The sequence below is a fragment of the Coloeus monedula genome, assembly GCF_965178545.1.
Source record: "Coloeus monedula genome assembly, chromosome: 7".
Taxonomy (NCBI): Eukaryota; Metazoa; Chordata; class Aves; order Passeriformes; family Corvidae; genus Coloeus; species Coloeus monedula.
Window position 1 is genome coordinate 491,741 of NC_138787.1, and position 137,980 is coordinate 629,720.

The 137,980-nt window shown below is 53.7% G+C and overlaps 3 protein-coding genes across 3 annotated transcripts; 1 reads left to right on the top strand and 2 right to left on the bottom strand.

The window, feature by feature from the left end:
- Positions 1-4,893: 4,893 nt before the first annotated feature.
- On the bottom strand, positions 4,894-22,988 carry LOC309574781 (aryl hydrocarbon receptor-like; the record flags this gene model as incomplete). The annotated part of the gene is made up of 11 exons (XM_082284643.1): positions 4,894-5,049; positions 5,186-6,752; positions 7,108-7,249; positions 7,507-7,616; positions 7,701-7,903; positions 8,528-8,658; positions 8,885-9,004; positions 9,804-9,897; positions 13,242-13,348; positions 22,685-22,872; positions 22,948-22,988. The coding sequence occupies 11 exons, from the start codon at positions 22,986-22,988 to the stop codon at positions 4,894-4,896; spliced, it is 2,859 nt and encodes a 952-aa protein (XP_082140769.1).
- Positions 22,989-26,237: 3,249 nt separating this feature from the next.
- On the bottom strand, positions 26,238-43,372 carry LOC309574780 (uncharacterized protein; the record flags this gene model as incomplete). The annotated part of the gene is made up of 10 exons (XM_082284642.1): positions 26,238-28,032; positions 28,410-28,551; positions 28,839-28,948; positions 29,239-29,429; positions 29,570-29,694; positions 29,811-29,910; positions 30,493-30,582; positions 32,870-32,985; positions 40,139-40,326; positions 43,332-43,372. The coding sequence occupies 10 exons, from the start codon at positions 43,370-43,372 to the stop codon at positions 26,238-26,240; spliced, it is 2,898 nt and encodes a 965-aa protein (XP_082140768.1).
- Positions 43,373-45,809: 2,437 nt separating this feature from the next.
- Positions 45,810-73,527, top strand: NDUFA10 (NADH:ubiquinone oxidoreductase subunit A10). The gene is made up of 10 exons (XM_082284584.1): positions 45,810-45,946; positions 47,095-47,263; positions 47,716-47,931; positions 48,024-48,110; positions 49,791-49,912; positions 51,485-51,564; positions 54,673-54,727; positions 58,294-58,379; positions 63,663-63,771; positions 73,096-73,527. The coding sequence occupies exons 1-10, from the start codon at positions 45,845-45,847 to the stop codon at positions 73,162-73,164; spliced, it is 1,095 nt and encodes a 364-aa protein (XP_082140710.1). The 5' UTR covers positions 45,810-45,844; the 3' UTR covers positions 73,165-73,527.
- The last annotated feature ends 64,453 nt before the right edge of the window (positions 73,528-137,980 follow it).

Genomic DNA, 137,980 nt, shown 5'->3' on the forward strand with positions numbered 1-137,980 from the left:
GCTGCTTGTTCAGGGGCAGGAGAGGAGAAGCAGAGGCTCCTGTCCCAAGGCAAAGGCACCCTGGGAAAACAAAGCTGATCTCTCTTCGGGATTAACTGAGCCACGCAGGATCGCTGCAATCCGGAGAGCACCTCAGCAGAGTCCAGACCAATGTGTCTGTTGTGCTCCACAGGTTAGCTCAAATAACTCCCCACAGGAAAGCAACAGGATCTGAGCAACAGCCAGGATCTTCCAGGCTGCTTGGCACAGCACTGGCCTCACAGGTTGGGTGTCCCTTCTGTCCCCAAGATGGACGTGCAGCTCAAGCCACCTCTGAGCTCCTCCACTGTGTGCAGAACTCACACTGCTTGTTTGTCTGATCCTTCGCTGCCAGGCTCTGCTCTCTGCAGAGTAATCCCAGCTATTGACTGTGCAGAGGGTCAAGGTGGAAATGGTTTTCTTCTCCCCAGAGAGCTCCCTTCCCCATGTGTGGCCAGGCCACCATCAGCCTGGGCTGGGAATTTTAGTGCTGAAGATATTTCAAACTCAGGCCAAGGGGCATGAAACATCCTGAGAGGAGGCAGCAAGCTCAGAGGTGCAAACTGTTCTTGGGCAAGCTTGAAAAAGACATTTCCTCCTCTGGAGAGCCAGACCCACCAGAGATGGCTGCAACAGCTGTGGCTGGAACCCAGCACGAGTACAGAGCACTGTGCAAGGTAGGTGTGACACTTGGTCCACCTGCTCAGCTTGGAAATCCTCCTACGTGCATTTGAGGGTTTAGCAACCACTTGAGGGTTTAGCAGCCACAGCTGGCCAGGAAAAGGGGAATTAAGGACTGGGGAGGATGGCGAAATTCAAGGCAGAGATGGGACACCATGACACCAAACAGCCCTGGAACACATCTCTGCTCCACAGAAAGACATCTGGGAGCCATCAGCAATGTAATAACAATGGCACATCTGTGAGCAAGGGCAGGAGTCCTCACAGCTGCAAAGCAACAGCCCCCATGTCAGGAGAAGGGGCAGGGAGAGGGATACGTGGCTGGAGCCAGCAAACAGCATTCCAGGGACGAGGCACAGGTGACTCCAGCACCAGAAATACTGGGAAGGAATTGTTCCCTGGGAGGGTGGGGAGGGCCTGGCACAGGGTGCCCAAAGCAGCTGTGGCTGCCCCTGGATCCCTGGAAATGTCCAAGGCCAGGTTGGACATTGGGGCTGGGAGCAGCCTGGGATAGTGGAAGGTGGCCCTGCCCATGGCAGGGAGGGGGGAGCAGGATGAGCTTTAAGGTTCCAACCCAAACCATTCTGTGATTCTGAGACTTCACAACAGATTTGAGATTATTTTTTGTGCCACGCACATTTATCAAACAATACAGAAAGTTTCGGCCCATCCATCTCAAACTTTCCTAGGTCCAGGTAAAATAATAATGATGAGGATGGTGATAATAGCAACAATTCTATTATTCTGAAGTACCTCTTAGCCATGAGCAGGTCTGTCCTTCCAGGATGACGGCTGATGTGCTCCATCACTCTTTAGATCTTTCCAGCCAGGCTTGGAAAGTCTTTGGACCTATCAGAAAGATACACAAATATATTTTTTGGGGCAGCTGACTGCTATCCTAAGTCCTTTGTACTTGAAAGCCATGGGCACAGAAGGTTGTGTAGATGGCTGGCCACTCAGCTCAGCAGGGGGAGTTCCAATGCTGATGTTTTGAACTGCCCCCTATTAAGAGACTTTATGATTTGTCCAAATTGGCTTCTTAATAATTTAAAGCAAGGTGAAAGGTGTCTCAGCTGTCCTCCAGGAACACACTGGTTAACTCCACACCTGCTGTCCCAGGTACCCCCAGCCAGGCTGCAGCACCAGTCTCCTGGTGGGCTTTCCTCTGCCCACAGCAGGAGCTCAGCACGGCTCTGGCACTGAGCAGCAGCCAGCACAGAGGACATGGGCTGGGTGTGAACAAACACCACCTCCCCACGTCCTCCTTCATCTCTATTTAATGCAGGAGCCATCACAGCGTGTTCTGCTCTACTGCCCATGGCTCCTGCCCCCATCTATAATGGATGGTGCACGTAGGTGGTGTGGGCAAACACCAGGCTGAGCTGCCACAGAAATATTTACCTTGCTCTCTGCTGCCCTGGGAGACATCTCGGCCTCCGTGATGCCAGCTGGGGACTGGTGCTTTCAGCCTCAGGGATGCAGCCAGTATCAGATGTCACCTCTCCCAGCTGGCTCAGGACAGGAACCCCTTTTTGCTGCAGGCTGTGTCTCACAGGACCTTCTTCTGGCTGCCATTTGGGAAAACAGCAGGCAGGAAGGGAAAGGAGAAAGAGGCAAACAAATAAATGCCCTCTGCTCTCCTCCTCCTGCCCCCCCATATGTGCATCTTACCCTGCTGCAAGGAGCTCCACAGCTCTTCCTGCCCTTTCCTGAGCTTAGAGCTACACAAGCACCCCCAAACCCAAGCACACCGTGGGATTCTCAGAGCTGTCCTGTGCAGAGCCAGGAGCTCAGTGATCCTTCCAACTCAGGATATTCTATGGTTTTGTATTTCTCCACACCCTTTCCTTGCACCTTCCTCGGCCTCATCCAGCTCCTGGGGATCAGTGTGCCCCATGGGACTGTGCTCCCTCCAGATGTGCAAACCAGAGCACAGCTGCCCAACTCCCCTTTTACACCACCGCAGCTCAGGGCAGGCTGCAGATGCTGGGATGATGAACAGAGCTTTCTCCCTTGCTGCAGCAGGAAGTCTTCCTCCAGCCCAGCTCCCTGGGCCAGCCCGGTGTGCCAAAAATCAATGCCATGAGGCCCAGGGGAGGCCAGGCAGCAGCTGGCATGAGGATGGGCATGAATTATGGATGTGCTGGCCTACTTTGGGAGCAGAGGGCACCTCCCTCCACAGAAACCATGGCTTGTGCCCCACAGACCTCACAGACACAATGCTGGACAAATCCACGCTGTGCTCACTGAGCACGGCGCCCTGGTGACACAGCCAGGAGGCCGCAGTCCTCCCGAGGTCACCGGGCTGCGGGGAAGCTCGTGGTGCTGTGGAGATGTGTGGCATGGAAGAGGAGGAGCCCATGAGGGCAGCTGCTCGTGGAACAGCTGCCCACACATCCAGGAGCTGGCACGAGGAGGAAGTCTGGCAGCGGGCAGGCTGTGCTCAGCGTCTGGGACCCAACGGAGCTTTGGAAGTCACCGACCTGCAGCCCCCAGGGATGCTCTAGTGCTGTCCCTCCATCACCCTTGTCACAGGTGGTGCTGCCCAGAGCCAGCTCCTCTGAAAGAACAGGGAGGAAAAATCAGAGTGGGGCACAGAAGCTATTAAATATCAAATGCTCCCAGCAGATCTCCATCAAAAATGTTACAAAACCGCCTTGCTTTGCTAAGGAAAAGCAGGTGCTGGGTAGGGGTGGAAATGCTGAAAAACTCAGCATTCAGAAAAGACAAACCTGTGTTTTTTTCTAATTTCCAGGTTGAAAAATGACAGTGCAAGGGAAAAGAATCAGCTAATTTGTCCTAAAAGATGTTTTCTATTACACAGTAGAAACTATATATAGACACTTTATAAATACATATATCTCAATATATCTACATGTAACTTTGTATACATATAATAGTTATTATTATATATTGTTATTATATAAAAATATTGCACATCTTTTTAATACACTCACCCTTCTCTGTCAAATTTCCCAGCTCCTTTCAAGCATCCACGGCAGGAGCTGGCAGATGGATTGTGTGCATCCCAAAGGCTCCACGTGCTCCTTAGGATCCCTTCCAACCCAGGTCACCAGTGGCAAGGCCTGGGCTCCAGTGCTGCAGCCAGCAAACCGTGGCATGCTCCAGATTGGGAAGAGACACAACCGGCCAAGGGGACATCAGGGAGGAGCTCCAAAACCATTTATTGAAACAAAACCAGTAGGAATTCACATGAATCCAAAGCTGGGCAAGCAGGAGGAAGGATGAGCTTTGTCAGGTTTTTTGAAGGGTCACTGTGTTTCTGATCTTTTAAACAACCTCTGCATCCCAGTCCACAGGATGCTGCTTTGGGATGGCAAGAGGCTGTTTTTCCCTCCACTGGACTGGCATAAAAATAAATCTGTCAGCTCATGTTATACACACACATATAGGGGATTTTTTCCTGTGGGAAAACATCACTCTCTCAGCACTTACTTAAAATTAAGTAGCATTATACTTATTTTCTTTACTTACTGAAATTTCTGGTTTTTAACTGAAAACTTTGAGACTTGGAAGCCTGAAGGTACCTGAGAGGCCAGCACCCAGAGAAAACCAGCTTAGCAGCCAACCTGGGCATATCTTGTACAGTACAGCAAAGCCCAGGGTGTTTGCTACAGGAGCTCTAACCCAAACAATGGGAACACCTGGGACACAGGGAAAGCTGGGGTGGGGAAGGACCAGAGCAACACGAGAACACAACACAGGGCTCATTTTCCTTATAAAACAGGCAAAATCTGTACAACGTGGCCACAGACACAGGTGCCTGGCTGGGATGACAGGAAATTTAATACCAGAGGTGAAAACCTTTTCTGTCTCTTTCTTTTGGGCACATCAATCTTGTATCCGTGTTGGATTGTGCACATAAATGCAAAGCTTTGGTTGCACTCACAGGCGGACCTGCAACCACAGCTCAGCTTGCTCCAGTGCCCTGGGAAATGTGTCAGCCTGCCCTGCTGCTGTCCCTCCCCAGGCCAGGGACACCTCCACAGGAACAGCACACAGAGCAGAATGGTGGGAAGGTGAGAAAAGGGCCCAAACCCCCAGGCGAGCCAAAGCAACCACCATCAATAGCACCAGCAGGATGTGCACAGCAGTGGGGAAGGTTTGTTATCTGCAGCTTGAAGGCAGCTCCTTCCCCAGGGAACAGTCCTGCTTTGTCCATTCCAGCCTCTTCTACAGACAGAAGTCTCCCCTGGAGGCGTGAGGGGGATCTGACAGCACTTCTGCCCGGGGCTGAGGCTGGCAGGACAGTGCCAGGCTTCCCCCCAGCACCGTGTGCTCTTGGGGCAATCCCCTGGGAGAGTTGGGCAAACCACAGCCGCTGCGGGGCTAGGAGAGAGAGAGAGAGAGAGAGAGAGAGAGAGAGAGAACAGTGGTGAGGCATTTTGCAGGGGGTTATTAGGACTGGCTGGGCACATTCCCAGCACAGAGAACACTGAACCCCAGAGTGGAGAAAGGCCCTTACCCTGTGCCTGCCCTCCTGGCTCAGTGTAGAGGCGCGTGTCCCACAGGAATTCAGAGTGTCCAGAGGGCTGCCGATGCTCCCAAAGTGCCCTCCAGCTGAGCTGGGGAAAGGGTGCTGGGGCACAGGGGGAAATGGGCTCAGCTGCTTTTCGGGAATAAGCTGACAGGAAGAGGGAAAAAAATGGGGGTATGGAGCCACCTCTTCCCAGGAGTCCCCAGTGCCTGCAGCTCCCATGTCACAGGATCCCTTCAGGATAAAGTGCTGTGAGGGCATGCTGGGCCTGGGGCCCCAAGAGCCCTGCTGCTGGGACATCAAGTCATGGCTGAGGCCATAAGAGCCAGGCTGAGCTGGAGATCCCAGGAGTGGGGAGACATAGTCCTGCCACGGGCTGGGGCGCAGAGGGGAGCCGGGGCCGTGGCCACACACCCCGTTCACCAGCAAGTGACAGCGCTCTGACCGGCTGGGCAGTGCCACGCGGGCCTGGCGCTGGCTGGGCAGGCAGAAGGACTGGTGGGCATCCCCTTGGAGGGGCTGCACGGCTGGGAAGCCACCCTGCAGCTGCTGGGCCCTGGGCAGCCCCTGCGGGCAGGGGGTTCCCAGGGCTGAGCTGGGGGCCTTGTCCCATGGGGTGCTCGGCGCTGGCTGGAGGAAGCGGAGCAGAGCCTTCTCCCCAGCTGGTCTCCACTGGGAGCCACTGGACGGCTCTTCCTGCTCAGTCAGCTCCAGAAGCAGCCCTGGCACAGCACTGAGGGGCTGATCCCACAGCGGGACAGGGGGCTGGCCCGGGGCAGTGCAGGGCTGCCCTGCATGCTGTGCCAGGTGGTACCTTGAGTCCTTGTTCGCCATGTGGCATGGGGCAGTGCCTCCCTGTGGGCTGGGGGATGTGCCTGGCAGGGGACAGACCTGCTGCCCTCCCTCGTGCTCCTTCACCAGAGGGCTGGGGATGTAGGAGAGAACCTGGTTGCTGACCAGGCTGTTGTTCAGGGATGGGTGGTCTGGGTCCATATTGACCATCACCATTTTCTCATCCAGCAGCAGGAGCTCCAGGTCCTCAGCATTCAAGCCCAGGCCCTCCAGAGCAGTAAAAAGCTCGTTGTTGGAACAGCTCTCGTCACTCTTAATTGAGAGCGAGTCCAGAGTGGCCAAGAGAGGGTCTTCCTGCTGCAAATCCAGCAGCTTCTCTTTGAGGCTGTTCCCCCTGGAGGAAACTGGAGCAGTGCCCATACTCCAGGCACTCCTTCCTGCACCTGGCAAGGACACATTCCCGAGGTGGGAAGTGCTGCTGAAGGAAGGGTTGGGAGTGGGAGCCGGGTGGGAGGCATACACCGCCTTGTCCTGCCGCGTCACAGTGCCCAGCAGAGACCTGGGGTCAGCGCCGTTCTTCTGGAAGCGCCCTCCACGGCTGCAGGAGGGCTTCCTGCACTTGCCGGGTTTCCCTGTGCTCTGGAAAGGATCAGGGAAGCCCGGGAGAGGGTGGGCGCTTTGGTACAGGAGCGCCTCTCCCGTAGCAAAGGTAAAGGGAAGATGCATGGACCGTTTCCGAAGGTGCTCTCCTCCTTCTTCATCTCTGCAGGGCAGGAAGAGGACACCGTGGCTGACACATGCACAAACCCACCCCACAAAGTGCTTCTGCAACAGGCAGTGGTGACCCCTCAAGCTGCAGCCCCTTTGCTACAGCCAGCATGCATTCACACACCAATACACACCCAGAGCACCCATCTGCAGCACAACCAGGCATCACCCCGTACTTGTGGGGTGGCCTTGCAGAGGGGGATGTGGCTGAACAGCACCAACTGCAGCATCCCACAGCTGCTCCTTTAAAAGGCACAAGCAGCAACGACAAATCCAACATCCTGCCCTGCTCAGGACATCCCAGAGGCACGGAAAAAGGCAGGCTGTCCCCATCCCAGCCCGGCACGTACACGAGGGGTCTCTGCGTGACCACGATGTACTCGGGTTTGCCGTTCTTGTAGACGAGCCGCGCGTTGGCCTGCACCCACTTCCAGCGGTTCTCCTTGGTCAGCAGCCGGAACACCGTCAGGCCGCTCTCCCCCGTCCTCATCACTGCCGGGAGGAAGCGCGAGGGCTGTACCACGGCACGCCGCCCTTCCCAGCCGGGAACAGCGGGAGCACGGCTGGCACGCACAGGGGACAGAACCCAGCTGAACACCCCTCACTACGCTCCTGCCCGAGCTGCCCGCAGTGACAGCAGCGGCACAGCAAAGCATCCTGCGGGGAAAGAGCCACTGGGCTTGACAGAGCTGTCCCAGTCTCAGCCCACCCATCAGCACAAGTGACCAGGGAGGAGAGGAGACTCTTACTCCTGACGTGGTTCTCAGCACAGTACAGCGTGTCAGCAGCGTGGACAAACTGGTACCCGGTGCCACACATCCGCAGCTCCGCCTCGGTGTAGCCCAGGACAATCTTCCCCCTGTGAGAGACAGGGCACACCCAGTTCAGAGGCACGACCAGGGAGGGATGTCTGGAATGGAGCACTGGAAACTCTGCTGCTTACTTGGGATCACACGCCAGGGGCGTGAAGTCCAGCTTGTGCTTCGTCCTGAAGATCATGTTCTTGGTTTGGATCTGCAGGATGGACGGGGGCTGCAGGGGCGTGGAGATGGCGAACAGAGCGAGCTGGGGGGGCAGGGCAGAGCCATCTGCAGACCTTTTGTTCTGCCCATGAAGGAATTTCAGCCTGCCTTGAAGGTTTAAAGCCTGGGAAGAGAAGAAAAGCTCAGTGTCATGCAGAAAAGTGGATGGAGAGGGAAGAGAAGGAGGAGAGCTCCACGGAAAGCAAGATGTCTGTCTGCAGAGCTGGTGTAAATAGAATCATCAAATCACAGCATGGCTTGGATTTGGAATGGACCTTAAGGATCATCTTGTTCCAATCCCCCTGCCATGGCAGGGACACCTTCCACTGTCCCAGCTTGCTCCAAGCCCTGTCCAACCTGGCCTTGGACACTGCCAGGGATCCAGGGGCAGCCCCAGCTGCTCTGGGCACCCTGTGCTCTCCAGTGCAGAGAGGAGGAGGGATGAACACCACCTACTTGATCTTAAGACATGCTTTTAACAGAAAAGCCAAGCAAGACATGTGGAGGAAAAGCACTTCTGTTCCAGCTTCAGCATTTCTGAGAAGAGAGGAACAAAACCCACAGGGAGAGAGAGGCTGTAGGTACAGGCCGAACCCATGAAAAACAGGGAAAAAGTCTCCTTGCTGAGACAGGCAGGTGCTGCTCGTGGCAGAAGGAGCACTAGGTCTTTCCAGGCGGTTGTTCCAGTGGTGGCATGAACCCCTGTGGTGAGCCTACCCCTCTCCTGCTGTGGAGGGTCTGTACTCACCAGGAAGCCGGAGGAATTATCCAGGAGGCAGCGAAAGCGGCACACAAAGCTCCTCTCCAGGAAGGAGGAGTTCTCTGGGGGCAGCTGATCCGGCTTGTAGATGACAGCAGAAGAGCCAAGACTCTTCCCCGCTGTGGAAGAGAGGGACTGAGAGAGGAGGATCAAGCTAGGATTCACCCCAGTGAGGGTTGGAGGTCCCCAGCACTGGGCACTGCAGCAGCTTGCCGAGCACAGCCACAGAAACTGGGGAAAAGCCACAACACTGGGATGAAGCCATGGCCTGAGCCACATGGGTGCAGGTGGTGACAGGGAGCTGGGCTGCCAGCAGCCCTGGAGAGCTGGCCAGCCTGCCCTTACCTTCTGGAGAAGGCTCACCCTCGGGAGCCTGTGGTGGGTCGAGGGCCCAGTGGAGGTTACGCCTGAATTCCGGCTGGTCCTCAGTGTGGATCAGCTCGAAGACGCTCTGGTGCATGACCTCTGTCTAGAGGGGAAACACTGCCTGTGAGCTCTGCAGCCTGTCCCCAGTGCCAGCTCTCATGTCCCACGGCCCCAGCTGGTTTTATCTTACCCAGTTTCCCTGGTGCTCAAATGGGTCCTGCCTAAGTGAGGTTGGAAACTTTCCCCCAGAACTGATGCTGGTGGGAGCAGACAGCACATCTGGCTCTAAGGCCCGTGTTGGGCCTTCCCTGCTCCCCCCAATCCTAAAGAGCCAATGCAGCTTCCCTGGGACATCCCCATAACTCAAAATCCTAGTTCTGACTTAAGAGAGGAGATGAAAACACAGATTTGGGAACAAAACAGCAGCAACGCCACTCCATCCCTACACTATTCCCAAAAGAACAGTGCCCAGGTGGACAGTTCTCACCTACCACAGGTGCTGGGGACAGCCAGCTGTGTGTGGGTGACACCAAACCACAGCAGCTGAAGGACTGCAGGCAAGTCCCACTTCCCTGTCAATCTGATCTAGTGCCTTCCAGGTTACCTGGGTGCCCAAGGCAAGCAGGGCAGGGAACCCCAGACATCTCACCACGGCCATGAACCCCATGAAGGCACATCAGTGTGGCTCCTGGAAGTATCCATGGGCTGATGAAGCCCGTTGTCACCCACCAGTGACCATGTTTGGCATCTGGGGTCCAAATTCCCAAGGCCAAGGAAAAGCCCCAGACAGCCCCCTGAGGCCCTGTGATCCCTGCAGGGCCTCCTCCCTGCAGGCAATGTGGGGCTATTCTCCACCAGCAAGGAAAAATCAACTCCCCGCAGCCACTCAGAGTCGCACTGACCTGATGAAATCCCAGATAGTCCTGGATTGTAGGCGAGGAGTAAAATATCAGCCCTTCTGCTGTCACCACCAGCACGAAGCCATTGAGTGCCTGTGGGAGAGAGGACATCAGCAGGTGCAGGCCACGCTCACGTCACTTTTCCAGCAGGACACTGGTCACCCAAAGCCTGGCTGGCCCAGCTAGCAGGCAGCCGAGCCACCACAGATGGACTCTCTGAGGTCATGCAGCTCTTCCATACAGCTGCCCGAGGCTATCCTAATCCAGACTGATGGAAAACTGTGCTTCCATCCTGGGAGCATTCACTCAGACTCCGCTTTGGACATGTGTCCTCATCCTGTGCAGGGAGCAGACAAAAACCTCTGAACTGCTTGCAGGATGAAAGTGGACATCATCAGGAGCCGGTCCATTCTGGTGGAAATGAGCCTTGAGGGCCTTGGCAGCCATGTGTGGCCACCCCGGGTGCCAGAGGAGTGGCCTGGAGAAGGACCACAGTGTGCTTGGACTGTCCATGGGCAAGGAGCAAGGCCAAGGAAGGTGCTGTCTCCACTGCCCGCTCCCTCTTCAAGGTGGCCAGTGTTGAAAGGGCCTTAACCAGTGGAAACAGAAAGGCCAAAAGCTGAAGCGTAAGGGTTTGGATTTGAAATCCCAGCAAAAACCACCTGATTTCTGACAAGCCAATTTCCTCCAAAGCAGCAGGGAATTCAGGCTGAGGCTGGTGCCTGAACTTGGGGGGAAACCACAGAATCCGTGGGTGACCCCGGAGTACATTTTGCTTTCAGCCAATACATAACAGAATGATTTAGGCTGGAGAATCCCTCTAAGTTCACCACCTCTGAGATCGCTTCCTCCAGAGCCCTCCCTGGCTCATGCACACCCCACACCCCCCAGGGCTGAATGCTGTGCTCTGCTTTTACAAAACAAACACCCAAAGCTGCTTTGCCCACACGGGTTGGAAGCCCCAAGGCCTCCCCACAGAGAAGAGCAAATGCAGCCATCAATCTGACGTTTTCATTGCATTTTTAATGTTACACACTTCCACATCTCACAGGCCCTTCCACCCACTTCTCAAGCTCCAGGACTGCAAAGTCAATATTCAAGGGAGCACCGGGCTTCCTGGCAGGAATGGGCTGAGCTGATCAGAGCCTCTGTCTTCCTCAAGAGGCTCATTCCTACCAGTTTAATACATTGGGAAGTAATTTGGGTGTTTTCCCTGAGCTAAAAGCCCCAAGCTGGCAGGACAGGACACAGGAGAAGGGACCAGGGTGCTGGCTGACAGTGTCCTTTACACCTGGAGAAGACTAGAAGGGGCAGAGGAGCTTCCCTACCAGTCTGGGAACACAGCTGCTTTCCAGGAGCCCTGGCTTTCCATCCCTGTTCGCTGGCAGCAGGCAGGAGCTGACAGGCAGCAGAACACTGCTAACACAGGCACTGGCAGGGTCCAGGCAAGCATCCTCAAGTGCTGCAGGCACAGCACCAACCCTTGCAAGCCTCTGTGGCACAGAGGCCAGGGCTTTGGAGACCTTGCCACCCCACTGCCAGGGCTGAGAGCAGGCCCACAGCAGTGCTCCCTGAGCCCAGCTGGCAGACATCACTCTGGCTCAGCTTCCCAGCTCTGAAAATCCTGAGTCACCCAGCAGACACCTTCAAGCCCATGGTGCTGCCTAAGAGCAAAGGCAGTGAAAGCCCATGAAAATCATTGGTTTACCCTCCCAGAAGCTGAAGAGCTTTCACTGCCCTGACACCACCACATGGCCACACCTCCCTAAGGGCAGCAGATCCCCATGGGGACACCCTGGCAGCAGGACCCCTCTGGAAGGCAAGGCTCCTGCAGTGTGGGCCCTAGGGCTTTTCAGAGCCCAAACCATCCTGTACCACACCAACCTGGCAGGGAAGCCACAGTAGCCAGCCCTGGCCTGCTTCCCCCACTTCATGATGTACAGACACCAGCACTAATTAGGGCCTGGCGTGCAGTCTCAGCCAAGTCCAGCTATTGTTGCTGCCAACTCCCGCTTCATTGTCCAGGTCAGAGTTTCTCCCCCCTTCCCTTCCCTTTATTCCAGGCACAAACGCTCTCTCTATTTACTGGGCTTGATCTCAGTGTGTGGGAATCCACTGCAGAGGTTAATTAGTGCTGCCAAATGCACTTTAACCCTTTGAGCAGCTTCAGGAGGAGGAGAGGGGAAGAATCAGAGTGGACCAAGAGACAAAGGAAGCTCGGCCATCAGAGGTGACAGACCAGGTGGAAGTATGTTTATAAGTATGTGGGAATGTTTCCTTGGGGGCACAGAGGCAGATTCTGAGCTCCTGCCACATCCAGGGTCACAGAGATGAGATGAGCCCTGAGAGAGCTGAACCAGCTTTTAAGACCCACTTTGGTACCTCTAAAAGGATGGTACCCAACTATGGGAGGGGCTGACAAGCAGGACATCAACCCCCAGCAAGCCCTGCTGAGCAGTTTTGTTATATCCTGAGGGAAACCCCCATTTGTTTGGTTATTAACTGGGCTGGCTTTGGCACTTCTCTCACCAGACACAGAACTCCTCAGCCCTCAGGCAGGACAGTAATTACACTTCATGCTGAGTGAGCATTTGGACAGGAGCTGGGGCTGCCCAGCACGCTCAGCTTGTGCTGGAGGATGGCCAGGCAGGCAGGGGATGGTGCCACAGCCCATGCCCGGGTGCCAGGCAGGGACAGCAGACCTGCATCCTTGCAGGACCTCATGCTGCCAGAGCCTTACCACTTCCCATTCACTGTGCACAGTTTGGGGACAGAAGGTGACCTCCTGGCATCTCTGAATAAACCACGGCAGCTGCAGCACCACCAGCCCTGTCTCCAGCATGGCCAAAGGAGCCCACTTGGGAAAATCAGAGCTCCTGGGATACACCCACCTACCCTGTGTTTAAGGGATAAGCACATGGTCCCTCAGCACCCGTGTGCTCAGTGTCACACATTGCCTCCTCAAAATCAGGGAAGACTTCCAGGATGTTTTCTTCCCTGTTTTCACCAGTGTTTGGACAATGTCCTTGAGCGAGGACCAGAGTGCCCATGTTGAAAACTGTGCTCAAACACCTTGCTCAGTTTGGTTCCCACATTACACCTCTGATACACTCACACATGAGAGTGCAGAAGCAGAAAAGATCAATCTCCACGCTCAGAAATGCAGCAAGATGTTCCCTACATACGGACTATTTACAGATAGCAGTTTTTTCCAGGAATAATAGGAAAAGTAGGGAAAAAGCAACACAGTTTCTGCCCCAGGGACCTTTGGAGGCCTTAAACCTCTGCCCAGTGAGAAGCACAGCGAGCTACGCCACATGAAATCACAGATCACCTGCTATCAGCAACACAACAGCCTGGTTCTGGGGTAAAACTGAAAGGAGCTGGAAGGGGGACAAGAGGAACATCCTGTGAAGGCATTTGTGAGGAGCACTAACCTGTAGGAGCAGCTCACCCTCAGGCACCGCTGCCGAGCCCGGAGCTGGTCCGGGGGCACAGTCTCCGTCCCTCTGGGCCTCTTTGGCACTAGGATTCTTCAGGGCAACTGCACCAAAGAAAGGGAGGGGGTATCAGTGCTGCAGGAACACACTGCCACAGCAGCTGGAATGCTGCAGAGCTGGACAATGCAGGGAAGCCACCACGCAGTGACAGCCCTTTGCTTTGCCCCTCACAAGAGTCGATTTTAACAGGGTGTTTCCCCACCCCTCAACTGCTTTGGTCTGGAGTTTTGGTTTTTTCCCCCCACTCCTTTTGCCCCACTTTTAACAACCTACAGGTAAAAAGCAGTTAAAGCCAGGGATCCTTAAAGCAGGTAGGCATCAGAATCACGGGATTATGGAACTGTTAAAGATGGGAAAAAATGCCAGGATTGAGCCTAGCTATTCCCCCAGCACTGCCAAGCCCACCATAAGCCCATGTCCCCAAGTGCCACATCCACAGGTCTTCTGAACACCTCCTGGGACAGTGAATCCACCATTGCCCTGGGCAGCCTGGTCCAATGCCTGACTTCTTTTGAGAAGAAATTTTTCCTAATACCCAAGCTAAACCTGCCCTGGGACAACTTGAGGCCATTTCCTCTTGTCCTGTCCCTTGATCCCTAGAAGCAGAGCCCAGCTCCCTCCTGTCAGGGAGTTGTGCAGAGCCAGAAGGTCCCCCCTGAGCCTCCTTTTCTCCAGGATGAGCCCCCCCAGCTGTTCCTCATCAGATTTGTGCTCCAGACCTTTCCCCAGCTCTGTTCCCTTCCCTGGACACACTCCAGCCCCTCAATGTCTTTGTTGTTGTGAGGGGCCAAAACTGAACACAGCATTCAAGGTGCAGCCTCAGCAATGCCCAGCACAGGGGACAGTCACTGCCCTGGCCTTGTGGCCACACCACGGCCTTCCTGACCACCTGGGCACATGCTGGCCAACAGCAGCAGGACTCTGCCCTACACAGGAGGCACTGCAGCAAATCCCACTCTTCCAGGATCAGGAACATGCCATTTTGAAGGATACAGCTCAGCCAGTGATGTCTCGTTACAGTTCAGCAACACAGTGGGTTTACTCAACCAAATTAAGGCAAGCCACAGCTCACAGTGGGAGAAAAACAACACAGAAAACACACGGATCCAGACGCAGGCACCCGAGATCTGCCAGCGGTCGATGCACAACCCACACGCACGAGGGAATCTGTCACTCAGCTGAACTGAAGGATGTGCCCATAAATTTTGCTCAGTACTCCCCAAGAGAATAAATCCTGGGGATGTTTTGGTGTGGCTAAGAATTAAAGGGTAAGATGACAACACACCTCTGCATGACAGGCCTGTCCAGAGGACAGAGGAGCTGGCAGGAAAGCTGGGAAGCCTCCTGCCAGCACCATGAGGACCAAGGACAGCATTTGGCCGCTGGTGAACCAGCTGCTCCCACTGGGACCCAGGGGGAAAGGTGTGAGGCACCAGTGCACCAGCATGCCAGTGCACAGAGGGAGCAAAAGCTCTCTTGGATCTGCCTTTCCCAGCTCCTGGGCTGCATGTGCTGCAGGGCTGCCAGGCTCAGAGGTGATGGCAGCATCGAGTGGACCCTGGAAGCAACTGGACAGCGAGTCAGAAGGCAACAGCCACCAGCACACAAACAAAACCAGGCTCTGTAACAGGCTCTGCTCTGCCAAAGCAGCTGCTGAAACTCAGCTCCTCCATCCACATGGAGCCAGTCCTGAAGGATCTCAGATGCTGCAAAACATGGATGTTCCAGAGCCAGGGTTTGGGGACGAAGTTCTTCCACCAGGCACAGGACACAAACTCTGTAACCAAAGGCAAAGCATGTCCTGGTTCTAATATTTAGAGAAAACACCTGATGCAGCAGCAATGCCGCTGCTTCTGGGAGCTCTGGGGAATTCCCTGAGCTCAGCCTGACCAGACAGTTTCAGGAGCTGTTTGGCCAGGGATGGGCTGACACCCCTGAGGTTACAGCACGTGTTTGTACAACTGTGGGTCAGGCCCGAGCGAGCTGGGGTGGACATGCACAGGCTGCTGTGGCCTCACTCTTCCCCACCCCAAGGGACCACCCAGGGTCACCTGTCCAGGTTGGAGCCTGCACAAAACCTCGGAGATGGACAGGCCATCAGGCAGAGCAGCAGGAGAGCAGCCAGAGCACCCAGGCAGGGCCCTGTGGGGTGGATGGAGCAGTTTGTGCCAGCGCTCTCCCAGCAACTCACTTTTCCGACTGCTGGGAGCAAAATGCGGGAGCTATGAATTATTAAAGGTCTCCAGTCCTCCTCTGTGAGCTCCCAGCCTGCTGTGCTGGAGGTGAGAGATAAAAATAAACCTGGCTGACAGGAGAGCAGCTAAAGGTGCTGCCCTCTGCTCAGGGCTCTGGTTTAATGGTTTGATATCGCCCCTGCAAAAGGAAATCTTGATCCCAACTGCTGCCTAAAAATAGGCTTTGCTATCAGCATCAGGGCCAGAATGGACATGTTAACAGCAGAGGACAGCCCGCTGTCCTCCGTGGGGATGCCTGCCACCAAACAGGATCCAACCACCAGGGCGTGAGGGATAAATCAGAACTCCCAGGGACATTTCCCCATGAATCTTGCCAAACAGCACCTTTTCCACACAAGTCACCCAAGGATCCCCAAAGATGATGGGCTCTTGGCTGCGGCCACGCCAGGCTGGCGTCCTGCCCGGTGTCCCCTGGCTTTGTGTGTCCATAAATAGCCCCGTGCAGCCCCTGGGGTCAGCAATTCAGCAGAACTGTCACAGCACATCAGGCTGACAGAGCAGAAGGAGCCAGGGAACCATCACATCCTCCCTCCTGCATGCATCCCACATCCCGGCACCAGGAAAGGTGGGACGCACTTCCAGCATAGCTCTTGCCTTCACCTAGGGCAGCAGGACCACGTGCAGCCTTTGCATAAGTGGGGACAGGCACTTGCAGGAAAAGAAGAGGGGAAGTAAAGGAGAGAAGTGGCTTTTCCTGGGCTCCCTCCCTCTGGCCAGCAGCATCACCCTTGCTGCTGGAGGGAAAAAGGTGAGGAGACAGAAGCTGGTCACCTGAGAGCAGCAAGGCCTGCACAGCTTTCCTGCTATTCCTTCCAAGAAACAGCTCCTGCCAGGCCCTGCAGGCTATTTGGCCACAAAAAGCCTTTTAGCTGAAAGGAAGAAAATCCCTCCCATCTCTGGGAACAAGCTCCCTGCCCCGTGGTCACCCTCACACTCGGTGCTCACCAGCTCTCTGCTGCCTGACTCTGTGGTGTCACCAGGAGGGGCCACCAGGGGTGGGTTTCCTCCCTCCCTCTCCAGGTGCTTCCCCTGGCACCCAGCCTGGGAAGCTGTTCCACGTGGTGCTGCAGGGACATGTCGCTGCCTACCAGGTTTGCTGGTGAACTCCTGAACCTGCTTTGCAGACCTGGGAAATCTCTGCACCACCAAGCAGGAATTAACATTTTTGAGGGGATATCTCCCACCCCCTTCCCTCTACAAAGCAAAAACTCCCAGTGGGAGCAGAGTTTCACATCAGCCACTGACCGTGAGGCAGGAAAATGAAACAACTCAATCCCAAACCTGCTCCAGGCATTGATGCAGGAGAAGGAAGCCAAACTGCATCTTGACTCTTCAAGAGCTGCAGGAGAGGGCTGGGCCGTCTGCACGGCCACTGTCAGTCTGAGCAGGTCATGGGGAGAGAAGGATTTCAGTAATGGTGCTCCCTGCAAGCCTTCTGCCAAACACCCCAGCATGTACCAGCCCCTCTGGGGGAAGGACTGATTGATTTCTTAATACAACTGCCTTTTATCCACACCTCTCTTTCTGTCATTTGCGCCAATCCCCTGAAGAGCTGGTCTTACCTCACGGTAAAGTCTCTACTCCCACGAGTGGATCTCCAGATCTCCCTTTCCCATCCACTTCTCCAGCTTTTTTGTGCTCACAGGAAGAGGAACCTGTGGCTCTGCTGCTCGGTACACATCCCCCACATCAAATAACCCCTCAAAATTGTTTTTTTTCCTGCGTTTTACTGCTAGTAAGAGAGAAAATACTGGAAATTTAGAGAACGCCATGGAAACAGTGAGGGCAGTGGGCACAGATTTGCTGATGCCAGGCCACAGAGCCGTCTTCTCCCTGCCTTGCTGAACCATCAGTTGGGTTCTTGTCAGTGCTGTTCAAAGCCCATTTTCCAGCCACTGGCAAATGCTTCCTGACTTCCCATTTGTTAATTCATAATGGATACTGTGGTTTTACTTAACTTCATACCTGCTGCAGCTCCCTGTTGGCAAAAATTTCATTAAACAGATGAATTATTTATCCCTGCCTGAATGGTGTGGACCCCCCACTTTCCAAGAACACTCGTGGTTAATAATGGATGGCCTCTTAAAAGATCTCATTGCGCTTTTAGAAGCGAGGAGGCCTTGCCTACGTGTAGCTTTTGGTTGTGTCACTCGGGTCTCAAAGGGAGAAGCACGTGCAGGGGTTTAAACAAGGACAAAGATGACAAGGACCTGCCAGATTTTCCTTCCTGCTGCAGCATCAGGAGCTGTTGGAACCCTCCCTCTCCCACTGCTCCTCCCTCGGGAGCTTTAATGTCAGTCACAGAATGGTTTGGGTTGGAAGGGGCCTTAAACATCACCTGGTTCCACTCCCCTACTCTGGACAGGGACACCTTCCTCTAGACCAGGAAGGATCATCCCAGCCAGCCCAAAACCTCAGCCTGGAGTTTCTTCCCAGCTCTGCTCCCCTGCCTGCCTTTGCAGGAGCCTTGGGACAGCCCAGGTGCTCATGGGCAGCAGAGCAGGCAGCCCCCAGGAAGCTCCCACAGCTTCCTACCAGCTGCTTTCCTGGGAGTCGGGGAAAAACACTGGGCAAGGCAAGCAGGCAGCAGGAAAACTGCCCACCTAAGGGAAGTCACAAGACTTCTCCAGCTCTATTTGCTCCTCCGAGCTCAGCTCATTACCTAGGCAATTAAGAGAGCACAGTGATCACAGGACAAGGCTTTGTTTTTCTTAAGCCAGCCCTTAGGCTTCCCCGCTGCTGCAGCTCTCAACAAACAGCTCCGGAGGAGGGAGGGCAGGCAGGGAAGGGACGAGCAGCGTTAGTCCCACACACCCCACCCCAAGCCCTCATCCCTAAGCAGAGGTTTCCGGGGCACAGTTACATACTCCGTAATAACTGTATAATTAAAAGCACTTTTCCAGCCTGACCTGACTGCAGCTCGGGCACTTTTTGGGCCATCACAGCTCCAGCAATAACAATCTGGATTCATATCACAGTTCAAAGGGGGAGGTTCAGCCCCGAGGCTCCACATCGATCCTACAGCAGCCACCAACAACCTTTAAGAGGACCCTGGGAAAATACCCAAGCCCCCAACATCCACAGGAGTGTTATCTTTTAAAGATACACGGGAGAGAAAAACTGCTTAAGTTTTGCATACACAGCCTTAACCTTCCATATAAAACAGCCCCACGCAGAGCTCAAACCCACACAGAGCCCCAAACAACTCTCTGATCCACAGTTGCAGACTGTGCAGCCAACGAGCTCTCTGGAGCCAAAAGTTTCTACAGCCACAACACGTGCCGGGGTGTTTCCCCCCCTCTCCTCCCAGCCAGAGATGCACCTGAGCTGCCCAGAGGCTGCTGGCAAGCCCGGACATCCAGGCAGGATGCGTCTTCATTTCCAAGGATTCCCACTTCAAGGCAGGGTTAGCCCACTGCTGTGGGGTTCAAACACAGTTCCTGGCACCACGGACCGACCTTTTCCTACAGCTCATGAACCCTAGGCTTGATTCAGAGCATCAAGAGAACTCCCAGAGGTCAATCACTGTCACAGGTCTGTGACAGTCACAGGGCGCCCTGGGGACACCCAGCTGGCCCCCAGGGGCAAGTGAGCACCCAGCAGCGGCTCCTCTCACACACCAGAGGGGCCAGGCCTGCTGCAGGATGGGAAGCACAGCGTGGATGACCTTCCCAGCACGCTGCAGGAACAAACTGCGAGGGACACTTGTGCAAAGTGAGCCCTTGGTCGTTGCGACATCTGCCAATTGACCTCCCACCAGGAGTTTAAACGGCCCAAGCTACACAGATGGTACCCGACAGCCACATGACAGGCTGCCTTTGGGGCATCTTCCTTTTTTGATAAGAAATCCTCACACAGAGCAAGACAGCAAACCCTCCCGTGGAGCATCTTTCCTTCTCTCGCCCTTTCCAGAAGGTGAGGGAGGCAGCAGAGACAGGGACTCCTCCTCCCCAGCCAGCAGTCAGCTGGGTCCTGGCTCCGAGGGGGGGAACAGGGAGGGATTAGAGGGGAGCAGCCCGGCCAGGCACCACGGGATAAGCTGCTGGCACTCAGATGGTGCGACCCGCCGTGCACACCCCGGGGCGGTGGCACAGCCAGGGAGGTGCCCTGCAGCACAGTGCCACCTCCACCGAACCCCATGTGCTGAGAGAGCCTCCAGCAAAGCAGGGACGAAGGTTAGAGTGGTGAATGAGAATTAAAAACACTTGTTCACCAAGGGGGAAAAGAAATAAGGCATTTGGGAGGACTGTCGTAGGAGAAGAGACCTGGATGGGAAAGGAGGGGGTACAAGCCTTTAAATCAACTGGCACTGATGTTTGGATAGGACCCTCAGCTTGGAAGCCAGCCTCAGCTCCTTTTGGTCCTCTTGGCCAGGTGCTGGCTTCTGATCAGTGCTGCTTCTCCAGCAGGACAGACCTTACGAGTCCAGCTCCCTGGCAGGACACCTCTCCCAGTGTCTCCATCCCTGCCGTGATCCTGCTCCCCCTCCTAAGCTCACCTCTTTCATGGTAAGGAAGCACTGGTGTGAATTTGGGATTGTAAAGTCGGGCAGTGGGTGAAGGGAAAGGCACCCGGGAATCTCACAGAGGACAGCGGTGCTGCTCCACCACAAAGGGAGCCTTTTCCACCCCGCCACGGATCACGAGGAGAGCTTGGCTAAGATCCCTCCTCCCCCAGAGCTGCTGAACACACGCAGCAAGCGCCCGGCACGGAGCTGCCTCCTGCTTTGTTACACCGGAGAGATCTGAGGGGAAAAAACTGAGTGCAATCAGTAGACGAACACACACAGGATGCTCTCGTCCCTTGCTCCTCCAAAGACCTGCAGAAAGCCACCACCTGGCATCGGGCTGGCAGCAGAGCCACAGCAGAGTCACCAGCCCAGCACATCAGCCTGAGGAAGGGCTTGTTTGGGTAAACAACCCTGCCTAGCAAAGACGGCGCTTGATGATCTCTAAACCACTCCAAAGACTAAACAACAGAACACTGAGCAGCCTGACATCCTCTGATTCCTGCCAGCGAACTGCAGGCCTTTAGCTGTGCCCGCAGGCAGGCAGAGAGGCAGCAGGGACAGCTTCACTTCGGGCTATATAAAGTATGAAAATCCTCATGTCCCAAGGAAAAACGTACCTTTATAAAAATCAAAGACCTTTAAGACCGTACAAACTTCCCTGCACATCAGCTATGTGCAAACCAAGATGCTGAAATAACATTAAAGGCCATTAATAATTAATAAATCAGTAATTATTTATTTATTGCGGCTGGGGACAGCCAGCATAACCCTGCTGGGTGAATTGCTGCCAGCGATCATGGGCAACACCTGAGACCTGCTCCAGCTGTTTCTCCTCACAATCCATGGCAGCACATCCCAGATTTTGTCCTTGCTTTCCCTCGATCTTCTTTCAGGGAGTGCTCAAGCAGGGACGACAGACAGATAAATACACTTAAAATCAATTGCTTTGTTGTTGACCTTGCCCAGAGCTCCACTTAAGGATTCCTTTTCAGTTGTTATTTGGTTTTAAAGCACCAGGAACGACTCAGCTCGGTCTGCAATCGCTATCTGCATCTGAAAAGAGGAAGCTTTCCTCCTTCCCTGCCACACCTGCCTCAAAGCCGAGAGAGGGGGGGCCCATCCATCCCACAGCCTCCGACAGACGGAAATCGGCGCCTTGGAATTAAACCAGATGGAATGGGGGGGGGGGGGGGGGGGGGGGGGGAGGAGGGGGAACCAAAAAAAAAAAAAAAGAAAAAAAAAAAGGAAAAACGAGGCAATCTCAGAACAGTAAATTTCCTGGTGCTGCAAGGCAAGCAACTCTTCCAGGCCATTCCTTTCCCAGCTCACCCACTTGCCAATCCTTTAAGCGGGGTTAAAAGAGAGTGGAAAAGGGGAAAAAAAGAAAAAGGAAGCATTTTAATGTACTCAATGAGAAATCGCCGTGTTTCTGTGACCTGAAAACGCAGCAGTTTCGAGCCACTGCTACTCCACCAGGCAAATCCAGGGATGCCTCGATGCCCTCCTGAGGGCTCCTCTTAATTACCACCACAGCGCGGAGGAACGGTTCCCAAAAATAAAAGGTTGCTGAGTAATCTGCAAGCACATCACAGGGAATTACTGCTCACTGCCAGCACACCGAGCCTGCCGTAACAGAGCAGGAAAAGTCCCTTCCGTGGGGAAGCTTCCCAACCGGGCAGCACAGGGCTCTGCCTCAGCCTCCCGCAGAAACCGGGATTCCCTCCTTCAGCGGAGCCCACGAACAAAACCAACTTCATCTCTCCAGATCCCTCCGAGCCTGGCAGCTGGAGACGGCACAGCGAGGAAATGTGGGTTAGAAATGAGGGAAAAAGTAATTCCAGGGGAAAGAAACCAAAATTCTGATTGGTAAGGGATTAAATTCTGGGGAGGGGGTAAAGAACAAAATATTCGGGGGGAGGAGGAAACAAAATTCCAGGGGGGTAAAGACAGGAAAGACACAAAATTCGAGGAGGTAAAAACCCACCAAAATTTGAGAGGGGGGGGGGGGGAAAATTCGGGTGGGGGAGAGCCCCAAAATTCGAGGGGCGGGGAGGGGGAAGAAGCCAAAATTCGAGGGGAGGAAAAAAAACCCCACCACAAGAGCAAAATTGGAGGGGGAGAGGGAAATCTCCCAAAATGCGAGGCGGAAGGAGGGAATCAATTTCGCGGGGGGGGGTGTGGGGGGGGGAAGCCCCCAAACAATCGACGCTGTTGGAGTCACAAACATTCAAGGGTGGAAAACCCTCGAAAGTCAAGTAGGGGAAAACCTGTCAAAATTCGAGGAAGGAAACCCAAAATGCGAGAGGGGAAAATCCCACAAAATTCGAGGAGGGAAAGATACAAAGCTCCTGAAATTTAGGGAGGAAGCCCCAAAAATTCTAGGGGGGGAAAACCAGCACGATTCTGGGAGGGAAAGAAAACAAGCTTTGGGTGGGGGAAACGCCGTAAGACTAAAACATTTTAAGTGGAAAATGTTCTGTGGAGGAAAACAAACACACGAAGTGTTTTGGAGAGAGGGAGGACAAGGAACCGCGGTTAGGGAGCAGGGGGACACCACACAATCCCGGCAGGAATGGCGAGCAGGGGGAAGCGGCGGAAAGGCGCCCATCCCTTACCTCCGAAGAAGCTCCTGGCGCGCAGGAAGCCGGCGCTGAGGCGAAGCACCGAGAGCTTGTCCAGCCCGGCCACCACGTCGGGCGGGAAGGGCAGCAGCCCCGCCAGCCGCTCCAGCTCCCGGTTCAGCCGCTCCCGGTGCCGCTTGGACGGGTTGGAGCCGCCGCCTTCGGCCGGGCCCGGCCGCGTCCTGCCGGGCACAGCCGAGTTACCGGGGAAGGGGAACCCCCTCAGCCCTTCCCCGGCCCCCGCAGCCCTCACTCACACCCGCGGCACCGGCTTCCTCCGCCTGCGCCCCGCGTACATGGCCCGGCCGGCAGCGCCCGAGCCGCCGCTCCCTGAGGGAGAGAGGCAGCGGGAATGGGAACGGGGACGGCCCGCCCTCGGCGAGGGGGGAGACGGGAGGATGGAGAGGGATGTGGGGCTGTAGGGGGGATTGGGAGCAGGGATTGATGTGTGAGGGAGCTGAGGAGGGATTCGGGGGCTGAAGGAGGAGTGGGAGTTGAGGGGGTGGAGGTGAGGAAGGAGAGGGATGGGGGGAGTTAATGAGGAGCTGAAGGGGGCTGATGGGGGGTTTGGGGTGTGAAAATGGCCTGGGAGGAGTAGGGGGTGATAGGGGATGTAGGGGGATTTGTAGCGAGAAGAGGGGGCTGAAGGGGGATTTAGGGCGTGAAAGTGCGGTGTGGGTGGGATAATGGGTGGGTGGGGATATGGAGGTATTGGTGGAGAGGTGGGGACTGCACCGTGGGTGCTAATGGCTCAAACAATCCACCTGGGGCTTTGCTAGCGCCGCACAGAGCGGCCTCGCAGGTGCAGAGGCTACAAACTGGGTTTGCAGATAAGGGAAGAGGCTGATAAGAGGCAAATCCTGCGATGTGGGGCAAGTCTTTATCATGCCCATGTCCCCCCTCGCGGATTAGCTGAGCTGTGAAAACTCCATTCCGAAGTACGGGGACAGCCACACCTAAGATGAAGGTACCCATCTCGACGGATGGGCCATAATTAACTCAACCACGCTCACTTGGAGACAGCTGCGACATCTCAGAGGGTGTCAAGAGTCCCCAGGTGTCCCGTGATCCACAAAATTATCGGGTGTGAAGCTCCCCGCCCCAGGGGAGCTACAGGGGATGTTCCCACGCAGCCTCAGCATAACATAAACCCCAGGGGCCTGGTGTGTGCTGGACTCTGTCCTTCACCACTCGATGGGTGTAGTCTGCAATCACCACCCCGGCAAGGCACCGGGAGGACTCGAAGGGGAACAACGGAACATCACTGAAATCTACAAAGTAGTGATATTTTTTTCTGCTCAGTCTGTTTCTCTGTCACTTTCTCTCCGCCCTCCTATCTTCTCCCTCTCTCCCCCTCGCGTTTACAGTTAAATAAAAATCCATACTATTGACGTTGGTGTACGGTGTCGTTTACACCTTATTTCAGAGGTATCTAATAATTTGTAACAGTTGGATCTTAACAACCATGTGTGTCCATGTCGAGTGTAACCCTGCCCGTGAGCCCCACACCGCCACAGGGCAGTCTGGGGGTGCAAAGGGGGGACACGGTCACACCTCTGCTGCTGTGTGTGCCCACGGCGGCCGGGGACAGCGACAACGGGAGTGTCACACACCCAGCACCAGGCCCGGGCTTTTCCCAGCACTTGCTCAGTCAAGGAGGAAATGGAGAGACACGGTTTCGGGGCAAAACAAACATCAGCACCGTACAAAGCAAATCGCCTTTTAATACATCGCCAGACACAGGGGGTGAGGCTCCGGACACCTCTTTTCTCCTCAGCACCTTCCAGCTGCCACCAGCAGCACAAAGAAATCACGGAGCGGAAAATGAGACGCTGCCACCAGAATAGACTTTATCTGCACGGCCACGAGGTACAGAGAGATCAGACACCAGGGACAGCACAGGGGGGGCTGTCATGGCCCCAAGCAGGGGCTGGGTCTGTCGTGGCCCCAAGCAGCAGAGCCCCCACGCCAAGGCCCATCTCTTGCAGGACTGGGAGCCCCTGGCACACCCCAGCACCGGCTCACAGGTGTCAGGACAACAAGGGGCCGGTGAGCAGGGTCCATCCTGCTGCTTTTTGGATCCGGATCGTGGCAAGTCAACTCCTTGCTCAGTCCTAGGTGCTCCTCCAGGCCACTCTAGAGGGGTCCAGCACGTTTCAGCATCGCTCTGCTCCCAGCCTGCAGACAGGAGCTGGACCTTTCCCAAGCCCCATCAGCTGAGGCAAAGCTGGACATGAAGGAAGAGACCCAGGGAGATGAGGCCACTCCGTACCAGGACACGTGAGCTTGCTGCTGGCCCTGCACTAATTACCTGATTTAATTTGCTTGGTAAACACTTAACACTGGTGTGTGAGGCACATGTGCCTCTCAGGGTGATGGGTGCATGAGGGGAAGGTGTGAATGTCCCCAACCACTCTGATCTCTCTGACCCAACGTTCTGAGCCAGCGTGGTCTCAAATCAACCCCATCCTCCCCAGTCATTGCTTATTTTGTGGGTTTCCCTGATGGATCTGCCAGAATTTGCCCCATGGTGGGGAAAACAACAATTAATTCACATCTTAGGTTACAAATATAGAAAAGAAAGGGAATTCAACAAAGTGGTTGTGCTGGGCTGCAGGCCAATGGTTTGAGGGGCACCAAGTGGGTCTGAAATGGAGAGGCAGCCAGTGGTCACTGCACGCCTCCCTGCCTTTCCTTCCCGCTGCTTTGGCAAAACCACAGGGGGAACCCCCATTGTTCCTCTGTCCCATGGCACTGCAGAGCACAGGAGAGGAAAGCAAGGACAAGCCAGTGACAAATCCAAGGGGAGTTTGGCTGGACCTTTGCCACCCTGCATCCCAGAAAGGTCACAACCGCCTGGTACCCACCTCTCTCAAATTCCCCTGGAACGCTGCTGGAGAGCCCAAACCCCTGAGGTGCCTCCACTCCCACCGACTCCACCTCCCACTGAGACCCTTCAATGCTGCTGAGCTCCTCAAAGTGCTTGGTAACACCTTTTCCAAAGGATTTGGGTGGTCTCTGGAGGAGATGGAGAGCACAGGAGGGAGAGAGGCTCAGGCAGGCAGAGATGATGCAGGGGACCAAACAGCAACATGACAAGGGTGGTCCACACACGTGGGAGATGGGGAGACCACATTGTTTTGTTGAGAAACAGCAGTTCAGTGGTACCTGCCTGTGAGGCAGCAGATCCATCTGCAAGAGGCTGCCCCAAGCCCGTGGATGTGCCAGCAAGCAGGGTCCTTCCTCCAACCCAAGGGCCCGCAAGCCTCCCCAGTGGCACAGCTGTATCTCCCTGAAAGACTTCTCATGGAACAAGAAGTCCAAACCACTTCATCTTAGACTGCCTGACAGCACTGGAAGACAAAATCCTGAGAGACCAGGGAGCACGGGGCGCCACTGGCAGGTATGAGAAGAGCTCACAGCTGCTGGTGGCTTTTCAAGACAGGGCTCCTGGCTCACAGTGAGCTCCAAACCAGGCTGCCCACAAAGGATGGTGTGGCTGCATCCCTGGCAGACCCTTGCTCCCTCCACAGGAGCCGGGCACCTCTCAGGTCCTGCAGCCCTCGCACCTCACCTTGAGCTGGATCTCACAGGCACAGAGGGGCTGCCCAGCTGAGCAGGGAACTGATGGGCAGCCAGGGCCCTGCCCGGAGCACGGGGGTGCTCCTGCACCCACCTTCACAGGGAGAGCTGCTGAGCACCTTGGAACCGAGCCTGGTGAGGAGCAGGGTGCTCCAGGGTGGTTCTCAGCGGGGCAAGGCAAAGTGCCCGGCTGCTGGGGAAGGGGTACTTTAGAAGCATCCCTCAGGAAGTTGCTCTCGTGCCTAAAAAGGCCATTTCCATACTGGCACTCGGGCAGCACAACGCAGCCCATCTGCTGGGCGCTGGGATCCATGCTGGAGCCCAGCAGGAGCCCGCTGTGGTGCACTGGCCCTGCCCCATGGCTCCTCTGAGGAGCTGCCCCAGCCTGCGGGAGCCACAGCTGTGAGAACCACTTGTCCTCTTGCAGCACTGCCTGCTCCCCTTCCCAGGAAAAGCTGGGCTCCACACGGGCTGCCAGGGGCTGTTTGGGGAAGCTGCCATGCCCTGGCAGCTGCCTGGCTCCTAAGGATGCTCGTGCAGGGAGAGCAGCCTCCGCATCACGGAGGTTCCCGTCCCTGCAGAACAGGGACTTGGGCAGGCCCTGGGTAGGGCAACGAACAGACTGGGAGGGGGGTGGCAACCACAGCCTGGCCCCCGGGGGGCTATCAGGGCTCCCAGCTGGCAGAGTTTGGGGCTCCATGTGCATTCCTGCAGCTTCCAGCTGCTTCGGAGCTATGGTCATCCAAGCCTCCGATGGGCAACTGGCTGGGTTTGCCTGGAGGGGGACACTGTGCCAGAGAGTCACCAACGTGTTAGAGTGCAACGGGGGTGGGCAGCCTGAGTCTGGCAGCTGGCACCCAGGCTGGCTCTGGGCAGCAGGAACAGTGTTATCTACAGGAGCAGAGGGGCTGGCTTCTGCCTGAAACCCCTGGTTTGCCAGCTGAAGTGCTGCCGAGGGTTTGCTGCTGGAGACAGGGACACCCAGCACAGTCCCTGCCACCGGCCCAGCTGGGCTAAACGGGACCTGCTGCTCTGGCTGGGCAGAGCTGCCCTCAGAGGTGACAGAGACTACAGAGCCCACAGCCCCATGGCCTCCCCGTGTGCCCAGTGCCCGGGGCTGTGCTGGGAATGCTGGATCAGCTGCCCAGCAGCGCGGGAAGTGAGCCACAGCACTGTTTTCCTCACGGCAGTGTGGGAAGTCCAGGCTCTTCCCAGCACCCTCCCTGAGGAGCATCTGCTCCACACAGGATGTCACCCTGGTGCCCAGCCTCCCGCCAAGCCGCTGAGCTGGCGGCTCCTCCTCTGCCCCCAAGCTGAGCAGAGCCTCCTCCCACTGCTGCAGCTCGGTGTTGTCCCCGCTGAGGCTCTGGCAGACGTTTCTGTCCACCTCGCTCTTCTCAAAGAGGGCTTCGATGACCACCAGGAGGGAGTCGCTGTCCTCCTCGGCATTGCTGATCTCCTCATTCTGGCTCAGCCCATCAGGCTCAGGGATCAAACCTGGCAGGGAGAACTGAGGCACGTTATCGGCATGGGAACTGTATATGGATGCATCTTGCTTCATCATGGCCCCAAGCAGAGAGTTGGGGTCCACCAAGCGCTGCTCCGAGTTGGAGTTTGCTCGTGTCTGCAACTCCTCCTTGGCTTGGAATGAGTCCAAGAACCCAGGAAGGTCATTCCCATACAACACTGCTTCCCCTGTGGCAAAGCTGAAGGGCAGCTGCAGGTTTCTCTTCCGGAGATGTTCCTCCCCTTCTTCATTCCTTCGGAGTGGAGGGAAAAAGAGATGGAAACAGCATGAGCAACTCCTCCAGGCCAGGCAAAACCACCCTTCTGACAGCAAGGGGGAACTCACAGCCCTGCCCTGGCTTTCCCAGAGGAAAAGGGGGCTGGATTGAGCTGGCTACAAGAGGGCTCTGGGGAGCCCACAGGGAGGTCTGCATGACTCAGGGAAGGGCTGCTGCTCCCAGGCAGGAGCACATCCACAAGCACCTCCTCAGAGCCAATTCACTCACACTGCAGGAGGACAAATGCTGCAAAGGGCCGACCCCAACTACCCTTTCCTCCACCCTCATGGCCCCTGCGTGCCTTGGGCAGCCCCCCACGCCCAGAGCAGGTGAAGAGGGCCAGCAATACTCACGACAGGGCTCGCTGGCGGGCGATGATGCAGTCGGGCCTGTCCCCTTTGTACACCAGCCGTGCGTTGGCCTGCACCCACACCCAGCCGCCCCTCTTGGTCAGCAGCCGGAACACCGTCAGCCCGCTCTCCCCCGTCTTCATCACTGGGGCAGGGACACAAGAGAGCTGCCACAGACAGCGTTCCTCCACAGAGGCAGACAAATGACACGTGCAAGATGCCACGAGGTTGAGCATCGCCTCGTGCCCGTGCTACGGGGGTGGGCGATGTACGGTGCTGTGTCTCTGCCAGCTCCCCGAGCTCATCCAGGAGGAAGAGCCTTTACCACAGCTACTCCAGGCCCTGGACGCACAGCACCAAGGAGCAATAGTACAGCCAGGCCAGAGCCATGAGGGACCCCACAAACACCCCCCAACAGCCCCCAGCACTCACTTCTCACATGGTGCTCTGCGCAGTGCATCATGTCGGCCGCGTGCACAAACTGGTATCCAGATCCCCTCCTGCACAGCTCCATCTCCGTGTATCCCAGGACAACCTTCCCCCTGGAATCAGCACAGGAATGCAGTGACACCAGGGGTGCATCCCCCACAGCTGCCCCAGTGGCCAGACCTCCAGTTTGGGTGGGAGCTCCCTGTTCCACAAAACCCCCTAAACCATGTCAGACAAGAATTGCTGGTGCCCCATTAACCTGATCCCCGTGTTACTAGGGGCTGCAGCAGAGGGACAAAAGCATCAGGCCACAGGAGCCAGGTCAGGTGTTCCTTGTCCCCACCAGGCCTAGTTTTTGGTTCAGCACCAGGGGTCTTGCCACGGGGAAAGTGAGGTGCCTTACCGGGAATCACAGGCCATGGGAGTGAAGTCCAGCTTGTGCTTTGTCTGGAAGATCAGTGTCTTGGTCCGGAGCTCCAGGATGGACAGAGGCTGGAGGAGCGTTGCAATGGCAAAGAGAGCAACTGGGGACTTGTCTGCTGCTGACTTGTGCTGCCCAAGAAGGACCTTCAGGCGCCCGCGGAAATTCAAGGCCTTACAGGGGATTAGAAAACGTGGGTGTGAAGCAAACAGGGTGGTGGGAACTGCCTGTGCTCCCATCCCTATGGGACACAGGTGGCTCTGGGGGAACACCCTGCGGGCACAGGGGGAGCAGGGGCGTGTCCCAGCATTACCAGGAATCCCGAGGAGTTATCCAGCAGGCAGCGGAAGCGGCAGGTGAAGCTCCTCTCCACGAAGGACTGCTTCTCAGCGTGGAGCTGCTGGGGGCTGGCCAGCAGCGGCTGCTCAGCGGGAAAGGCTGGAAAACCAAAGGGAAAGGGAAGCTTTCCAAGCTGTGCTGCGCACCCTGAGCTCACGGCTCAGAGGTGCTGGAGTGAAGCCCGGTGTTCCCGCAGGGATCACCCCAGCACTCACTGTCAGCAGCGGGCAGCGGGCTCCTGTGCAGCTGGCGGCGGAAGGCGGCCCTGTCGTCCGCATGGATCAGCTCGTACACGCTCTGGTAGATGAGATCCGACTGGAATGACACAAGGGAATAGTGTCCACTCCTGGACAGCCTGGCAGAGGTGTCTGGAGGAGAGGACATGACAGGAGGTCTCTCTTCGTGGGCACTGAAAGTGCAGGGATGGAGTGTAAAGAACAGGCAAACACCGCAAGGCCTGTGTGCTGGGTGTAGAGTGAGGGCCAGGAGTGGCTGCTCTTTTAGGGATGCATCAGGAAGGAGGAAAAGGGATCTGCCAGGGGAAATCTTGGGAATGGCTAAGAGCTTTCTAGAAGCAGTAGAAACAGCGATGTCCAGGTAACCCTGGCTGCTCAGGACTGCCTGCTTCCCCAGCATTCCCTCACCACAGCCAAGGAGAGCTTTCCAGCCTCTTCCCCACACTGTCGAGGCTGAGGTTCTCCTGGTGTTCCTCAGCCCTTCCATGGATGTTTCACACTGCCTCTGGCTTGCAGTCCTTAATGGGAAATGCTGAAACTCCAGCTCCTTCCCTTGCCACAGGAGCTGCTGCCCTTTGGGAAGCTTTGCTCGCCATCTGCACCTCCTTCCCAGACCAGGACTGCATCCGTCTGTTTCCAGCCAGGAAAACACGGTGCTCACCTGGTGGAAGCCCAGGTAGTCCTGCACAGTAGGGGAGATGTAGAAGATGTAGCCGTCTCCAGTCACGGCGATGACAAATCCATTGAGTGCCTGAAAGCAAAGGTTCAGTCCAGAGTTACTCTCCCAGCTTCAATCCAGCTGCTGGAAGATTAAATCCCCCAGCTGTTTCTTGAGCATCCAGAGACAGGAAGGGACCTTCCTCCTCAACAAGGAGCCCCACAAAGAAGGACAGCACCTGGTAACCATGCAAGACTCAGTTCTGTGGAGGTTTTTGTTCCCATCACGAGCAATGATCCACCGACCACTTTCTCCAAACCCCTCATGGAAGCCCCTCACACTGCAGGGCAGCTCCTGCATCAGGAGGGGCCAGCTAAGGAGAGGTTTCATGGGGGACCTGGAGTTGGTTTCCTCCTCTCCAGATGGGAATAGCTACACTCTTCTGGGGCTCTGCTTTGGACACGATGATCCTTGTGGGTCCCTTCCAGCTCAGGATATTCTATGATTCTGGTGACCATTTCAGGCTGATTTCCCCCAAAAGTGAAGCACTGCACTAGAATGTAACTCTTGCCCCCTGCTCTTGACTGTAATATTTCTTGACTGTTTAATTTATTAGTGAATAGAAGGAGAGAAATTAGGAAAAGAACACCCTAAATGGAAACCTTGTGCACAGATCCAGCTTGGTGAGGGAGCAGACCCTTCCCTTTGTGTGCTGCAGCCCCTGAGGGATCCCGAGTCAGAGCTTTCTGCAAATCACAGTATCTGATTAAAATGATCTTTGTGGGGGAAAAAAAAAAAAGCCACCAGACAGCTCAGCTGGGGCATTTCTGTCACAGTAACACCTCATAAGCTCTCCAGATGCCTTCAGTCACCCGGGGCTGCCAATGCTCCAGTGGCTCAGCAAATTGCCATCACATGGTGCAAGTCCAAACCCCTGGAGAGCGCTCAGGAGCAGCTCCACGCAGGGACTGGGGCAGCTCCTCCGTGCCTGTCACACTTGCAGACAGTGGAGGACCTCGTGTGGTCCAGGAGTCACTGCCAAAAGTCACACTGAGCTCCCAGGAGTCACTGCCTCACCAAAATCCCACATGGAGGCTCCTGCTGGGGGTCTGCTCACACTGCCTGCTGCCTGTAGGGCTCTGCAGGAACAGGGCTGAAGCGACCAAAGTCAGGCTTAAGGAGAGCCAAGCATCCATCTGCTGGTGTTTGGAGAGGTGGGAGCAGAGGACTGAAGGCCCAGAAAGCCTACAAGAGAGCTGGAGAGGGCATGGAGGGATAGGACAAGGAGGCTTTATGCTGCCAGAGGGCAAGGATAGATGGGATATTGGGAAGGAATCCTTCCCTGGGAGGGTGGGCAGGCCCTGGCACAGGGTGCCCAGAGCAGCTGGGGCTGCCCCTGGATCCCTGGCAGTGCCCAAGGCCGGGCTGGACATTGGGGCTTGGAGCATCCTGGGCTAGTGGAAGGTGTCCCTGCCATGGCAGATCATCAGAAGTTGTTTTAAGGTCCCTCCCCACCCAAACCCTTCTGGGATTCTGTGAAAGCCCAGGCACAGGAGATGCCAAGAACACGGAATGATTACAGGTCTTGCACAGACTCGCCCTGCAGCCCCAGGGAGCAGCATGCTCCTAAGCTGATGTGCCCAGATGCTTGTCCAGCAATCAGCCTTTCCATGGGACCCTTCTATGCCAGGCCCTTCCAGCTCACATTTGTAAGTGGCAGCCCAAAGCAGCAGCGTTGTGGGAGGCTGGTTCACCTTGTCCTCGTGCTCTGAGCTTCACTGACAGCTGCTCCACGAGACACACGCTGGCCTTTCTGCAAAGCAAAGCCCCCGCTTCCCACTGCTTTTGTCCACCACTGTTTTCCAACACCCACCTGCCCTTCTTTTCTCCCCCACAACCTGCAAACCAAAGCTGGCCTTTTCCAATCCCAGGCAGGCTCTGAACTCATCCCTAAGGAGCTCATGCAATGCCCCAGGCAGGGCAAGGAGCTCCTGGAGGATGTTTTGTCCCACAGCTCTCAACATTCTCCTCTTGGCCTTTGCTGAAGATAAGGAACCAACCCAGCACCTGGAAACTACTCAGGGATCAATGCCTACACCACCATGTGATATCCCTGAACCTCTTGGCTGGGATGGAGCTTGTGTCCATGAGCTGTAGGAATCAAAAAGGGCAGCACACTGCAGTGGGGATGAGAGGGAATGGTGGGAATGGGGATCTGGACCCATCCCAGCCAGGCAGCATCACTGGTCTCTGTCCCTAGGAATTCAGTGCCTGCAGGAATCACAGCAAAGCGGCCCTGGGCAAGGCACGGTCTCCTCTCACTCCACAAGCTCCAGAGCTGCTTGGGGACACCCCAACTGACCAAGCCACAGCACCATACCTGGAGCAGCAACTCCCCCTCAGGAAACAGCTCCGTGTCACCCTGCAGCTCCATCCACCTGTCCCCTCCTGGGGCTCTGGGCTGATCCACGCAGCTGCCAACCTTTGGAGCTGTAGCTGCAAGTGAGAAGGCAAGAAGTCAGTGTGAAAGGGGCAAGCCAGGAGCCTCCCCCTCCTTCTTCCCCCCCCAGGGCTGCTCATGCAGCTGTTGGATGCCCGTGGACCCAGCGTGGAGGAAGGTGAGACCATCAGTGGGAACTGATGCCCATTTATGGAGCCATGCCCAACTGCTCGAGGCTTCCTCCAAGACATTATTTCCTTGCTTGATCCCGTCTCTGGGAAACCTCACTTCTGCCAGGGTGTGAGCCAGAGTACAGAGGACAGAGGGGAGCTGGTGCTCTGGGCTGCCCAGGCTGGGGAACACCACCCAACACAGCCAGGAGGCTTTGGGTTAGAGCCTGGCAGAGCTGGAGTTGGCTCCAAGCCACCCCAGTGGGGTGCTCTGTCTGCTCTGGTGCCCTTCAGGGTTGAAGAAAGACAGAGGCAAACCTTCCCAAAGCACCTGAGATGCCACCAAATCACCCATATTTATTTTCTCCCTCCCAACTGTGGCTGCTTGGAAGCAGATCAAGAATTGGTGGCCATGGCACTCCCAGTGACACCTGAGAGCTCTTGGCTCCCAGGACTCCACCTCCCAGGCTGATTCAGGTGTTGCCTTATGCTTCAGTACTGGATGCCTTCAAGGCAACACCCCTGGGTGCAGCCAGCATGAAACCTCCTGCTGCCCTGGTTGTGGGACCTTGAGTGTCAGGGAACAGGAATGGGGACAGAGGCTCCCAGGGACATCCCCAGTGTGGTCCTTTATCTGCTGATTTTTATTGAAAAGCTCAATTCGAACTCAGCTTCCAGCAAAAGGATGATTTTCAAGGCATGTTTTATGCCAGCTCAACAAAAAAAAAAAATCACAGAAAAGCTCAAAGCAGCTCCTGTGCAGGAACCACCCCACATCTGCCACCACCACCAGCTCCTGCAGCTCCCTGGGGTCTGACAGAGCTCACATATCCCGTGTGATCCACATCCCAGGAGCAAGCACTGCCCACCCCATCTCAGCCCTGGGTGTCAGATGGTGCTGGATCCAAAGGGAAAAGATCCTCTGGATGTTGGGGAGCGCTATGAAATGAGGAAGAACCTCAAACCATCCCACACATTTAATTTTCTCCATGGTAGAAGCTCTCACTTCACCACTGAAATGTTTTAAAGGTTTGTTTGGTTTCTTCCCTGGTAGCACCAAGGTCAAAGGCAAAACGATTTGGAACCTAAAGAAGTTTCACGTGCCACTGCTGATCTGGGACATTTTGCTCTGCAGCAAACCATCAACGTGCCAAAGCATTTTCCCTGCTGGACTGGCACATTTGGATACAAAACAAATTTGGAGCCAAAGCCTCCCTGGGATGTATTTACACCTGGAGCCTGAGTGACAACAAGCACCCGCCCACGAAGGCTGTCAGCAGCCAGGGCATGGATCCAGGTAGGGTCAGGGTAATTAGCTGCAGGTCTTGCACAGGGTGACACAAACAGCAGTGGAGAGGGTGCTCTGGAACAGAGTCAGCCTCCATCTCCATCACTGACAGAGCTGGGATACTTCTTCCTCCCCCAAACCTTCAGCGCTCCTTGGAGATGCTCAGGCAGCATCTCCACCTTCTCCATCAGTCACAGCTTCTGCTTTTTTCCATCCTGTGCTGTCGGATCAGCCAGGTCAGGGGATGTGAGACTGCTGGGAAAGGTTGGGAAAGATGAGATTCAACAGGGAGACACCAAGCAAAAAGCCTTCTCACATGACTGCTGTGTGATCCCCAAGGAAAAACATCCCATCTGGACCACATGGCTTCAATTTGCACTCCATGGGGTGTAATAGTTTCAAAATGAAACATCGATTCTTGTTTAAAATTTGATTTCTTTTGAAGGGCTGACTCCTCTCTAAAGCATTGAAACAAGGCAGGCTGGCAGGGGATTTCAAGAAGAAACAAGTTCTTCCAAAATAAAGCTCCAAAAAGGCAGAGAGCTTTTTGAGAGGATGCACATCCTGAGAGCATGTGGTCTCCAGCTCTCTCCCAGCATCCACCAACAGCATCTGCACGGAAAGCTGGGGAGAGTGCTGTGGCTTACAAAATCCAGCAGGAAATACCCATTTTGTGCTCTCCAGCAAAATTCCTTCAACTCTCCCACTGATCTTAGCACGGGGCTTTTAATCTCCCACCAAAGGTGCTCCCTTCCCCTTCTCTCAAACACGGAGCAGTCCATTTCTGCACAGCTGAGCTCAGCAATCCTCCAGAACCTGTCTCCCATGGGACACACAGTGATGTGGGGAGCATCAGGAGCTCTTGCTCCTGACCTGGGGAGAAAGTCTGGAGCATGGAGAGAGGGGAGGAAACTCAAAGAGATGGTGTCTGCCACCAAAGTACTGGTGGTGTGGAGCAGCTGGTGCTTGCATCCAGCCCAGTCCTCGCCATCCACAGCCAATGGCTAAGATGGACTGGGTGGTTGGCAGGAAGAAGAGACCCCCATCAGCTGCCAGGCAGGACAAAGCAGGTGATGAGCTGTATTAAGAGCTGGCTAATTCATCCCATCTAACACACTCCTTCAATGGAGCAGTTGAGACTCACTCAAACACAAAGCAGCTGAGACCACGAACTACTGGGATTAAAGGAAACAGATCCAGCATGTATCCAAGCCATAATATACCCATGGCAACAGAAATAACTGCATAAAAGGACAGTGCACTTTTGCTGTTTGTGATGTTTTTCCAATCTCCTGCAGTGCATCTTTGACAATTAATGGGAATTAACGTGTGGATGTGGCACCTGGGGACATGGGTTAGTGGTGGGCTTGGCAGTGCTGGGTTAATGGTTGGACCTGATGATCGTAGAGGTCTTTTCCAAGCTTAATGGTTCCATAATTCTATGAAAAAGAACGTGGCAAAAGCCATGTGCAATTACCAGGTAAGTCCCAGGCATTTGCTGGAGCAGTGTGGTGATCACTTACATTTTCAAAGTGCTGGGATAGAGGCTGTGTGTAATTTTTGAGACAGGAGGGGGGAATCCAGCTCTGTCCTGAGCCCCAACACCAGCCAAGCACTGCAGGAGGTTTCCTGCTGCTGGTGTGGTCCCCAAACACTGCAAGGCTTTTGCTCAGCCAGGGAAGATGCCCAGATCAGCAGTTTCCAGCATCAATGAATCAGGATGTGCCCCATACATCCCCAATATCCTCCTGCTTTGGGCTGGCATTCTTGTCTCTGCAAGGAGGCTCCTAAGCCCTGCAATGGAGCAAAAACATCAAGCAGGAGAAAGAAGGAAAAAGGAGCAAAGTCATCTAATCTCTTCACTTTTCTGCCCATCACATTCCCAAAGAAAAACATGGCAAGGCAGCCATGGAAGCTCAAACACATCCCTTGCCTCTGGCATGGATTTGGCACTGAAAAGAAAAGGTTATTGGTAACAACTCCGGAGCCAGATCTGTTCTCACAGACTGGGTTACACCAGGGGGAGTTGACAAGCTTCACCCAGGGCAAACACTTCTCTTTGAGCAGGCTCCAGAGATATCCAAAAACCAGGAGCTCCCAGCTCTTCCAGCAACACCAAGCCACGCACAACCATTTTCCTCTTGGATCCGATCCCAAACCCTGTCAAATTAGCACCAACCTTTGCCTCAGCTGTTTAGCAAAGGCATGGTGCCAAGCAGAGCAGGCTCGTGCCATCCAAGTGAAACAGACAAATGCCAAACCCCCACATTACAAACTATTAGGAAAAGTCACTCAGCATTTTCCGGGAACACAGAAATGCCCTGGGGAGCGCAGGCATCCCCAAGTCCAGGCCAGCCTCCCCAGCCTGCTTCAAAACCTTCATCCCACACAGTCCTGCAGGATCTTGCCCAGGGACAGACTTGAGCTTGACTCCTTTCACTGCCTCAGTTACTTCAGGCCCAGACCCCTGCAGCTCTGGCTCGTGGTAACAACAAACAAGGAGATGAATACAAAAGCTAATTTAGTGCTGATTGCAGTGAGATTACCCAGGGAGACCTGCTGCCAGCTGCCCTGCAGCGCAGCACTGGGGAGGGATCTGCTGAGAACAGCACCAGAGGTGGGAAAGGACCTGGTGAGAACTCCTAAGCCAAGCCCCTGCTCCAGCCAGGTCAGCTTGTTGGGCAGGTACCCCACTGCTCACCATCTGCTAGGAGCTGTTAGATACCTCAAGCTTTGCCAGACTCCAGAGTGTGGTCTCCTACCATGACAGGGTTTTCCGTGGGCTCTGAAACAGAGTGGGCTAGGTGGGATATTGGAAAGAAATTCTTCCCTGGGAAGGTTGTGAGGCTCTGGCACAGATTCCCAGAGCAGCTGTGGCTGCCCCTGGATCCCTGGCAGTGTCCAAGGCCAGGTTGGACACTGGGGCTTGAAGCAGCCTGGGACAGTGGGAGGTGTCCCTGCCCATGGCAGGAGGTGGGACTGGATGAACTTCCTTCCAACCCAAACCAGTCTGGGACTCTGCAATCCTCTCTCTTGCAGACCTCCCTGCCTGGTGTCCTAGGAACAGGGCATGGCAGCACATTCCCCAATCACACCGTCTCCACCTCAGAGAGCATTTTAAGCCCCGTTTTCTTGCTCACCCTTGGCAGAGCCACATCTGCAATCCCATCATCTGCTTCCTTTGTTACAAGAACCGTAGGAAATGAACCCCAGCACAGCTCTCCAGCTAGCTGGAGGTTTTCCAAGCCACTCAGCACTAAAATCCATCCAAGCTTTCAGGAGATCTCCCACTTTGCAGCAAGTGGGGCTCCTGTCACACCACAGAGAGCCCAGAGCATCATGGCAGTCGGCAACACAGACACAAGCTTTTCTCCTTGGGCACTTGCTCTCAAAGAGACAGGGATCAGCAAAGTCACTCCAGATTTGTCTGGGAGACTGTCAGACACAGGTCCAAGTAGCAACCACTGCAAATTGGTTTGCAGACAGGGCTCAGCAGCGAGGCAGTCTGGCAGCGAGGATCAGTCATTGTTTGCACGAGCGACAAAACCTTTAAAGGGCCCTTAAGGCAGGCTGTGATAGCACCAGAGCTGTCACCAGCAGCACTCACAGGCTGGGCCTGATGGGCAAAGCTTGCAGGAGACCAAGCCCTGAGCCCCTGATTTTGCATGGGGAAGACTGAGATACCAGGCAGCAGAGAGCTGTGCAACACCTGCAGCGTCTGCCCCAGGGCACAGAGGAGTTAGAGAGGTGCACACCCTGAGCCAGCCCCTGGAGGCACGGAGGGAGCTCCAAGAGCTTCCCTCTTTGGGCCTGAAGCTTGGCATTTCCAGCAAACTACTAATTAGTCTGGCTTCTTATTAAAGCACAGAGAAGAACATTTAAAAGCAAAGCAGGTTCAGAAGATGATGCGGTGAGTCACTGCCCCGCAATGGAAACCAGGATCCCATACAGAGGACAAGTCCCTTTGCCTCGTACCCACTGTGGAAGCAGGCGCTGATACCAGCACCCAAACCCACTGTGGGTTTGTCCTCTGCTCTGTCCCACCCCAAACACTGCCCCAGATCCTGATGCCTGGCTTCCTACACCCCATTCAACAGGCCTGTTCCCAATCCAGAGACACACAGTACCCACACCTCAGAAATACCAGAGAAGATGGAGAAGGCTGGAAGCCTCTTCTCAGATTTCTCCTTGGTGTAAGCAGTCAGACAAGATGCAGGCAACACAGCAAAGCTCCACTCAAGGGCTGGAGAAACGCAGCACAAGGGAAAAGGGAGCCTCAGGGCATCACCCTGAGCCCACTGTGCAATTGGTCTCTCAATTGCCTGGAGATAAGGCAATCACCACTCTACCAAAATATCCATCTCTCTCCTGCCTGGAGATAAGGCCGGGCCTGGGCTGTGGATGGGAAGAGGACAGGGATGCTCCCCAGGCAATGCCACACTCTCCTGCTGCAAGAGAGGAGCCTGCACGAAGCAGAGGACAGCAAACCTGAAGCAGAAGGCAGAGCACAAGGGGTGCCACCACGTCCCCCAAAATGCCCGACAGGACACACCAGGAGCTGTGCTGTAACCTGCAGCTGGCACCGGTCTGCATCAGGCACAGCTGGGACCCAGGCCCACCCTGATGGATCGCTGGGATGATGTGAAGTCAAACAAGATGAATGTCAGGGCAGAGCAAGGGGAAGGAGCTGGAAATCAGAGGCAAGTGGCCAGATGGGAGTAATTGGCCAGGCAGAACGGGGCTCCAGAACCCCTGCAATGCCAAATGCTTTTCCAGAGCAGCTCTCACGCTGGGAAGCACACACTGAGCACATCCAGCAGGAACCAGCTCCTGCTCGGAGGCACAGGTCCCATCTGGAGAGTTTGGCACAGGAGTCTCCTCCTGGAGCCCAGCATCCCAGCTGGAGAGGGCCCTGGGAGGGCCCCAGAGGAGCGGGCAAGAGGGAAAAGCCAAGGGAGCCAAGTTTATCCAGACTGCAGCGGGGAGAAGACACAATGGGAGCCTCTAAATATAAAAAGCTCTGCTGCCTTCCTACCCCACATGCTCTGCCTTCCCCAGTGTCCATCACCCACTCCATCGAGCCCACGTCACCGCACAGGGAGCACGTCCCTGCCCGCACGTGCTGGTGACTCCTGGGAATGTGGCGACTGCCCCCAGCCAGGCTCTGCACCATATCTGTGTTATAATTTATTAAATGTACTGTAACTGTAACAATAAAGGGCTGAAGAAGAATAGGGAGGGGGGAGAAGGAATATGGAAGAAATGTAAGAATACCGAATATGGAATAAGTAAGGAAATAGAGAATATGGAATATAATAAAAGGGAATATGTAATATGTATTATATTATGCAGTTTCCATTATTTAATTAATTTAATTTTAAATTGCCATTCCAGTTAGATGAGGGCAATGCTGCTGTTCAACAAGACACACTTTTACCCACCTTTCCCTTCTTCTCCATAGGCTGGTGGGAGCGGGACACAAGAGGGGTTTTGGACATAAAGGATGGCTGCTAATGAAATGGAAGAACTTTGCAGGAGGTCTCAGCTGCTGGGCAGGCCCCCAGGCTGCTCCCTCCATCCATGGTGACATTTTCCTGCCAGTATCAACATCCAAGGGCCCGCTCCCACAACTCACCATCATCCTACCTTCAGGAAACACAACCTCCCATCCCAAAGCTTGGGGTGGGACACGAGCTGTGCAGCGGGGATTGATCCCAGGGGCTCTTCCCCCCTCCCAGCACGGACACTCACCCATCAGGTAGCTCTTCACCTTCAGGTAGCCCACGGCCAGCCGGAGGATGGAGAGTTTATCCAGCCTGGAGCGCACATCCTCGGGGAAGGGCAGCAGCCCCGTCAGCTTGTTCAGCTCTTGGTTCAGCCGGTCCCGGTGCCGCTTGGAGGGGTTGGACTTCCCACCCTCGGGGGGAGGTGGTTTGGGCCTGGAAGAGGCAGAGGAGAGCTTCATCAAACTGGGGTTGTCCAACAGGCTCTCTCCAAACCCAGCACTGGCTTTGGGGCAGCCACAACAGTGAAATGGCAGGTGGCCAAAGTAACCACAGCCCACAACAGCACAAGGCAGTGGCTGGCCTTAAAGCCCATCTCATTCCACCCCCTGCCATGGGCAGGGACACCTTCCACTATCCCAGGTTGCTCCAAGCCCCAATGTCCAGCCTGGCTTTGGGCACTTCCAGGGATGGGGCAGCTATAGGGCAGAATGAGATGAGCTTCAAGGTCCCTTCCAACCCAAACCATTCTGGGATTCTATGACTTAAACAAGGATATCTCATAGGGTGGTTGTCATGGTTGAGCAGCACTTTGAAAATAGCCTCTCTTTAAAAAAAAAAAAAAAAGTTGATGTAAAAAGTTTTGTTTTCTTCCAATATTCTGATTTCTGACCCTTTCAGTGGGCATTTCCAAACTAAACAGCATTTGCTGCCAAACTTAGGCCCCAAGGGCAACCCACAGCCTGCAGAAGGAAGTGTCCAGGAGAGCAGCCCTCCCCTGCCTGAAGCCTGCACGAGGTCCCACTGCTATCAGCTGCAGCTATTTCACCCGCTCCAGCTGAAACCCCAGCACAGCAGCAAGGTTAATAATTTAAACGAGTCTTGGATCACACCCTGTCTCCTTCATTTTTGAATGCCAATCTGAATTCCGTAGCTCAAAGAAAAACCCTTCAGACGCCCCCGGCTCCGTATCTCACTCGGCTGCATCCCCTAACACGCACCTCGTTTGGTTTGATGTGATTTGTCTAACCACAAACTCCCTCTCCGCAGGCACCCTCGCTTCAGGAAGGAGCTCTGGATAACAGGATCTGCCAGTATTTAGCAGCAATTTAAGCTCTCTCCTCTACCACCACTCTCCAATCTCATCTGGCAGGGCTGCTCACATGTGTGACACGAGAGGAAATGAGCATTAAATGAAATGCTCTGAGGTGCCTGTTGAATTTTCAGATTAGAGGAAGATTGAGGGGTCTTCTAAGGATGAATGGAAAATTGTGGCATTTCCCTAGGAAAGCTCAGTCCTCCTGGGTTGTAAGAGCAGCATCAGGAGGGATATCCCCTCTCGCAGGGAGGCTGGCACAACGCAGCTCCAAACTTGTCCACACAAGCTGGGTAAAACACACTGGCACCAGGGCTCTTACAAAGCTTAAGCACTTTTGAGATCACAGTCACGCACCAGGAAGGAACAAAATTAAAACAGTTTTCCTTTGATGCTGATTAAAAAAAAAAAAGGTGAAAAAAATTAGGTTGAGATTCCTCAGATATCCTTTAAAGTCCTCTGGCCACTCACCATCCAAATCCAGCCCCAAACAGGCAGAAAGAAGAGAAAATGACACTGGAGGTGAGCACGGCAGTGGGTAAAACACTGAGGTGTAAGAGAATCTCTGGGATAGCCTGGCCTTCAAGCACTGAAACCCCTCTGGCTGAGGCACACGAGGTGACACAGCCAGCAGCAGGTGACCCCAAGGCTCAGGGAGGACACCCCAACACCTCTGTTCCTGCATGTGCCAGCTGCAGCACGCAGGGTGCTCCATGGCCAGCCTGGAGAGGGGGTGGCAGTGAGGAAAATGCCTCGTGGAAACAGTGAAGCTCGGTCTGTACACTCAAAACCTGTTCAAATTCCCTTCCCTTTGGCCCAGTGGTTATGAAGCAATGCTGTGGGGTTCGTGGTGAAGCTGGTGACCCCCGTGCCGAGGGAAAGCTCAGCTCCCAGCAGGGCAAAGGCTGTGCTGCTGCTGGGGTTTGTTTTTCCCCAGCTGCCCTTTGAACAGGAACCCAGTAGGAAGCGTATCCCTTCTGCAAGCTGGCAAGTACCGAGTGAGATCATTCCCGACAGTGGAATTTGCCTGAGCTGATCTACTGTCTCCTAATTTTTATTAATACATTTTTTTTTAATAAGGAAAAAGCCCTGAGCAAACTGGAAAGGGGCTGGAGAAGCCCCTCAGCCCATCCTCCCCATTCCATCCCATCCGGCTGGCTGCACATCCCACTGCCACCAGCCCTGCTCCGCCTGGCCTCTCCCAGCAGGATCCCGCTCCAAGACCTGAGCGGTCACAGAGAAAAAGAATCTCTTCCCCATTCCCGAGGCTGACCTTGCAGAACCGGGAACGAGGGCCCTTCTGCTCCGAAGAGGCACCTTCTTCTGCACCCTGAGCCAGCCCAAACCCTCAGGCTGGTATTCCAGAGGGCTGGAATCACTGCTCCGAGATGAACAGGAGCCAGGTTTAGGGTAAAACTATTACTCTTCATGTTTCCACAATACGACTCCCAAGTAAATACCCAAGAGAGGCTCAGGGTCACCTCACCACAGGTTTAAAGTGTTGATGTTCCCTCCTTCGTCCCAGGCTTGGACTCAGCTCCTCCATCTCCTTCCCCACAGCCTCACAGAAATACATATCCACTTTTTTTTCCTATACACCTGGAAAATCTGAGGTAAAACAGGCTGAGGGGACTTGGGAGCTGGGGAAGGCACGGGGGAGGCAGGAAACACTGGGGACACGCTGAGGGGGATGTTATGCAACAGCTACTGAGCGGCGTGGTAATTAATAATTAAGGAATTGAGATGCTTTGGTAATTACTAATTGCTGTGTGTTAGATTCAGGCAGGCACCAAAACATAGCCCAGCCCGCAAATCACTGCTGAGCAGCTCAAACTCTCCAGCGAGCTTCCTCACCGGGATGCAGGACAAGCATCTTCGGGATTTCTGCTTTCCCACCAGCGTGCCAGAGCCGACACAGCGTTAGCTCCAATTAACCCTAATTAAAACCGAGTAACCCAAGCATGCTGCTCCCTTCTGCTTTCCCAGCGCTCGCACCAGAGCGGCTCCAGGCACTTCCCCAGAACCAGCTGGGCTCCCGCTGCCCGCTTTTCGCTCGCCCTCCCCGGTCCCACGCACCTGCCCCCGCCCCGGGGGTGACCGGGAGGAGCCCCCGAGCTGCACCCACCTCTTGGGCACCGGCTTCTTCCTCTTCCTGCCGGCGTACATCCCCGGGCAGCGGCGGCAGCGCCGGCCGGAGCGGCGGCGGCAGCGGCGGCAGCGGGACCGCGCCCGGGGCGGGGCTCCGGGGGACCGGCACTGGCCACGCCCTTGGGTGGCCACCACGCCCGTGGGACACTGGCCACGCCCCCGGGAGCCCGGTCCCGGGGACACCAAACGCCGGGAAGCACCGTGCGCGTGGGGCCCCGAATCCTGGGAAACACTGTGCCCATGGAGCACTGTCCCCAGGTGACACCCTAATAATCCTGGGAACACTGAGCCCCAAGGGCCGCCAGATCCTGGGAAACACCGTGTCCATGGGACACCCTCCCTAGCAGACACCGAATCCTAGGAAACGCCGTGTCCTTGGGCCGCCATCCAAAGAGGAGACCAACTCCTAGGAGACACCATGCCATCCTCACCACAGTCCTCAGGAGATGCCAAATCCTGAAAAACACCGTCTCCACAGGCCACTCTTCCTAGGGACCACCAAATTCCCAAGGGGCCCCCAAATCCTGGGAAACACCATGCCTATAGACCACCATCCTGTGTGCAGGTGGCATTGAATCCTGGGAAGCACATCCACGGGCCACCATGCCCAGGGAATATTGAATCGTGGGGAACGCCGTGTTTGTGGGCCATCATCCACAGGGAACACCGACTCCTGGCAAACACCGTGTCCATGGGCCACCATTCCAGAGCCTGAGCTCCTTGCTGGTGCCCCTTCAGGAAAAGCCAGCCTGTTCCCTCACACTTTGCATTTCCCTGAGTTAATGCTGCCCAAAGCTTTTGCTCTTCCCCCAAAAACCAGCCCCAGCTGCTGTCGGGAGGCCCTGGCACAGGCTGTCCAGGGAAGCTGTGGCTGCCCTATCCCTGGAAGTGCTCAAGGCCAGGCTGGACGGGGCTTGGAGCAACCTGGGATAGTTGCAGACAGAGGTGTTAAGGAAACCCAGACCCGTCCTTTGTGGATTGTTTGGTTGGGTTTTTTAAGGCGTTTGCAAATTCCAGGGATAAATCCTTGAAATGAAACTTGATTGCTTCTTGCCAAGGGGCAAAGCAGAAACCACTAACAGTGTCACAAATGTGCCAGGTCAGCAGAGCCGACGTCACTTTGATGGGAAACGTGTAAAACGTTTGGTTACGACCTTCCCAGACTCAGTAATTTGTCTGTTTTTAAATTAGGCAGGCAAGGATCCAGCTCAGGATCCAGCTCAGGATCCAGCTCAGGCCTGGAATTGCACTGCAGTGTCTCCATCAAGTGGAGATAGGAGGCTGCAGGAAGAAGGTGGCCCAGGCATCCAGCTCTCGCGTGTTCCAGTGGCAAGCAGGGCTGTGGGAAAGTAGTTTCCGGAGCTCCTGGGACCCCCCCAGATTTGGGAATCACAAAATCACTTAGGTTGGAAAGGATCTCCGAGATCATCAAGCCCAGCCGTTCCCCCAGCACTGCCCTGACTAACCCATGTCCCCAAGTGCCACATCCACATGAAGACACACGTGGTCCCTCGTTGGGCCAAAGCCCCCCAGTGCTCTCCTCCCAGACTTCTCCTTCCCAGCTCCTACAAATTCCAGAGCCTTTCCAAAGCAGCTCGGCATCGCTCTCCTACTGCCAGCTTTTCTCTGGGAAAATCCACCTGATTCACCTCCTTCCACCCAGTGGAAAGAGACGGAGCAAAACCCAGAGCAGCTTTAAGCAAAAAGGTTTCCAAAGGCATCTCCTACCAGGCAGAGCCAGGCTTGGGGCACTGCCCATGTTCCAAATCGAAAAGCCAGGAACCCTCCAGGGATGTCTCTGGCACTATTGGCAGCAGCAGGAAGGGGGCTGTGAAACGTCTTACCCCAAAATCAGGTGCTTGTACAGAACAAGAGCCCACTCACGGAGCTGTCCCTGTTTTGTCCCTGGGATCACTCACTTCCCGCGGCACATGGGCTCCCGGCTGTCCTGCCCAACCTCCCGCCTGCAGGCACCGACAGGGCTCCGCAGGGACGGGGTCTGCAGCACCACCACGCCCTGCGGGAACACTCCAGGACGTCCCTGCCGCTCTCCTGGGCTCACCTGCAGGCAGGTGAGGTAAGGGAAGCTTGGAGATGCTGGTCCAGCACCCAAAGCAGGGTGCAGAGGGAATCACGACAACTCGATGTGCGGGGATTGGAAACAGACGCAGCCCAGGTTCCCTCCTGCGGGGACCGGCGGGCAGACATGGTGCGGGCATGCTGTCTGTCCCTTATCCCGCCCAGCCCCTAACCAGGCTGCTCCCTATCCTCCCTGCTGCCTACCCCTGTCCCACCTGTGCCTTATCCCTAAGCAGGCTGCTCCCTGTCCCTCCTGCTCGCCAACCCCATCGCCCTCAGCCCCTCCCGCCAGAGCCCACACGGGGCACTGGGCGTGGCTCCCATGAGGGGCGGGGCCACCCCGCGCTTTCATCACCCCCGCGCGACGCCTCTCCCGCGTTACGTCATCACCGCGCGACGCCCGGCACCGCCATGTCCTTGTGGGTGTCCCGGCTGGGCCGGGCCGCGGCCGCCCGGGGCCGGCGGGGGAGCCCCGGGCCGGGCAGCGCCGCGCTGGGCTCCGTCCTGCTGAGGGTGAGCGGGGAACGCCGCGCCGGGCTCGGGGGCAGCGCTGGGCTGGGCTCCGTCCTGCTGGGGCGGCCCCGTAGGCCCCCGGGCTGCGGCTCTACTCTGGTGGGTTATAGGGGGGGGGGGGGGCCGGGAGGGCTCTTTGCTGAGCTCTGCCTGCCCGGGGTGAGCGGAGGTGGCCGGGAGGGCTCTTTGCTGAGCTCTGCCCGCCCGGGGTGAGCGGAGGTGGCCGGGAGGGCTCTTTGCTGAGCTCTGCCCGCCCGGGGTGAGCGGAGGTGGCCGGGAGGGCTCTTTGCTGAGCTCTGCCCGCCCAGGGTGAGCGGAGGTGGCCGGGAGGGCTCTATCCAGAGCTGCGCCCTGCTGGCGGTGCCTCTCCCCGGGGCTGTGCTGGTGGTGCACGGCTGGGCCGTCCCTTGGGAAGGGGCGTTGCCAGCAGGGAGCCGGGAGAGGCGGCGAAATGCGAGGTAGGCTGGAGGGAATGCCTGAGAGCGGGGTGCAGTGACCTTCGGTTGTGGCTGTGGTGAGTGGGGCTGCGGGAAAAGGAGCACTAAATGGAAATGAGCCCCCCCGTGTGTGAGGGAGGTCACGGCGCTGCTCAGAATGGGGCTTGTGCAGTGCTTGCCGGGCTCTGGGGGGGCTCTGAGCAGGGCTCAGAAAGGCCCTGCCTTTAGTCCCACTGCCCAGGGGGGTCCCTTTTGCTGCCTTTGTGTTGTGCAGAAGTCATGGAATAGTTAACGCTGGAGAAGACCTCCAAAATTACCAAGTCCAAGCTTTTGCCCACTGAACCACGTTGAAATGAAGGTGTAACTCTCCTGTTTAGTGTTATGTGCCCAACAACAAGCAAAATACAAGCAAAAGTACGATGTGGGGTCTCCCTTGGGAGCTCTGGGCACATTGTGTGTCTGGCCTTCAGACTGAAAATTGTTCCATGCTTTCTGTCTTCTCAGCCTTTAACTTAGGGAACAACTTCCCAGCCTAACCGCTGCTTCAGCTGCTAAGCTGGAATGACAGTGCTAAAGTTACTGAATAAGGATTCCTTGTATCAGGTGTGTGAGAGTGTCCTGTCTGTAGGAGCGTCTGAAAAAGCTGCATTTTCAGCTGAAAATGCCCTCCCAATCTGCTGATTTCCACCTGCTTTTTTTTTTTTTTTCCAGGCAAGAATTCACACCAGCCCTGAGCAGAGCCTGCAGTATGGGTGGCTGGCCTATATGCTGGGAGAAAGGGCCAGCAAGAAGTTCAGAGTGCACAGCAAAGTCTTCACGGTGGAGGGGAATCTGTCTTCGGGGAAGGGCAGGCTGGCACAGCAAATAGCAGAGAAACTGGGTAGGTCTTGCTGTGACTGATTCCCTAAGAGCTTGTAGAATTTAATTGTGAGCAGACTTGTGTGGAGGAGGCTCCCCAAAGCGGCAGCTCCTGGTTGGGCAGGGCTGGGGGATGATGTTGGCGAGGTTTGGGATGGGGATGTGTGTCAGGTCTGTGGGGTTTGTTGTGAGCGAGGTTTCAGTTCCAAAGGAGTCTGTGAGCTCACTGTGCTCCTGGGGAGCTTGGATTTTCCACGTGGATGTGCCCAAGGCTGTGCTTGGAACAGCTCAGCTCTCAGTGGGGAGTGGCAGAGCTCGGAGTTTGGGGTCATTGCTCTGTGCTGTGACAGACAGAGGGCTTGGGGCTGTTTGGGAGCTGTCTGAGGAACAGTTGTGTGTTTGCTGGCTGGAGAGGTGTTTGCTGTAAATGAGCACAGCTAATTTCTGCTGTGGCTGTGGGGTTTTTTTTGTCAGGAATGAAATACTTCCCTGAAGCAGACATCCATTACCAGGACAGGATCTCAGGGGATGGGAAGCTGCTGCCTGAGAAGTTCAATGGCTTCTGTAGCCTGGAGAAGTTCTACACAGACCCCAGGTCTCCCGACGGGCACTCGTACCGCCTGCAGTCCTGGATCTTTGGGAGCCGTCTCCTGCAGTACGCTGATGCCCTGGAGCACCTGCTCAGCACAGGTTGGGGCTCCTGGAATCACAGAATGGGTTGGGCTGGAAGGGGCCTTCCAGCTCCTTCTGTTCCAACCCGGAGCCTGTTGTCACTTTTGCAGGCCAAGGCGTGGTCCTGGAGCGCTCTCCCTACAGTGACTTCGTGTTCCTGGATGCCATGTTCAAGCAAGGATACATCCACAAGAGATGTGAGTTCCTGCCAGGCAGGAGGAAGCTCTTTTGCCATAGTCTGTCAGAAATCTGGTAGCTTACCTTAAAAAAAAGGAACAAGAAAGTCCTGCTTGGAAGGTGGGATTCCTTTAGGTATTCGGTGTTCATGTGGTGCTGTTTCGTGTGTCAAGGACTGACCTCAAGCCGTGAGACTTCCAGGTTTTCTTCCAGGCTTTGGTGTTGCTGCTATGCTAGACAACATGGAATCTGTGCATTCATAGAATCATGGAATGGTTTGGGTTGGAAAGGATCTTAAAGTTCCTCCTGTTCCACCCCCTGCCATGGGCAGGGACACCTTCCACTGTCCCAGGCTGCTCCAAGCCCCAGTGTCCAACCTGGCTTTGGACACTGCCAGGAATCCAGGGGCAGCCACAGCTGCTCTGGGCCCCAGCACTGTGTCCTGTGAGCCAGAGAGTCCTGTATTTCCCTGGAAATGTGGGTGAGGTGCTGATGGAGAGCAGAGGCCCTTGGGGCAGAGGGTGCTTGTGCAGCATCAGGTGTGGTGTCAGTAATGAGTCTTGCCTTGAATGGCCCTGTGGGCTCTCACAGAACCTAGATGTTGCCCTTGTCTTCAGGAGGGGCAAAGGAGGAGGATCCAGGGAGCTACAGGCCAGTCAGCCTCTGCTTGGTGGCAGGAAGGTGCTGGAGCAAACCCTCTGGGAAACCAGAGGATTCTTAGGAGGATGTGAAGGTGATGGGTAACAGTCATCATGGCTTTATGAAATGGAAATCCTGCTCAAACACCTGCTGGTCAGCTCCTGGCAGGCTGGGTCAGGGGGTGACAGGACAGCACGGGGAGGGGAGGGATGGGGAGCACTGCTGGGTGGAGCCAGTCTGGTCTCGGTGGCTGTGAGAGGACAAAAGATAAAGGGCACAGTTTGAAATAGAAAGTGTTTCATTTGTAAGGAAAAAAACCCTTTTTCACTGTGAAGGGAGTCAAACCCTGGAGCAAATCACCTGGGACCTCCCTCCTGGAGTTACTCAGGAGGCTGTGGGTGGAGTTCTCAGCAGAGTGGTTGAACCAGGTGATTTGGGGATGTTCTCCCAACCTGAGTGATTTGGCTTGGGGCACTGAGCTCCTGAGCTGTTGCTGCCTGTTCGTGGTAAATCTGTTCTTTTGGCTGCTCCTGAGGTGGAGATAACTGTTTTCCTGACTGCCTCCTGAGTCTCCTGTTTGATTTGGCATAAGTTTAGGAAGATGTCTCTTTGTTTTTTACCACCTGCTGTAAGTTGCTGGATGAGCTTGAGAGCTGGTTATAACAACCTGTGTCTTCCTGCTCTGCATTGCTGAGGCAGCAGAGCCCAGCAACCCACAATTTAATGTAAAATCCCAGTTTGGATTGCACTGGAATCCTCAGGAAACAGGCATCTTGATTAGAGCTCCTGCTGCTTACTGTCTCTAAGTGATGGAGGAAGAGCTGAGATTCCTCTAAACTTGGGTCAGGAATAAACCCCCTCTTTGATGTAACTGTGTTTAGATTCTTAGCTCTGTGTATGGAGCTTCTGAGTTGATTCCTGTTTTTCTCTGGAGGTTGGTTGTTCTGTAAAATTCCTGAATCCTGTTTGAGGAAAAGCCTATCCCTAAACTTGCTATGTGAGCCCAGAAGAAGACTGCAAGTATAGAGATGAGGAATGTGATTTATTTGTGTTTTATACAGGCCTTGATCACTACAACGAGGTCAAGGAGATCAGCATTTCTGAGTTGCTGCCACCTCACTTGGTCATTTATGTAGATGTGCCTGTCTCAGAGGTGCAGAGGATGATTCAAGAGAAAGGCAAGGTAATTTTCTCTGATTATTGCTTATTTATTGCTTATCTTTATTACTACTTGTCTCTCACTATTGCTGCCCGCTAATATCTGTTGTAATCACACCTTATGTGTGAGTCCTGTGGGGTTTGCTGCTGAATTCTGCTTCTGAAGAGCTGCTTGTCCTCTGAGCTGTGACATCTGTGTGCTGGTGATGACTGTGGGTATTCTTGTATGCTTGCTTTAAAAAAAAGAAGCAAAAATCAACTCTTCTGTGACTGCATCAATATGCTGCCATTTCTGGAATGAGAAATGGTTTTAAGAGCGGGTGAATTTTATACCAGGCTTTGTAGCTGCCACTTTGGGAGTCGTGGGCAGGTGATGTGCTGTGTACTCAGGTGATATCTGTGCTGTTGCTGAGTGCCAGCAGCCCAGCTGGGCTCCCTGTCTCCTGCTTCCCAGCTGACTGCTTCTTCACACCTGTGCTGGGGTTTGTGTGAGTCACCTGGGATCAGCAGGCTCACTTAACTCCCTGAAATGCAGCAAATCACTGCTGGATGGCTGTGTTATTGAACTAATCTTGGGTCAGGAAAGCTGTAGGGTGCTTTTGGGGAATGACTGATCTAAGTAAGATTTGTCATTTGGGGTTTTTTAGATGTGTGCTTGTAACTGTTTGCAGATGTGTTATTAGGCTTAAATTATATTTGCCTTGTTCAAAGGCTGTGGGAAATGCAGCTTAACTCTGAAAAACCTGATAGATTAAAAGAAAGCTTTGATTTATTAGGAAAAAATTCTCAGTTAGAAAGCTCTTCATGTATTGGGGGAAGCTGTGACTTCTTAGCCCTTGTGAGCATAAAGGTCAGTAGCATTTTTGAAGCCTTTGGACAGAAGTGGCTGGTGTAGCTTGTGACTTCTTGGGTCAGTGGCAGTGCTGAGCTCTGTAGGGCTTGTTTGGGAATGGTGGTTTTGGGCATTCTGCTGCTTTGGCAGATGGAGTGGTCGGTATTCAGTGTGCTGTTGTGGGGCACTGGGAAAAGCAAAGCCTTCCAGTGGGGCCAACATAATGGGCAACTTGGATGAGCATTTCAAGCAGGAAATGTGCTTCAATTTCACAACTGGGCTGAAGGAATACATGGTAAACTAGGGAAATTCCTGGTGTTTTGCAAATGTGGCATTAAAAGTACACTGTGTGCACAGCAAGCTGTTTAACAGCAGGGATGATACCCATGAAATTCCACAGAAGGAGTTTGGAGAACTCAGAAGGGTGTTTGCCCATGCACTGGTCTGAAACTATGGGAATAGGTGCCAACTGGCCTCCATGTGGAAAAGGTGGACTCGGTCTTCTCCTGTTCTCTGGGTGATTATTACAGCTTCCTGGAATGTGCAGGTAGCAGGGATGAATCAGTCCTTGGAAAGCTGAGGGCTACTCTAGGTATTTAATGGCATGTAAGGAATTCCAAACACTCCAAATGTCTTAATTCTTTGAAACTTTCACTAATGCACACGTGGTTCGATTGGATGCTTGACTGCTCATTCCAGAGTGGGTGGTGGAGCAGCCAGTGGGAAAAGAAAGAAAGTTAATTCCACAACTTTGTCTGTTTGTAGCCATATGAGAAAAAAGTGTCTCCTTCCTATCTCCAGAGCATTGAGGATGCTTACAAGAGGACCTTCCTACCAGAGATCAGGTTAGCAGAGCAAAACGTTTTGTCTCTCAAGTCTTTGAGTAAAAATGTGTGCAAACCTTAAAATCTGCCAATATCAACAAATGATGTGAAAAATCCTCCTTGTGCCCCAGGGTACAGTATTGTGCCCCAATGAAGGGGTGTTGCACTCATGGCATAAGAGCTGTGTGGGAGCGTAGCTACCTCTGCCATCCCAGAAGCCTGCTGCCAGTGTTGGAAGATTAAAAACGGATTCAGGAGTGATGTGCACAATGCCACAGCTATGGCTGTGTGTGTTGGCATGACCTGAGGGGACAGTGATGCAACACAAGGTGTTCTCAGGCCTTTTTGGAAAGCTTCAGAGCTTTTCTCTCCTTGGAAAGTCCTTTCAGTTGTCACAGAATCCCAGAATGGTTTGGGTTGGAAAGGACCTTAAAGCTCATCCTGTTTCACCCCCTGCCATGGGCAGGGACACCTTCAACTGTCCCAGGCTGCTCCAAGTCCTGTCCAGCCTGGCCTTGGGCACTGCCAGGGATCCAGGGGCAGCCCCAGCTGCTCTGGGCACCCTGTGCCAGGGCCTGCCCACCCTCCCAGGGAACAATTCCTTCCCAATATCCCATCCATCGCTGTCCTCTGGCAGTGGGAAACTATTCTGCCTTGTCCTGCCTCTCTCTGGGCTCCCCTGGCTTCCTCTAGCTGGGAAGCAAAAATGTGTGCCCTGTAAACTGGGGGAGAAACAGAGCTTGCCCAGCTCTCCCAGTTCTTATAAAACGGTGCTATGGAAACTAAAGTCGTCCTAAAAACCTAAAAGCAGAATTATGGTCCCTCATAACTCTGGAAGGGAAACTCAGAGGTCATCAAATGAGTTAACTGTGTAAGTTGTGGGGTGTGCATGAGGCTGATTGAAATGAGAGGAGATTCCCAGGTGCTTTGTAGCCTGCCTGTGTGCCCTGGTGCTTGCTCTGTCTCCCGGGGTGGGTCAGTGTGATGGCTCTGCCAGCTGCTGAAGTGGATAACTCGATACTGAGCCTGTCATTCATGCAGGCAGGGATTGTGGTGTCATGTATGGTCAGCTGCCTCCCGGTGTGTCCCCACAGCCAGCACACAGCTCTTGGAATGGAAAGAGGGAAATGGGGATGGGAAGCCTTGGGAATGTCATCCCCCTGAGGGCAAAGCTGCTGCAGTTCCTGCTGGGGAGAAAGCTGCTGCTTGTTCTTTGGGTCACATCGAGCCCCACATACATCTCGTGGTGTTCAGTGAGGCTGAATCCTCAGTCCTGCTGTGATTTCAACTCCTTTCCCTCTGTGTGCACATGGTCAGTACCCCTGTTAGGCAAACACCCTCTGCTTGGCACGCTGTCAGCAGATGGGCTCCCAGCAGCTTGTCACATCCATCTTTGTCTCTGTCCCCTGGCTGTGGGGGAGCTGGGAGTGCGTGAATGCAGCACCTCTGGACCTCAGGGTGGCTCTTGTCTGGGATAAATGCAGAAGCCACAGCTGCCTTTAACTGTTTGTTTGCTGGCAGTGGTGCAGGGAGCTGTGTTCACACTTGTCTGGTAGCTCTTAGTCTGCCTAGTTTGATTCCCCGGCTCCTGGGGATGCCCAAAATCTGGTCCAAGCAGGCTAAAAAGAGTTGTTACAGATTGCTGAGCTTGTCCTGCACACTTTCCATGTTGAAGTTTGTTTGCTTGTTCTCTTGAGAAGCCGTTTGTTACTGGGCAAAACTCCTGTTACCTTGTTCTGTTTAACTGGAGCAGCCTGGTGATGCTAAAGGGGTTTATGGTGGATATTTGCTTTAAAATTGATGTTTTTGCTCTAGTTGACTTGTTATGAATGTCTTTAATGTTTCTGTTGGTAGTGATTTGTGAGCTGGGTGCTGTGGCAGGTACTGCCTGGTGATTTGGAACAGACGGTGTCTGGGTTCTGTTTGATTTTTCCTGGAGCAGTGCCTTAAGATTAGCAATGTTCTCTTTCATATCCAGCACTGCTTCCACTAAGCAGCTGTTTTCTCTTAAGGAAAGCTCTAATAATCTGCAGAGTCACTGAGCAGCTGTTTTCTCTTAATGAAGCCCTGATAATCTGCAGAGTCAAATCAAGAGATGGGATCAAGTGCTTTGATCGGTGTCGTTAATGCAATTGCCGGTGTCAGGCTCTGCTGAAGGCTGACCTCTCCCTTGGGCTGATATTGAAGAGAATATCTCTTATTCCAGGTGCCTGTCCCATCCCTGGAAGTGTTCCAGGCCAGGTTGGATGGGGCTAGGAGCAACCTGGGATGGTGGAAGTTCCCCCCATGGCAGGGGGTGGGACTGGATGAGCTTTAAGGTCCTGTCCCATCCAAATCATCTGGGATTCTATGAGTTTTTCTCCATGCTCCTAAGCTTTGCTGTGTGATGTTTAATCCAATGTCCACACTGGGCAGCTATTCCAGGGCCTTCCAGGTCTTCCAGCTGGAGCAGTTTTGGGAACAGTGATTGCTGAATGTGGTTGAACAAGTGTAGTATGAAAAGTTAATGTAGGAGCTCCTGTTGTGGCTCTGCTCTGCAAGTGCCTTTTCTCTGAAGTCTGCTGTCTGATTGAAAAATCTATCTTGTAACCAGGAAACATTACCTTTCAGAAATGTTTTTACACTTACAGATCCTGCTGTGCCTGCATTTGTATTCATTCAGCTAGCTCAGCCTGAGTGAATAGTGATAAATGTACACATTCTTCTCTTGAAATGATTCACAGGTAGTGAGTTGTGCACTTGCAAAGAGGAAAGTTACTGAAGTTCTGGGTTAGACTGGCTGAAAATCTCACTTATTTTTTCAAGCAGGTGGGGCAGTTGTAATAGAGGCAAGTATCCATGTTAATTAAATGAAAACAAATTCATATGTGTGGGTTTTTACATTTTTTTTGAACTGAAGTTATGTAGATATCCAGGCCATTTGCCCTTTAAAAGCAATTTTCCAGCAGCAAAGAAGCAGCTCGCAGGTGCAACAGGAATTCTATTGCAGCAGCTGGGAGCATTCTAAAAAATTGCAATGATTCTGGTTAGGTGTTTGTGCCTTTTAAACTCACTTCTGTTCCTTTTGGAGCAGGGGGAGGATGGGTGGAGCAGTTTTATCAGGGAATTCAATGTCTCTGTTCTTTGCAGTGAGAGCAGTGAAGTTCTGCAGTACACAGCAACCGCAGCTGAGGATGTGGAGAAGGTAAGTTTTGCTTTTCTGGGAGTAAGTTTAACAGCTTTGCCTTATTTCAGTGAGCTTTCCTGCTTGTGAAGGGTTATTAGTGGGATAACAGAAGCCTTTTGCTTTTCACCATAATTTCTCTCATCAGCTTTTCTCTGTAGCTGCTGTTCCCTGAGGGAAAGAGCACTGAGGTTTTTGAGATTCTGGACAGGTTTTGGGCCTGTTTCAGTTCTAGGGGTAGATCTTGATTAATAACAATAGCATGATGTTAGCAGGATAATAATAATCCTACATGGAAGCTTGCCAAGGAATCATCCCCACTTGGGAGGAGGGAGAGAATTGTCTGTGGGCTGTCTCCAAGGGCTTTTTGGCTCTTTGTCCTGACGAGGTGGAATTTCTACCCTACTTATACACAGCCCAAACTCCTCCTCCTCCTCCTCCTGTATTATGTGCAGTATGATCTCAGCAGAGAGTTGAGTAATGTATATGTTGTAGCCTGTACCTCATTAAGCTTATTAGCATACTCAGGATGTGTATTTTAATATTTAAATGACCCTTAATCAGACTAAAATTACCGTTTTGCCCGAGGAGTCCTTCAAAGTTCTGGTCATATCACTGTGTGAAGCAGAAAATATTGATAAGGACTTTCCTGGTCCTAAAAATTAACACTCCATACTCCCCCCCTCCACAGGTGCACTACTGTTTGTCTTTAGGCTTTTTGGTTCCCTTTATAAGAACAGGGTTGTGTGCCACATTCTGGGTCCTCTGCTGTTGTGGATGGGTTTTTGGGTGCTTCTGCACTTGATAGTAAAGGTTATCATCAACAGTAGGCCTGTGGGGCAGTGTGGGTTTATACCCCTGAAAAAGGGCTGGTGGCTTCAGGGTGATGGCAGATAATAAATAGAAAAAATGCACAAAAAAATCAGGCTTGAGTGAACAAGAAAGCTGAGGTGGTGGTGTGAATACAGAGACTCCAGAGCAATTACAGTTATTTTTTCTGGATGGTAAAATAAAAGCAAGAATCAGAGTTGAGAGCTGTGGTGTTTCAAGATGCTGCTTGGTGAAGTAAAGGAAGGTTGGCATGGGGGTTATATGCTTGGTTTTGCCCTGTCCTTCTCTCTGGACACATCTTGAAGTGGTCAGAGTAAAGCAGGTTGTTTCCTCCTTAGATTTTTTTTGTAGTAAACCCCACTGCTAGAGATTTGATTTTAATCCTTTAAATCGGGGTTTAAAGTCAGTCTAAAGCTCTTATTGTTCAAGGAGTGACTCTCCCAAGCTCAGCAATTGTGTCATTGCTCTAAATAGGGTCATCAGGTGCACCAGTGGAGTCCTTAATTTGCTTGGACAAATCTGGACTAGGGGAAGGATTATTATTTGGAAGTTAAAGTACAATGCCACAGAATGATTAAGGTTGGAAAAGACCCTGTAAGATTATCCAGCCCATGATGTTGTCATGGCCATTGTTGGGTGTTGGTGGTAGATACTGGTACTTGTTCTGCTTGAAATAATTTTTTTTCCCCTTTTCTGCTGAGATTGTTTCCCTTTGGGATGACACAGCAGAAATGTGGAAATCAGGGTTGGCAGGAGGGCTTTGGCTTGTGAGGTGTGTTTGCACACCTTGACAGACAGCAGTGTTCATTAGCTCACTCCAGTCTCTTTGTTTGGGGACTGGGGAGCTGAGGTTTTTTATGGCCTTGCAGTTTAATAACTTCTGATTTGCTCAGAGCAGGCATACATAGCTTAGAAAGGATTTTTAAAAGTGTCTTAAAAAGGTCAGTTGGGGTTTCCTTTTGTAATTAACTTTGGTTGTGGTGGCTGAAGGGGTAATGAGTGCTGAAATGAGCTTCATTAGGGTGTTCCTCACTGGTTTTGCATGAGGATAAAACTGGGAATACAAAGTTAGCTGTATGTTTAATTCTTCCTAAAGCCGTGGATATTTGCTGCTGATTCCTGGGGTGTGCCAGGGCATTCCTTACAAATTAAGTTGTTCTATCCTGGTTGGGAAACCGATGCCATAGTTAAGGAGCTGCTGGGAGAGAGATCTTCTGACACAGTGATAACAGTGAGCAAAACTAATTTGGGTACAGATGCTTTCTCCCCTGTAGCACATTCTGAGCCCTGTTGTAGCAACTCTGTGATTAGTGCTTGTTACCAGGTGCAGAGAGTTTCCAGAGCTTTGCTGTGGAGTAGAGAGGGAATTGCTTCTGTTCAGCTTTTCAATTAAATAATTAAAAGAAATAATGGCAGTTTGCACTAACTTAGGATACACCTCCCTTCCTCTTATCTTGGAGTTGTGCTGCAGCAGTTTGTGCTGAGAAATGTTCATTCAGTCATGTCCAAACCATTACTACTTACCATGAAAACATAATGCTCTTAAGAGTGGACCTGTATAGTCAGGGCTACTTTGTAGTAGCACTTGGTTATCATTTTTGAAGTGGTAATAGCTGGGAGTTAGTGTTGGCAGGGAATAATTACAGTGGATTTTGTGGAAAGAACACAAAGATTTTTTTTTTCCTTCATCATTCTGTCACTTCATTGGTGACATCTGCTTCTGTGTCAGTGGATTGACAATGTGCCATCAGGAATTTGGTCATGACCTCAGCTTTACCTTTCCCTATGGAAAAGGTCTCTGGAAAGGGATGTCTGGAGCTGTAACAACTCACTCCTTCCCAGGTTGCTCCAAGGTGTTGCCTCCACCTCATCAGGCACCTGAAGTGCATCCTCCTGACACCAGGGCAGGCTTCCCTCAGCTCCAGCCAGCCAGGTGTGATAAGCAATTACCCCCTGGAGCAGCAAAGATCTGTTTTCTGGTGGAGCCAGGCTGCAAATGAAGCTCCAGTCTGGAATTGATAAGCTTGAGGATGCTGAGGGAATGATTGCTGAGCTGGCATTGCCTGTTTGAAGGGTTCTGGCTGCTGAGCTGTGAGTGTTGCCTTTCCTTTCATGCATGGGTAGGTCCTGATGGCCAGTGAAATCCTGAGCCCTTGGACTCCTCAGTGCAGCTCCTCCAGGTCTGAGTGTTCCAGCCTGAAATGTGCCTTTGTTTCTGTGATGTGAACCACACAACACCGAGGGAAATGCCACGCCTGCTCCCCTGCCTGTCTCAGGGAATGTGTTACCGAGCCTCTCTGGAGATAAAACCACCCAAACAGGCGTCCTCTGTACCACAGTGATTTTCTTTTTGTACCAAAAGGGAGTTGAATGTAGACTTCTCTCCATTTTGTCCTCGTTCTCCCTCAGGGATGAGGTTGTACCTTTGCTTTTCTGTCCCAGTGGCAGGTTAAGGAAGAATGTCTTGGATCAGGTGAGAATTTGGAAACAAGGCACCTCTCAGCCCGTCTATTCCCTGCCAGCCAAAGCTGAAAGCACGGGCTGTTAAGAGATCCCCCGTGTGTGCCCAGTGCTCCTGGCAGGGCCATGGCCTGTGGAAATGGAACTGGGAGATGATCATGTTATCTCTGAACATTTGCCTTGTTACTACAGCTTTAGCAGTGGAGCCTTTCTCATTTGTTTAATAATCTCTTTTGATTATTTCATTGATTTTTGGATCAAGCCACCCCTTAGTGAACTTTTTTCTCTGATTCCAGGTAATTGAAGACATCGAGTACCTGAAGTTTGACAAAGGGCCATGGCTGGAGCAAGATGATGTTTCTTTCCATCACTTGAGACTTCAGTAAGTATGGTGTCATCCAGCCACTGAGCAATTCTTGGCATCAAATCCCAGGGAAAACGGTCAAAGCCATGAGTTTTTAAAGGTGGGGCTGTATTTTGTGATCCTGGTGCTTGGCACTGGAACATGGTGAGGCATTTTTGCTGCTGATGGATGAGACGAGGCTGCAGGCAAGTTTAAGAGTGGTTTGTGTCAGAGATCCTTGTCTGCCCAGTTGGATGGGAAGAGAGCAGACTCAGACCGTGGCAAGTGCTGTGTTGGAAAAGAATTTAATTTGATTTTTAATCATTCTTTGTGAGTGCACCATTTATTTGTCAGTTTTATTTATATAAAATATAAAGACACATATATAAAGAATATATCTGCACCTGTAAGTGTGTTAATAGCAGAAGTGAGGCAGCCTCCCCCCATTTTGCTGCAACTTCAGATTGAATGTGCAGGTGGAAATTTCAGTATAGTTACACTTTTAAAACAAAATTTAAGAGTTACATTATTTTCATTAATTCCTGGTCATCTCACAGGTTAATAGAAACACAGGGATTTTTAAATTGAGTATCTGCCCCTAAGTTTGTCTCTTTGTGACAGGCACTGGAGTAGTAAGTTAAACTTTTTTTGTGGACTTGTGCTACTTCTTGCATTTAACTTTTCTGTGCTGTTACTTCAAATACCTATTTAAAGATAGAGCACTAATGCTCCCTTTCTATGGTTTTTCTATCAAGAAGGGAAGGTAGATTGCAGAGGAGCAGTGTGGGGTGGTGTCTGAGAGGAACGAGTCACGATTTGGGTGCCTTTGATGTATCAAAGAGGAGGTTTCTTTGTGTAGGATTTGGAGGATAACATCTGGTGACTTAGGCCCTGCAAAATTACCACAATCAGATTTCCTTGGAAAGAGGGAATAAGTTGCTTGTTTTCCTGTAGCTCCACACCAGTGCAGGTATTGGGAAGGATCATTAATTGTAGTGAGTAGGAGGGAGTTGAAGGAAACCTTGCAATTAGAGCAGCGTGTTAAGACGCTGTATGGAAATTGTTTCACAGCTTTAGAAGGGAATAAACTGCTTTAAGGACTCCATTTTTCCTTGAACCCTGGAGGAGGGTGAGAGGATCTCCTGCACAAGGCTCTTGTTGCTGTAGATAACATGAAATTATTTCTTCTTTTGGCAAAAACGTGGTTGTTTGAAGATCTCAGAATGCAATAAACTGCTCATTTAAAGCACAGAATCATAAAATATCCTGCACTGGAAGGCACCCACAGGAATCATCGAGTCCAGCTCCTGGGCTTTGCTTGTGAATCTTCACTTGTGCTGGGCTATCAGGGCAGTGATAAAGGGGTGACAACACATCCTGTGCCAAGCTTGAGCTCATGCCTCGCTCAGCTGAGCGAGGGAGTCCTGGGCAATGTCTTGGGCAGTGTGGGAAGAGCCTCTTTGTACAAATGTGTGTGTTTGGACATGATCTTTTCCCATGGCAACTCCAGCAATGCAGGAAGCCTGCTGTGCAGGTCTTCCCTGTTGGAATTGCATGCTGGAGCATCCAATGCCCAGCTCAAGTGTGAGTCCATGAACCTTAAGGCTGATGTTTTTCTTGCTTTTTCCAGTGCCCAGGTAGCAAAGAGCTCTTGTGGTCCCCACAGACGTGCAGGTATCCTGTGCCCATGGGAATTCTCCCTTTGGAAAGCGCTTTTCCCGCAGGTTCCTGCTGCCTGCTCGTGTGCTGGCACATGCTGCCCTCTCGTGGGTGTTCCTGCGAGGTTCCAGCAGCTGTTGGGGATCCTTTAGGTTGGAAAAGCCCTCTGGGATCATCGAGTCCACCATTCCCCCAGCACTGCCGGGCCCACCACGAGCCCATGTCCCCAGGTGCCACAGCCACATGGATTTGGAACGCGTTCAGGGACAGAGGTTCCACCACTGCCCTGGGCAGCCTGTTCCAATGCCTGACCACCCTTCCAGTGAGGAAGTTTCCCCGAATATCCAGCCTAAGTTCTGCCCTGTTTGGGTTTCCATCTGCAATTGCTTCCCTTGCTGACCTCCCAGCTTGTGGGACTCTGTCGGCCCTGCTGTTGCCTTCCACCCTCGCGTCTGGGGGCCTGGGATGGGTGAGCAGGGGGGAGCAGAACTTCTTCATTGCACACGTGGAGGGTCTAATGCACAGAAACCCCAGCAGGGCCCCTGAGTGATGAATGCAAATAGGCCAGCTAATCAAAGGTGAGCCACACCCATGGGCAGTCAGCTGCGCCGTGATCCCTTTTATCTCCCTGCCGTGCCCTTAAGTGCTCTCCCCTGCCCTGACAGTGTGGTTGGGGGATCTTGGCAAAAGGTTTAAAAGGGCTGCGTTTGTGTCTGGAAGCTGGAGGGCTCTTCTGGAGGATGCTCTTCACATCTCCCCTTCCTCTCCAGGTGCCCAGTCCAGCAGGAACCATTCTGGCTCTTGAAATGTCTCAGGGAGTTCCTCTGCTGTCACTGCAGGGTCTCAGGCCTGTTTTTATCTGGGCCTTTCCCAGTGATGTTTGTCTGGCCACACGTGTTGCAAAATAAAGCCCGTTTGGGGTGAAGAGCTGTGGGCTGGGTAACCTTGCCTGTGTTAATTTATCAGCTCCTTGGGGGGACCTTGCTGTGCTTGACTTGTTCCTTCAGACAAATGCACAGCTAAATCTGATCCATCCCTGCAGCTCCTTCAGAACCTGGGGAATGGTTTTTAAAGCCATCTCATCCTCCCCCTGCCACGGGCAGGGACACCTTCCACTATCCCAGGCTGCTCCAAGCCCTGTCTATCCCATCTTTTTGCTTCAGTTGAAACACTTCTTTTGTCATTTCCTCTTTGCAGTGGCTTTTGCAGGTTTGAAGAGCTGTTGTTGCACCTTCTCCCCTTTCCTTGCAGACCTGCTGCTTTTGGAAAATGTGGTTTTTTTGTTCTTGGTGTTGATGGTGAGTGCTCACCAAGGGAGTGGCTGTGCCTCACCTTGGCCATGCCATACCTGCTCTGCCTGGCCAAATGAGGGAATCTGTCCCTTTGGCAGAAAGAGGAAAGTTAATTTCATGTCTCAACACAGAATTCATCTTGAATGGCTCTGTGGTGTTGGCTCTTAGGCCAGTGAATACTTTTAGGTTTCTCTTGCCACTTGAGTTTTTGTGACTGTGCCAGCATCAGGTGTTGAGAAATCACAGCCCAGCCTATGGCAACTCGGGGGTTTTTTGTTGGGTTGCCTGGTTTATTTATTTGTTTCTAACCAGTCTCCTTCCCTTACCCCACCTTGCACCTTTGGCAAGGCTCATCAGACTCTGATGTTCATGGTGTGCGTCCTGCTGCGAGCTGCCTGTGAGGGAAACAGGAACGTGTCCAACCTGATTCTTCTGGTTGTGCTGGATAAAGTGTCTGAATTAGTGTGTAAGAGGTGCTTTAGGAGAAGAGATGAGTTGTCCATTGCTGTAGGATACTTCCAGGTGGGATTCCTGTGCAGCAGTGGGAAGAACCATGGTTAAGAGGGTTTTGTCAGCTAAAATTTGATGTTCTTAAAGTCTTGGGACCACACAGTCGCTTATGTGCCCTCAGTTCCTTTTCAAGTATGACCTAATCTGGAAGGTAGAGGTGCTGCATGCTGAGAGCTCCTTCAGGAGAGTCTGGTAGAGTGTCAGAAAAGAATAAATAGTGATAATTTTCTGCTGGGGGAGAGAGAGAAAACAAAAGCAACATAAAAGGTGCCTGTGAATGCTTCCTGCTGAGCAGGGAATTAGTCCTGGCAGGCGGCTGTGGTTTTGTGGTTAGACATTGTTGTGGCAGGTGTCTTTGGGTGTGCTTTTACTTCACAGTCCAAATTATTTCTGAGGGTGCAGAGAACATGGAGAAGCCATCAGTAGCTTTCAGCATTTTCTTGTGCAAAGAATTTTTGGGAGCAGCAGGTTTGTCACTTGGCCCTTAACTAAAATTAATTGTGCCTGCGAGTTGTCCTCTCCAAATGGTCACTTGGCTGAGATTCAGGAAGGAATGGATTCACTGGGGGCTGGATGACTACAAAACCTGGTTTCTGTGTGTGAAGTTGTGCTCTTTATGTGCCTGGACTCACTTTTGTGCCTTCCAGCATGTGAAATACACATCTAGTGTTGCTGAAGATAAATAATGTTGCTGTTTATAGGAGGTGTCTTTGATGTTGATCCTGATCTTGGAAAAGGGCATTTATCCTCACCTTCTCCCAGCTGAACTTTGCCTGGGTTGTTGTATTTCCTGACAAGTCAGTCTCTAGAAGGATAATGTACAGTGTGAATATCAGGGTATGTTAGCAAACCACTTTACTTGTTGAAGCTCTTCATTGCTGAGAGGAAGGGTCCCAAAATTTATGATCCGGGGGTAAAAACAATTGCTTAAAGATGACGAACTTTGCTTTTCTCGGGGCATGTGCTTGATGTGCATGTCATTATTTGTAGAGAAATGTAATTCACTGAGAACGGCACCATTTGCAGCGGAGTTTCTGGCGTTGGGTTGAGGGTTGGGTCAGTGCTGGCTGGAAAGGGATGTGTTTTTCCCGGACGCATCCAGGTGGCACTGTCGGCCTGTGGATAAGCACAGGCAGCAGGAGGCTTTCTAGCAGTTTCTCAGGCGTTTTGAACTGGGGCTGTCTGAAGTGCTGCTGTGTGCAGAGTGGGTTGTTGGTGGATGCCGAGATCCACCACTGGAGCCGCTGCAGCAGTTGCACACCTTCCTCCAAGTATTGCCAGGCAGGATGCTGGAGGCACTGCCAGCTTCCAGACCCTCTCATTGCCTCAGTACTGATCCGTTTGGGATGGGAATTTAGCAAGGCAGTGTGTGGCATTCAATAAAACCACTGCTTTTTACACTGCTTTTATGGAAAGCTAAAAAGCCAGAGGGGGTTCATGGAGAAGGCTCCCAGGAATGGTGGAGCATCTCCAAGGAGGAAATAGGGAAGCAGGAAGCTGGAACAGGAGCAAACTGGAGGCAAGGATGAGGGGCAGTACATCATAGATTTGTGAGGAGAAGGATAAATGTTTGGAAAATAGCCCAAACCCTTGGAAGCTTTATTTAACAGAAAGGTAGTTCTTTCATCATAGAATGATGATTATGAATCCCAGAATGATTTGGGTTGGAAGGGTCCTTACAGCTCATCCAGTTCTACCCTCTGCAACAGGCAGGGACACCTTCCACTGGATCAGGTTGCTCCAAGCTCCATCCAGCTTGGCTCAGAACGCTTCCAGGGATGAGGCAGCCACGGCTTCTCTGGGTCCAATATTTGGCTGTTGCTGGGGCAGGGTGTGAACTCACTGCTCCTTCTCCCCTCAGTGTCCAGGACAAGGCTGGAGTGCTGGATTCCGTGTCCATCCCGCACTTTGTTCCCGAGATCACCATCGGGGGCTCCGAGTACGACAAGATCTACTACGAGTATCGCTCGGTGAGTGCTGCTGGGGACAGCCAGGGGACACGGCCAGGGTGCTCCTCCCTGCTGGGCACGCCCTGCTGCCACCTTCCTGCCCTTTCCTACCCATAACTTCTGGGGTTTGCCCAAATCCCCACCTGTTTTGAAGTCTGGCTTCCCCCTGAGAGGAATAACGAAGCAAATGGTTTGTTTCATAAGCTGATTTTCTTTTTTTTTTTTTTTTTTGTCTTTAGCTATGGACTAAAGGATGAATGGTTTTCATTTGTTTTTGTGTCGCGTGCCCTGATGAGTCTGTGACCTCTGAAATCTAAAATAATCCCTTAAGTCAAACAAGAAAACTGGAAACCCATGGCGACTCCTTCCCAAGCGCTGAGGGAGGGGGTGGGTTTTTTTTGAGGAGGAATGGATGCTGCCTCGCTTCCCCAAAGTGCTGTTGCTTTAAATAGAGTGTTTCTGCACGTGGGCACGCATCCAAAGCCTGTTGTGCCCAGTGCTCTCGTACACCTCATGCAGGCTCCCACACAGGGTTTTAATTAGCTCCTGCCTTGCTGCTTCTGGAGACAGCAGCTTCCAGTCCCCTCAGAGCACTGCCCTGCTGCTGCTCCGTGGTTCCCTGGCAGGGATGGGGTCCTCTTCCTACACAGGGCTTGCCTGAGGCCCAGCTATTGGAAAAGCTCTGTAGAGAAGCTGTGGAGCTGATGATAATTAATACTGAGTGGCCAAAGCTACAGGTGAGCCTCTGCTTTCCAGTCGGGTTGAAATCTTCTCTGCCACTGCATCTTATTATTTTCCGAGCACTCCTGAAGACAAAGGGAGGAATATACAATATAAATTGTTAGAAATCATGATTTGCATAATCAAAACGCGATCATTTTTCTTTTCCTGGTAGCATACAGTCTCTTATTGAAATTAAAATGTAAGCTACAGATTTATGGACTTGTTTGGAAACTGAACTACCAATGTTTTCTTCTGGAATAGTCAGAATATTCCACATAATTTGTCCCTCCTCGGCTGGCTGTGTGGTGGAGAGGCTCTGGGCTTCACACTGTTCTGCCTCATTTGAGATGTGACCTTTCCAGCTTGTAAAAGGGGCTAAAGCTAAAGGTTAAAGCAGCAGAAAGCATCTGAGGTTGTCTAATGGGTTTGAAAACTCCCCGGTCCAGCCGAGAAATTGCTCGTAGAATTTCCTCCTCCTTGCTGTCACATTCTTAAATCCAAACCTTCAAGCTCGGGCTTGGGGTTTTTGGAGCCCTTCCCTCTGAGAGCCGCCTGTGCTGTGCAGCACAGATTTGAGCAGGATCTGCTGCACGACTTGTCTCTAGCACACAACATCCATCTGCACTGCCAGCGCCTTTCTTCCCCGAGATGAGAGGGCTTTTTTGGGGCTGAGATATCCCTTTGCAGTGGAGCTGGGAATTACTGAGGCTGCCTGACACACAGCTAGATGTGACCTCGGTGCTGTGTGCTGAGAGCCAGGGGTAAGGCTTCTGAAAGGCTTTTTTCCTCTGGCTGTTACAGCAGCACATCCCTCTTTGTGCTGGCAAGAAGCTGAGAATGTCCTGGCTCATCAGATAACTGGCTGCCAGGAGAAGTTTGTGACTTGCCTTGCAGATGTAGCAAAGGGATGCTCAGGAGCAGGAATATGGGTACCTGGGAAGGAAAGCTGTGCTCTTGGATTGCTCTGCTGTGTGCCAGTTAGCTGACAGCTGAAGCTGAGCAAAAAAAAATAACATTGCCAAAATACAATCTCCCTTCTGCAGCCCTGTTTGTAGGCCCTGATTCAGGAAAGTGCTGTGGAAAGTGATAATGTCCTTTGGAATCAGGAGGAGCTGCTCGTTTCAGGAAGTATTCTGTTGGATTTAGCCTACACTAATACTCTCTCTCTTCTCAATGCTTGGGTGCTTGTAACCCTTTGGTGGTCTGGGGGGTGTACAGGGATGGTGCACAGTGCAAAAGGTGCTGAGTTCTCCTGTTTTCCATAAGCTACTGGAAGGGGAAGCACAAAGCCAGCCCCACCTGCTGTTTTATGTTCTGAGGATTGCGTTCTTTGTGTTGAAACTTTGAAGATCTGGGTTGTTTCTTCTTTTTTCCATCCAACTTTGTTTAGCAGATGAAGGGGCTGAATTTTTTTCTCAGGCAAGGCTGCTGTGCAGAGGTGATCCAGCAAGAGGCCAACCAGCACAGGCACAGACACCCAGATTTGGGCTGTGATGTTTTGGGTCTGTAAAGAGGGAATCACAAGCCCTTGCCTTGCCCCTCTCTGTGCAGGGATGGTCACAGCTGTGCTGCCACTTTGGCATTTGAAGATAAAGGGTTTAGGCTCATGTGACTTGTTAAGTAAAGGCTTAATTATGGGATAATTACAGAAGTTTAACTTTTCCTCGTGAGAAATATGTGCTTTTAAAGTTGGGGTAATGATGTTTACCACATAAACACAACGATTTGCGTAGGGGATTTTTTCCCCCCTCTGTAACTACTCATAAATCCTTGATCTCTCCAACAGGCAGCAAACTGCTGTGCTTTTCAGAGTTCTGTGCACACAGTTCATGCTGCCTAATAATGGTGGTTTTCAGGGATTTACAAATTCCAGGCAGAAGCTGGGTTTTGTTCAAAATATTCATTAGAAGCAACCAAGAAGGAGGAGGGAACACTCTTCAGAGTTCAAGATTTTAGTGTGTGTGCTTTTCCACAAAATAATGAGGTGGCCACATACAGTTCTGAATACTCAAAACTTACCTTTTTTTATGTCTATCCTCTAAATTTCTTCTGTAAGTGTTCTTTTCATGTGTGAGGAGGTGGCTTTCTGCAGCCTCCTTACACCATAAAGTCCTCTGGCAGGGTCCAGCAGTTCTGCTCAGGCATTCAGAAACCTCTGAGGATGCTTTTCTGGCAAGGGAGAAGCAACCTTTCAGTCTGTAGATCAGAGATAAGCATGCTCATTCTTCAGGGAAGCAACATTATTTTAGGAACTGTCAGACTAGTAAAGGCTTGACTACCCTTTCCCCCCTCCCTTAACAACTGCTGTATCTCCCTGCCTTTCCTCCAAGTGCTCGCAGTCCCCAGGGATGATGCTCCAGACGCCGCGTGCGCCCTGCGAAGCTGGAGAGCTGGAGCACTTAGGCAGATGTGTTTGCAGCGAGGATGAAAACAAATGGCTCTGTTTAATGGAATCAGTGTACTTAAATAATGTGCTGATGTACTTCACACTCCTGCTGCATCTCCTGGAGTGGGCAAAAGCGGCTCCTTTGACGTGCGTGTGCTTTTCTGCGTACATAAAAGTGCAGCTGTTTGCTGGAATTCAGAGAATCAAAGAATCACAGAACGCTTTGAGTTGGAAGGGACCTTAAAACTCATCCCATTCCCACCCCCTGCCATGGCCAAGGACACCTTCCACTGTCCCAGGCTGCTCCAAGCCCTGTCCAATCTGGCCTTGGGCACTGCCAGGGATCCAGGGGCAGCCACAGCTGTGCCAGGGCTTCCCCACCCTCCCAGGGAAGGACTTCTCCCTGATATCCCATCTATCCCTGCCCTCTGGCAGTGTGAGGCGATTCCTCCTTGTCCTATGCCACGGAAAGGTAAGAGAAGGCTCTCATTTTGTTTCCGTCCCTGTTTTCCTTGGTGGAAGACTGCTTTTGGAATAGAGGGATGAGGCAAGGAAAGCTTGAGCAGATCAAAGACCTGTCTACTGCTGTGAGGTGCAATCCAGCTCCTTGCACAGCTCAGCTGCCTTGCCAAACTCCATCTTTGTACCCTGCTCCTCATCCTCCTCCTTCCTGCCCCAGGGCTTGGGAATGTGTGGCTGGCAGCGCCCTGCCAGCCCTGTGTCGCAGCAAGCGGAGAAGAGGGAAACAGGATGGAGGGGAGGGGAATTCCACACTCTTTTCCCAGGCTTTTCATTACTCTTTTCCATAAGGATGCAGCCACAGGAGGGGAAATCCTCCAGTTTTGAGGTGGTTGCAGGGCAGTAGCTTTGAGTGATGGAAGGTGGGCCGGCAGCACGAGTCAGCTCTGTCTCACACCCCAAAACTGAGAGTGCTGTAGGAGCATGTGTTTGCAGTGGGAAATCACTACCAGCCCCAAGGGGAGGACATTAAGGGAAGACTCTCCAGGTTTGGGGTGGCCCAAGAGCAGCCCTGGCCTCTCCTGGCAGCTGTGGGGCTCAAGGTGGCTGCTGGCAAGCAGAGGGGTTGGCAGGTCCCTGAGCTCCCCATCTCTGCTGAGAGTGCAGAGAACTGCTCACATAAAAATCTCCTGAAAGGGCTGCAAAAGGAATACTTGAGCTTTCAGAGAGCCAGAGTCTGAAGCCAACAGCAGGATCAACTCTTGCCTTTGCAGGAACAGGGAGCTTAGGATATCTTTCTTCTCCATGTTTGTGATCGTTGCCATAGTTGCTGTCTTTGATAGAACCTTCTGTTTTCTCTCTCCTGCCATTTTTTTCTTGGCTTGATGAAGTTTTCATTCTTTTTAGGATCAAGATCTCTTTTCCTAATTCTGTTTTAAAGGAGGTGTTTGACAGCTGTAATGCCCAGCCCTGTCTGCTCTTGAATCCAGGAAGGAATGAAAGCAGACACACAATAATTTAGAAGAGGCTTCATTTTTTTGGTTTTTTTTTTTTTTTTCTGTTTTATCTCTGCAAAAGTATTTTTAGCCCTTTCTAAAGTAACAAGATGTTGCCTGGCTGGGTATCAGTAAGCCCAAAAGGACCTGAGGAATAACAAAAACCTGGGAATGACAGAGTTGTTGCTCAAGGATCTACTTCTCTTCCCACCTTCCCACTTCTCTGCTCTCCCCAGTCCTGTCCATATGGAGAGAGAGTGAGAGCAGCCCCTCTTGAGGAACAGGCAGCTTCTCCACCCTGCTCCCCCTGAAAAGTATCATGGACAGTTGGCAGGGATATCTATCCCAGAAATAGTAGGGAAGGAGCCTGACAGACCTTGGAACTGTCTCAAATCTTGGTCTTGGTGGTTGTGTCTGTTTCACTTTAGGTGGTGGTTGCAGGCACTGGGTACCTCTGTAAATCAAAAAGACAATCAAATCCCACTGGCATTAAAAGAATCCATTTTCAACTTGATAGGCTGTCCCTGTGAAAGGAAACACATTATGTGGGAGCACATCCCTCTTTCCCAAACCCCTCTTAATCCCATACCTGTGGAGGAAAGTGATCCCCAGAGTAGATCTCAGTTAAATTAAAATTAATTGGCATATAATTTAATAGAGGGGTAGCATCTCCATGGATCTTACACTGTGAAGTGGTGTCAGATGGAGGTGTTTAACTGCTGTGTGGCTTGGATGAGCTCCTTGCCTTTTCCCTGCACTCTGCAGTGGATAACTGATCCTCCTACGGACACTTCTCTTTCCAAAGGATTTTTATTGTCTGTTTTTCTAATAAATAAATGAAGGGCAGGCAGGACAGCAGCCACTGAACAATTCCAGCAGGCTGGAATTGTTTTAGCCTCAATTCAGCAAAACCTTTGGGTGCTCTTGTGTTTTGGGCTGTCATGGATGTTAGCAGCACGGAGGGTTCTGTTGGAGTAAGGAGTGGCAGGGGTGAAGCTGTAACTAACACCTGTCCATGCCAGGCCTTTGGAAACCAAGCCATGCGCCCCTTGGATGTGTGTTTGGGGGGAATTACCCCCCTTCCCTGCTTTAGCTGTTGCTTTGGAGCACAGGATTGTTGGGGTTGGAGAGGATCATTGAGGCCAGCTTAAACCCAGCACTGCCGAGGCCACCACCAGCCCACGTCCCCAGGTGCCACATCCATGTGGCTTTTAAATCCCTCCAGGGATGGGGACTCCTGGGCAGCTGTGCCAAGGGTGGTGGCCCTTTCCATGAAGAATTCTTTCCCTAATACCCAGTTTCAACATCCCCTGATGCATCTTGAGGCTGTTTCGTCTTGTCACTTGGGAGGAGAGACCAACCCTACCTGGCTGCTACAGCCTCCTTTTGGGTCTCTGTGGAGAGGAACCAAGGCAGGAATAATAAGGAGCAATCAGGAACCAAACCCTCCCAGGATCCAGCCAGCATCTGAAGCCCCACATTCCTGGATTCTCTCAGATTTTAGCTGTGTGCCTACAGCACTGCCAAACGTTTGGAAGTGAGGATTTCTCCTGCAAAAAGCAGTCATCTGCTCCCAGCAGTGATGGAAGGGGCTATTATTATGGCTGTTATAAACAGCCACTGAAGGATGAGCTTGGGGTATTGATGAATGAGCCCGAGCTTGCAGAGTAATGACTGTGCTTTTAAGTGCTCTTTGATCAGCGCTGCTCCAAGCAGGCTATTTATAGAGCTCCTGGAGCTGTGCAGCCCAGCCATTAGCACAGAGCAGCCCAGGAATAGAAGGCAGAAACGGCAATTCCTTTTGTTCCCCAAAGGCTGGAAAACAAGGCAGGCTCCTAAACAACCTTTCCAGGTGGTTAAAGCTCTCCAGAGCTCTACCTGCACGTGCCCGGTGCGGAACGATCCGGAGCAGCCACGGCGCAGAGCAAACAGCTGGCTGGAGCTGCTTGTTGCTCCTCCACAGCCTCTGCCACTTTATAGGGCTTTTCATCATGTTTATAGATTTGACAGACACTTCTGTGGCAGGTTCTTAATTTAACTGATGAGCCGGTCTTGTTTTCCTCTCTGTTCCTAATGCTCTTTTAAAGTTGAGCAGTTTGCTGCCTTGGAGCTGGCTCTACCTTTGGGTACAGCTCATTTCAGGAGTTTCATGCTCCGTGTGGTGGATTTTATCACATCCCTCTGGAAATAATCCTCGCTGCCAACTTTGGGGCTCTGTGCAGTGTAATGCAGCAGGCCAGGGCTTCATTCTCACTCAATTTCCATGGAGTGGAAAAATCTGTTCCTTGGCGACCTGGCAGGAGCTCAGCCTTGCCTCCTGCTGCAGGGATGTGGGGGAGCTCTTGGGGTTGCCTGGTGGGATCTCTGTTACCATAAAATCGTGAAATCGTGGGTTGGGTTGGAAGGGACCTTAAAGCTCATCTCAGCCCCCCTGCCATGGGCAGGGACACCTTCTGCTATCCCAGGGTGCTCCAAGATGGCCTGGGACACTTCCAGGGATCTCGTACTGCAAGAGAAGGTGGATATTCAGCCCCTCTCTGTTGTCTCAGCTGCTGGCAAGTCAGAGCTTTTTCCTATCTCCTCTCCATCGTCTCTTGCAGCCAGACTGCCCAGCCTGGACAAACCCAGCAGCCTCAGGGCTGGCTGTTTGCTCCCATCCCTGCCCTGGTGCTGGCCAAGAACAGCCTGGGAGTTTCAGCTGGGTGCACTTTGGAGCACCAGCCTAACCAGAAGCAGCCCATGCTGCCCCTTGCCCTGCATCCCCAGATCTCCCCTGGTGCTCCTACCACTCCTCTTTGCTGTGGCCTCCAAAATCCTGCCCTGTTCCAAAATGTGCAGCCCCCTCACCCTGGTCACAGCTGTGCAATGGGGGATTTGAAGAGCACAGCTGGGGAATTGTTCTGTGGCACTTGTGCACAGAACATCAATTCACATCCTCCTGCTTCCTAGGTAATGTGGGACTTGTTTACTCTGCTTCCCTCTTCCCTTTTTGTTGGTTTTTTTTTTTGGTTGTTGTTTTGCTATTTTGAAAGCTTAGCTGTAACAAATCCCCCAACTCTCCTGCCTTTGCCAAGGCCCACTGTGACTGATGGAGTTATGGATGAATACTTATTATAACGCTTGCTTTGATGTCTTGCACGTCTTTAACCAGAGGCACACAGGGAATTTGTTTTGGACAACGAATTTGAGTTCTGTTGGGGCTGATACTGTAGATTTTTAAAGAGGGCAGATGTGCCCAGAAACAAAACTGTAAACTCCTGTATTTTCCCAGAGATCTCCTGTTGCTTTAATAATCTACTTATCTGGGAATCTCTTCAAGTATCAAAGGGCCAATTATGTGCTGCCTGGAGAGGACCAGGGAGAGCTGTTTTTGTGTCACAGGCTGGTCACAGCCAGGTCTCATGTCCTCCCTGGCTCACCGCTGGAAATTCTTGGGGCAGAGATAGAAATCATTTATTTTCATCTCCCATCTCCTCTTTGCTCAGTGGGGGGAACTCTCAACAGGACTGTGAGGTTTCTGCCGATGTTTAGACAAGACATTAATTGAAAAACCTCAGACAAACTGATCACAAACGGTTTGTGACAAGGCAGGGCGAGGAGTGTCTCATGGAGCAGGTCAAGTCTTCTGTCAGCTTGTTTTTTAGGCAAAGAAGTGTCTTGTTTTTTGACATTCAAGTGAATAAAAACACAACTCTCCTTCCTCAAAACAACAGGCTTCATCTTTTATTAAACAGCTCATTTTTGCGGCCTGAGTATAGATTTTATCAAGACTGCATCTTGCTTCTCTCTGCAGGGGCAGCTCTCTCCAACAGGATACTCTCACATGTTTTTTTGGAGAGGAAAAATCCTCGGGACAAGTCTGGGGTCTTGTGTGAAACCAGTGTTTGTGTGGAGACAGAGCAGATGATCTGTGCTTGATTATTTGGAGAGGCTGCCAGCAGATAGCTCATTTTTAAAGGAAGAGTTTTATTACAGCATCTTGCTGGCTTCAGGCTTTCTCACCAAACTCACTGGCTTTTTTTTTCTGGTGCTTTGCTTCTGGGGTCCAGTATTGGAGCCTCGAAGATGTTCTGTTCTGTTTCTTTTTCATTCCTGGATGTAGGAATAGGTGTTCTGGAGATGGATTCTGCTTTTGGAACTGGGATCTCACCATCTCTGGCATTTCAGGTCATGGTCAGTGCCTTCCAAAGGGTGCTGCTTCAGCACTGAGACTCACAGGCTTAATACCCTTAATATTTTGGGTGAAGGCTTCAAAAATCTGTGGGGTTTTTCCATCAGAAAATGGTTCCTGGCTTTGCTGGTGAAGACAGGCAGATACTGCTTTTGCTTTAATGGAGTTAAGTTCAGCTCTCGAAGGCTGAATGTGCAGCTTCGTTTGAATGGTTTAATTTAACGTGGTAATTAACTCAGTATCTCATGCACGAAGCGTTTCATGTATTTAATAATGCGTGTGCCTATTTTGGAATGAGATCCAGTGCCTCTCCTCCAGGACCCAGGTAGGGGAGCCATCTCACTCAGGCTGGGGAGGAGTTGGATGAAGCCAGGTGGAATATGGTGCTGAGATCACTGGCCTCATTTTCACATCTGTATTATGACACAGTGGTTTTTGCAGCCCCTCCTTCAGCTGCACAGCTCAGCCTTTTCTGAGAGACTGATTTTGCTGTAAGTTTTATCATTACAATGCAAAAGCAGGTTTTCATGTTCTGTAGATCCCACAAGGCGCCTCAGAACTTTGTGTGGGGAGTGCCAAGTGTTGTGACTGAGCTTTTCTGCTTCCTTCAGCTCCCTGGGCGCAAGTACAAGGCAGGCTACAACGCTGATGTTGGGGACAAGTGGATCTGGCTGAAATGAGGTCCGTTCCTGTCGCAGCCCTGGCCACGGATGGACCACAGAACCTGAGGGAAGAGGAGCCACGTTCAGCCCACCTGCTCCACATCACTTGGGTAGCGCCGAGGAAACGCTGCTTAGACCATCTCCAGCAGGAGGGAGCAGACTCCCAGAAGGAAAACCATTTTATTCTGGTTTGTTTGTCCCTGAGGAGCTCAGGGATGTTGGATAGTCAGTGCAGGATAGCCAAGTGAGCTGGGACAGGCTTAACAACAGAGCTGAACTTCCTCTTCCTCAAGACTGTGGCACATTATTGTCCGGGATTATTGTTGTTCTGCTGAATCAAGAGAAATTAAACCTGTACCCTCCTGGCTCTCACAAAGTTAATTTCTTGCTCTGTCATGCGTGGTGTTTTATGAGGTTCATTAGAAGCAACAACACTGTTCTGAAAGGCACTGGCTGGACCTCAGCAAAACATAAGAAGTTCATTGAGAGATGGAAATAAGTGATCTCAATTCATACAAAAAGTCTCTCTTTAAGCAAAAGTCTCTGCTTAAAGTTATAAAAAATATTCAAATTAATTGCCAACAGTTGTACTCACAGCTTCTTGCTTTGATTCCACTGTAGAGCCAAATGTTTGCTGGGTATAAAAGACAAGTGTAATTATTATTTTTGCGAGTCCCTGAAAATCCAAGTTGGAGGGGTTTTATTACAGAAATGATTCATTTGGTATTAGTTAGTCACAGAAATGAGGCACCTTGGCATTGGTTCAAGCAACACTGTCCAGATTTAGGCTGCAGTTAATGTTGCATTTCCAGCACGGGGCTCCTGCTTCGGTCGCTGCGGGGAAGTGCTGCCAGGCATGCCCGAGTTCAGGGCAGTGCCTCGGAGTGCAGCGCCCGCGTCTCGCTCGTGCCCCTTCCCCTGCCCAAACCAGTATGGAAAGAGTCCTTTAGCAGCAGCCTTGGGGGCCTGCTGAGGTTCTGCATGAATGAGCAGTGGAACAGAGATGTGGCTCTTCTTGCTGATCCTGTAGCTCTTTGTTTCCATGTTTTATGCCTTGTCCATGTGTCCTCTAGGAGAGGATGCCTGAATCCCTCAGGACTGCCAGGCAGTGCTGCTGTTCTCTTCTCCTCTACAGTGAGATCCTGAGCCTCCCTCCACCTGCCCAGAGCACTGAGGGCTGTGGGGATGAAAGGAACACCTGCCATGGTTTTGGGATCCCTTTGGAGAGCGCAGCTCTGTTTGTACACGTGTCCTCCATCTCGGCGCTGCCGCCTTCTCCGGGTGCTGGAATTCACTAGGCAGTGTGTGTGCAGCCTGAGGCCAGCTCTGGAAAGGTGTTCTGTGCTGTGGGTAGAGCTGGGGAAGTTGCTGTGGGGCTCACTGGGGTGCAGAGCAGCTTTAGGAGCCTTCCCCACCCACTCCAGCAGCACAGAGGGCTGAGCTTTGGATGTAAAGGACTTCAATTCCAGTCAGGAAAAGCAATGCTGGTGAGCCCTGTGGTATGACAACATGCATCTCAAGCATACTTTTTATTTTATTCAGGCTTTAAGTCTGCTTTAAGACTGTTTATAACCTAAATCTGTGAAGGAAATAACTTTCTCTCCCCTTGCTGTAGGAAGGAGCGCTAGCTGTGTTTTTCTCTTCCCTCCTCTGTGTTTTTCTCTTCCCTCCTTCCCACTCCAACACCTCGAAAAAAATGTCTTAGCAAACCAGCTGTAAAGATTTGGGTTTTGGAGGCTATGCTGTGCCAGTTGGATGAATCCATCTCCAGTTCTTACTTAGATTGGAGAAGATAACACAGCTCAAGTCCTCTCTGTGCTTCTGCGTAGGTGCACGTGTGAAACCATCTGCAGTGTGTCCTCTTATCCCAAATTCCCATTGCCTGTGCTGATGCCTGGGGTTTGCCTCTTGCCTGTCAGGTCCCGTGCTTGGCTCTGCCTGCTTTCCCAAGGCAGAATCCCTGGGGAAGGTCACATTTATGGGCAGAACCGCCAGCTCTCCCTGTGGCTCCACTGGGCACTCCAGCAACGAGCTCCCCCTTGGCTTCACATTGCAGTGGCACAGGAGGGGAGAAAGGAGAGAGGAGGTGAGTGGCTGGTGCTTGTCTGGGCTTTCCCAGTATATCCATTAACAGCTTCCCCCTCAGCTGGGGCAGGCTGGGACCATCCAGGCTGTGAAGAAAGCTGTGCATAGCTGAGCTTCTCCATGAGGAATTGGCTTCTCACCTGTCCCTGTGCTCCTCAGCAGTGACATCAAGCCCAGGGCTGCAGTTACAAGGTCCAGCAGCTTTCTTCTTCCTCCTTCAAGGTGAAACTTTGATGTTTTAATTACAGAACCACGGAATGGTTTGGGTTGTAAGGGATGTTAAAGCCCATCCTGTCCCACCCCTCTGCTGTCGGCAGGGTCACCTTCCACTATCCCAGGGTGCTCCAAGCCCCTTCCAGCCTGGCCTGGAACACTTCCAGGGATCCGGGGCAGCCACAGCTGCTCTGGGCACCACAATAGCAGTGAGGTTTGGATATGATCCCTGCTGCCTCAGTTCTGTTGTGCCCCCACTGTAGACAAAGGCTGGAATGAATCCCTTCTGTGGAAGAGCCTGCTGAGCAAGTGGAATTTAGGTGCACAACAAATCCCAGCTGGCTTCCAGTGCTTGTTTACAAAAGCAGAATGAATCAGTTGTGCAGAAGTGAGTGGAAGCAACCAAAGCAGAGGGGAGGTGGGATGGCACAATGTCACCTGAGGGGCTGCTCCCCAGAAACGTGCCTGCATAGGTTTAGTGTGGGCTGAGCATTTATGGAGAACCCCAAAAGCCATCTGTGTTCAGGGAGGGCTTGGAGGAAATGGAGGTCTGAGGATCAAAGAAAAGGATGGACTCTCCTTGGGGTGGCCTTCTGCTGACTTGCATTTGATGTGAGGGTGACAGGAGGTGACAGCATGAGGGAGGGGAGGCCCTGGCAGAGGGTGCCCAGAGCAGCTGGGGCTGCCCCTGGATCCCTGGCAGTGCCCAAGGCCAGGCTGGACATTGGGGCTGGGAGCAGCCTGGGACAGTGGGAGGTGTCCCTGCCCATGGCAGGTGGATTGGAGTAGAGCTTTAAGGTGCCTCCCAGCTCAAACCGCTCCATGATTTTGTGATCCTGGCCAAAACTCCTTGGGAGTGCCTGGCCCTGGGAGCTCCCATCCATGCTGGTCAGCACTGATCCCATCTGATGGCGTTGCTCCCTGTGATCCTGCTCAGCTCTTACACCTGTGGGTGGCAGGATGCCACGGCACTGGCAGGTTCTGCTCTGGTTCCCAGCTCTAAGCCTTGTTTTGTGCCAAGCACGTGTTCCCAGCGAGATCCAGCCCGGCGCGTTGCCTCCCGCTGCCGCGTAATTCCTCCGCAGGGGCTGGAGCCCAGCCTGGCTGCTGCTATCTGATGGGACCTCTCCTGCTGTGCTCCCCACCCTCCCGAGCAGAAACTGCTGGTACAAATGAGACTCCAATTCTCCGTGCCTGAGAAGGCTTTGTCTCAATTAGCTCAGCGCTGAGCGTCTTCAAAGGCAGCCGGGGCTGGAATCCGCGGCAGGGCTGCGCTTCCCTCCGGGAGAGGCAGGCAGCGCTCCTCGCTCCTCCACCCGCTCCTGGAGCGGCCAGCACGGCCTGCAGACAGCCTCAGGCGCTGTGGGTGTGGGGAGGGAGGCACACGGGCTGTGCTCCTCCAGGAGAGCGTTCCCAGCCCTCACCGTGTCCCTGCGCAGGGGTGTGAGCTGGAGATGTGGGGGGAGATGGCCAAAGAAAGAACTGCTGGTGGCTCTTGCCGGGTGGGCATTCCAAACGGGAGCGTTGAGTCTCCTGGCTGGGGGTCAAGAGTTGTGGCAGAGCAATGGTTCGGGTCTCCCTGTTCCTCCCACCACTGTCCTCTGGCAGAAAATGGGGAACCAGCTCTTGGGGCAGTGTTTCAGTGCCAGGGTGGCACAGCAGTGCCCCTCTGCAGACTGGGAAGTGGGGTGGAAGTGGGGTTCATCGAGCTGCTGATGCACAGGTGTGCTCTTTTCTGCTCCCTCTTGTTTGCAGGAAGGTGGCTGGTCCAAACATTGCTGCTCGCTGTGGAAGCCAATTTCTTTTTGGGAACCAAGTGCTTTGATATAAAGCTCCCAGGAGAGTTTCTGGTGCATAAAGGGAGTTGATGCATGCAAAAAAAAGCACAAAATGGTGCTAGGATAGAGCAGGCGTGGCCCATGTCAGTCCTCAGGGTGTTCCTGTCACCGCTGGGTGTTTTGGGAGACAAGAGTGATTGGTTTTGTGCCACAAAAGGTGAGGGTGTCAGAAACTGGGCTGGGATTTGCCATTAGGACACAGACTCCATTTGCTGCTTTTTGGGTTTTGGCTTCTCTGCTTACGGAAGAGGCTGAAGGAGGAAGGAACTTGATGAGAAAGTGGAAATGGATTATCTTTTGGATATGGGTAAAAATCAGGCTCCCATTGCCCTCACTGGGCAGCTGAAGCAGTCCTGGAAGCCAGGCTGGCACGGGCAGGGCCTGTCCCTTCGGCGAGGAAGGGAAACCAACCCCACCGGGGGCTCTGCGGGGTCTCCAATCCCCTGTGCCTTCTGCCTGGCGTGCGCGTTGCGAGCCAAGAGAGCTCTGCAGGGAGGCGAGCGGCTCCGACTGCTGCTCACGCTGGTGTTCCCCGGCGCGGCTCCGGGCACACGAAGCCCTCTCTGACCGGCCCCGGTTTGTGTTAGGGCAGCGTGAGGCACCTGCAGAGCCCCCCGGGGCCGCTCTTCCCAGCGGGACGCTCGGGCTTTCCCAGCACGTCCCGTTAGGTGGCAATGCAGCCCGTTCCTCCGAGCTGCCCCGCGGCACGACGGCGCCGAGAAGCGGGCTGCAGCCTCGCTGGGCTGGGCTGGCGGGGCCGACGCTCTTCAGGGCGTCGAAAGGGCCCTCAGATCGGGGCTTTTAGCTCTGTTTTGGCTGCTGACACCAAGAAGGACCCCGGGATTCCCGTCCCTCTGGCTTTGAGGTGCCCTGTGTCGTGTAGTGGCGGCTGTGGCCGCGCTTGGCCAGCTCTGGCCCTTGCCTGGCCTACACAGGTTCTGTTTGCAAGTGCTGTGGCCTCTGTGTCCACCCTGGTGTTCCCTGGTGCTTTATTCCTTGCCACTTCCAAGAAGCAGAAAGCACCCAAGCGGCATCAGGGCAAGAGGGACACTCAGCATCATCCCTGGGGTGACCAGCGAGCAGGACAGCTCCTGCTCATCCAGCTGCCTGGCAGAGCCAGCCCGAGCTCCAGGCAGGGCCAGGCTGCTGCTGCTCCCCGTGCCCCCTTTCCAGGCCTTTCCCAGGCCTGCAGAGGATGCAGACACCTGCCCAGCTCTTGCTCAAGAGCCCCGTGAGTCAGGAGCTCACCTGGCCAGCGCTGGCCTGCAGCCAGGGGCTTCCCGGGCTGCCCAGGCAGCAGCACTGCTCAGGGACCCCGCAGGGCAGCGCTGGGGGAGTGCCCTGTGTGGGGCTGGGAGCGCAGGCCTGGGTCTCAAACAGGAGCTGAGCACAGGGCTGGAGGCTCCATGGGTGCCCTGGCGTGGATTAGGGATGCACTGAGCACCACCCTGCCCTGTGCTCTGTCCCCCCCTTCTCCCGAGCTCCAGAGGGTCGTGCATCCCACAGCCTGCCTCTCCCTGGTTTAACTGGGATGTTATTTGGAGACTGGGTCTGGATCTCGGAACGGAGCAGCGTTCCATGGCAGCCCAGCCAAGGGGAATGAAGCAATATTAGAGTGTGAGATTTCATTGCTCTGTAATTAACTTCAGCTGCTTTCAAGCTGCAACAAATTACCCTCAAAGCCCGTTTTTGTACCGAGGAGAACTTTGAACTGCGCTTGCAGCCCTTGTGCCTGGGAGGGAGTGGGGAGGCCGCTCCTGCTGTCTGTGGCTGCAGCTCCGTGTGTGGTTTGGGATGCGCTGGCGTGGCCCAGAGCAGCCCCGGGCCAGCTGTGCCAGGCTGCAAACACAGGCAGAGGTGCTGGGGCTGGCATCCACCCTGCCAGGGACAGCGCCGGGCGTGGGAAGCTACCACAGCATCCCAGGAGAGCCTTTGGCTCCACCCTGAGTGTCTTCTCTGCTGCGATGGATCCTGCTGCACCCAAGGCTTGAGGGGCATGCTGCCATCCCCAGGTCTTCCCAAAGTACTGTCTGGAAGTTAATCCAGGGCCTGAAACTTCAACCAGCTTGCTGGAGAGAAAATTCAGCTCAGCTGCTAGAAGGCAGCAGCCTGGGTCAGCAAAGACCTGATGCTCTGATGGTTTTTGGGAGCCACTGCTGCCCCTGAGAAGCTCAAAATGCAGCTCTGTGTTTCCCAGCAGGACCCCTCTTGCTCCCTAAATTCCTTGGAGAATACACTTGTTTGTGTTTACTTTCCATCTCCTGTCTCCAGCAGATCCAGGGAGAGGGGAAGGTGGCACAGGCTGCTGCCACACACGGCCTGGCCACTTCCAGATTTCCAGGCACAGGGTCTGCCTGCCTGGCCTGGTGGTGCCAGGCCCTTCCCATCCTGCTCTGGAAGAGCAGAAGGGCTCCAGCAGCTTCTCTGGGATGCCTCACCAGGAGCAGCTTAATTCCCTGTGATAAATCCATGAGCTCATGAAGCCAGAGGAAGATGGGAAACGCTCCTGCCAGGCCCTCGCTGCCGATGGGATGCAAGGACCTGGGCTGGGCAGATCCAGCTCAGCAGCCAGAGGAGCTGCAGAGACAAGAGCAGGAGCAGGCAGAAAACAGCTGCTTCTTCTTCTCATTCTAGTTTTCTCCATATATTTTTTCTTACAGAAGTGTGGATTATATTTGTTAACTGACCTATAAGATTAATACACAATTCTAGTTTTTCTTTTCTTAACCTATCCTGGTCTAATTCTAAGTTGTAAGCCTTACACAAGTACTACGTGGGTATTACACAGATTTACGTGTACAGTTTCTATCAGCTCTTACTGTTTATGTGAACGCTCCATCTAAAAAATGTGAACAGTGTAATTCTATCTATATTTTGTCTAAAGTAAAGAATTCTGTGAAAAGGTAACACTGCTGCAGCAAGAGCTGTGTTTAAGGTCTCTGCTACAGCTTTTTCATGTTTAAGGCACTCAGCATATATTTCTACTGAAGTTAAAAATCTGTATTTCTATTTCACTTTGGTGTGGCTTCATGTATCTCAGCTTGTCCAAAGGTTTTAATTAAATCCCTGTGCTTTGGCTTCCCTCTGGGCCCGAGTCCAGAGGAGCTTTCACTCCAACAATGCCCATGGAGTGGTGCTGAGCCCAGCCTCGTGCTCTGCTGGGGCTGCAGGAGGAGATGTGAAGCAGTGACACGTGGCCAAAGCTTTAATTACCCTTAATTACCCAAACCCATCCACCTGGGCCCAAATCTGGGGCAGGTGCATTCCCTGGGACACAGGAACAGGGAGACCCGGCGCGGCCGTGCTGGAGCTGCCCTTCCTGGGAAAGCCACTTGGTGTGGGTTCCCCTGGGACGGCTGCAGCACCAGCCTTATCACCTTCAGCCGGGCCAAGTGGAGCAGGTTAATGATTAGATTTATCACAAAGCAATCTAACGAGCAGCAGTAGCGCCAAGCGCTTCCCATTCAGTGACGCACGTCCCACGCTTAATGGAAGCTGACAGCCTGAGCCCGGGACCGTGCTCTGGCCAAGGAAAATCAGCCTGATAGATCCCTGGAGAGAGCAGCCATGGCTTCCAAGTGTCTTCTCAAAGCATTTATCTGACCAGCTTAAAAAACCTACAGAGCTGCAGGGTTGGGTTATGGGACCCCCTCACTCGCTTCCCCGTCTCTGCAGCTCGAAAAGCCTCGGCCTGGGAGTGTGCTGGGATGGCTCAATCCAGCAAGGAAAGCTCCACTAGCATCCCAAATCCTTCCCAGGCTGTGCTCTCGAGGCTGCATCACTGCTACCCAAGGGGAGGATTAACAGGCTGTGAGTGCTAACAGGGAAGCTTCCATCCCTGAAGGTGTTTGGAGGCTTTTGTTGGCATGTTTGTTTTTGGAGGCAATGTTTTATTGTACCAGCTCTTCCTCTGCTCTAAGCCTTTCCCTGCCTTCTCCCTCTGCAGTTTAGGAGGGAAGCAACCTGCTTTATTCCAGGTTCTCAGGGCAAGTCTCTGTGCACAGAGAGGTTGTGGAATCTCCATCCCTGGAAATATTCCATGCCAGGCTGGAGGGGGCTTGGAGCAACCTGGTCAAGTGGAAGGTGTCCCTGCCTGTGGCAGGGGGTGGAATGAGGTGAGATTGAAGGTCCCTCCCAGCCCAACCCATATTCCATGGTTCTGTGGTCTGAGCAGTGGATGCACCTCCTTGCATGGCAGGGGCAGAGATGAAGAGGAGGGCCAAGCCAGGTGTAAGGAAAACCTTCTGGGAGTGGCTGGAAGGAGAGAATCCTTGTGGTGAGAGGGCTGGATGCCACTGTGGCTAGCAAAGGGGTTTTATTGGCACAGCAGCTGGTGTCAGGAGCCTCAGGGAAAGCTGCAGGACTTCATCCAGGCTGCTCCCAAGGACCTGTTCCCACCAAGGTGTTCTGTCCTTGGGAAGTCTTCTCCAGAGTGGTCCTTCAACAGCCTGAGTGATTTTTGCTGCTTGCACTCAGCGACTTTCCCCCATCTTTAACGTCATTTACTTTTTGGTTTGAGTAATGGCAATACCCAGGGCTGGCTCAGCAGTTGTTTGATCCCACAAGTCTCTGCCCTTGGCCACATCATATGACATGCAGTTCCTTGAGGCAAATTGTGTGAAAAGATGCCTTTTTTTTTTTTTTTTGTTCATCACTTCTGGATTTACTGTCCCTTCATTCCCTCTGAATGCCCCGTTGTCTGCAGAGCCTGAATACAAGCTCTGTCCCGGGACCAGCATGGCCCCATCCACTGGGCACCAGGAGACCCCAAGGAGGCTTTTCCCTCAATGTGCTCATTTTCAGAGGAGCCCTCCAAGGCAGGGCCATTGCTCTGGCTTTGTGTGACACCCGTCATCCAGGGGGTGGCCCCAGAGGAAGATGGGGATGGTGGCAGTGAGCAGACCCTGGGAGCAGGGAGGGAAGCCAGCCAGCTCCAGTGGGAAGAGCTCTGAACCCTCTTTGTGCTGCTGGAGCTGTGACCCCGTCCATCCTCTGCCCTTGGCTTGGTGCAAATGCCTGGGAACCCCTGGCAGAGCAGGGACTGGGATGATGGGGCTGGACTTGTGCTCATTTCATGCTCATTCCCTCCTCAGCCTTTCCTGGGGCTGCTCTCTACCCTTTGCTTTTCATCATGCTGGATCTGTTCCCCATCCCTGGAAGCCACAGCCAAGCTGAGGAAGGGAAAGGGCAGGAGCTCCAGGAGCCAAACCTGTCAAAACCCCCTCATCAGCCTCAGAAGCATCCAGGTAAAACTCTGCAACTCTCTTGATCCTCGGGGACTTGTTTTGTTTGCTTGATTTTTCTTTTTGATCTTGCAGCCCCCTGACACTGCGGTAACCAGAGCAGGAATCACATCTTCCTTGTCACGGATGTAAAGCTGTTCCTCCACAGCTTATGCCACAAGGATCCTCCAGATCCACAAGGATCCTGCCCAAACAGGTCTGCCCAATGTACCTCAGAGACCAGATCTCTGCTGGAATTCACTTCAGCACCTCCACCACCCTCCCCAAAGCAGCCCCTGGTCCCAGGCTGGGTGGAGGACAGCAGGCACCTGCAAGGAGGATGTGGGTGACAAGTGGTGAGCCCTGAAACAGGAGAACCGCCTGGGGCAGGGCCTCTCTGTGGTGTGGGATCCACGCCACGTACCAGGAGAGCGGATGGAGTGGTCCCTCTTCCCTCCCGCTGTCCCACCCCTGGCTGCTGCCTTCTGGCAGTGGGTTGTCTGAGGGAGCCGAAGTTGCTGCCGGGTGTGGAGGTGTTTCTCACCTCGGGGAGAGCAAACAGGGCTGATTTGTTCCCTAATTGCTTGTCCATGGGAGCTGCAAAGCTTTGCCTTAGTGAGGTGGGAGCTGGGAATTTCGCTCCATGTGATCGCCTGCTCTCCTGCCCCAGCTTCAGAGCTCTCTTTGCTTTTCCACTCCCTTTTATGTCCCATCTCTTGAAATTCCAGTCCTGCACGAAGGCACAAACCCAGGACAGCTAAAGGCTTCCAAATGCAGTTATTTTCCAAAGCATTTCAATAAATTAGCAGCTTGTTCCTTTGCCAGACAGCATTTCCCTTCCCAGTGACCCTGTCTGTGCAGCCCACAGTGTGCTGTGGACCTTCCTCCTCTGGGATGTCAGCTCAGGGGGACGCAGCCAGGTATTCTCAGCTGTGATTCAGACCTGGGCTGGGACTCCAGAGAGGCTGGCATGAGCATCTGCAGATATATATATATATATATTTTTTTTTTTTTTTTTTTTTAAATAGCCTTTTATTTATGAAGCTACTCTGGAATCTGATTCCCTCGCTCCGTTCGATATTTATTGGTGCTTCACCCGCCTTGAACTGGGAGCCGTAAGCACTTTGATAAATGGATTTGCCTTTCCTGGAAGCGCGTCCCAACATCAGCTCGTCAGCATCCTCAGCCGAATCGGGGATGGCGAGGAGGGAAGCCCCCGAGCAGGGCAGGGTGGCCATGCAAGCCCCGGCTCCCCGGTTCCGCGGGGTTCCGTGCTCGCATAAGGGATCGCTCCAAGGGACTGAGCTCTCTGCTTGGTTCTGGGAGGAATTCCTTCCCAATATCCCATCCATCCCCGCCCTCTGGCAGTGGAAAGCCATTTTCTGTGTCCTGTCACTCCAGGCCCTTCTCCGAAATCCCTCTCCAGCTCTCCTGGAGCTCCTTTAGGTCTCTCTTCCCTGTCCTGTCTCACCACAGGCTAAGAGGAGTCGGGTGCACAAGGATCAGGGGCAATGTCAGTGTAGGAAAGAGCCTGGAAATACCAGCTAAAGGTGAGCTGCTGTCATTGCATGATGAAACCCCCAGGCTGGGATCAAGCTGGGATTTTCCTTGAAAATGCTTGTCTGTGGCAGGGAGAGGTGGCATTTAGCAAAGGCAGCTTTGGGATCTATACTGAATGTCTGGATGTTGCTATGGAGAAGCTGGATGGAGGCCACCAGGAAAAAGGAGGCTCAGGGGGGACCTTGTGGCTCTGCACGAGTCCCTGACTCCCCCTGGAGGGGGCAGCCGGGGGAGGGGGGGGGGGTCGGGCTCTGCTCCCAGGGAACAGGGACAGGAGGAGAGGGAATGGCCTCAGGCTGGGCCAGGGGAGGGGCAGGGTGGTGATTAGGGAAAAATTCCTTCACCAAAAGGGTGGTCAGGCATTGGACCAGGCTGCCCAGGGCAGTGCTGGAGACCCCATCCCTGGAAAGGTGTGGAAGATGCGTAGCTGTGGCACGTGGGGACATGGTCTGGGGTGGCCTTGGCGGTGGGTTGGGCTCAAAGCCCTTGGAGGTCTTTTCCAGCCCTAAGGATTCTGTGATTCCGTGAAACAGCACATGTGGGTGGGAAGGGACCGTGGCCCCAGGGAGATGTTCCAGGGGAGATTCCTGCTTGCCCAGGTGGCTGGTGCTGGACGCTGGGATGGGCTGGATACCCAGGGCAGGGCCATATGGGTAGGGGGACCAGCAGTGACGAGGATCTGCACCCACAGCTGTCCCCTCTGCACAGGGAGCTTTTCTTTTAAAATGCTGACCAGCAAACATCCCTGTCACTTAACAAAAACGTTTCAGGCCTTTTGGGCTTTTCCCCGTGGTTAAGTCTAACGATGAGAGACAGCAGAGGATTTACCAGTATCTGCTCCCTGATTCCAGCTTTCCCCTTGGATCTGACAGCAGATCCAAGGCTGTTACTCCTGAGCGAGGGCTTCCTGCAATGTGACCGCAGATCTGATGGCAGAGCTGCATCCTAACCCTTCCTGAGGTCTGGAGTGTGGGGGGCAAGTGAGGCAGCAGGATAAATCAGGATGGAGGAAGAGATGTGAACCTTGGCAGCACTGCCATGGTAACGGGGGACCTGCCAGTGCCTGCTGCAGCCTGGCACGGGCACCGTGGGCACCGTGGCATGCTGTGATCCTGGATGGAGAGGGCTGGTGCCATGGAGAGGCTGTGTCTTCCCTTGTGGAAGTCAGCAGAGGCCTTGGGAAGATGGTGGCACAGGGTGAGAGGCAGCTGTGGGACACGAGAGTCTCCCGAGCAGCACCCAGCCTCCTGTGCCTCCCCTTTCCCCTCCATGCCCGCAGTCCCCGCGCTGCTCCCAGACCGTGTGCTGCTGGATAGAGCACACAGACCGTGGGGGAGGTTGGTCCTGCTGCTGGGAAGCAGGGATTCCCCTCTGGGAAAACACACACGGAGGCTCGGGCCGTGTTTGAATTCCCCTGAAGAGTGAAACCCAGACCTCTGTGCGTTGCTCGTCCCGACCAAAACCACCCAGTGTCCTGCAGCATCCTCTGGGCCAGCTCCCACAGCCTTCTCCCTGCTCAAAGCAGCTGCTGAGCATCCCAATCCCCCTTTCCCGGCTGCCTGCCTGCCAGGCTTCGCTTTGAAGGCAGGGTCAGGCACAGAAGACTCTGTCCCAGAGGGGCCAGGCAGTGCCTCAGTTCCTGCCCTGCTGGTGGCTGTGGCTGGGGCTTGGCTCCAAACCCAGCTCCTGGGGCTTTCAGCTGGCTCCAGCCCCTGACTGCCTTGCTGTGACCGAGCTGTGCGGGCAGCAGGGAGAGGGACAGCAGGAACTGGGTCCCTTGGGGCAGCACCAGCGGGATGGGGACATGTTTGGGTGGGGTATCTCTAGCAACGGGGGCAGCAGTGTTGGAGGGGAGGAAGCCGCACCCTGGGAGCACGGCTGGGAGCAGGAATTGATTAGGGAGGCTGCTCTGCCATCACTGCCCGCGTGTTTGCCCCCAGCCCTGCCGTGCTGTAGGGGGAGAACGTGTCCTTGCAGCCGCTGCCATCCCTCCCCGTGCAGCCATGTGAGAGGCGACGGAGGGAAGAGGAGCTGAAAATAAACCTGGGTAAAAATAGTCACACGTGTGCTGGCTTTCGAGGGGAAATGAGGGGAATTTTGATCTGAAGGAAAAGGAAAAAAAAAGACACTGAAATTTTTTTTCCCAGCTCGCCCTCTGGAAAACAGGACCTGTGTCCAGGCAGGGGACAAGGGTTTGGTCCAGAAGGGCCCCTGGAAGGTGTGCAGATGTGGGGAGCATCCGCTGAGGTGAGCTCTGGCAGCAGAGCTGGGCTGTGCCGACAGCTCCGCCGCTGTGGATTCCCAGCTGGAATTGGGGCTGGCAGAGCCTGGCCCCAGCATCACCCCCAGGTAACCACTCCTGTCTAAGGGGCCAACAGAGACTGCCCCAGTGAGAGCCACGCTGGGCACCTCCCAGCACTGCTCCCAGCAGCCCAGGGCATCCGGGCAGCTGCGGGCTGAGCTCTGAAACCCAGCAGAAGCTGCTCTGTCCTGAATACAGAATTATTTCTCACCCAAATAGGGCAGGGAGGGAAAAAAAGCCACCAAAAAACCTGCTCTTGAGCTAGAAATCTGGGGTGGTTCCTTGGGAGTTTCACCCAGGGAGAAGCCCGGGCTGGATCAGCGATGTCCCAGGGTCGGGGCTCCATCTCAGCCCGTGCTGACCCACAAAAGGTGTCAGGGCACCTCTCCCCTCTGCCTTGCCGCTTCGCTCTGCTGCAATTTCTCTCTTAGCAGAGGGAATTTCTCTCCTTCCCGATATCCATCGTGGCTGTTAATTGCTGGGAAAGCGGCTGAGCTGAGCGCAAACAATTGTTTAGGCCGAAACAGAGGAAAGAAATGGTCATTACAACACATTCTGGGCTGGCACATGCCAGGAATGTTGTTAATCAACAGCGCGGTGGAAGGAAAACGAAAGGGGAATGTTAAAGCAGGCCCGTGGGCACACGCAGAGGAGGAGCCCCGTGAAGGGAGATGGAGATGTCCACAAAGTCTCTCCGAGCGCAGCGGAGAGGACGGCGGGGCCAAACCTGGCTCAGCCCCCCGCGCTGATCCAAGCTGTGGCAGGACGGGAGGCTGGATGTGGGGCGAGGAAAGGACGGGAGCGGGCAGCCTGGATGGGGATGGAGCAGCTGAGGGGTCTGCAGAGGTGTCCTGCCGAATCAGAGGATGTGTTTTAGGTTCTGGCCGAACCTCGGTGTGCCAGGGCAAGCCCGCGTCTCCAGGCCGAGAAGGTGCTCCCCGCCTGTGCTTCATCTCCCGTGTGCAAATGAAGGAGGAGAAGCGGGGAAGAGACCCTTTGACACCTCGTTCCTCACCTTTTGTTAGGATAATCCTCCTTTCCAGTGCCGTCTTTGCTTTGTTTGCGTGGAGAGAGCACTGGCACGCACTCCAGGAAATTAGCTCTTAACTAAAAGCATTTATGTAATTGGGGAGGGAGGCAGCGAGGGAGGGGGAGGTGTGTGCGCGCTGACTTTGGGGAAGTTCAGTCTACAAAAACAAACCTCGCTAACTACGCTTGGTTCTGATTAAGGAAGATAAATCTGTCAGTGAGAGGCTAAATTTACCGAGAGCGTAACCCGCTGCCCCTCGCCCCACCAGCCATGGTCAGGCTGCGTTTATTTCTGTTGGGCAGGCTCCAGAAAGCGCTGGGAGGTGAAAAACAATCCCCAGAAATGTGAAAAATGTGGAATGAAGTGGGGGCGGCAGGAGGAAAAGTGGGGGGGAGCGAGGAGCGAGAGACCAATGGCAGCACGGTGGGTGCGATCTCAGCTCCGCGGCTCAAATGAGAAATCCCGGGATGCTCAAAGCCGATGGGGAGCGGCTGGGAAAGGGGCTCGGGCTGGAGCAAAGGAGGCTCAGGGGGGACCTTGTGGCTCTGCACAAGTCCCTGACAGGAGGGGGCAGCCGGGGGGGAAATCGGGCTCTGCTCCCAGGGAACAGGGACAGGAGAGGAAATGACCTCAAGTGGCATCAGGGAAGGTTCCGGTTGGATACTGGGGGAAACAGGCTGGATACAGGGTGGTCAGGCTTTGGAATGGGCTGTCCGGGGCAGTGGTGGAGTCACCATCCCTGGAAGTGTTCAAAGGGTGTGTGGATGTGGCACCTGGGGACAGGGCTTGGGGTGGGCTTGGCGGTGCTGGGGGGAATGGTTGGACTCGGTGATCTCAGAGGGCTTTTCCAAGCAGAGATTTAGGACTGATGAAGCACAGCATGGCAGCGGCACCTCTCCCCAAAATCATATGCATGGTGATGTCCCCAGCTCTCATGGAGCAAAGGGCCCTGCCGTCACTTTCCCATGGGCTCCCAACGGTGCCTCTCTATCCCTGGGAGTGTTCCAGGCCAGGCTGGACGGGGCTAGGAGCAACCTGGGATAGTGGGAGGTGATCTTTCAGGTCCCTTCCAATGCAAAACATCCTGCGATCCATTATCCTGCTGAGGATGACACCTCTGGGATGCCATCGCTGATGGCTCATGAGAGCAATCCCTCTCTCTCGCCTGCGGGATGCAAATGTGCTTCAGATTCGGTTATCAACCCAAATCTCTCATTGTACTGATTAATCAAAGAGTCACTGTCACCCACTGCCCACAAACCAGGAGACAAACCCACTTTGTTCTGGTTTTTAGCCCTCTAAACCCATGTGTTTGTGGAGGAAGTGCCAGGAGACAGGGAAAAACTTGCTTGCACGGTTGTTGACAGAGACCTCTCACTTCCCAGTTTTTGCTCTTGGAGCTGTTTGAACTGCCTGATCCCTCCTGAGTTTTGCGGGTATCCGAGCTGAGGAAACCATCCTGATGCTACAAGGAAGGTGTGGCTCCGGGAGAGCCCGTCACACCTCTCTGAACTGCTGCAGGACGTGGTTTGGTGACAGTCCTGTGGCACTGTGGCAGCTAAGCCCCACCGTTCTGGAGATTCAGCAGGAGAAGCCCCAAGGAGATGTCTCAAACAAACAAACAACGGGGTCCAGCTGCTCCGTGGGTGTGGATGGATTGGCTGGAGCCAGGTGGATTCCTGCCAGGTGAGGCTTGGGCTCTGCTGCTGGAGCATCCCCGTGCTGCCCCGCTCAGCAGCCTTGGCTCTCTCCTCCAGCCTGTGCGATCCGTGCAGCAAGGACACGGTTTTATATCAGGTTTTGCAGCTGCCAAAACAAACCCTGCCTCAGATGCAGCCCCAAAAGGCATTAACAGTATTGGCATGTGCTCTGGCGGCCGCGTTTCCTCCCAAACCCCGAGCTGGACCTTGATAAGCCTGATTGCTTTGTCACTTAACTCTGCCTCCTCCTTAATGAGCCTTCCACTGAAACGCCGGGCTGGCTTCCCGGCTGTGGGAGAGCTGGTGGGCATCCTTTGAGAGCTTAGTCCAGGGAAAGCTGCTCCCATCTGTGGCAGGAGGCAGGGACAGGGAGCTCCAGGTCCTGCCTGAAAAGGGAGGGCTGCTGGAGCTCATTTATTGTAGAAACATGGAACCACAAAATGGTTTGTGTTGGAAGGGACCCTAAAGCTCATTCCATCCCACCCCTGCCAAGGGCAGGGACACCTCGCACTGTCCCAGGCTGCTCCAAGCCCCAATGTCCAGCCTGGCCTTGGGCACTGCCAGGGATCCAGGGGCAGCCCCAGCTGCTCTAGGCACCCTGGGCACTCCCCAGCTTCACAGGGAAGGATTCCTTCTCAATATCCAATTTAAGTTACTCCCTTTCAATGTGAAGCCATTATGCAATGTCTGAAGAGGCGATACATGTACCCCCTTATTCCTCCTTCTTCCCTGGCAAAAACAATTGCATTAATGTGTGAAAATGATTCTCAACCCAGCCTTTGCACTGGTGTCTTCTCCAGGAAAGGCCAAGAGGGGTGAAGGTGCTGCTGCCACTGTTCCCTGGGTGGATGGCTTTTCACATCTCGGATTGGCAGGACGGTGTGTGTGGTAAAACAGGGTGTCCTCACCAGTTAAACCAGTGCCTGGGCTCCTGCTGGACTGCAAGGGCTCCTCGGGGTCAGTCCACGGTGCCCAGGTCTCAAGGAGCAGCTCAGAGCTCTGTAATGCTGAGGGCTGGACAAAGCCACTGCGGTCCAAGCTGACTGTGAGGGAATCCCACAGGGAACAGCCTCTCTTGTGGGGCAGCCGCTGCCCTGAGCTGTCCTAAATAGCCGGGAGCGGAGGGGAGGCTTTGATGCCATCCCTTGTGCCAGGATAGCAAGGCACTACGCTGATTGACCCCGTCACCTTCTGCAGCCCGTGGTCACCTCCCTCGAGCTGGCACTGTGCTCCCCCGGAGCATCCCTCCTCTCCCCTTCAGCCACAACCTGCCTGCATGGCCAGCGGGTGTTCCCGTGCCGCCGCAGTCCGGCCCCGCTGGCTCTGGGATGCCGTGTGAGGGGCATCGGGAGCACAGCTGTGCTGCAGCTCTCCCACCCCGTCCTGATAAATGAGCTGCTGCCACGCTGGGGAGCAGAGCCGGGAGTGCCCGGCCCGGCCGCTGCGGCCTCGCCGTGGGCCCCTCGGCGTGGGCAGAAGGTCCCGCTGGCCGTGGCTCCTGCCCTGCCCGCCCTCCAGCCCCCGCTGGGTGGGAAGGCAGGGTGCTCTCCTGCCGAGCTTGGCTCCCTCAGCAGCTCCTTGGATCCCTCACCAGTTCTCTGCCCCGCTGGCTCCGAGGCTTGGCCTGGGCTGCTCTGCCGTCCCAGGAGCTTCGCCCCTGGGGAGAGGGTGCGAGGGACAGCGTTGTGTCCCCAGGGCTCGGGGGCTGACCCAGGATCTGTCTGCTGGGAGTGACAGGGAGGTGGTTCTCCGTGTCCGTCACTGAGGGCATGTGGATAAAATTAGGGAAGACTGGAAGAGAAATGGTGCGTTTCGGCAGGAATAAATGAGTGTGCTGAAAGGGAAGGGGAGGGAGGAGAAGCTCAACCCTTCTGCCAGCTCCCTTGCAGGCTGAGTAAGATGTCCAGTGCCCCCCAGGACCAAATGGTCTCAATTTGCTCCTGCGTCAAACGGAGCTGGTTCTGCCTCGGCTGGGGCCTTGGCGGGGCCGTGGGGATGCATTTCATAACAGCAGCTCTTGTCAGGAACAACAACAACAACAACAGCAGCTTCAAAAACCTGTTGAAACTGTGCTGTGCTCCGAACAGAAAACACATGGAGAGAGGGAAAACTCCCTCCACGGAAAAGCCAACGTAATTAGCCCTGACAGGCTCTGCAGGCCAGCAGCAGCTGAGTGCTGGGAGGGGAGGGCCAAACAACCCAACACCGTTTTATAGGCAGATGTAAATGGGGCATTAGCTGTCTTCGAACAGAATGTTCCTTCCTGGGGAAGGCAGGGGACAGGCCTGGCTGGAGGAAATGTTGCAGAAGGCCTGGCGAGGCTTCCTGTGAAACAGCTTTGCTGGGATGCCAGATGAAAAGGTTCTTGCTCTCGTTGGAAGCAGAGCTCCTGGGGCTTTTGCCTTCCAGCAGGGTTAGGGTGGCAGGGCACAGGTACCTGTGGTGCCCAAAGTCAGCTCTGAGCCTCTTCACGTCATCTTCTCCATCAGCAGAAGCATCACCCTACCCCAGGGTCTCCGGAATAGTTCCAAGCTGGAGGTTCTCCAGCTTAGGAAAAGTCCTGTGCCAGGTGCTGCACAGTCACCAGGGAAGGCACAGAGGCCTCTCCAGGTGTCAGAGCTCAGCTGCAGTGCTGAGGGCAGTGGGAACAAGAGGAGCATTGCTGCAGACCTTGTCTGGAGCCAAACCCCACCCAAATGAGAGAATCACAGAATTGTTTGGGTGGGAAGGGACCTCAAAGCCCATCCAGTCCCAACCCCTGCCATGGGCAGGGACACCTCCCACTGTCCCAAGCTGCTCCAAGCCCCGTCCAGCCTGGCCTGGAACACTTCCAGGGATCCAGGGGCAGCCACAGCTGCTCTGGGCACCCTGTGCAGGGAAGAATTTCAGCCTGAGAGAACTGAACTCTTTGTAGTGCCAAGGGTTTCTCTTGAAGTTCCTTTCAGATGCTGCATTTGCCACTTTAAGTTTTGTTGATCCAACCTGAGCAGAAAAATCAAAATACGTTCCTGTTTGGGCTCCATCAGAGCTCTCAGGTGAGTTACAGCCTGGTCCTGGCAGCTGATTTGTATTATTCACACCTTGGCTTCAGGCAGTTCAGGTCTCTGGTGACCCCTTTAGAATGACCACAGGCTGCAATGAGCTCTTGTGCACTGGGTGTGCTCAGCAGCAAAGTGTATCCTGTGCAGGCATGGGATGTGGTTGGGGGGCTGGAGCACAGCTGGCAGGGAGAGGGGGTTTTGTAAGACACCAAATCCTATCCTTTGCCCCATCCCTGGAAGCGTCCAAGGCCAGGCTGGATGGGGTTTGGAGCAACCTGGTCGAGTGGAAGGGGGTTGGAACTTTAAGGTCCCTTCCCAAACCCACCTGGGAACATCAGGTTTGACTCGGAGCAGTTTGCAATCAGGGAACCCTCGGTGTGGGGGTATTGCTGTGCTGGATGGAGAGATCCTGCTGCTGAGCTCAGCGTCATTAATGCGGGGCTGGGAGTTTGTCAGGCGTCTCTGGGAATCGGGGATGCGGATCCAGTGGCAGCTGGGAGGTATTTGATGCACAACTCAGTTGAGGTCTGCTGTGAATGCCGTGAAACGTCTCCTTTGTGTGTCCTCAGAAAGGAGTTTAATGTGGGCACAGAGGTGCAGCCTGCTGGGGGGCTACAAGCGTGTCTCTGGCAGCCTCTGAAACCCTCCTTCACATGCTTTTCTGAGTCCTTGATGCTTGAAGATCTGGTTCTGAACACAGCAGTTTAGTCCTCCCTCGGTTCTTTCCTCGTGGCTGGTTTTTGCCTGGGGTGATGCTCTGTGGGACTGGGCTGCTCATTCTCCCTGTCGGTGTCCCCCGGTGAAGGCTTCATTTGAAGGCAGCGCTTCAGAGGCATCTGCAGCTTTTAAACTCAGAGAAAACCTGCATGGCATTATTTCCCGTGGGCCAGCTCCGTGTCCAGGGAACGAGAGGGAGCAGCTGCTCACTTGCAGTTGGGGGTGCCAAGAGAAGCTTCATTTCCCAAAGCCTGGAGAAAGGGACCCTCAGAGCCACCCCCGGAGCAGGATGCACCCTTCAATTCTTCCCCCCATTTTCAGGAGGGACAAGAGCTGTGAGCTGGTTGCAAACAGCAATGCTCAGCTTCCTCTGCCCTTTTTTGCACATCCAGGGACTGAGCTGCTAATTCCAGACACCGTGGTCTGGTTTCTGCAGTGTTTGTTCTCTGCTCCAACTCCTCCTTGCCCCCCCAGCTCCTCAGCCTTCTGTGTGCTTTGCTCTGTAGCTTCCCACCTGGTTTCCCACCCCTGTCTGCTGAGACAGCACATCCCAAGTAGAAATGGATGATGCAAAGTCATGGTAGGCCTGGCTGGAGTGGTGGGTGGTTTGGATATTGAAAATTAACAATGTAATCTGCAGATACACTGACAGTGATGAGCTGCTGCCTTTCACAGAACCACAGAATATGCTGAGTTGGAGGGGACCCTCAAGGATCATCAAATCCAGCCCCTGTCCCTGCCCAGACCCCCCACCAATCCCAGCCTGGGCATCCCTGGCAGCGCTGTCCAAACGCTCCTGGAGCTCTGGCAGCCTCGGGGCCGTGCCCATTCCCTGGGGAGCCTGGGCAGTGCCCAGCAGCCTCTGGGGGAAGAGCCTTTCCCTGATCTCAGCCTGACCCTGCCCTGGCACAGCTCCAGCCGTTCCCTGGGTCCTGTCCCTGGCCACAGAGAGCAGAGATCAGTGCTGCCCCTCTGCTTCCATGGTGTGAAACAGATTTGGGGGATGATTTATAATGGCCTTCTGGATTCTTGCTTTTTTTCCTTGACCTTTTCCATCCCCAAGAGCTGAGGGCTCGAGCAGGGTTTGTGTGACAGCAGCCTCTTTGTATTGACTGCACCTTATTGTGAGTAAAATTCAATTTAAAAGCACAATGGCGACTTTGGACTCCAAGCAGGATCCTGCCCCTCCTGATGTGAGGATTAGCCTGATGCTACTTTGCTCTTGGATGGGAGGTCCCCATGGTGCCATCCCACTGAGCCTGCCCACATGGATCTGTGGTGTGTTGCTCTTAGGGCTGCGAGCTCCCAGGAATTTGTAGGTGGAGATCTGACTTCTGCTGGTGTTCTCAGAGCCTCGTGCTGGTGCTGCTCCAGCTGTGCTCCCTTGAGTTCAATAACAGCTCTGGAGTCAACTGGGGAGCAGCTATTGTTCTCAGGGCTTCTCACACATGTATCACTTCAAGGTTTCCCCCTCTTTCCAGTCAAAGTGCTTGGGGATAGAGGAATGAGGGAAGCAAGCTGCCAGTGCCTAATGCGTGTTTCTTGGAGCAAAATGCATTGGTTTATTTTGTTTTAAACAGCTTATTGCAAATGGGGAGCAGCTGTGGATTTTGTGGTGACTTTTTTGTGTTTTAGTTTTTGGAAACGTGGGGTCATCTCCTTATTATTCCATAGCATGGAAATACAAAAAAAAAAAAAAAAAACCCAAAAAAAAAAAAAAAAAGAAAAGAAGAAAAAAAATCTAATTTTCTGATTTTGAAGTATTTCAAAGCAGTTATTTAGACTTAACCAAATTCTTCATTCTCTGATCTATTAAAGCCTATTCAGTAATCAGCCTGTTGAGAAGGAATGTGCAGTTTCCTCAGGGCTCCCTCTTGCCCTCCCCTTCTGAGGCAGAAATTAAGGCAGCCCTCAGTCCCATGCAGCAGATCTGTGATGGGGTTTGGGTATCCGAGTCCCAGTCCTGCACACAACGTTCCCAGGCATGGGGTGGGATTCTGGGCGCTGTCCTGTGCAGGCCCAGGGCTTGGACTCGATGATCCCTGTGGGTCCCTTCCACTCAGGGTGTTGTGATTCTGTGGGATGGGCTGGGAGGCTCCATCCCCAGAGACATTCCATTGTCCCAGTGTCTTGTTTGGGCCTTTAGCCACACCTGAGTGTCCCCAGGGTGCCCGATCTGAGCATCCCTGTGCATCTCCTCCAAGAAACCTGGCTGGGGAGGATTTGGGGTGTAACATAGTAGTGCTAAGATTTGGCTTTAAGCACTTTTCTCCCAAAAAGCAGATGGAAGGATTGTTCCTGTTTGGACTCACCTGAGTGCGCCGTACAGCCTTGGGATAAGGAGGAGGAGCACAATTCCAGGGGTGACATGAGGTCAGTGAGGCTCCAGCTCCAGCCTGGCAATTCATTTCACAGAATCCCAGGATGGTTTGGGTCAGGAGGGACCTCAAAGCCCATCCCATCCCACCCCTTGCCATGGGCAGGGACAGCTCCCACTGTCCCAGGCTGCTCCAAGCCCCAGTGTCCAACCTGGCCTTGGGCACTGCCAGGGATCCAGGGGCAGCCCCAGCTGCTCTGGGCACCCTGTGCCAGGGCCTGCCCACCCTCCCAGGGAACAATTCCTTCCCACTATCCATCTTTATTGCTGGGAGAGTGGCCGAGTTCCCAGTGCCTGTGTGTACAGGTGTCCCCGAGGAGCCTGGATTTCAGCACAGCTCCATGGACACAGGCATCCCCTAACAAAGGAGCAGGCCCTGAGTGTTTTGGGGAGGGGAGGTAATAATAAGCCAGTTTGGCACAGCTCTTTCCTAAGCCTGGCAAGTCAGCCCTGACAACGTAAACAGCTCTTTCGGGGTGAAATGTTGCTTTTCAGCTTCACAGATCTGCTGGCCGAGCTCTCTGCCAAGGCGTGGTGTGAATGAGGTGCCCTGTATTTCCATGCTCGCCTGTCCTGCCCTTTTCCTGCAACAAGCAGATAGCTGCTGGCTCTGCGGGGCTGGCCTGCGGCCTGGGCAGCAGCAGCGGTGCTGTGCTCCGCTGTCAGAGCTGCCCTGAGCGCGGAGGCGTGGGAGGCATCTCCACATCCCTCCTGCCAGGATCCTCGGGGACTTGCGCAAGTTCTGCTGGGCAGGAGGGGGAACGGGGCGCTTCCCTTGCCGGGGTTACTGTCAGCCCTCACGAAATATCCTCTGCCACCTCCAGCTCCGCCCTGCACACTCCAGCTCCCAGCTCTGAAGTTTGGGAATGCTGCCTTCTAACTCTTGACCTCCCACATGAGTCCAAGAAGCGATGCCCTAAATCTGCTGGCAGTGGCAGCTCGCTGATTCCTACGGCATGGCTCGTTAAAAGATCTGAATCTACTAATAGGAATTGGCCTGATAAAAGGGATTTTTTTTTTTTCCCTTTTTTTTTTTTTACCTCCTCACTTAGCAGCTACACGCAGCCCGGGGAATCTAGAAATTAAATTGGCTTTTTGTCAAGCCTCTTCTATGCAACAGCAATGGGACCCCTGCAGTGCGGTGCAGTGTTTCCAATTATATTTTGGGGCATGTTGCTAATTTTTGGCAGACACAGAGAAGCAGGCCAGGCGAATGGCAGGTGGCAGGCTGTTTTCATATTTCACCAGGAGCATGGGGGAAGAGAGAGGGGAGAAGGAGCCGAGCTCCCTGCCAAGAAATGTGACCTCGTGCGAGTGTGAGCAGAAGAGTTTTGGCACGTGGCAGAGGATGGAGGGCTGGGCAGGCATGGCTGAGCCAGTTTACATCCCCTCCTGCTGGGAACACGCACGCAGGGAAGCGGGGCTCAAATAAACACGCTCCGGCAGCGACAGCCTCCAGATCTGGGTCTGGGCACCCCTGGGTCACGCGTGTGGGGCTGCACCGAGGCTGATGTGCCACGCTGGGGACGGCGGTGCCACCGTGCTCTGCCTCTCTGCTGCTCCGTGCCTCGCTGCCCTGCCCTCCACACAGCAACAGGACTGGCTTGGGTTCATTCACGTGTTCCCCGCGCCGCTGGTGCGCTCAGCGTGGCACCGGCTCCGCGGGGCTCCCCAGAGCTGTGGCACAGCCTGTGTCTGTGGGCACTGAGGGCAGCAAGGACCGGGAGCTGCTTCCCAGCGCCCGCATCTGCCCCAGCGTGGCTTTGCCCACCGGGACGGAGGTCTGGTGGCGTGAATTTTTGGAGTCAGATCGCAGGATGGGTTGGTTGGAAGGGACCTTAAACACCATCCAGTCATGGGCAGGGACACCTCCCACTGTCCCAGGCTGCTCCAAGCCCCAATGTCCAGATTGGCCTTGGACACTGCCAGGGATCCAGGGGCACCCTGTGCCAGGGCCTGCCCACCCTCACAGGGAACAATTCCTTCCCAATATCCCATCTAATCCTTGCCCTCCTTCAGCTCAAATCCACCTGCCCCCGTGCCTTGAGATGCTGCTGTGTTTGACAGCTACTCTGTGCTCACATCCTGGACCCAAGGATATGTCAGCCAGGAGGACTTTGGGGGAAAAAAGCCCCGAGACTCAGCATGGAGGCTTCTAAATGCTTGATTTAGACAATAAATCCCAAAATAAAATGGTGAAAGCTGTGAAGGAAGGTTATTAGGTATCTTGTTCCAGGTCCATCTGGAGCTGGGTTTGTTCTGAAGCTTGCAAGTGTGGTTCTTGTTATAATTGCTGAATGTTGTTCTGATTGCTGAATGCTGTTCAAATCACTGAATTTCGTTCCACAGCAATTATTTCACTGGTAAAACCCAAAAGTCTCTCATTTTGCAAAGACTGTGAGGCGAGACTGGAGATGGCAAGAAAATTTCCAGTAGAGGAAAACCACCGGTGAGTTGGGCATGATGTCAGCAAGTGTTTTTGTTGTGTCTTTTGTAGGGGACTGGACGTGCTCAGGGTTTATTTCAAGTTGGCTTTGCTGCTGTGTGCTGAGAGCTGTTGCCAGAGGTAAATGTGGAGTCATTAAGGTAGGAAAGGAGCTTTAAGGTCCTCGAGTCCAGCTATGAACCATTGGGCCCTCATGGGGACAGAGTTAGTTCTGGTTGACAGGAGACTTTAAAACTCTTTTGTTTACTCTTCCCAGTGGTGTAGGCACCCCAAAAAACACCCCCCCAACCATCTCTGCCCCCGCCCTCCATCCCTCTGCCTGTTCAGACACTGCCATCACATCCCATCCTCCTCCTCCTGCCGCTGTTTTGCCGCAGGGACAAGCCCAGATATTTTTGGCACCAGTGCTAATGTTCTTGAAATGCCTTTGAGATGATAGCAAGCCAGCTAGTCAGGGACTTGTGGGATCCTCAGCGACCTTGTTTCAGAAGCAAATTGTCAGGGTTTCAACCTGTTAATTTGCTTTCTTGCAAGCTGCCTGGAGGGCTTGGGAAGCAGGGCCCTGGTCAGCTGAGATCTTGCCAGGGTGCTTTCAGGAGGAGGTGCTGCCTGAGGACACGGGGATGTTAGTGCTGAGCTGTGCTGCTGCTGGTGGCAGTGTGGTGAGGGCATCCCAGCCCCTGCATTGGGCATTGGCTGGTGACCTGGCTGAAACCAGCGGATGAGCAGTGTGCCATCAGACCTTCTGCGCTGTGACGGGCTCCGTCTGTGCTTGGTGGTGCTCTTCTGACTCCACCTGAGGGGTGCTGGAGGACAGGATGGGTTTGACATTTCTTCAAGGCATCGCCTCCCAGTGCGGGGTTGTTTTCCCCGCTGAAGGTTTTTCCTGGGTGCGCAGCCTGCATTCTCCTTGTTGTGTGGAGACACGGAGTGTTTAATGGTTAGGTCTGAATTGGCCCGAGGACAAGGTGCCTCTCACCTGGAAACAGCTGTGCAGGATGGAAGGGGGAATGGGTTTGGGTTGGAATGGACCTTACAGCTCATCCCATTCCACCCCCTGCCAAGGGCAGGGACACCTTCCACTGTCCCAGGCTGCTCCAAGCCCCAATGTCCAGCCTGGCCTTGGACACTGCCAGGGATCCAGGGGCAGCCACAGCTGCTCTGGGCAGAGATTTCCTCTCTCTGGCAGCGAGCGGGATTAGGTTCTTTAAGACTATCCACCCCAAGAAAGCCAGATCCTTATTCCTAGTGAAGGTTATTCCAAAGCCCGGAGCAAAGATGAAAAGGGAAGGTCAGCGAGCACTTAGTTAAATGTGCAGAGTGTTGTTAGCCCCAGCACAGCTGCAAGTGTGCCTTGGGCTGAGACATAGCCTTTGTTCTCCCGCCTCACTCCGGCTGGCAGAGAGAGATCTGACACCTTGTTATCTTCTCCAAGCTGTCCCAGCATGGTCTGTGCTCCTGGGGCCACTGGAATTCACCCAGGGCCCTCGGAATGGGAAGATGCTTTAAACGGGAAGCATTTAAATGTGGCTTTCCAGCATCTTCATCCCCAAGCCCTTGCTTATTCCCGGAGTGAACAAATCCAAATAGCCCCGCTCCTCCCCCAGAGCCTGTGGCACCACCTGGAGCCTTGTGGCACAGTGGAGACTTGGTTACACATTTCCCCAGGGCTTGTAATATCCAGTTAAAATAAAGGCAAGGCACTTGGAAATTATTTTGGGAGGACAAGTTTATAGCCCCCATTCCCCCTCCTGATGAAGATCTCCATGGAGCTGTCAGGACAGGATGGATGATACCTCTCGCCCCTTACCCGGGACTTGCAAGCCGTTAGCAATTTCGCAAAGTAAAGTGGAAATTGGGTAACTCCCCTCCACACAGCCTCTTTCCCTCGGTTTTGTTTTGCTATTTGTTTTTCAAACTGTGATTAAAGCTACGAAAGCTTCGGCTCCGCTGTCTGTAAACGGTGTGCCCATGTTTGTGCTGGCATTTGAACCAGAACCATCTCCCTCAGGAACCCCAGGGAGCTGGGGAGGGCAATCCCCCCCTGGAATGATAAAAGCTAAGCACTTGCCCACTAATAAATTTAGGTGCTAATGCCTTGTTTTTGTGCTGTTTGGTTGCCATAGAGATGGGGCCGCCTGAACTAATGGGTTTGTTGTGTGAAGTTCAGTACACATTTGCCAAATGTTCTGTTTCTCTTGTTACCTCTCTGCTTTTTTCTTTTCCCCCCCTCCCCGTGCCATGGAGCAAATGAGTTTGGAAGCAAAGCCATTCCACCCCCCAGGAACAGAGGATCCCAGGAAAGGAGCTTGCGGAGATAGATGTGGTTTTAAAGAGGTTGTTATCCTGTTCTGTACACCACAGGCCCAGGGCTAACAGGGGCATTGGCACCTGTCTGCCCAGGCCGTTGTGGCACAGGCACCCATTTCATTCCTGCACGGAGAGCTCCCATTGCTGGGCTCAGCCGATGGATGGGGTGTCTCACTAGGAGCCCCTGCTTGTGCACAGAACATTCACCAGGAGCAGCTTTCCTTGGACGGACCGACAGTAAAACACGATCAATAGGTGGTTTTGTTTGGAACAGCGACTTCCCTGTTCCTGCCTGGTGACAAATCTCATCTCTGCTTTGTTTATGAAGTAGAATTTTTACTTTAAGGCTTGGAGCCTCTCTCTGTGGCAGCATCCAGCAGCCAAAGGAGGCCCTGACTCTCTCGTCCCTGTCGCAAAGGCAGTGGCATTCCAGGGAATTGTGGAGTGTTTTGGGACCAGCAGGGTGGCACGGGCAGGTGATGGAGGAGGTGAAGGATCTGCTGCCCAGCAAGTGGCACTGCAGGGAAGAGGGAACCAGTGAGGGGTTGCTCTTGGGGGTCCCCAAGACCCTTAAATGGGCTGCCCCATCCCTGGGAGTGTTCCAGGCCAGCATGGACAGGGCTTGGAGCAGCCTGGTCCAGTGGACGGTGTCCCTGCCCATGGCAGGGGGTGGAATGGGAAGAGTTTTAAGGTCCTTTCCAACCCAAACCATTCCATGATTCCAACACCCTCCAGTGCTACCTGGGAGCTGTCATTCAGGGGAACTCATTCCATGCATCCATGTGTGTTCCTCCTGAATTTGGACTTGGACTCAGATCTTTTTATGTAGGGATCACTGGAAATCCACCAGTGCTGAGGGGTTTTTGTGTGTGTGTGTTTGAGAACCTCCCCACTCACAGCACCAACCTGCACTTTCATTTAGAAAAGCCAAAAAACCCAGCAAAACCCCAAAGCTCTGAACAAATTTTTATTTTTCAAAGATTAAACGCTTGGTGCCTGCCAAGCACTAAACTGAAAGGTTTGTTGCCAAAATATCCTTTTCCAAAACACCTTCTTTTTAAAGTTCCTGCTTGCTTTAAAAAAAAAAAAAAAGAGAGAGAGAGAACAAAAAGAGGGAGAATTGCTCAAGCAATTTTAGAGGAATAGCTCTAAAAGAAGTGGCTTTCCCAGGATGATTTTGCTGAAGGTGGGAATGGAGTGAACTGCGCAGGAGGACAGTTCTGGATGCCGACAATCAGATTGCTGATCCTTGAAGCATGCACATGCAGCTGGCTTTTGCTTTCCCAGCTGATCCTGCTGAAACTAGGGAAAAGCAGTGCTGGGTTAACAGTTGGACTCGAAAATCTTCGAGGTCTTTTCCAACCTGAAGGATTCTGGGAATCTTTTGAGCTGAGGAGAGCGCCAGGATCTGTTTTAATCCCCACTGGCTGATGCAGCCCTGGCTGGCGAGGGGGGATGTGACACCCGTGTTCCAGGTGCCACAAGGAACTCCTGATGCTGCCTCTCCCTGCCCTTCCCAAGCCTGTGGTGGCAGCACGTTTCCTGGGATGCGAGGGAATTTATTTTGGAGGCGGAGAGGAGAGGAAAACAGACTTGTCAGGAAACTTGGCTGGAGTTGTTTGAGCGAGGCCGACTGGAAAACAGCTGTGCGTGCACTGAACAGAGACTGCACCCTGCACTGCCAGGGTGGGCTGGCAGAAAAGTCCTTTTGCTCCGTTTCTTTTTTTTAAGAAATAGAAATACAAGACCTGATTGGCAGCCTGGGAGGAGAAACCTGAGGTACCTGAGGGCCTGGACTGACGGGAGCATCCCAAAACACTCCTCAGTCCCTTGAGCTCTCTGTTACCCCAAAAAGTGCCAGCCCTCGTGCAGCTGGTTCAGAACAAAACTGCAGAGCAGGTGTTGGAAGGGTCAGGTGAGTAGGTCAGAAGTGAGCTGCACTTAAAAACCCCTCCCCTTTGTTAGGAGTGTATAAATAAAGTGATGTAAACCCAAACTGCCCGGCCACGCCGAGACCTTCGCTTTGCGAAGCCTTTGCCTTACTTTTGATGTTAGATGAACATCTAGTGAGCTTAATTAAAGTTTAATTAGTGTAAGTAGGGTAAATGTGGTAGGTCAGCAGGCACAGCAGATGCTAAAATACTGTCGGCAATAATCAACCTGACCAAAAAAAAAAAAAGGGAAAAATTCCCTTGTTAAAAAATAAATGCCTCTAAGTGACTGGTTCAGACAAGTCATCTCTCAGGGGTGGTTTTTTACTTTCTTTCCCCAGGCAATACTGACCAATTGAGAGCAAATCCTGTCCCTTCACATCAGTGAAAAAAGGAAAAATCAGTTTTTGTCCTTTACTGTGCTCTGGAATTTTGCCCCAAACGCTTTTCTGGAGTCTGGGCATATGCCATGGGGAGATGTCTCACTGCTTTCTGCTCTTCTTTTCTCTCCAGTCGAGAGCCACACGGTGAGGGCTGTGGTTCCACAGCCCAGCCGAGTTTATTAAGGATCTGATAACCATTTATTAGGGGCTTTCAGTGAAATCCAGCAGTGCATCACCAGCCTGGCTGCCTGTTGTTGCTTAGGATGTCCTTCGCAGCTATGGGTGATGTTTCCTTGACTTTGAAATGAAATTTGGATGTGACTTGGGTATTTTGGCATGCAGGTATCTGTGTTTATCTGTGGTGGTCTCTGTTTTTTGTCCGGCTGGGTGCTGGTGGCAGCACAGCCTGAGCCATCGAGTTTTGTGGATGAACCCTTGACCTGTTCTTGGATGTGCTCTTGGATCAGGAATCCCACTCTGGCCACGAGGCTCTGGTAAGCCACAGCATTTTGCAGTTGGCTCCAGCAAAGATTCAGCTCGTTTCTTATTTTTATCTGTCTCGATTGGATCATCCCTAAAAATAATCTGCAATGCAAGATACCGCAGTGCTGAATTCCCCAGCTGAGCAAGGGGAACATGTCGAGAGGCTTTCTTGGATCAAAGGCCTCGGAGAGGAGCCAGAAGCGAAAGCCAGGCTAAAGTTCAGGAGCATCCCTCGGATGCAGAGGGTAGCAGCACACAGAAAGCTGCTGCTCTCGTGAGGCTTTCTTGGGCTTTGGGCTGTGCTGCAGCCAGGCTGCAGGGAATGTGAAATGCCTCCTCCCCGGGGATCCTGTAATGTCTGGGAAAGCGGAGACGAGCAGGAGGTATTTAGGGCAATGGTCTCAGACACAACAGGCTCAGGGTGTGCCCCCAGAAGCCATGGGTCAGACACGGGCTAGGAATTCCAGTGGCCAGCAGAGCCTGCTCTTGGAGCCTGCTGGAGCTTCCGCGTGGAGCCCCCGGCAGCGAGCACTGCAGGCCTGGAAAAACACGCCAGCAAAATCTGCCAACGAGGGGGAACGTGTGCTCGTGGTTGGTTCGAGAGGTCTCAGATGGAGGGAAACTTCCGTTCCCAGAAGCACACGAGGAAAGGACGCCTCTCTGGGCTCCATGGAGGTCCTCTTCACGTTTAGTGTTCTGTGATGGCAGGAGATGGAGGCGTGAGGGGCCCTAAGGCCTTCTAAAGTGTCCTTCAACCCAAGCACAGTAAGCTCCCCTGTCAGCTGGAACTACGGGCAGATGTCTGCGCTCACACAGCTGTTTCTGGGTGACCCTGCTGGACAAGGGACACTGGGGAGGCGATGAGCTGATGTCTGGGATGCTGCAAGGCCTTGAAAGCAAAATGCAGCACAGGAGATGAGGCAGAGCCGCAGTAACGCACAGGCTGCTCCTGGAAAAGCAGAGCTGCCTCCCCCCTCTGGGTCAGGGCTGCTGGGACCACCCAGCCCAGGGCTCCTGGAGAGCCACCCCTGCTGTTCTGCTCCGTGGGAGCTCCCCGTGGCCGCAGCAATGCCTCCGTGGTGCAGGGCGAGGGCAGGACACGGGACACGGGACACGGCCCCTCCGTCAGGGCACTTGGCTCCATTTCCTGCCCAGGCACCACCCTCTCTTTCCATTTGGCTGAGGGAATGTTTAATTATTATTATTATTATTGTTATTTTTAAATAGAGCAGTTTCGACAACGTGAACTAACGTGCCCTTGTGGGCACATGGGCAAGCTGAGGCATTTCCTGCCAACACAGACTCTTTTATCACTGCTTATTGGTGTCACCTGCCTCAAACCCTGATGGGGAGAGCACTTTATTTTCTTTTTTGTTTCTTTTTTAATGAGCTGTTCAGTCCCCTGATTTCTAAGTTTCCAAGAAACTTAAAGCAAAGCGAGACCTTTTAGGTCAAATTAAACGTTTTGGGTCAAGCAAACTTTGTTTTTGAAATCCAGCTAAGGAATATGAACTTTCAGTTTAGGATTAGCCTAAACCAATTTTTTGCAGGTGTTTTTTTCTTCCTGTTTATTTGTAGAAATGAAAGGGAAAAGCTCTGTCCTGGGGTAGTGCAGCTCCCTTTCCTGGTGTTCCACCCGGGATGAGCGTCCTGAGAAGGGAACGGAGCTGGGCAAGGCTCTGGAGCTCAAGGCACAGGACAAGAAGGAATGGCTGGTGAGGTTTAGAGCAGAAATTGGGAATAATCTCCCCACTGGAAGGTCAGTCAGGCATTGGACCAGGCTGCCCAGGGCAATGATGGAGGCATTTCCCTGGAAACATTCAAAAGGCATGTGGATGTGGTGCTCAGGGGAATGGTTTAGTGGTGTTGGAGTCATGGATGGACTTGGTGATCTTGGAGGTCTTTCCCAACCTCAACGATTCTGTGATTCTTTTGGTTGAAAGGAAATGGAAACACAAATAAAAAAGGATTAACCTGCTGTTTGCAATGCTGGGTGTGCTCTGGTTTGGGGACAGCTTTCCCCTCCCCTCCCCAGATGAAAACTCGAATCCATGCTTGCTGTATTTTAGTTTTGCTCCATTTTTACCCTAAAAAAAGTGTGTTAATAAGCATTTCTTTGCAGCTAGAGAGCCACTTCCAGATGTGTTTATCCCGAGTGTCCTCATCCTGTGTGCCATTTGGTCATGCTGAGCTTGAGAGGGAGCTTGTCCTGGACCCCGCTCAGAGGATGTTGCTGCAGGAGCCACTGCTCTGAGCAAAGTGCTGTGGAAACATCCAGGAGACATCTATTCTCACCCTGATCCCTGAAATGTGTCCCTCATAAACACAGCCAAATGATTCGGGTGCTTTGTCTGTGCAGAGCGGGGGGAGCTGCTGTGGGCACTTTGAGAGCTGGAGTGTCTTGTTTGGCATGTCAGGTCTCAGCACTGGAGTGCACAAAGAGAGGGCTTTGCATCTCGTCATTTATAATTCAGCCCAAGAAATGCACTAATACCTTTATCAGATCGGGGAACGTCGCTCAAAGCACAAAAGCACGAGTCACCCAGGAACAGGCAGACATTGAGGGCTGCTGCTTTCCCTGCCTCTGGAATAACAGCCAAGAATCAGGGAGATTTTCTCCTAAACAAATGTTGCGCTGTTGTGTGTGTGAATAAATACAATTTCTCTCTCTCTTTTTTTTTTTTTTTTTTAAGCAGGCCAAGGAAGGAAAGGAGAAGCTGAAGTGCCTGAGGTGCAGGGAAGCATTTTGCTCTATTCCCTCACTTTGCTAAGTGCCAGCTGTGTTCGCCCACTGCAGAGTAAGAGCAGGAGGGCTGAGGATTCGGCACGGGAGGAATTTTGTCACAATTGTCCCTGGTCATGGGACCTCTGGTTCTGCTGGAGGTTTGGTGGCCAGGCAGTGAAATCAGGGGGTTCAGGGAGATAAACCCACCCCATCCAGGTGGGAAGGGGCTAGGAGCAACCCAGTCTAGTTGGAACCGGGTGATCTTTAGGGTCCCTTCCAATCCATGGCATTCAGTGTTCCTGTGGCAGGGAAGGAGGTGGTGGAGAAGCTTCTCTGTGAGCAGCACAGGATGGTTTTGAGTGCCCCCTAAAGCGCTTCAGCTCAGAGTGAGAAAGAAAAAAGTCCCACTTGGGAATGCCCATGCATTTGCCAGGGTTGCGGTGGCCACAGTATGTCCTGGGAAGCATGGCACCCACCCACGGCTCATTTAACAAGCCCTGGGTGGCACAGAAAGCAGGAACTGCCCTTCAGAACCCCATGAATGGACCTTCTGCTGCAGTCTCCCGGTGCTGATGAAGCCCAGCTTCACGGGCCACAGGGGAAGCCATAAAGCTGCTGTCGTGCTCCCGGTGCTGGAGCCAAAGGCAGCTGGAAGGCTGTGGAGAGGCTCTCAGTGACTCCAGTGTGCTGTGAGGTGGGGCCCAGGCCATTAAAGCTCCACGGGGACAGGCGAGGGGAGGGAAGATGTGTGGGAGTAGGACTGCAAAGCCCTCGCTGAAACTTTGTTCTCTTATTTTTAATCTCCAGCACCACTGGACACGGTCCCTCTGGAGGGGCTGCCAGACCACTGAGTGCTCCATCCCTGCCCTCCAGACACCCTCTTCCTGGAGGAAAGTCGGCAACTTTGGGTTTATTCCATTTTCTCACCCTTGCCAAAGCCTCTTTAATATCAGGTTTGCTGTGGGTTTGTTTGGGTTTGGTCCCACAAACGCCTCCGGGGCAGGTCAGTCCATCTCCCAAGCCACCCCTCGGCTGTGCCTTTGGAGCTCACAAAATCCAAGGAGACCTCTGTTGTTCTGCTCGAGCATCCCTCCCCACGAGAGTCCCAAGTGGTGGGAAGCATTAGGGAATGTTACTGGTGAACAATAGTCGTCTGGTGGCGACGCTGGTGATTTCCCTGGTACAAAAGGCTGCTGCATCCTCTGTGATAATTCCCCTTTCTTTTCCTCCTTGTTGGCTTTGTGGCTTTGTGATTTATTTGCGGGCTGGCAGGCGTCCACAGCCCTGCAGGAAATGGATGTCTGCTCTGGTGTTTGGGGGGGGGGAGGCATATAAATGTGTAATTTTCCCACTACATTAATTACAGGCGTTTCTCCCTGGCTGGAGCAGCTCCATGGTTTCTGTGCCCTTTTGGTTTGCTCTCCCCAGCCAGACTGAGAGAATTTATAGGGAACCCCAGCTCTGACATCCTCAGCTGAGCTGAGGGAAAAGTTAAAGAACTTGGCCACAAGAACTGTAGAGGGGAAACTCACTGGTCTTTTTTACCTGATAGTAACTCCACGACAGCAGCATGGCCAAGCTTTCCCTGGCTATTCCTCCTGCTGACACTTTGCTCAAGGATAAAAGTGGTTTGCCCTAAGAAAACAACCCTCTTGCTATGGAAAAGCAATTGCAGAGCAATTTACCTTGGAATAGCTGTGCTACTTAATTCCTGGCTCCTGGAGAGAGACCCAGCTGAACTTGGAGCAAAGAAAGGAAACCCGAGGCAAAATTCAGTGTGGTTGTATCAGGTTTTGTTGGAGGAAAGGCTGGAAAAGGCACCGTGGGGCCCTGGCACAGGGTGCCCAGAGAAGCTGTAGCTGCCCCAGGATCCCTGGCAGTGTCCAAGGCCAGGTTGGAGCAGTCTGGAACAGTGGAAGGTGTCCCTGCCCATGGCAGGGGATAGAACAGGATGAGCTCTAAGGTCTCCTCCAACCCAAACCAGTGTGGGATTCTGTGGTCTGGGACAGCAGTGGAACCAAAACTCATAATTTCCAGCAGATTGAAAGTACCCAAGGTGTCCCTTGGCTTGTAACGTGGCTTCTCCATGGATTCCTGATGAAACATGTGTCCTGCTGTGATTTTTGTTGGTTTTGTCCTGCCAGAAGTGGGGGTGGAGGATCAGGGATGTCTGCAAGGACAGGGCACAAACCTGAGCCAGCTCGGTGGCAGGAAACCAGGAGGGAGGTGAGGATCTGTGACGGGGGAACATCCAGGGACGCAGGATTCTGGGATCTCACCTCCTGTTTGGAGTCATCGCCTGGGCTCTGCTGGGATGTGTCTCGTTCTTTTTGGGGCTGGGAGTGTTCCACCCACAAAGCTTCTCCCAGGGGTCCCAGCTAAGCCTTCGAGGTAAATCTCTCCAGATCCACATCAAAATTAGGCATCTTACTGTGTTTGTTCTGTGTCATCCCTGTAAATCTTGAGCACCTTCCATGCCCTCTGTCACATTTCACTTTCAGAGCCCAGCCCACGTGTGGGGCACGTGCTCCACCAGTCTGTGTGGGCTTGTGCAGGGCTCTTGTTGCATTCCTGTGGCCCATGGCAGCAGGTTGGGGCTGGGACAGAGCCGTCAGGAGCTGGGTTTCCTTGGGAAAGCACCCACCTGACCATGAGCACGGCGTGGCTGGGCCTGGACATGCAGGCTGCTCTTACATCTGCACGTGGCCTGGCCTTACTGAGAGGTGCAGGCTCTCCTGGGGAGGGAAGGATGCCCTGGTGAAGTCTATTTCACAGAATCCCAGAATGGTTTGGGTTGGAAGGGACCTTAAATCCCATCCAGTGCCACCTCCTGCCATGGGCAGGGACACCTTCCACTATCCCAGGCTGCTCCAAACCCCAGTGTCCAGCCTGGCCTTGGGCACTGCCAAGGATCCAGGGGCAGCCACAGCTGCTCTGGGCACCCTGTGCCAGGGCCTCACCGCCCTTATAGTAAAGAATTTCCTTCTAAATCATCTTCCCCTGATGTGAGTTTAGGCTCTAAACACAAACACCATTAGCAGCAACAGGCTCTGTGCCCTTAACTCCCTGCCCTGCTCTGAGAGCAGCAGCCCCGGCAGCAAACATCCCTCCCTCCATCCTCTCAGTCCTTAGCCAGAGGAGCTGCAACCCCTGCCATCACACTGTGGCATTTAGTGTAAATCTCATCCCCTCCCTTTCCCATTTGGCTGGTTTGGGAGTTTATTCACCATTAAAGCCTTTCCTTTCACACGCTGTTGCAAAGGTAGGGATTTATTTGGGCACGAATTTACTGCCCTTGTCAGTGACAAGGATGGGCTGCAGTGATGCTGATACAGCCATCAGCTATAGAAACACCATTCTGGGCCCTGCAGGGGGGAAAGGGATTCAGGGCAGGTGTAAAAGTGGGCCAGGCATGACAGAGAATAGAGGAGGACAAGTGTGCTCTGCTTCCAGAGGCACGGGGAGCCTGTGGGAAGGTGCTGAGCAGGAACTGTAGCAGGACATCACAGGTACTGGAGGCAGCCAGAGAAACATCCAGTGTTTATATCGTCTCTGCAGTGAGCTCATGGCAAGTTGGGATTGGCCAGGAAGTGGGTCAGGATGAAGCGGGGTGAAGCAAACAGAACCTGAAGTCCTTGAGCGAGGCCCCTTCCCCCCTGCCAAGGCCGTGCCGATGCTCTCGTGCTCTTCCCTGCTCCAGCACCCTCCCGCCAGCCCCTCGGAGAGCTGGATGCTCCTGCGGCCCCAGCCTGGGGACTGCATGTGGGCAGAGTGGGGCTTCCTGCACAGCAACACCCTCTGGGCACTGCTCAGCTCAGTGACCGGCACGCGCCTGTCCATCGTGTCCAGCTCTGGGTCACAGGCTGGGCTGCGGCGTCTCTTGTGTGGGGCCGGTGTCTTTGGCCAACCCAGAGGCACAGCTGGTGGAGGGGAGGCAACATCCACGTGGCCACCACGGGTGGGAGATGCAATGAGTCAAGAGAGCCCCCGCTGCTGCCGCTGCTTCTCTGGGCACCCTCCCCACCCTCCCAGGGAGCGATTCCTTCCCCATATCCCTTCTGGCAGCGGGAAGCCATTCCCTGTGTCCTGTCACTCCATCCCTTGTCCCAGGTCCCTCTCCAGCTCTCCTGGAGCCCGTTTAAGCCTGGAAGGGGCTCTGAGGTGTCTCTGGAACCTTCTCCAGGTGGGCACCCCCAGCTCTCCCAGCCTGGCTCCCTGAGCATCCTCGTGGCCTCCTCTGGACCCTGCTCTGAGGCTGCTGGTATCAACCACGAAATAGAGAAAACATTGCACTAGATTGCCCTGGGCTCCCATCAGGTCTGGCAGTCTGTTGTTCCTTAAGTGGAGGGGGAAAAAAGGAGAAAGAACACTCTCTCACACACACTGACTGCTACAACAACGTGAAGTGTTTTCCTCCTGGAGAGCCCTTCCTCCCTCTCCAGCGCCTTCCTCCCGGCAGCAGAGCAGGAGTCAAGCAGCGCCGTGCCTCCTCCAGCGGGCACCCAGCACTCCAGCTCTGTGCTCAAGGATTCCTCGAAGCCAGGGCTGCGTGGGGAGAGCTCGGGGAGGGCACTCGGAGCCCCCCACCCACGAGCAGCGCTGGGGGCCGCGCGCTGCCAGAGGCGCCGAGCAAGGAATGTCAAGGAGCATTAGGGAGATGACTGGAGGCCTGGAGTGCAATGGGAAGCAACTGCTGTTCCCAAGCAGGCTGCGACTGCTCAGCCCTGCTAATCAGATTTTGGGGGATGCTCAGCTGGCTCTTGCTGTGGGGAGCTCGGGGTGTGTTTTGCTAACAGGGTCTGTGTTCTGGCGGGGAAGGAGAAGGCTCCTGATTTAATGCCCAGAGAACTGGTTCTGTTGGTGGAAGGGGAGGAAAAGGACGTGTGGAAACCTCTGTATCCCCATCATGGCCCTCTGTGGGTCATTTAAAGCAAGGCAAGGCAAGGCTGGGTGCTCCCTGAGGGTGTCCAAACCCAGCCAGATCTGCTGCCTGGCTCTGACGCCAGAGCTGTGGCCACTTGGCCACTCTGAGCCCCTGCTGGAAAACCAGCCTCATCCAGCAGCATCATGCCATCTCCATCATCCCTTCACCCCGCTCGCGTCAGCCCTGCCCCCCATTCCCAAAGCACCCTTTTGATCCCAGGAGCTGCAGTTCAGGGATCCATCTCTGAGCCGAGGGAAGTGGGGATCCTTTGCACAAGGTTTTAATTAGCAAAGGCTCGCGTGATTTTTTTTTTTTTTTTTTTTTTTGCAGGATTTGCTCCGTGGCAATTCCAGCGGGGGAAGAAAAGTTTGCTTCCATTCCCCAGCGCTCGGTGGAAGCAGCTTCCGTCAGCGCTGCCTGTGCTCTCGGCGGTGCTGGATATGGCAGGTCTATTTTTAGAAGCCAGGGTTGCCATGGCAACCCAGTGTATTTTTTTTCCCCCCTGTTAAATATAGCAGCTGTTGCAGGGAACTCTTGTCCTCCTGGATGTAAAGGCTGTGTTTTTGCCCTCTGACAGAGCTCAGGGTATTAGAGGCAGACGAGAAAGGATGATTAAATAAGCGGAAGCCCAGAAGAAACCGTGGATCTGTAATTACACGGAGGGGTTTGGGATGCAGCCGTGCGTGTCTGCAGCTCCCGCGCTAAAAATGGTGTGGGGACAGGGATAGGGGAGCTTTTCCATGTGGGGCTCCATGAAACCACCCAGCCACCCTCTCTCAGCTGCAGGACTGTGTTGCATCCCAAAGCAGTTACATGCCCAAGCTTTGGGGTTCAGTGGGAAGCAAACTGACTCTGTTTATTCTTTTTTATTTTTATATTTTTTTTAACTTACTGGATCCCTGTAAGATGCAAACATGTCCCATCAAAGGGCTGGTTTCCATCTCCTGGCAGGAGGGAGAAGGAGAGGGGTGGGGAGCATGATTGCTCGGGCCAAGGGCAGTCTGTCCGCTGGGAGATGGAGGTCTTTTGTTTAATTAACTAGTCCTTGCCTCATTAAATGAAGAAGGAAACCAGAGAACAGCAGACACGAGCGGGGCTTAGGATCACTGAAAGTTTCCTTAAAAAGTGGATGCACCAACAAACAAACACAGAACCAAATTTAAACCAGCTTGAGTTTAAAGTATCTGCGGAGGTCACTGTGACCAAGGCTTTGAACGGGAATAACACATCTCTGGGAGCCTTATCTGCTCCCTGAGCTATCGTGAGAGGCATCTACTGCTGGGGATGTTATTGCTTTTCTGACTTTCATAGCAGGAGCAGCGCTTCAGCAAGCAGAAAGCTGCAGGGGAAGAGCCGCCTCTGTGGCCGTCGGGGGCTGGAGCTCAGCCCAGAACTGCTCCCTGCCTGTGTCCCGGCCCCTCACCAGCCCTGCAGGGTGCTTTGGAGGGATGGGGCATTCCCCAGCGCTCCAGCATCCTCTGGCCCAGGGCATAAATATGGGGCTCGTCCCTCAGGAAGCGCTGCCTGTCCGGAAGGAAGGCAAGGCTGCCACACCACATTTGAAGATTTCCTTGCCTCCCTCAGGGAGTGGGTTGTCAGGGGCTTCTGGCCCAGAAAATGGAGCTTGCAGCTGGGAGGGAGGTTCAGGGCAATCATTTCAGATGCTGCTTTGGTTTAAATCCAGCACGGGGTAGAGGGAGGACGGTGGAGTGGGCACAGCTCCAAAAATACATGTTTGTACATGGAATGGTTTGGGTTGGAAGGGCCTTTAAAGACCATCCAGTCCCACCCCCTGCCACGGGCAGGGACACCTTCCACTATCCCAGGCTGCTCCAAGCCCCGTCCAGCCTGGCCTGGAACACTGCCAGGGATCCAGGGGCAGCCACAGCTCTTTTCTGGTGAAGCCCAGTGCCCAGCGGTTGGATCTGAAGGACTTCAAGCAAAGTTCCTGTCCCTCAAGTGTCCCTTGGGGTGGCCTTGTCTGGCAGCCAGGCAAAGAGCACCCAGGGGCTGAGGACAAAGCTGCTCTGGGCATTCCCCATGCAGCTGTTCCTGCTGGGGTGCCCAGCAAGGGGGACAGACCTGCCCTGTCACATCAGCCACACTGCCGGTGCCAGGCAGGTGGGTCACAGGCTCCGTCCTTTCTCCATGCCCCAGTCATCCCACTGGTTCCACTCTGCACAAACCTCCTGCTGGTGCCACAGGCGGGGTTTCCCCAGGAATGGGTATTCATTAAAACTCTGCTTATGCATCCACTTCCCTGTGTATTCAGGGATCATCTGGGTGTTTATGCTCCCTGCTTTCCCCGGGTTGATTTATGGGCTTGTTGTAATCCCTCCATTGTGTGGCTTCCCCGCTCTGGGCACCACGGGGCAGGCAGCAGTCCTGGGAGGTTTTCCCTTTCTCCCTGAGTGTTTGCTGGTCCATCCCTCGGCCCTTTGCAGGGACTTGTGTGAGGAAGGACCATGGCAGTGTCACATACCACCTGGGATGGTGGAAGGGGTTGGAACGAGATGGGTTTTAAGGTCTCTTCCAACCCAAACCATTCTGGGATTCTCCGACCCTGTGATCCAGCCCCGGAGCACCGAAGGCTGCAGCCAGACACAAAGCTCATCCGTGAGGATGAAGAAGGAAGCTCGGAGCACCCAGTGTATGGAAGAGAGGCATCAGCACCTGCTCCCAGCTGGATGAGAAGGAAGGAGTGCTGGGAGTTCCCTCCCCACAAGTGTAGAGGTAAGAGGAGAGAGGATCTCAAAACCTCCAGAAATGTGTCCCACACACCCCTGTCACCAGGTCTGTACCTAATTTCGAGGCTGATACTCCCACCCAGCATCCCTGCTGGAGCCACTGCAAGGGCTGTTCTGGAAGGGCTGTTCTGACACTGGGTGTTTTCAACATCGTTTTTTCTTTTCCCTGGGGAACAAGTGGATATCAGAGGAATTCCTGTTCGTTGTACCCGGAGAGCCGACGGTTCTGCTCTCCCCTCTCCAAGCTCAGCCTGTATCAGCCCTCGGTGTGTTTGCCAGTCCAGCCTCTGTACCTTCTCCAGCAGCAGCATATTTGGGGAAGTTCTCTGAGAGAGGAGTGTCCATGATAGTGCTGTTCCAAGGGAAAAGTCCACTGTTTCTGTGAGAGGATTTCTGGGCACCAGGAAAACAGGGAGCAAGTCCAGGCTGTGGACTCTCCATCCCTGGAAGTGTCCAAGGCCAGGCTGGATGGGGTTGGAACCACCTGCAACAGTGGAAGGTATCCCTGCCCATGGCAGGGGGTGGGACAAGATGATGCCTTAAGATCCTTTCCAACCTAAACCATTCCATGTTTTTATGATTTCCAGCTTGTCTCAAAGGTCTCCGCTGTCCCCATAGGAATGGGAGTTTGAACCAAAGCCGTGGCAGGAGCTGAGGAAGCAGCAGGATGAGTTTCCTGTAGGATTGTAGCCCTGTTGGCTTTCAACCCACCCTAAACCCCAGGCATCATGGAGACCCTGTTATCAGCTGTGCTGGCGCCTCCAGCTTCATTAGGGGTTTTAATTATTTTTCCTTTCTAGTTTTAGCCCCCCTGTGCCCTCCCCTGAGCCCCTTCTAGGAGGAGATCCAGGAAAAGCGTTTGCCTTTGCTGCGACCTGAGCAACCCCGAAAGCGCAGGGAGCACTGGGGGGGACCGATGCCAAAACCTCTCCTCCTCCAACTCCGAGATCCTCCAAGGCAGCTGCACCTCTGGAAGAGAGGCAGGCCCAGCTGGAGCAGAGGCAAGGCCAGATGAGATGATGCCACGAGGATGATTTCCTGTGCCTGTTGAACGGGAGCCCGGAGCAGCCCCTTCCACCCTGGCGGGGCAGCAGCTCCGAGCACCTGCGGGGCCTGGACAGCTTCGTGCTCCGGGAAGGACGAGATGTCCCCGAGCAATGGCCATGGGAGGGGTTTTTTCAGGAGCTGGGAGCGCTCTGCTGAAAAGGGTGATAAAGCCAGGGGGTGTTGGACACGCACAAAAGGTTTGGCCAAGGGTGGGTGCTAGCCCAGGGAGGTTTGTTGGGAAGTTCAGGATGGATGTGGGTAACAGCATCTCCCTTCCCTGCAGAGACTTCTCCGTGTTCAACCCAAAAGCTGTTGTTTTGGCGGGGTGTTGAAGATTTTTCTGGGGGTGGGGCTTTTTCTGGAGGAGGTTTTTTTATTTTTGAGGGGGTTTTGGGGTGGGGTTTGGTTTCATTTTGCATGTGATTATTTGTTTGTTTGTTTCTAGGGTTTTTTGATTTTGTTGTGTTTTGCTTCAGGGTGGATTTTTTGAGTTTTGAGGGGGTTGGGGGTTTTTGTTTCTTTTTTTGGGTTTTTTGAGGGTGGGTTGGTTTGGGGATTTTGTGGGGAGAATCTGGTTTTTTGTTTGAGGTGTTGGTTTTTCTAGCATTTTCTGGGAGGGCTGGGTTTCTGGGGGGGGGTTGTGTGTGTGTGTTTGATTTTAATTTGGTTTTTTTTGTTTCTTTGTGAGTGCTGTATTTTGAAGGGGTTAAAGTTTTGGGGGTTTTTTGGGGGTGGGGAGAGTTGGGGTTTTTTTATTGTTTGTTTTGTCTGGGGAAGCAGGCTTTGTGTTTGTTTCTTTGTTTGTTTTGGTTGGTTGGTTTAGGTTTTTTTCCCTCTCCAGACGAATACCAGGACGCAGCTTGGGAGGAGAGGAGATCAAACAGAGGTAATTATTAATAACTGTGAGAGTGGCCCTATCTGGGCTGGATTTTAAAGAGCCCCCAAAAGCACCCACCCCGCAGTGTAACCCCTGTGCTCACCCTGCCTTGTCTTCCATCCTCCTGGGCACCAGTTCTTCCTCTCCCTCCACATTTTTTCCTTCTCCTCACTGGAATTCAGATCAAGTGCCCGTTTTGTGGTGAGGATACACCTCCCCCAAACCTCCTTTGGAGCCCTGGGTGCTGTTTGGAACCCTCCACACCCTGGTCCCTGCGTGCTGTGTCCGTGGGGGACACGGGGAATGCTCGGCACACGCGCTGAAGCCTCAGCCAGGGCGGGATGTGCGTGATCCGTCTCACTTCTGGCAGCAGAGGGAAGAAAGAGAGCCTCCGAAATCTATAAATCAACCGTCTCTCAAATTGTGTGGGATTAAGGAAAAGGTGCAGAATGGAAATGATTTCCTGGGGGGGAAGCACATCGTTTCGTTTGCCTGGGAAAATGATGTCTTCATCTGTTGTCTTCCAGAGACTCTAAAAAGATTTAAAGGAGGGCTCAGAGCATGCAATTATTGTGGAACCTTGGAATCCCACGCTGGCTTGGGTGGGAGGGGACCTGAAAGCTCATCCAGTGCCACCCCCTGCCATGGTCAGAGACACCTTCCACTGTCCCAGGGTGCTCCAAGCTCCGTCCAGCCTGGCCTTGGGCACTGCCAGGGGTGAGGCACCAACAACTGAGTGTGGCTTCTCTGGGGGCAAAGTGGGTGGAAGAAAGGTCCCAGCTCTGCACTGCCCTGAGGGGATCTTTTATTTATCAACAGAGCCATGGGATGTGAATTTCTCTGGTGCCTTGGCTCAGCTGTCACACAGAAATCAAGTTTATTAAGCAGCTTTGGGCTGCAGCCAGCTCATGACAGCAAACTTTCATCCAATGATCATTACTAGTATTATTATTGTTATTATGACACCTCCTGCTCTGCTGCAAATTGGAGGGCTTTTCTGGGACTCTTGTTGGACTTTTTTGAGTTGTCTCAAAACTGGATGGCAAATTTCTGTGAGCTCTGAAACGAAGTTGGCCATCTCCAGCCATCCTGGAAATCTCCAACAGCAGGATTTGGCCAAATCTCCAGCTCCCTGCACCCTGGAGATGGCCCTCCCACCTGTGCCCGCCCTCACCCACTGCCATCCCGGATTTCTTCCATCCCTCACTGCACTCCCAGCCCCGATGATCTCTGCTGTAAAACCCCAAAACTCTCGTTTGAGGAGTGGGAGATGGGAAGGCGCAGCCATCCAGCGGAGCTGCAACGAGCTACTGCTAAATGGAGCTCGAATTGCTCATCTAAACTGATTAATTTCCCAAACCCAAGGAATTTTGCGAGGGCGCTCAGGAGCCTTGCCCTCCCTTCTCCCGGGCGCGATGGATGCTTTCCGTGCAGCCTCCTCCGAGCTGCTGATGGCATCTCCCCCCAGGAGCAGGGCACGCAGGGCCAGCCCGAGCCGCTGCGGCAATTCCCCGGCCCGGGAGCATCCCTTTCCCCACCCCCGGCCCTGCAAAAGCAGCGTGTGGAGCGTGGCAGAGCTTCGGCACCCGAAGGGTGTTCCGGGAGGGAGTGAACATCCCTGGTGCTGACACGGCAACAAACCCGGTGCGGCTGCAGGAGAGGCGTCAGCAGCAGCTGTGCCCCGGCAAAGTGCTCGCCGAGATGAGCGCTGTGCCCGGAGACTGCTGATCCCTCTTTCTCTGGCTCCGGGGCCTCCTTTACCGTGCTCCCCGGGATTAAACAGCTCTTTGAAGGCAGCGCTGGGAGCTCTTGGGGCCGCGGGGGGATGTCCGCTGGCCGGGCTCGCAGCCTTCGGCTCTGGGCATGCGGAGCGTGTTTCACACGGGAGATGGGGACAGCGGTGTCCGGGGTGACCCCGAAGTGCTCCGAGCTTTGGGTGACCCCAGAAAGGTCCCGGGCAGATCCCCAGGAGGGTCAGCGGGCTTGGTGGAGATCCACGTGGATGATCCCAAGGAAGTACAAATTCCCAGGGAGCCGCTGCTTTCCTGGTGGTGCTTCCTGCCCCAGCCATCCGGGAAGCACATGGATGTGGGGAGGAGGGCCGTGCTCGGCGTGATGTGTTAAATCTGACCCTCCCCCTGGGCTGGGGGCAGCTGGGCGCTGCTTTCCAGCCTCCACGAGCTGCCCTCGAACGCTTTCTGAAGGATGCTGATGATCCCCGAGGAGGGACGCAAAAACAGCCCCAAGAGGACTTTGAGAGCGTCTGAGGGGCTTTGCCAAAATGCAGATTAGGAGGGAACTTGGAATCACGGAATCACAGACTGGTTTGGGATGGAAGGGACCTCAAAGCCCATCCCGTTCCATCCCCCTGCCATGGGCAGGGACACCTTCCACCAGACCAGGTTGCTCCAAGCCCCGTCCACCCCAGCCCCAGGCTGACAGCCTGTCCCATCCCTGGCCACCCTGGAGCTCATTCCCAGATTCCTGGAGGTGGAGGAGCAGGTCCTGTAGATAGAGTGCAGCGATTGCCTGAATATTCATGGATCGGCGGGCGAGCTGCAGCAGGCCCTGTTACAAACTGCTACCCGAACTGCTTACATCCATAAATGAGGGAAATAAATAAACAGATGCTTGTTAATTGACTTAATTACCCACCAGCAAACAGGAGACTGGGAGCACATCAATTAAAAAAAATGTTTTAAGAGGTGTCTCATAGTAATTCTTTTCCATGTGCAAGACACACCGGTCTCCTCTGCCTACGATGGACTCCTCCAAGACAAGGAATGGATTTTCATTATGCAGGAAGGAGGGATCACGTTCTGAAAATGAGGGTGGTGGCTCGAAACGAGCCCTGAATTTATGCCCTCTTCCCAAAACCAGGGCTGGGCCAGCACTTAACATAAAGCTATGCCAGGAGTGATTGCAAATAACCCTCCTTGAGCAAGAGAAATCCAGCAGCTAAGGTAATCCTTGTTTTCCAGTGGGGAGCAGGCATGAAGGAGAAGAAGGCAAGGCTCATAAACTCTTAAAGATTTTTTTTCTTTTCTTTTTTAAAGATCTCCAAGAAGAAGGCAAAATGGGAAAACTGCCTACTTGTTCCTCTCACTGCCGTGTGGATGTGGAATGACTCTGATGTCTCTTGACAGGCCTGAAGCTCAATATCCACAGCCGAGTGTTGAGCCAGCAGGATGGGACGGATCAATAAGAAGGACTGCCCAAGCCAGAGGCTTGTGGCCAAAAAATCCATTATTTTTTTTGTCCCAGGGTGGATGCAGAAGGTCCCATGCCAACCCTGGGGCGATCACAGAGGGGTTTGGGTTGGAAGGGACCTCAAAGCCCATCTCATTCCCCACCCCTGCCATGGGCAAGGACACCTTCCACTGGACCAGGGCACTGCAAGCCCAGTGCTGCCAGCTGCCTGTGCACACACCTGGAGCCCCTCCAGCCTGGTGCCTGCCCTTTCCCAGCCTCCTTTCCCAGCGTGTTTGCCCTGTTCCCGCTCCACCAGGGCGCCTGTGTGGAAAAACCAGTGTGGGTTCCCTTGGGACAGCTGGCAATGGCTCTGCAGGGCCATTATCTGCGGATCACGATTAATGAGAGCCCCCAGGGCAGGCAGGTTATGAAAGAAGCCCCGAGATCTCAGCCCTGGCTGCCTCCCTGACGTCAGGGTGACGCAGCGCGCCCAGCGCAGCGCGGGCCTTTGGGTGCAACCAGAAAATGAAGAAAAGGAACCCAGGGGTGGAGTGAGAGGCAGTAAGAGATGAAAGGAGATTGTCTTATCAGCCAGAGCTGGCAGCTGGAGTGGATTTCCTCTCCCCAGTGCAGACTCTGCAGTGCGGGGGATGTTGCCCCGGACCCAGCCCTCGCCGTGGGCTCTGGGGTGGCTGCAGGACAGGGGGGGCACTGGGCAGGTGCTGCAGCAGATGTGGGGCTCCCCTTGCTCAGATCTGATGGCACGTGGGTTTTTAACCCTGCAGGGATGACGTTATGCCATGGACCCTTCACCACAGCCTCCTGCTGTGCTCTGGTTGGGATTTTACCCTCGGTGCTCTCAGCCATTGCTGAACACAGGTGACGCTGCGGACACGGCCTCAGAGCAACGCTCCCGTCACGCTGACCTCCCTGGCTTTGGCTGGACACCAGCTGGTGACCATCCAGATGTGCCCAGGGTCACAGGCTTGTGGCCAAACAGCTGACAAGGGAGCCAGGACAGGCAGGGGAGAGGAGCACAAGGCACAGGGGCTCTGTGAGGAGCTGGAATGCTCTCCCTGCTCCTGGCTGGGAACACCAGGCCCGTGTGTCTGGAGGCAGGCAGATGCTGTGGTGGCATCTGGCACTTCTGCTCTGTCTGCCCCTCGTTCTCCTACTGATCCTGGTGCTGTGGGACACAGGCAGAGATCCCTCCAAAGCCGAGGGCTCGCTGCTCCCTGGCAGCCAGCGAGGATCCAGCTTCCAGCACGGGCGCCTGGAGCCCGTGAGAGATAAGCAGAGTTCCACAAGCTCCCTCCTCGTGGCCTGCCAGGCTCACGGCCACCCTTGCCGCCTGGCACGGCTCCTGGTGCAGTGCCTGGCAAGCAGGTAAGGCAGATAACACCGGGAGCGGGGCCACTGCACACCCCTCCCCTTGGGAAGGGCTCCAGGATCCATCAAAGGGCCGCGAGGGGAGGAGTGGGGCACGCCGAGGTGGTCGTGGTGGGGTCACACTCGCCCTCCCAGCCCTGCAGCACCGGTTCCCAGGCCCGGCGTGTCCCTCAGCAGCCCCACAGCTGCTCCTGCTGGCCTCTGGTTGCCACATTAGCCCTTTGCCAGGCTGCCCGCCTGGCTCCCTGCGATGTGCCACATTTTGGAAATGTCCCGAGCCCCAAAAATGAGTGTGTGCTCCATGAATCACCGAGGGGGCCCAGGAGATGGGTGTGGGAGATTCCCACCTCCAGCCTGCTGTGATCCTGCCGTGATCCTGCGAGCCAATCCTCAGTGTGGGATGCACAGGGAAGGACCTGGGTCCTACTGTGCAAGGTATGGATTCGAGTGACAAGGTCTCCAAACAGGATGGGTGGCAGCTGGATTTGGGGATCAGCCCCTGCATTAGGCAACACAGACGGATTTCCAGGCAGCTGGATGCTCTTGGCAGGCTGGAGTTGGAGGCTACACTGCAGTCCTTGGGTTGTCCTTCCTTCTCCGGCGCCACAGCCCTTTGCAGCCACAGTGTCCACAGCAAGGAGGGTGGGCTGGTGCTCCCCCAGCTCCGAAGCACCTTCAGCCACAAGTTACACCTCTTAGGTCCCTCAGCGACGTTGGGTTCCCCTTGCTGCCCATGTACTTGAGCCTCTTTCCAGAATTTAAAAAAAAAAAAAACAAACAAAAACCTTGAAAAAATGAAAACCTCACCCATTTTCAACTGTGTTGCTTTGCAGAAGAGAGAAGGGGAGGGCTGGGAGGGGGAGATGGGACGGAGCTATTTTAGTGCAAACCCATCTGCGTTGGTAATTCTCCATCCAGCCCCAATCATTACTGGATGTGCCGGGTGGCCTGGCCAAGGGAACACCTTCCCTGATTTTCCAGGCAGTTCCCACCTTCCCGTTGCTGCGTGTCCCCGCTGGTGGCAGGGTGGGTCAGCAGGTGCCTGGGGAGAGCCTCCGGCAGAGCTGCAGGTTGGGACGCTGAGGGGAACACGCAGCCCCTTCCCAGCGCACGTCCCCTTCCCCGCAGGCAGCTCCACATCTCGGGAAGAGCGATTTCGGCACCGATGGCCTCTCAGCATGTCAGAAAAGTTCCGCGCAATCTGTTTACTCTGGGACATATGCTGTGTTGATGCTGCCTGCAGTCTTGCTGCCTCTAATAACTTTGGGTGTAATTTTCTCCGGTTTGGTGCCTGGGGCGACCGACTGACAGCTGTGGGGAGAGGCCTCCTCCCGCGGGGGGTGCGGAACAGCTCCGGAGCCCCTCCGGTGCTGCTGCGCAAACCGGGACCCGCTGCTTGCTCCTCCCGGGGAAGCAGGGCAGGGACACACGGGAGAGATGCTGCTGCCCGTCCCAGGTGAAGCGTTTGGGCTGCGATGTTCCGCAGGTGGAGCTGCCTCCCGCAGCAGCGGCGGCTCCGTGCACACATTAAGAGTGTATTTACGATGTAAATTAATAAGTGCCATCTGCTTACCTCTGATGTTGTGGGAATGTTGTCTTGTGACTGGCTACAAACAAGACAACACTGAGGAGGTAACACCTGCTGGGACATATTTCTGCCGTTTATTTTCAAACATTGGGGGGTTATTTTGGATGGGAGGAATAGGTACCAGCTCCTCTCGCTGTGCATTAAGTGCTAATGAGTCGTGTGGATTGCCAGGCGACATCCTCGAGGAATTAGTGAGGCTGGAGGAAGCTGCATCCAAGGGCAGAGGGACCTCGGCAAGGACGCTGCACCTCTGCGCCTTGGCCTCGACTGATGAAGATTTAAGGGGATGTTTTAGCTGGTGAAGGGTCGCTGCTTGTCAAATGCAGAGCTTGCTGCAGGGATATATTGATTCCAGGCAAAAGGGCCCTAGAGGTAAAAAAAAAAAAAAGAAAAAAAAAAAGGTCTGTCAAAACATCCCACTTCAGCCTTTGGGGATGGGACAGTCTCAATTTTCATTTCAGAATCATGGCCCACTTTTGAAATGGAAATTATTCTAATGCTGAGGCAGAGATGAAATCCTTCCCTTTTAGCAAAAGAAAATGTTTTGTTTGACCTCAGACACATTTCTTTCCCCCCAGTTTCCCCAGAACAGAAATGAAATCTAAAGAAACAGATAACAGGTAACAACCTGGGATCCTCTCCGACTGCCAGCTCTTATTTCCACTCAGATGTTCCCGAGCTGACATCCATCCATCCTCCCCTCATCCCTCTCCACTTCTCTCATCCCCTTATTTTTCCCGCAGAACAGCATCTCTGCAGGGCAAGGGCTCACGGGCCGGGGGTTCTGTTCCTGGGCGTGCAGGGTGGGGGTTTCCAGGGCACAGCAAGGTGCTGAAGGAGCTCTGGAGGAGCTGGAGCCAGGGATTTTTGAGCTTGGGGCCCTACAGAGGAGAGGGTTTTTCTAATGAAAGGGCAAGGTGGGAAAAGGAGAACCTGGGCACAGAAGGGCGGGGGACTCGCTGCTGGGGCTGCCAGAGCACAGCGGGCGTGGGAAATGTTGGAGACTTCCGTGAAGGTAACCAAAGAGAGGAATGAGTGGGTTTGGAGAGGCTTCTGCAGAGGGCTCAGGGCAGGAATGAGTGTCCTGCTCTCCAGAGGAAGAGCTTTCCAAGTGACCCCGAGGAGGGGGGTTTGGAGCGTGGAGCAGCTCCAGGTGCATCCTTGGGGAGGATGGGGAAGCCTAGACAAGCAAGCCACAAGCCGCCTCAGGAACATTTCTGCTGGGACATGTTTTCTAACAAGTTATTTTTGAGGCTTTTCTCACCAGCTCTGCTGAGCCAAACTGGCAGCACCCTTTCCTCGGCCACAGTCCTGCAGAGAGTGGCCTTAGCAGGGTGCACCCCAGCAGGGATCTTTTCTCCCTGGGTGCAGGAGGGACCACAACCGGCCTTGGCTCGGTAGCAGGACTTTCATGCTTATTCTTCATTTTCAAAAGTATTTTTACAATGAAAAGACATCAATGTGGGAAATTTTTGCCCCACCTGGCTGACTTCCGTGTCCTTGTCAGCACAGGGGCAGTGGTGGGCTGGGGTGGGGATGCTGGAGGCTCCTGTTTCTCTGGGGCAGAGCAGAGAAGGCCGGAGCCCTTTAAATGACCCTGCTGCTGTTCAGCTGCCTCTCTGCCCCTTGGCCACTCTCCATGTCTCCCCAAAACCCGGGGTGACACGGTCAAGCCCCAGCGAGACATTCCGGGTGACTCAGGCCTGCTGGCTGTTGTCAGTGGCACAGGGCCCAGGGCAGAGATGCCACCGTGGGTGTTTGTGGTGGGATGGGCAGGGAGAGGGGCTCTGGGGGCAGCCATGGGCGTGTCCCTGCCCCATGGGACCTTCTGCAGCGATGCTGATGTGGGGAATGCTGGGGGGCAGAGAGGGGTACCCGGCAGGGAGGTCAGCACGGTGTGGGGAGTGGAACAGTGGGTTTTGGTGCTCCTCACCCCCAGGGCTGGGCAGCTGCCAGAGGAGCTCTGACCACAGCTGGATTTCCTGGTAAAAATAACTCCATGGCATAAAGTTTCACAGCAGAAGAGTGGGGAGCAGCTGGGGCTTCGCTCCCTCCCGCCACCGCATCAGCAAACATCTGCCCGGGCCAGTGTGAATCCCAGCGAGGAGGGAAAGGTGCTGGTTGGCACTGGTGAAACCCAGGGGAAATTCTGGGGGGCTGGGAGCAGAATAAATACCGGGCTGAGCTGGTTCCCGGAGGCAAGGGCACCAGGGGTGGAAGGGGGAAGATAGGGAGGAGGCGAGGAGCCTTTCCCGAGAGCAGTGGGGGAAGACGGCCGGCGGTGCCCTGGGCAGTGATGCTGTTTGCTTCTCTGGTATTTCCTTTGTTTACCCTGTGTCCCAGCAGGATGGGGCTGGGCTGCCTGTGCGGTGTCGGTCTGAGCTGCCTGCTTTGCCAGGGCGCGGTGGGAGCCGCTCTCCCACCCCGGCTCCAGGCTGGAGAACGCCGCTGCCGCCGTTCCCGACGGGAGCTGCTCCCCTAACACAGAGGGACCGCAAGGCACGGGCGGGAGAGGACATCCCCCGCTGCTAGTCCCACCTTCCCACCGCCACTTTTCCTGGGTGGTGCTGGCTGCGCTTCCCCTCCCTGGAGCCACCAGCTGGAGGATGCGGCCGGAGCGGCGCCGAGGATGCTCTTGGCGAGGAGGGGACCATGGAGCCACCTTGCCAAGCCAGGAGGGACCGTGCCCACCCTGCGGAGCCAAGGGCACCCTGGGCACACCCCGGTCCGCACCCCACACCCCACAGGATGCGGTGGCAGCGCTGGCTCCACTCGGCGCTTGCCGGGCCATGCCAGCGGCTGGTTCCTCCGCCCTGCCAAGGCCCGTGTGGCAGCCCTGGGAGGAGAAGCCGGTAATTTTCCACTATCCCGGCACGGGGAGGCACGGAGCAGGCACTGCAAACCTGGCCGGGCTCCACGGCGGGTTCACACCTATTGCTTTCGCAAGACGTGCGGTGATAAAAGCCCGAAAGGCAAAGAAAGGCCATTGCTCTGATTCACTCGGCGTGCTGCAAGCTGTCCCGCTTTGTTCCCTCTCCTCTCGCTCGCCTTTCTGCCCCCATTCTGGGAGAGGACAGGGGGGTAGCTCGTGTTCCCAGGCTATTTCGGGCAGTGGCAGTGTTAGTGACTCAGGTAGCCCGACGCTGCCACCCTGCTCCTCTCCCAGCGAGCCCAGGACCTGCAGATTGGCTGTGACACCTCCTAATTGCTCAAGATAGATCATTTAAGAAAAAATCTTCCATATGGTCCGCAGGATTTAATTTTTTTTTAATGTATTTTTTTTTTCTCCCCCTTGCTTCTACAACTGTTACAGGGAGAGATATTTTTCCCCCTGTTTGACACAGATATAATCTTCTTCTGATACACAAATGCCAGATGGCACGGCAAAAAAAGATAATAAATGTGTCTGCAGCCTCGACAGTTAAGTCTGGGAACCTGGGAAATGGCTGTGGAGGGGCTGGGAGTGGCTGGGCTCAGGGCTGGGTTTTTGTGGGGGAGGAGGGGAAGGGGAGGTGGAGCATTCCATGGAAGATGGTTTGAGGAACCTGGGAATGCTTTGTGACCAGTCCCTGCCAGGCATGCCAGTCTGGGATTTGAGCTGCTGCCAGTGATGAGCAAACCCAAGGAAACCCAAGGAAACCTGGGTGGCGGAGGGAGGTTGTTCTTAAATTTACCTCTGGGATGCCATGAGGGGCAGAGAAAGCAAATTCCAGAAAGCTGGTGACCTGCTGCAGTCAGTGGGCATCCTATGGCTGAGTTTGGGTGGGATATTTAAATCCCCTGGGAATGTGCTGCCAGCACAGTCCTGCAGGGTGCTGAGCAGGGTGACAGAGAAAGCCCTTCATGTGGTTAGGGCCACATTACAGCACCTAAATGTTGCTCAATGCTAATCTGCTAACGTGCTCTCTCTAATTACGGGGATGAGAAATGGCTGCTGTCCTGCCCTGTGCTCCGGGATAACCCTGGAAACGCGGCCTGTCACCGCAGCGAGGCACTTCCTCCCCAAACCTGTGTTTAATAAACAGATACAAGAGCAGTCAGGTTGCAAAGCGCTTTCCTGGAAAAGGGCAGATGATTTTTTTTCTCTGCTCCAGCTGCTTGGATTTCTCCACACTGGGCTTCGCCCCTTCCCTGCTGTCCATGGGGGATGCAGGCAGGGATTGTGCAGGGCCTGAAATGGAGTCACCATTCCTTGGAGGAGGTCTAAAAATGAGTAGACGTAGCACTTGGGGACATGGTTGAGTGGTGACCATGGTGGTGCTGGTTCGGGGTGGGACTCGAGGCCTTTTCCAACATCAGTGATTCCATGGCTCTCTGGAAGCACACCCACCATGAGCCTGCATGTGCACAGACTCTGCGCCAAAACATCCCAAACACACCGTGGAGGGTGGCTCCCTGAGTGGTGGGAAAGGCTGTGTGCCTCTGTGTCCATCCCCCGCACGTCCACCCAGGGGTTTTCCACAGCCTCTGGACAGATAACCAGCCACGCCATCCCCAGGCCAGCCCCCCGGGGGCCCGTGCTTGAGGTTGTGCAACCGTCTTTTTAAAAGCTTTACCATAAAATGCAAACTCCACGGGAGGCCAAAGGGCAGGGGAACCTGCTCGTGCATGAGGAAACAGAGCTGGGATTGCTTTTATGGTGCCTCATCTGGAATAACTGCCCGTGCTGGCATGTCCCCTCCAGAGCAAGGGGTCGGCCCAGCGTGTCCCGTGGGACCTCTGCGATGGGCAGCTGTCCTTGCACCTGGATGCTGGATTTCAGCCTTGGAGGCTCTTGCCCAACAAATGTGAGGAGAAATGGAAGCAGGAGTGAAGCACCAGATGGACGTTGCCTGCTGCCCTCCAAATTCCTGGTGCCAGTGCTTTCCTGATCATTTTCCAGAGATCAAGCTCAAGGTTTATTTTTAGCAGAAAAGGTGGGAGATGGCCACAAAAAAGCGTTTTTCCAGCCTCTGGGCACAGAAGCCAGGGAGGAAATATTTGCTGGCTGAGCCTGCTGGGCTTTTCCAGAGGCAGCTGCCGAGGTTTGCCAAGGAGACCTTGGGCAGATGTGCTGCTGACTCAGGACACGTCGGAGCGTGGGTGTTTTATGGGAGCCCTCACAGGGTTAAAGAACAGTGGACACACGGTGAAAAATGAGTGTCTCTTCCATCAGCTAAAGAGCTGTTGAGACAGCAAAGCGATTATTAGATTTTCCCCCCAACATTTATTAAGTTTGTGCGCGTCTCTGAGATGTTCCTGCCGCTCCTCGCTGCGCCTTCAGACGTGTCAGCTCCACTGGGGCATTTCCAATTATCCCCTCGCCTGACAGATAAGGTGGTCTCTAACAGAACTTCTAATTTCTCGGGAGAAAAAAAGAAAAAGGAGAAAAGAAGCAGCTCAGCCATTCTGTATTTTAGATGGCCTCTGGGCAGCAAGTGCAGGGGAGAGCACCTCACTCCCACAGGGGCAGGTAATGCTCCTTCACACCTCCCTGCTCCATCCCGGACAGCTCCTCTTGCAGAAAAACAGGAATCAGGTCCATTTGGGACCCTTTCAGGGCTGGGATTTTTTCAGCAATTCTGACAGTCTGGGGAGGTTCCCCTCAAGACACACGTTCCGTGGCTCAGCAAGTGGGCAGCAACAATGGGGTTTTGGGGGGAATTTCACTGGGATTCCTCCGGTGTGTGCCCTCCATGCTTCCCCGGGCCCGGAGGCTTTGCCACGTGCAGAAGGGAGCACGGAAGGTGCGTGCAGCTCTGTTTCACTGAGCTGTGTCCGCGGTCACCTGGGCTTTCGGGAGCAGCTCAGAAGTGCCCGAGGCTGGATTTCAAAAGGCACTTCATGCCTCACAGGCAGGCAGATTCCGTGCTTAACTTCCAGGGAGAGCTCCCTAACCGGCCTGAGCGCCTTTGCAGCCTCCCTGGGGTAGAGCAATCTGGGGAGAAATGTGGCTTTTAACAGCGTGAGTCACGGTGAAGCTTTGCTGCCGAGCAGCTGTGGCTGCTGAGGGGCAGAGACTGATCCAGGCGACTTCCACCCCTCCAGCCACGTGTCCAGAACCAGCCCTGGCAACCTGCCCTGCTCCCACAGCATCAGGGAGCAACACTCCGGGGTATCCCAGGGGTTTTTTGCTGGCCTCGGGCTATTAAAACACAAAGGATTGATTTCCCAGCGTGGCCTTTGGTTTGCCCTCGCGGTGAATGGGCGCTCCCTGGGAAAGCCGGGATGGACCCGATGGATGTGCAGTGCCATGGGGATGGCGGGAGCTGGGAGCTGCTGGAGACAAATAGCTGACCAAGTATGACAAGCAGGAAGGGTTTTGGGCAGACATCAGGAAGGGTTTTCCCTGGTTGGAAAAGCGAAGCACAGGCTACAGCTTGGAGCACATTGCTGAAACCAGCAGGCTCCAGAAGGGATGGAGAGGAATGGAGGAAGGAGATGGGGATGGATGAGGACGGAGATGGGGATGGGATGGGGATGGGGATGAGTTTGGGGATGGAGATAGGGATGGATGTGGGTAAGGCATGAGGATGGGGGTGAAGATAGGGATGAAGATGGAGTTGGGTGTGGGTGGGGAAGGGGATGAAGATGGAGATAGGAATAGAGATGGAGCTAGGGATGGATGGGGAAGGGGATGGGGATGGAGATGGGGATGGACACAAGGATGGAGATGGGAATAGATGGGGAATGGGGATGTACAGGCCTGGAGCCGGGAACTGGGCTGGCAATGGGACCCAGAAGGGTGGCTGTGGGCCCTGGGGTGAGCCCAGCCCCGCTGCACAGCCCAAGCCAGCCCTTGCCCTGGCTGCCCAGCCTGGCCCAGCCCCACAGGGATGCCGGGAGCGCTGCCCTCCCCTGCAGCGCCGCCGTACACGGGCTGAGCTGCTCCAAGCCTGCAGAGAACAAGCCTTACAGAGATATTTGCTATTATTCCTGATTGCGTGGACTCCGGGGCGAGCGATTATCATATTTCCCTGTGATCAAAATGTTAGTGATTATCATAAAGGATGCTTTAGGCTTTGAGACAGATACAGACTCTTTCAACAGCATTTATTTCTGAAGAACCTTCATCTTTACTCTCTCTCATGACAGCTAGGTTTTGAGTCATGAGCTGGTTGCAATTACTTTGCCTCTGTAATTCCATCTTTCCCACACTCTTCCTGGCTTCAGAGCCGCTGGAGGACAGTCACCTGTGTGGAGCCGTGCATGAAAATTGAATCCCAGCTGCAGGCAAGGCTAGGAGGAAGTGAACGTGGAATATTTCAATTTAAAGTGTGTTTATTGTGCATTCTGTCACTGATTTGATGTAAAAAAATTTGCATGCAAATGACAGCAGATTTGCATCTCTCCTTTCATTGACTGCAGATGTTGAAAAAAAAAATATATTTGAGGGTTTTGGTTTTTTTTTTTGTTTTTTGTTTTTTTTTTTTAAAGCTTTCAAAACATCTTAGAGGAGATTTTGGCGGCTGCTCTATTAAAGCATCTATGTAAATGTGCTGACCTCTCCTGAAAAGAGCAGGCTGGTGCCAGGGCATGTGCACAGAGACATTTACTGCAGCACTCTGCAGGCTCTGCCTTTCCGGGACTTCCAGCAGCATTTTGGAGAGATGTGGTGCTGACACCCTCGGACACAGAACTGCGTCTCTCATAAAACAGGAATTTTTGCATGGAAACATGTGGAAGGATTTTTCTGAGAGGTGTGAGAATTCTGGTTGGGTTTTAGAGCAGTTGGAATGGGCTGTAGAAAACTCTGAGCCAGGACCTGAGGAACCAGGAGGTGTCCAGAGAGATTTGGAGGCTTCTTCTTCCATCAGCTGGAGCAGGCACCAAGATCAAGGCAGCCTTGGGCAGCTTTGACTGAAATTGCTCATTTCCCCCTGGAAATGGGCAGGTCCTCGAGCACATCTTTGGCAGGACAGGGGAGGGGATGGGATGGGATGGGGTGGGATAGGGTGGGGTGGGGTGGAGTGGGGTGGGATGGGATGGGATGGAACGGAACCTCCCCTGCCCAGAGCAAATGTGCAGCCCCAGCAGGTGAGCAGAGCACGATGTGGGTCCTGAAAACCGTCCAAGCAGGAGCTGGTTCCATCTCCTGATCTCCTGAGAGATGAGAATTCAGCCTCTCGCTTGACTTGATTTATTGCACTCCTTCCTCTGTGCTCCACGCCATCAAGGACTTGGTTTTTTCCCTCGTCTAGGTATTTTCTGGCCCACGAAAGCCAGAAAAATGACCCAAGGAAAGAGAAACAAACAACACAAGCAGCAAACACAAACAGGAATCAGGCAGCTAATGAACCAAGCTCTGCTGAGGTTGCTGCGACTCCGCAAAAAATTGGCAAAAAAGTTGCTCTTCTAAAGCTGCCAGATTTAAATAAGATGCTATCTCTGCACAGGGATTTTTCTTTTTTTTTTTAACATTAGCTCTGCATCTGCCTTCAGCTAAGGGCTATAAATAGATTTATACCTCTCTCTGTGTATGTGTATGGTTTTTTATATAGGTGTGAGTGCCCGCTGAGTGTCTGCACGTGCGCGTGTGTATAAAATATGCACGCGGGCTGGATGGAGCCATCCATCTATCAAGTTATTGGCCTATCTTGTGCTCATTCGGGAGAGGGTTTAAAAGGAATTGCCTAAATACATAATACATGCTGGCTTTTTTTTCCTTTTTAAGAGATGAGTCAAGTCAAATGCTATGATATAAATTTTTAATACCCCTATGACCTGATTTTTTTTTTCCCTCTTGTGCGAGGAAGTTAACAATATGAAATGTCTTTCTGTTGTCTCTAATCATGGGCTGATTTGATAAGCTGTAATTATTATTCATGTTCGAGATCTGCAGCTAGGGAGATGCAGGAGGTGTGGGGACCATTGGGATGTTTAGGTTTATTATTATTTATTACTGCTATGAATAAAAGAATAATGATTTCAGAGATTCTGCCAAGTAGTTCAGGCTGCAAATTTAACTCTTTTAAAAACCGTTGCAATCCATTTGCATCGATGAGAGCCTCTTTAATCAGGTTTTTTTTTTTTTTGTTCCTTACTCCACTGGAGGGGTTGGAAAGATGGAAAAAATGGAAGGAATGATTTCTGTAGGCCCTACCAAAACGGATTGTGTTCCATGCTTGACCTTGAGCGTCCCCTTCCCAGCCTGCTCTCCTTGGCTGGACCCCTCTGGAACTGCCAGCTCACGAACAGGGATCGAGCACTGGTTTGGACATAAGGGTGTGGGGATAACTTCTCCTGCACATCCTCCACGTGCAAAAGGTGGTTTAGCTGGGAGGAAGGAAGGGGAGAGCAGCCTGCAGAGAGCTCTGCTGCTTTCAGACCCAGAACCGGTGTGGCACTGTCTGTGGAATAAAGCAAACGCGTCTGTGGGCTCCTGATTCATCTTTCCAGTGATGTAAGGGCTCTGGGCCTCTGACATCCGTGGGTGGATGGGAGAAAACGCATTGCTTGTTTGTTCCTATTTCCCTCCTGCAGTCTGAGTTACCTCCAGCCATAACTCTCTCTGCTGTCTCCGTAAGTGTAGCCTGCCCTTGAAGGAGGAAAGAATGCATTGAAGTAACATCCCTGCAGGGAAAAAAAAAGAAAATTAAAAAACAAAAAGCGGGTGTAGGTTCCAGGAAAAGATGCTTCCATAAAGCTCATCGTTGTAGGAGGCCCAGCTGCGTGACGGCCGGGAACCCCAGAAGGAAGAGCTCTGGAGGCCACGGCTTGGGAAACACCCGACCAGGAGCCTGGAATGAGCTCCTGAGCACAGGCCGTGGCAGGGACCGGTGTCCTTTGCAGGAACCCTGGTAGCCACGTCCTACCCGGAGCTCTGTTGGCTGGTGGGAATTCCGAGGCTGGAATAAGGAGCTGGGAGGGCAGCGAGGCTTTAGGGAGTGGTGTTGCAGCGGGGGGGGGGGGAAGGAAAACGGTGGCATTTCAGTGCCATTTTCCCCGCTCTCCGTTTCCTGGAGCTGGATCTTCTTCGTAACATACTCGGAGGCAAGGCATTAATCTGAGAACATAAAATACACAGATCCCTTCCAAAGCACCACACAGAGCCCCTCATGCTGCAGCTCTACATCTCCCTGCCTTCGACCGCTTTGCACATGAAAGGAGAGCTGCAATTTGGGGCTGTCCACACCAGCACCACGTGCGACAAACGGCGTGGCCTGGATCTCTCCTTTCCGGGGAAGGCAGTGCCAGACTTCACATCTGCCGGCTCTCCAGCCCTCACACGCTTCGCCATCCACCTTTCTGTGCTGCAGTCTCAGCGTCTTTCCCTTCCTTTCTGCTACCAGGGCAGAAGTTTGAAGACATGAGCCACAACATATGCCATTGTCTCTTCCCCGAGATGAACAAAGTATATTGTTATGCTCCAACTGCGGTGGCTTTTTTCCCCCGTTCAATGTTTTCTAGCTGCATAGACCAACCATCTGCTTCTCTTTCTCCCTTCCATCATTCAATTCTTTGCACGTTATTCAAATTAATTATCAATTAAGAACCAGAACGTCTGGATAATCAAATTACAGAATGGTAAGATGGTCAGAGTAACACAGCACCTTATTAAAAGCCTCCAGACAGTTAACAAGACAATAAATTCCTGGTCTTTTGTTCTCCAGATGAACCTTCAGCCCAATAAAGGAAAACAAAGTGACACGTATCTCTTCTTGGTCATTTATTTATGAACGTGGGGAAAGACATTGACCAACCCCCTTCTCATTGCAGATTTCAGATCACAATCTTCTCCTCTCGGATGTCAAACTAACCCAGATAATAAAACAGCTCCAGTCTCAAGATACTCCCCAGAGAGATAAGAAACTTCTCTGTTATTTTTCTTTTTGTGCTGAAGGGAATCTGGTTTAAAAGGCGTGAAATTAACTGTCCTTTAGGTCCTCCCTGCCGGGGGAGGTTCTGGGGGTGAAGGCGGCGCAGCAGCGTGGCTGCTGTGCCCTTGGGCAGCTGCAGGAGCAGTGGGACCGTGGTTCCCCACCCTCCGTGGTGCAGTGCTCAGAGAGCTGAGGGATAATTTATGAGGCTTGGCAGCAGGGCTGGCACGCAGGGCGAGGCGGGGGAAGAGGAGCATGGAGGAGAGCTGATTGTGCCCTGTGTGATACCTGAGAGACTCTGGCTCTGGCCATCTGTACAGTCTGATGTGCCGAAACCTTTCCCACAGAAATCCCTGCGGCTGCTCGGCCTCCTCTGGCAGGCTGAACCACGTGGCAAAGGGGGTGGCTCATCCTCAGCCAAGGAAAGCAGAGATTACCTGGAATTCAGGCCTGGGAAGCACTGGGAGAATCCTCTTGTCTGGTCAGGAGTTCCAGGGGATGAAGCCCACCTAGCCCACTCCTGGCGGCCAGGCTGCCACCTGCAGTCACTGGGTACCTTTCGTTTTCAGCTGCAATTTCACTCGAGGGCGGATTTGCCACCGTGCCAAGAGCACAGATGCCCCATCAGCCCCCTTTTCTCTGGAGCAGCATCCTCAGGGGGCTGCAGCCTGCCTTAGTCAGGCCCCTGGGGTTGCAGCAGCCCAAAGTTGCGTCGTTAACCCAAACGGGCTCGTGCGGCTCCCGGTGCGACCGCTCGTTTGCCTCAGCACCATCCCCATCCCTTCTCCTCCCTCCTCCAAGGCCTCTCCCAGCACCCCGAGACAACCTCCCCACGCTGTCCTCGCGCGGTCGCTCACAGAGAGGCGGCAAATCTCCATGGCAGACCAAACCCCGCTGGCCAAGCTGCTCGCTCCGCGCCGCGCCTCCGCGGAGGGATGCAAATCACGGCACCCAAAACATATTCCGAGTGGCACGCGAGATCTGTGCCCGCTTTGCCCATTGTGTCAGGAAAACAGAAATGCTTGTCAAAATACCAGCTCGAGTCGGAGCTCGCGGCTTCTGGAGGAATAAAAGAACCATGTTGGCAAGCACAGGACTAGACAGGCAGATGTCCTCCTCTCCACCCACTAGAATTTTATTGGCAATTGAGTTAACAAGCTCTTTGCATATGAAAGTAGCGGAGAGGCGCTGCTGCGGCCTCGCTGGCAGGAGACTTGGCTGCAAAACCAGTGAGACATTTGACAAGGAAGCAATATGTTAGCAACATCCCTCCATCCGTGTTATCGGGGCCAAATTGCCACGGCACTTGCAGCCATGTGGAGGCATTAGATGCAAAGTGTTAGACGCCCTGCCATTCTTCCCCGTCATTTTCTCCTTTCTCTTCTCCCTTTTTTCTGAGCAGCCTGGTCCTGACACTTCTCTTCGAGTGGCTCCGGAGCCAATCCTGCCTTGTGCTGCTGTATGTCCCTGGAAAATAGGCTGCCAGGTGCTGAACACCCACATTTTGAAGAGATGGCTCATGGTAATAAATGGTTCTGTGATTTTTTTTTTTTTTGGTTGGTTTCTCTTTGGTTTTGTTTTTATCCTTTTTTTTCCCTCTCTCTCTTTTTTTTTTTTTCTGTCGAAGCAATTGCATTTCCAAGTTTTCCTTTAAGAGGTCACGTTTCCAAGCTGATGAATGGGAGGAATATACAGACTGGCAAATCTCCTCCCCGCACTGAACACTTAAAACAGAATTTGTACCCCACAGCAGCTGTCCCCACTCTCTTTAGGTTTGCAGGCTCCCAGCCTACCCACAGTGGAAAAGCAGGCTTCCCTGAGTTTCAGGAATCTCTGGTGAAAAGTGCCACCACGGTTCCACATTTCCCCTGGTCTGTGCAGTACTCACATGTATTTACATATTTGCTGCTGTGTTTGTCCCGTGCTGTCGTGGACATTTCCAGTCTGGGATCCAGGAGCACAGGACCGGGCATGCACAGCACGATCCTCCTTTTCCCTGCTGTATGAACTGCAGGCACTGCCTGGAATCCTCTGTCACCCCTTGGCAAGAGGACACCGAGGTGCTCACCTGGAGGCCTCGCATCTGGAGGACCTGGCCTGCAGCGTTGCGTCGGCTGTCTCCAAATGTTGATTGTTGAAAAGGCTTTTGGAAGCCAGATTTCAGCTCCAAAGTCACATCGGTGCTTTTCAAAACGGCGCCCTCCCACTATCCCCGTGGAGAAGTTGCGTTAAGAGAAGCTCACTGTCACTCCACCAAGGGGCTTAAACAGTGAGCAGCCAAACCCTGGGAGTACCAAAAGGTCCCTTGGAGCAAGTCTGGTCTAGGGGAAGGATCCCCCAGCTCTGGTGCCTCCTCTCATGACCTTAGCGGTCTGCCCTGCTGCCTCTCCAGCATGGAGCACATAGAACACCGGAGTGTTGGGAAGTTTGTGACTTCCCACGGCCAGACAAACCTCCGACAAGTCAGGGAACCTCATTTTCCACTTCCCAACCCTCCATCACGAGTCTGCACACCTCCTCACGGCCTGCATTCAACCAGAGCCTCCCAGCAGCTCCTGGCAAGAGGGTGGCAGCCCCTGGAGCTCTCGGCATCGCTGTGCCCCATCGTGGCACCACAAAAAAGCGTTTTGCTCTTCGCTCTCCATGAGCTTCTCTGCGTTGGATTTTCTGTGTGACGATTTATTCCAAGTGTCAAGGGCTCTGGTCTCTCCTGGTAATTCCTTCTGGCCAGGGAATAGGCGCCTGCTCCCTCTGATTGCCCCTCTCATGCAACGCTCCACTGAGACGCGCACGGCAAGGTCAGAAATGAGGCTGAGCTCGTTTTATTCACCCGAAAAAACCAGCGAGCAGCAGAAAAGGAGGTAACAGCCTGCCTTTAAATGGACAGGCTAACGTGCCTTTTGTTGGGAGTGGTGCTGATGTAAAGAGGAGCCAACTGCACCATTCGAATGCGTAAATTGCTCATTAGTCTTTAGGTTAATACATTTTGGGGTGGGAAGGGGATGGAGGTATTTGAAGGGAAAACGGCCGATTTGGAAGGGTGGGAAGATTAAAGGCGCGGAAAGAGAAGGGTGAATCTGGTGTGGTTGGAGCACCAAAAGAGACCATTCCACCCAAAATAAAGCACCTGATTATCAACGAGCTCCGTGTGGATCCTTGGTGGAGAACAGCTTTGCACAGACATCCGCTGCCTTCAAAGTGCTCAGAGGTGACACAGCAAAGTCCTCTGGCTTTTGGGGGATGGAAACTTGAAGAATCATTGCCTGCCCTGGAAATAATCCCATCCTGACGTGTTTCCTAGGCAGGGCATTTTCCCTCCTGCTTCTGGGCTTTCACCTCCACAAGCCCAGTGGCTTCCACTGATGATCGTCCCCCCCGAAAAAGCACATGCCAGGCTTTCCGTGCCAGGAAGGACCTGGGAGTGCTGGACATGCCCTGGCCACATCTGCTGGCCTCCAGAAAGCAACCATGTCCCAGGCTGATCCCACAGCGTGGGCAGCAGGAGAGGGGGGATTCTGCCCCTCTGCCTCACTCAGGTGAGACCCCACCTGCAGAGCTGCCCCAGCCCTGGGGAACAACATCAGGAGGATGTGGAGCTGCTGGAGAGAGTCCAGAGGAGGCCATGGAGCTGCTCCCAGGGCTGGAGCCCCTCCGGATCCAGGCTGGGAGAGCTGGGAATGTTCACCTGTAGAAGGGGAGGCTCAGGGAGATCTCAGACCCCTTGCAGGGCCTAAAGGGGCTCCAGGAGAGCTGGAGAGGGACTGGGGATGGAGGGACAGGACACAGGGAATGGCTTCCCACTGCCAGAGGGTAGGGATGGATGGGATATTGGGAAGGAATTGTTCCCTGGGAGGGTGGGCAGGCCCTGGCACAGGGTGCCCAGAGCAGCTGGGGCTGCCCCTGGATCCCTGGCAGTGCCCAAGGCCAGGTTGGACATTGGGGCTTGGAGCAGCCTGGGACAGTGGGAGGTGTCCCTGCCCTTGGCAGGAGGGTGGAGCAAGATGAGCTCTAAGATCCCTTCCCACCCAACCCATTCCATGACTCCGTGCTGCTGATCCCCTGTGTCCCCCGAGCCACGAGTGCCTGCGGTGGCAGAGCGAGCAGGTCACGGTGTGCACACCTGAGGGAGCTGGCAGCAATGACGTGGCCTGTGGGAACAAGCTGCCTCGCCTCAGGGGCTCACCCCAGCTGCTCTGGTGTCACCCCAAGGCCTGGTCCAGCTGCAGGGCCAGGCTGGCTCTGGTTACCAGGCTGTGGGGTGGTGTGTGTGCCCCGAGAGGGCCTGGTGCTGTTGGATCACCCTGGTGATCTCCAGCAGTGCCAAACCCAGATCAGCTCAGGGCTGCCTGCACAGTTTATGACCCGGTGACGCAAGACAGAAAGAGCTGTGAAGGGAATTCAAAGCACATAAATTCCTGAGGCTCTCCTGAGCCAAATCTACATAGCTCATCCTTGGAATGACTACAGAAAGAAACTCCTTTAGGCCCAGCTGCCTGGCACTGGGGTTCACCACAAGGAGCAGCTGTGGCTGCCCCTGGATCGCTGGAAAGTGTTCCAGGCCAGGTTGGACATCGGGGCTTGGAGCAGCGTGGGATAGTGGAAGGTGTCCCTGCCCTTGGCAGGGGTGGGACTGGATGGGCTTTGAGGTCCCTTCCCACCCAAACCATTCTGTGTTTCTATGATTCAGTCTCCAGCCGTGCTTTTAGTCCCCAAACTCGAGGCTGAAGCAAACTCTGGCTTGTGAAGTCAGTTTTGCACGTCCTGGGTGCTGCAGGGGTGAGAAAGGAGAACACTCCTTGTCAGGTTGTGTCATCCGAGCTCTGGGGCAGTGGCCAGCTGGAGAGGCAGCTAATAGACTCTCTCTGGTCAAACAGCCAGTGTGGATAAAACATGAAATTCACGGCTGGGAGCCTCAGCCACGGTGGCTGCCGTGTGTTGTCAGTCACAGGAACACGTGTGCCCCTGCAGCAGGGTGGAGCAGGCTGCTGGGGAGGTGCTGCCCTGCACCCACAGCCACGGGATCACCCCATGGAAGCAGAGGCACCCTGGAGCATCGCCAGGCTGCAGAGCTGCCGCTGCCACCCGTCCCAGGGGCCGTATCTCCTGCTGCTTTGATCTCCCTCTGACCTTTGCTGTTGCAGCTGGGAAAGCTGATCCTATCGATTTCACGTGGATTATGATTTTCTGTAGATTGGCCTGAAACCTGCTAATTGTGCACACAGCTATTTATAGCATCCTGGGGTGGGAGTCAGAAGTTTTTGATGGCGTGAGAGGTTATCTGCACATCCAGCCACGGAGCTGACACTTCAGCATTTTCTTTTAAGTGATGGCAGGAGGCATTTCAAAGTAGACATTTTCTGCCCGCTTTGAAAGGCCTCTGAAATTTCCACCTCCTTTCAAAAGGAAAGACCTCATTTGCTGCTGACCTTCTGGAATTTCTTACAGTGTGTTTGGGGGTGGGGGCTGAAGGATAATTTGGGGTCAGACCTGCTCCTGGCTGGGGTTCAAGACCCCATGTGCTCAGTCCCTCTCCTCTCCATGAGCAGGTAGGAAAAGGTGTCGGGTCTGAAAGGGGAGGTTTGGCAGCTGCTGTGTGACCAATCCCAGCCTCCTGCATCCCCATCCCGGCCTTGGGACATCTGTGCCTGCAGCAGGTGGTGAAGCAGTGGGGATCAGTGCAGAGAGCACCGAGTGGGAGGCTCGGGCAGCCTCGGTTGATTCGGTTGCGGAGCGGTGGCTGCACCATCTCTGCTGGCTCCCAGCAGTGTGGCTGGAGTGCAGGTGCTAAACCAGCCAGCTAGAGCTGCACCTCCTGCTAAAGCAGCCATTTATTTGTGCCTCTGCATTTGTTCCTTGCTTGTCCTGTGGGGGGTTTGTGTCTCCTTGCCTTTGCTGGGAGAGGAAGTCA

What these genes read in the sequence shown, in the direction of transcription:
- NDUFA10 (XM_082284584.1), top strand. Translation starts at nt 45,845, where the DNA reads ATGTCCTTGTGGGTGTCCCGGCTGGGCCGGGCCGCGGCCGCCCGGGGC. An exon ending in GGAGCACCTGCTCAGCACAG is followed by an intron (nt 47,932 to 48,023) that starts GTTGGGGCTCCT and finishes TCACTTTTGCAG; the next exon opens with GCCAAGGCGTGGTCCTGGAG. An exon ending in TGATTCAAGAGAAAGGCAAG is followed by an intron (nt 49,913 to 51,484) that starts GTAATTTTCTCT and finishes GTCTGTTTGTAG; the next exon opens with CCATATGAGAAAAAAGTGTC.